The sequence below is a fragment of the Eutrigla gurnardus genome, assembly GCF_963514095.1.
Source record: "Eutrigla gurnardus genome assembly, chromosome: 21".
NCBI classification, from domain to species: Eukaryota; Metazoa; Chordata; class Actinopteri; order Perciformes; family Triglidae; genus Eutrigla; species Eutrigla gurnardus.
This window is the reverse complement of record NC_139932.1, coordinates 13,954,040-14,098,218: the sequence shown is the minus strand read 5'-3', so window position 1 is coordinate 14,098,218 and position 144,179 is coordinate 13,954,040. Positions and strand designations below refer to the sequence as shown.

The 144,179-nt window shown below is 44.3% G+C and overlaps 2 protein-coding genes across 7 annotated transcripts in view; one reads left to right on the top strand and one right to left on the bottom strand.

Moving 5' to 3' along the window:
• Positions 1-36,368: 36,368 nt before the first annotated feature.
• On the bottom strand, positions 36,369-122,259 carry dock4b (dedicator of cytokinesis 4b). 6 transcript variants are annotated; one of them, XM_084039111.1, is made up of 53 exons: positions 122,084-122,259; positions 97,447-97,530; positions 95,930-95,970; positions 95,206-95,261; positions 95,020-95,116; positions 94,484-94,632; positions 92,006-92,090; positions 88,525-88,676; positions 85,029-85,110; positions 84,820-84,880; positions 84,270-84,402; positions 83,786-83,874; positions 79,668-79,793; positions 77,493-77,617; positions 76,455-76,617; positions 74,860-74,966; positions 73,534-73,687; positions 72,481-72,578; positions 72,262-72,345; positions 71,669-71,769; positions 70,802-70,883; positions 69,763-69,933; positions 68,088-68,277; positions 67,829-67,965; positions 66,063-66,197; positions 65,603-65,701; positions 65,019-65,113; positions 64,851-64,926; positions 64,570-64,670; positions 64,330-64,388; positions 63,592-63,740; positions 63,064-63,149; positions 61,932-61,958; positions 61,505-61,600; positions 61,333-61,393; positions 60,546-60,639; positions 60,009-60,157; positions 58,364-58,450; positions 58,164-58,268; positions 57,728-57,869; positions 56,180-56,346; positions 54,739-54,825; positions 53,423-53,599; positions 50,702-50,785; positions 49,995-50,114; positions 49,598-49,719; positions 48,567-48,687; positions 46,730-46,811; positions 45,366-45,475; positions 43,864-43,936; positions 41,844-41,960; positions 40,966-41,030; positions 36,369-38,854 (listed from the first exon to the last, which is right to left on the bottom strand). In XM_084039111.1, the coding sequence occupies exons 1-53, from the start codon at positions 122,118-122,120 to the stop codon at positions 38,399-38,401; spliced, it is 5,946 nt and encodes a 1,981-aa protein (XP_083895237.1). In that variant the 5' UTR covers positions 122,121-122,259; the 3' UTR covers positions 36,369-38,398. The 6 variants fall into 6 exon arrangements, with proteins under 6 accessions (XP_083895237.1, XP_083895238.1, XP_083895241.1 ...); XM_084039112.1 differs by having other exon boundaries at positions 40,966-41,027; positions 122,084-122,258; XM_084039115.1 differs by lacking the exon at positions 41,844-41,960 and having other exon boundaries at positions 122,084-122,258.
• A 20,544-nt stretch (positions 122,260-142,803) lies between these two features.
• Positions 142,804-144,179, top strand: part of ifrd1 (interferon-related developmental regulator 1) — a 5,906-nt gene continuing 4,530 nt past the window's right edge. Inside the window, exon 1 of the mRNA XM_084038899.1 lies at positions 142,804-143,015. Within this exon, the coding sequence (XP_083895025.1) occupies positions 142,985-143,015 (31 nt within the window). The 5' untranslated portion in view covers positions 142,804-142,984. The remainder of the gene's footprint in view (positions 143,016-144,179) is intronic.

Below are 144,179 nucleotides of genomic sequence, written 5' to 3'. Positions count from 1 at the left end.
GATCATCCTCCGTGACCCCTGGTGGCAAAATACAAAAGATGCAATGACTGACCTTGACACTGACCTTTCTGAGCTGCTGATTTTTAGATGTACCCATAACATTGCGGTGCGATACACCAACGGTGCCACGTTCTTGGCTTCTGACAAAAGACTCGCCGGCCAACTTTTGTTAATTAAAAAAGAAACAAGGAGACATCGACCGGATCTAGAAAATTATCTACAAATGAAACCAATCAATATTTACTTTTTTAAAGGACAATAGAAAAAAGAACAGGTGTAATGGGAAAGAGGTTGTCCGTAATGAAAAACCAACAGAGAATTATAGTCCGACTCTGCAAAATAAATAAACAGCTCCGTGGAACACATTTAAGCAGCTGATGTTTCTCAGGAGATGCTGGAGACCAGAAGGTTACAGTCGCCTGGCGAACAGCATGCAAATGTTTGTCAATGTCTCCTTGGTGTGTAAATGGCCCACTGATATTCAACATATTCACCATTTTAAATGATTAAGCTGATGTATGTAAATGGTGTGTTTAGTGCTTGTTGCTCTGATGCCAAGCGGTCAAAAAAAAAGAAAAGACAGAATGAAAATGAACGCAGATTTAAATAATGTATTTATAAAAATATAGAATTATTTGTGTGTTTCTGTATTTATTGTTATTGGTATAATAAAAATGTCATCATCTTGGTGGAAGTACAATCTATTATTTATTTATCCATCATATAAAAACACACAACCATGGTCCTCAGGGTCCTATTAGCCATCTTATAGCTCATATTAGCTACTTTGTTTAACATATCAGCTAGATTGTGGGCCATATTACCTAGCAGCACTTTGACATCGTTGACATCCAATCTTTTTCCATTCGTTTCTCCCTTGGCAACGGTTCCTGAACCAACAACACTGGCAAATTAGGTGTGCAGCTCCAGTTTGCTTCGGTTTTCTATATATGCTAAATAATGCTCACTTTGCAGCGATTAGAACTTTTTCTTTCATAGAAGCTCCAACTGCCTTCAGAGCCCTGGGATAGAATATACCACAAGTAATACACAAACAGCACGGTGTTATATGTGTAGCAGGATACACTATGAATTATCTTCCTTGGAGTGTGGGACCTATGAGTGGAAATATTTTTAAATCATATTTGTCATAGTCCTGCTTTCTAGAGGCATAATATGTCTACTTGGCTGAATATCAGCATGGGTGGGAAGAACATATTGTAATAGTGTGTACCCACAACTCCGCCACTCTGGAGATTTCTGCATTTAAAAGGGAGGGAGCGGGCCGCGGCTGTGTTTTTTCGCTGTTGTTTTTGATTTTGATCTGGTACACCCGGAGGACTTGGCTTTCACATGCAGTTCTTTATAAAACTTCCCAACCTGGCATGATGTTTGCTAATTAAACAGAGAGGTAACACTGGCTGGCTTGATGCTAAAATAAAAAAAAAATAAAAAAAGGAGACAGGAGACGCTCCGTGCTGCTCGCTGCAGTCTGTCCTCCGAGAGCTGCATGAGGAAGCAATAACAGCTAAGCAAACAGCGTTCGGAATCATCGCAAAAAAACGAAGCCAGAGATGGAGTTTGTAAGTGTGTGTGTGCGACAGAGAGATAGGGCTTATGCTACATCCCCCTAACCTCCGAGATGTGACTCCTGTGTGTGCTGCTCCTTGGAAATCAGAGCCCGGATGAGATTTTCAAAACCATAACAGAATCGGAGCACACATTCCAGAGAAACGCATTCAACAGAAACGGGATTTGCTCCAGATAACTACACGGGTTCCAGAGAGAGTGCTTGTATTGCTTTTGTTTGACCATCATATAGAGTTATATATATATTGTAGAACAAAATGTGTCCATCTTATTGTGTTATCCACTGACCTTACTACATTGACTTTGAGATGAGGGAAACTGACGTGCAAAAATATACAGACTAACTTCCAATTTTAAAGACTCATTCCTGCAGTTGCACTCTATTCAGAGCCACTTCAGTTGACCACACACACACACACACACACACACACACACACACACACACACACACACACACACACACACACACACACACACACACACACACACACACACACACACACACACAGACTGTTTTCGCTGTGCTACGAAAAACCCACTGAAAATCACCACCTCAGGGGTCCTACTATTTATAGTTGACTCTCTAACCCTTCCCTAACCCCCCTGCCATCCCTGCAATACATAGCCCCATGTTGCTGTCCTCTTTATCCGCTCCTCCTATCTGCATGATGGAAACATATTTCTGGCAGGAAGCTACTGAAACACAAGTCCTCCCCTGTCGATATCCTGCTGCCTCCGTCACACCTCCATCCATCTGTCTCTCCCTCACCCCGCCTGCATCTTTTACCCATCTCCCTGCGCGCCCTCTCTCGTCCCGTCCAACACCCGTCCTCCTGGCTGACTGATTTGTCGCCAAGACTCCCTTGCATTGTGCAGACTGTACCCCCCCCTCCTCTTCCCCCTTAACAACACAACAACCACCTTACTCGCTCCCTCCTCCTGGTCCATCTACATTCTGGGCAATTTCCTTTCGCTCTCTGCGGGGAGGGTCTCTGATGCAGTTTGTAGTGCGAATCACTATCACCTTGCACCCCCCCCCTCCCTCTCCTCCTTTCCCATGACACTACACTGACACCCGCCCCTCTTCGCTTTCGCTTCCCATCCCTCCATTTGTCGCACCGTCTCATTCTGCCAGGTGAGGACATTGCCTTCAAATCTCTGACAAGGACGCGGTTTTCATTGGGTGTTAACATGGAAGGCTAAACACACCAAGCGGTTAATTCACTCATGCACACACACACAAATGTACACACATACGCTCCTGGGCTGCACCTCACAACACGCACCCGACAGCTATTGACGGGTGACAATAGCAATAATCACCTACACTAATCCATTTAGAGCCTTTGTCATTGGTGCTAGCGTGGAAGGGGGGATTGAGTGGGATTGCGCTGGCTCTCCTCAAAGTGATGCGTTCTCGAAGTCGGCCCCCTGAAAACCTTGTTAAACAAAGCTAATCTGGCTGATCTAAGGGAAGGCGAGACAAACCGGGAAGTAAACACAAACACCCGCTGAAACACTAAGCAGCGGGTCAGGGAGCACCAAGCAGCACAATGTCAAGTCTGACCTTCAAGATCTAATAAATAATGTAAGGATACCGTAGTGTCTGTGATAGCTAAACATAGTGGACGAGTACAAAATGCCATGGTAACAGATACAGCACCGATGTGTGAAAACTGCATGGCAAGATTCCTCAAGAATCCAATAGAACTTGGATAATAAACAATATCTTGTTCCATCTTGCACCTGCTGCTTTGGCACCGTTTCAATAGGACTTTCTAACAGATTATTTTTAATGTGGCAGTTTCCGAACAGTGCCTACAGTCTATCCTTAGATTTAAACAAATACAATGTACGATTGCTTCTGTGAACCAAGAGAAAAAATCAATCCGCCTTAATAATTCCGACGTGTTCCCACATGCATTCGCAGGATTTCTTATGAACTGCAATCAGCAGAGACCTCCATGCTACATCAGCTCTTAAGGAGCTGATTCATTTATTTTATTTCCAGTGCTGTGTCTCTATAATTTAGAGCTGTTAGCCTGCTAGGTGTCCCATTAACATATCCCCATGCAGTTAGTAACGACAGCTAATTCGAGAGGCTAATTTGGTTCTTCACTTGTGGTCAGACATGCATTTAAAATAGTCCCTCACAATGTATCACTCATTTTTGATTGGGTGCCAACTTTCCAGAAGGCGGGCCTTTTAGAGAATGAGCGCCAGAGGGCGGAGAATGAGGGAGTAGTGATCTTGATGCTTTGCAATGTGCTGCAGACGATAGCAAGGGGAAAAAATATTGAAGATAATATAAATGCCATATGCATACCACACAGCCACACTCGGATAACTAAGAGTACTATAATATCGGTCTACAATTTCTAATTTAAAGGTTAAACCCGTACTCTTCCTGCTGCCCAGTCCCTTTCAATGCTGCCTCTGTAGGCGTGATCAATAGACGTCTACTGGCTTTGTATCCATCAACAAATAACTATGCAAATAAAAATCAATGTTCCACAGCAGAAAGTCACTGGCTCACCAATTAAAGCTGGGCACCTTTCCGAAAGTGCCTGTGGGCCGTATACAGACACTTCGGAAAGGTGCCACGGATTGCAATAAAAAGGGACACGACTTCCAGTGTTGGCAAACAAAACTGTATTAGCATATAAGCCCCTTGTTTCTTCTGTCTTGGAACCCTGAAATTAACATTATGAATGCAAAAATGCCATGTTTGAAGGAATCTGAGCATAAAATGCATAAGATTTGTTTCTCACACAGGCGACAGGCTAATGTTCGCTGCTTTAAGAAAGCCCTTGTCTGTCAATATGATCATTATCCTCATAATCCAACACACACACACACACCTGAGTCATCCTGTTACCCTAGCAACCACTTGAAAAATGGCCATCAAGGGCATTTAGACTGTTGACGAACAGTTGCTCAGATCTGCAGAATCTCATGGAAAAAGCCTTAATAAAAGCTCACATTGAAGCCGTTTTCACATTCAAAACTGAATATCTTCAGCAAATATTAAAACAAATGATTATAATATATTGGCCAATTGCTTCCAGTAGCAATACAAAAAAAAGCTGAATAAATAGAGCACTGATCAAACTAGCAGAAAATGTATACAAAGTAATTCATTCAAATATCCCACAACACACCAAAGACGTGTCAGTGCGGAAGGTGGTTTGCCATATTTCACTGAACACAACCAAGGAATGATGACATGCTTTTAGCTGTAGATTGCAGCAGATGCAAAAACAGCAATAGAGAGACTAAAATAGGATCGCCTGAGCCCACAGCAGGCTGGAGACTTGAGATGGGTCTCAGAGATGGGCCAGCAGCAGGGTCTCAACCTCCCTCTTGCATTAATCACTGTAAAGATCATCTCTGATAGGAGACTGCAGGTCGAGGCTGGGGAATGGGAGGGGGGGGGGGGGGTCTGAAGGTGAGGGCTACAGGGCCAAGATGATGGAAGTTGGAGAGGATGGTGCTTAAAAGGTAAGAGGAAAGGGAGGAAGGGGTTGGGCTGAGATATTGAAGTGCCTGCTGAGGTGATGGGTAATGAGGATTGGGGCAAAGATGGTTTAGAGGTTTGGGGTCTGGCCCATGTTGTTTGGGGCTTAAGGGTCCTTGACCCATTTTTAATAAGAAGTGGGAGCAGGTTGGGGGCTTGGACTGAGGAAAGAGGAATAGATTTCACTCGTTGTCCACTTCCCACTTAATTAAACATTATCCCTGTGACCTACACAGCGGATCGTCGGCGTAAAACATATCGAGAGCTCATCACTTTGAGATTAGAACTAGTTAATTGCCATTTCCAGTACAAAGAAATTAGAAAGCAAATTAGAAAAAAAGGTCATCACCACCTTTTGAAAGAGGGATGAAACCAGCGTAATGCTATATCATTAGATGCTTGCTCGAAATATGTGTAGGACTAGAAATTGAGACATAGCTGATAATTAAATGTGGCAATTGCAAACTTGAAGCTGCTATTATTAAAATGTTATGCTTTTATGTCACCAGATGGCAGGAGCTCAATCTGAGGGAACTGGTGATGTGATGGTTCCTTATGCAGTGTTTCCCCTAGTACTGTTTCCCTTGAGCAAGGCAACCAACTGGACAGCCACCTTGCTCCAACATGCTTTAATGCACGTATGAAAGTCTTTTTGACACGCCTCCTTATCAAAGTGTCATGTAACTTTTATAAATACTTCTATTTAGCTCCACTGATATATGTGCAGTGTGGGATGATAAGTATCTAATGCAACAGTGATTAACAGTGAACATAACAGGAGACACACAACAACGACAAATATGATGAGCGAAAACAAACCGCTCACATGGGAAGGATTGAAGCCTGGCAGTGTATATCAGCCTGTACTTTATATAATGCTTTCCAACAAAGTGATGTATTTAGGGAATATAAGCCTCTCTATGCAGTTATTTTTTCCATTATGGTCATTAAAAAGTAATACATTGTTTCTTTTCCTTTCTTTTCATGTGTGTCTAACGATAAGTAGGAAAACAGACAAGCAGCACTGAGTTAATGTCCTGGAAGTGTTAAAAGTGAATAGCGGCTACAACAGCTCTCGTGAACCGTTGGCAAACACGCCCCATGTACACACATCATGGGTCGGGTCATATTTCATAACTTTAATGAATCGCCGCGGCTGCTACTGACAATCCCCCTAGTGCAGAGAAAGAGAATAATAAGGTCTGCATAATGACCGTCCCTCATCAGCGCTCGCTCATCACGGCGCCGTGGAGCACGCTCACTCCCGTCTCTCCCCCTCGCATCTGCGTTTTCTGAGAAGAAGGGGGTTAGTAAAGCGGAGCGGGGCGAGCGACGGCGGTCCCACGGGAGCTGGCTACACGATGGAGTCATTATGCGGGAATAGGCCTGCACATTTCAGGGGCCAAAAGGGGGCATGCTTAAGTAAAGAATCCCCACTATTCATTTTCATAGCGGAGGTGTGGCCGCGGCGCGCTGTGAAGTCTTTGCGGGTGTGTTTGTGTGTGCACGAGACACCGGTAAACACACACTCCTGCATGCTTTCAGATGGTATAGTGAAATATATTTTAGCCTGCACAAACATGCAAATTCATATGCAAGGTTCACACACAAACACACACATTATCTAAGCAGGACAAAAGAGAGCCGAATGACACGCCCAGGTGTTTTACAGCCGGTAGCTACCTTGCATTCAGTGGCAAATTCAAATTACCATAAGGTATTCTACTTCCTCCGCACATTCCCCTGCTGTTTAAAGAGTGAATGAATCTGTTGGGCACAGGCTTTTTCATTATTCAATGCCGTTGCAGATTCAGAAAATGCTCCTGCGAGAATATTATAATGGCGTCGCTGCCCCGTACTTGCTCTCAAATCACGTCGCTCGCAAGATCTATTGCCGACACGGAAGGTTTGTTGTATTTCAAAATAAGGATTAAGATTGAATAATTTATACAGAGGCCTCAACAGCTCCGTACAACAGCACAAACTCGCATATACATCTCGGTTTAACAAAGCCCGCTCTCTCTCTCTCTCGCCTTGCTGTTCCGCTCGCCGGCTGCAATCTCCGACGCAAAATGAACAAAATGAATGTGTCTCTGCAGTTCATGCTGGTTTGTTGGAACCACATATATATCATGCATTTACTCTGGCATGCTAGGCGATAATAAAGTCGTGATCTGCTGGGGGTAATGAGGCGCTTTGAGTGTAGCCACAGTTCACTGGGTTCATTTCTAAACAACCTGATGATATGCAGGCTACGTTTTCGTTTGCTGAGACTCCTTACCCAAATACAGCCAACACACTGCTGGTCCTGACCATGGAAATAGTACAGTATATACAGTAGGTATACAATGAAAGTCAAAAAAGCCTAAAAAAGATAATCTAATACATAGCAATAACAATAAATAAATAATAATACAATACACTTTTACCAGCCAAGTACAATTGGACAAGTGTTTCTTTTGGCCAATTTTAATGTGTTGCTTTCTGGTTGCAAAAATGCAGAATATGAAAAGAATACGGAAAATACTGGAAGCTATTTGTAGTGCATAATGTGTTAGTTTTACAAATAAATAGACAAGACATATCCACCCTGATGTGTCTAACCTGCCTACAACGTCTGCATGCTGAAATTCATCACAAAACATGTTCGATATATAAAACATGACAAAGCCATTAAAGGGAAACCACATAGCTGCAAAGACTAATAAATCAACACACTCTTTGGATGATTTAAATAATCATTATTTTTTTCACAAAATTGATGAATAAATTTGAATAGTTTCTGATTTCTCTGCTTCTGTATGACAGTAAATCTATTTTGATTGTGGACAAAAAAACAACAACATTTATTTACGTCATCTTGGGCTTCGGGAAACACTGATCAACATAATTCACTTATTAATTAATCAAGAACATAATTGGCAGATTAATAGACAATGAAAATAACCGTTACTTGCAGCCTTCGACTGTGATACACGTGTGAACAAAGCACCCTGAGGCAAATATCTGATATTGGGCTCTATAAATACAATTTACTTGACATGAGTGCCTAAAAAAAATAATCTGATGATGACTGTTTACCCTAATTAAAAAGCAGTATTCTTGCTCCTCCTTTGCTACTTGGAGGGAAATATGATGATATGCTATACAGGCACCAAATGACCCAAGTGAATAATTAAAAAAATATAAAGTGATGATCATGTGAGGGTATTTTTCTGCCAAGAGAGACGTAAAGAGTCAAGGACAGGGTTTTTAGCCTGAAAGTTTTCCCGGCACATCTCAAGCGAAAGGTGCCTGAAGGGAGGACTTTTCTAGTGGATGCTCATTTGAACCCGGGACATTTTTCCCTGTCAGAAGAAAAAGGGGCCTATTTTTATCTTTCCTTCTTGCTCAATGAACCCACTGGGAGTTCAGCTGTTCTTCCTTGATCCAGGCGGGATGGTGGGTTTAAAGGGATTTCGGTCCTTTTCCATAGGAGCCTGCCGACTTAAGCACGTTGCTTAATGCTGTTTTCTAAATACTGGTGTCTTAAGTATACCATGGTATCACAAGGTCTTTTTACTAGCCATGTCTCCTTATGGACATATTTCATCTTTCTCCAGTTCTAGATTTTAAAAATATATTTAGTATGTGAATTGTACGATTCAACATAAATAGTATTTAAAAAAATACACTTTTGCAAAAGCAGAATCCTCCTTCTGGGTCAAAAACTCCATCCACTGAACCTTAATATGCCATCTCTCAACACGATTCTGTATTCACAAAGGACTTAGCTCACTTTCTCAACTCCCTTCAGTACTTCTCTATTCCCATTTCTCCCGTCCCATGTCCCGCTATAGCCCTCTCAGTTCTCCCTAAGCTCAAGGGTGTATTGTTCTTCGAGTCTGGAATCGGACTGGAGATTTAGAACTTGGTGGATTAGAGGAGGCAGCGTTGTCCCTGGTGGCTATTCCCTTTTGTAAAGCAAGCCCAAAAATAAAGGCCCGAAAACCGCTGGAGGATAAAGGAAACAATCCATCATATAGGTTGAAAAACCCCACTCGCGGTCAGTTAAAATGATAGTGTATCTGTACTGCATGTGTACCAGATGTTGGACTCAGCAGATACATCTTTTGGCATTTTGCGCAGTGCTATCTATGTATCTCAGAGGATTTTCAGTAACACAGTCCCGGATCCTCCGTGAATCAGAGAGAATTTCTGGCTTTGGAATCAGTAAGATCCACAGTGATGGGATTATGCCAACCTTTCCTTTCCAAGCCATTTTTTTGGCTTCTTGCTATGATCTTCCTTCAGCTAAAGGTTTTGTGCATTTTTGTAGTAAAAACCAAAGCAATGCAGTTGCAGAATCACAAAAAAATGCTCCATTTGATAACAGGTTTGCACACTGTGGTTAAAAAAAACATCCATCCCATCCTTAATGTGAACTTCACATTGTTTAAGTGATAACGCCTAATGTTTAGACAAAAAGGGACATTATGTCCGTCCCCTGTTTCAAAAAGTAATGTGATATTCACCAAGTCCTAAGGCTTTATTAAGAAAATATCGTTAACACTGATTCTTTTGCAGCCATAAAATGTCAAGGTCACCAACACCACTGCTCCTTGCAGAGATCTACACTTGAATATAACTGAATATAAATGTCATGCTGCAAGGATTTCAAGTTGATTGTATGGCAAGAAGAACGTAGTCCCCCGCTTTTAGTTTGTGGTGACTATATTCTAGTATGTGACTAATGGGATGTACAGATCTAAAATAGGCTCAACCATCACACATGCTCTTTTCAAGACATTGGGAAATATCACACATCCCTTATGCAACTCTTGGGCCTATTATTATTAATTTGTTTTTCTGCCATGTCGAGTATCAAGCCTCTTTCTTTGTGACCTGAGGAGTAAGCTACCCTTTGCCTCACGCTACAGAGGAACAATCTGACCCTTCCCCAAGCCATTTCTGATTGAAAAACCCACCTGGAGGCACTCAAGACGAAGCCAAAGGTGGCTCGAGAGTGTGCTCAACCCTGACACATGGCCAGCAGAGCAGGTTAACGATCAGCAACTTCCTTTCAGGGATGGCAGACCTGGTGAATTATCTAGAGAAGACTCTAACATGGTAAGCATTTATTTGTATACACATATGCCCCATATATGGTCCGTGGGAAAGAGGTTAGCGCAAGGCAACCACTAGAATAGATCACTCATCTTTGGGATGCCATACTTATGCTCCAGTTTTTGACTGTTTGAGCTCCGGCCTTCTGAAACTACTTCCTGTAGTTACCCACATCCCAGCCAGAGGCTGCTTAGAGTCATCAGAGTCATCTCCTGTCTACTACTAAGCAGCTTTTCGCAGTCAGGGATTAAGCACCTTGCTTGAGGCCACTTCAACATATTATTTCTATGGTTATTAGTCAGAGAGCATTACTCGTTTCCTTTTTTCTGACTGGTCTGAGGATTGGAACTGGCAACCGTCCAGCATCCTGCCAACTTCTGCAGGCTAATGCCTGTTCAACGGTCACTGGACAAGGGGGCTGAAACTTCTGGTGTGCAAACGAGAATATTATTCTGTACAGTGAGCGTTACAGCCACAGGCTGACAGTTGGGGGTTGGGGGGGTAATGATGAAAGATTTAGAGCCATTTTATATGCGCTAAACAGCCAAAAACTTACTAAACAAGGGTCTGTTTTGCTTCAGTTTGTTACTTTACAGCAAATCAAAAGTAAATCTCTAACAGACAATTGTTCCATAATACGCTACACAACAAGCACTCAGGAACAAAACCACACGCAGAGATCTGTAGACAAATAAGCAAACAGGCACAGGCGAAACCAACTTGAGGCGGCAGACAGCGCACCACGGGAAACGTAAGCACGCTACGAGGGGGGCGGTGTCATTCAAAGCGGCGCGAGGGGGGGAAGCGCTTTGAATATACAGTCTGCCGACATCACCGCGGCCGTGACTCCCGCTGACCAAAAACCCTGCCGCACGCCAGGCGAAACCAATGGAAAGCAGCTGAAAAGTTTGTTTATAACAGCACGGGGATGAATAATGCGAGTTGAAGGCTGTCTTTGGAAGCCGTTGGAAGGATGGACGTGTGGCAGCTTGGGGCTCGGTGATCCATCTTCCACTGTCGACATTTATAAATACCTGAGATCTGACAGGAGGGGCAGCTCCTGGATATAGACAAATCCCATGTACGACCAAAAAACAACGCTGAAATATCCAAAGAAACACACACACAGAAAACGTGTGGACAAATAGCACAAACACCTACACACAGAGCTGCAGAGGCGCTCTGCTCAGAGGCAATTTTTATTTTAAGACCACATGCTTTGAGACAATTTTTCAGAGGAGATAGGGTTCAGTCATTGCAAATTGACTGATCAATCTTCATAACTGTCCTTGGTAGAAAAACAGATGTTTTTCCCTCCTCTCCATAGGGCATCTGTTAAAATGAGTCCATCCTTATTCCACAACAGCTGCACTCAAACTTAAAATACATTTGTTCTAGTGAAAAATACTAGTGTGGGTCAGAACAGTCAATGTCAACAGTCTTTTCTAATGGCGCTAATCATCAGTTGATCTAAACTAATGATGCGGCACAAATTAAGAGAAACAATTACGCTCCCCCCCCCCTCCCCTGCTCTCAATGCGTCAAAGCAGTGGCCTAGTTGTCTCATCAGTGCCGTTGCCAATGTCAGTGTGATGGAGATTGTCCTTAAACTGTGTGAGCGTTAGGGGGCTGGAGAGAGAGGGAGTGAGGGACCTAAACTAAGCTTTCAAACATTTTTCACATCAGTCACTGACCAAACGGTGGTGCTTAAGCATCCAGGATGGATGGACTCTATAGAACACCATCAAAACTGGTCTCAGGATGCAGCCATGCCGCTACTAATCCACATGACTGGCAGCAAGAAGATAGTGGTTTTGATCTTCAATGATATATCTGCACGGATATTAAACTATGCCTTTTGCCTAATTCTCAATTTTACCGATTGGAGCTTGAACGCACCATTACATAACACAATGCAACCTCTCTCAAGGTTAGTTGTTAACTCTGTAGCTAAGCTTGACTGTGCTGCCCGCCGAGGTGCTGGCATACACTATTTGGGAGTCTTGAGTTAAACTTACTGAAAACATAATTAGCTGTTTCATTGTCCTGCATTTTATTCTGGAGTTGTACAGCAAAAGCACGGAACGAGAAAAGGGAAGTTCCGCTTTATTTATTTCTGTGCACACTGTCCAAAACTTGGTTCTTCCAAATTCTCCTGCAAATGTGTCTCTCGCGTCGGACGTCTACATTTTACAGCGAGCATACAGCGGCGTTAAGTGGGAGAGATGTGGGCAGTTTGAGTGCCATTATAGGGCATGTGGGTGGCAGTAGGTAGGTGGGGTGCCAATGGGGCAGCCTGCTGGGCTGTGCAGTGAGTAGCCGGCTCGGGGCCTCGTGTCAAACCTGTTTTAAAAGTGGTTTGGCTTATTCACTCTGTCCCCTCCACCGTTTGGCCTGGCTGCTTACAGCCAAGTGATCTTTCTCCACCCACTCAACATCCCTCTGTATCACGCTGTGCCCTGTGGTTTATTTTCAATTAAAGCCCAGCAGGCGTTCCTTCCGTCCATTATCATTTTTCCTGTGGCTCTTTTTTTTTTTTTGGAAACACTTTCTCTGTCGCCAGTTATGCCCTCGTTTTCTGTCGAGGAAGCATTAAATAAGCATTGTTATCCACAACGTCATGTTTGGAAGGCGGTCTAGTTTACGGGAGATTTTCAGTGTCCATATTCCATGTTTAATAGTCCAAAAAAAGCTATAAGAATGTCTTTACACATCTGACTCCAGTCCATATGTTCAAAGCAGAGTTTAGAGCCTTTTTTAGATACTAAAATAAACAAGGAAACTCTTTTACCCAGCAGCACCAACTGGAGCTTTTTAAAAGGATACAATATTACACACCGTAAAAAGGTGCAGTACGTCACATTTCATTTATACCGTCATAACACAAGATGACATTTTTCTTTTCTTTTTTTTGCGTGAGGATGTTGAGGTGCAAGACTTTTCATTTTCTAGGCCACACTATATTTTCTAAGCTGATTTTTTTTTAGTTTTTTTCTTAATTATCTGGTATTACGCTGTCATCTCATCCACCAGCTCTATTCAGTCATATTCCTGTACGGTCAACAATTTACTATCTGCATTCTAATCAGAATTACTCTCATCTGTCACATTTTTTTAATCTTCATTTGCTGACACCGGCAAATAATATATACACATACAGCTTTTATCTGTGACACACACACACACACACACACACGGCTACTTGTCGCCATTAATTAACTGGATCTGATTCATAGAGTTCGCTGCTTGCACCAGCTTCAGTTATCCTTTTTAACATGCTTTCCGACCGCTCACACTGCAGTGCAACGCATTCGCAGCAGCACTTTAATTAAACTTAGCTCCTAAATTGCTTACCGTCTCCCTAGCCGGGTGTTCTCGTTACCACTTGAATACCTTCCAATTTTTAATATGAGGCCACGGTTACTCCCAAAATATCAAATGCAGTCTCTTAAATCAATGCCCATTTTTTTTCTCCTGCTAAATGTATTTATATTGTTCGCCCCCTACATAAAGTGTTGATGATACAGCCCTTTTATGACTATACAGTTGTATAATGAAGCTTTAAAAAAAGGTACTTTATTGCAACCACCCATTTAGCATTTATAAGCAGTGTATTAAAATTAATGAATTGTGTCATGACACTGTTTTCTACTGTGATGACAGATCTCGCACTGAGCCTTTCATGTTTTGTTATATGCATTTTCATTTCTGTACTTGCGGGTCCGCCTCTTCAATATCCATAGCCCACGCACTAACACCTGCAGGCATGTTATTTACGTGTTGACAGCCGTGTGCAATCTCAGATGTGAACCTGTAGCCGTTCGCGGAAATAGCATGCTAACCGATCAAGATTCTTGGCTTCCAGATCCTGCATCTCAAATCAGTCAAACACACACCTGATATATTGTTTCAGGGTGATATAAAACCTGTGCACACAGACCCTCTCGTACTAAATATTTCATTGACAATAAACAGTGTTGTGATTGATGTGAAAGCCAAGTCACTCTGAGAAGGGCAAAAGAGGAGAAGACAGGAAAAAAAAGAGCAGAAGATGGCGAGAAGGGGAAAGAGCAACAGAATCGCCTCTATCGTGTTGCCACAATAATAGAGGTTTTGAGGTCAGTGCATGCTTGAAGTGAGAACAGCTCTTTCATTGTATATATATTAGGGCTGAGCCGTGTAATGAGGCCCTATGAGTCATAACGCTTGCCATGTTAAAGAGGGGGCAGCCATTATGGTGCTGGAAGGGAAGGCCGAGCTCTCACTCCTCCATCGGGCAATTTAATTACTGAAATCAAAAGATCAAGTTACCGGAAACGACTTCAGTTCCACAATACCCCTCCATATACTGAGAAACGTGGCTCTGCAGAGCTCTGAAGGGTCTCCTTTCTCAACAATAATCTCATAATGAAAGCGTTTTTTTCCCCCTCTCCCACTTTTTCCCTTCTCTTGCTGTAAACGGGCGAAGAGTTGGCGGCACCTCAGAGACCCAATGGCTCAGAGATCTGGGCTTCATCCCTCTCCTGTAGTCACGGTCACTCTCGAACCGCGGCTGAAATCCCCTTTCACTCACCGGGTACAGTAAGACTCATGAATAAAATATGGGAGACGAACAGGAATAATAACATAAGAGGCACGACGTATTAATAGAGCCGTTGCAGTCGCCTGTGACTCAGCATCCTCCTAGGGCTCGCCACAATTAAAGTTGAAATTAATTCTTTCAGGATTTAGCACTTTTATAATAGTCTGGGGAAGAAACGAAAACTGGTGGAAACACCTTGCATGGAGGAGTGTTTGATGTCGGGGGGGGCACACTGATTGGTGAGAGGAAGTGATTGGCTCGGGGTGTGAGCAATTCACTGTTGACTAAGTGGGGTGGTTTTTGTTGCCACAACATTTATTAGATTAGAACAAATGCAGGCTAATGATTATGGATTTTGTCGGGTTGAGATTTTTTTCATTTGAGCTATTTAGCACAAGCTAATGTCTCTCCGTGTCTCATGTCTACTTTGTTTTAACATGAGAAGCCTCTAAGTTTATACACATAATGGTTACATACCTGATTAAATAGATCCATAGCAGTACTATGAACAAAACATGCGATTATATATGCATAGACTAAACAATACAGCAGTTTGTCGGCTCGTTTGTTGAAATAAAATCTGACTAACCGTAAATATACAGTCGTCTGCAACAGCAACAAGCTGCCTCAACTCATAGGCAGTATGTTGCTGTTGCCGGAGCATAACTCAACATGATGTAACATACATTGCATTTTGGCATCCTTGTGGATTTTCAAGGCATCGGATGTACATGACGTCAACGTACTATTATTAATGGATGACTAGCAAAGCACTTGAGGCTCAGCAAGTAGCTGGGTTCAATCAACACGGAGGAGATAAAAGCCAATTGTATGATGAAAGTTTAGGTCTGAACGAAGGCCGGCATCGTGTACCATCATCCATCTCCATCCTGAGCAGTATGAGGGCTTTGTAATTGTGAAGATGCACTTGACGCCCCCCTATACAGCGACACAAAGGGATAAAAAAAGACCCCTTCTGCTGAAGCCTGCCGTAGAATAGGTTTCTTTACAGTATGTGTGTTTGAACGCATGTGCAATCTTCATGAGTGTGTGTGCACAGGTGTGTGTGTCCATGTGTGGCGAACACACAAGACAGATGAGAAAAGAGAAGGCTCGGGGGCCCACCGGGGACCAATTTCCCCAGTCTGTTCATTACTGGGGAGCGGGAGGGAACAATACTCCGCAGCCCGCCAACTTCATTTGCTGCCATTTTCTTTCATTCTCCCCCTTCTCCTCCTGAAACGCGACAGCGTGCCCACCCCGACTTCCCACAGCGCACCGCTGCACGCCTGTGAAGCCGAGATTGGTTGCAGTATAGGCTCTCCGAGGCTCCTAAGCTGTTGCCGCTGCCTCGAAAGTTTTTCTCTCTCCCTCTATTTCTCATCTGTCATGTTTCTGAGAGTGAAAATAAACCAGACATCTTGGGGTGTTTTTTTTTGGTATTGCATGTGGGCATGGAGAGTTTGAAGTTGCCACTGGAGAGGGAGTGAGACAAAAAGCTGAGATAGAAGCCTGCGTTTGAAGGATGATAATGCACCAAGATAGCAGCAAATGGAACTTGAATGAACTATCCTGTCACAGACTCGGTCTTTTAAAGTTCCGTTTGCCCGGTCCTCCACTGCTCATGCATAAATATCGACATATACGACAACACAATGAATATTTCATTCCAGGAAGACGACACCAAACAAATGAGAAATCCTGAAAATGTTTCTGTGGATCGGAGCGAGACACCGAGCGGTGAAGCAGAAGATGCGATTTGTTATTTGCGGGAGGGAGACGTAGCTAAAATTAGATGGCTGATGTACAATAATGATACTATATCAAGCCGCGCAGCATATGATGGAGCCATGCTTCTCAGCGAGCAGGGGAAACAGACAAATAGAACCATCAGATGGAAATTGATCCTTTGCGCAAATCAAGTTTTACAGGCAGCTCACAGATGGGTGTGCTCAAAGCAGCATGCCGAATAAATCAGGTTTGTAATGGGCCCGACTGCAGGCGTGGCAAAAAGTCGAAGAGAGGCACCGAGGCCCAGATGGGCTCACGGAGGGACCGGTGACGAGGCGTTTCTCAGATGAGGGATATTCAGTAAGTCGGTCTCTGTGGACGCCAAATGTTTCCTCGAACTATTTGCTTTCAAGAGTGAATATCAATGATGTGTGGGAATTAAAATCTGCAACCAGAAACAAACAATGTTTGAAATCCAAATGCCGAATAAGACGCAAAAATATGTATTTATCTTGTCTCAAAAACTGTGCATTTTGCTTTTGTGATAATGAGCTTGATTCCCCGGAGTTGCAAATTGTGTTGTGTATCAGTTTTATTAAAAAAAATAAATAAATCTTGCATTAAACAACCTACAAATAAACATGCAAACTCATCGGGCTCTATTTTAGCAAATATAAAACATGCAGTCTAGGTGACATTTCAAACTGCATCTAATTTAAAGCTTGTAAATTAGGCGAATTTCAGCAGATATGCAGGATGATAAAAAGGAAACAATCCCTCTCATTCTCTGCCTGTGTGTCTGAGCATGCTTTCACATGTATGTAAATCCTTCACATAGCATTTGGGCATCAGTCCCTGGCTTAACAAGCAGAGATCTTGAGCCAAATGTCTGCTTCTGTGCCGGGCGGATGTCTGCGATTTGGGCCTCCACTTGTTTTCACCTTTCTGCCAAATGACTGTCATTGTGCTGAATGGCAGATATGGGGGAGCTAATACACATCAGGAGAATTAGTATGCCCCTGCAGCGCTCCGTGCACTTTGTCAAGACGAGAGGTGATGTAAGAGGGCATAAATGTTGCAGTTTCCCCTTGACCTGGGGGCTCAACATCCCCCGCACAGTGACACACTGCCCCCTCTGGGCTGGTAATGGAGATTATATACTTTCAAAAGAATTAAATGGCACTTTTTTTTTAAAGTGATGCATCTGGATTTGAAGTGAGGTGGGAGCATCAAACTCCCTTAATAGCAAGATGGGTGCTGATGTTGGAGGGATATTGGACTTTTTCCATTATTCCATCTTTTCTGACATTTTGTAAACTTAACAATTCGTCAAAAGAAATTAAGTGTTCATTGTCACAGGTTAGCTATGAGTCTCTTTTTGCTAATTATTCTTCATCTTCCGAGGCTGAGGTCAATAAACTCCTCCCTTTTAGTCCTTTTAGCTGACATAGACCTCTTTAAACACCCATATTTCAGGTTGCAGCAACAGGAAATATGAGTTGACTCTACCAAGCATTGTGCTGATGTTGCATATAGTCATTCTGACCCAACTGGTCAACACTGGGATTTCAAGTATTACAGCTCTTCTGTAAAACACCTCATCCGTGACAGGGTGTTATTACTGCGAACACAGGGCAGTAGCTGAGTCCATGGCGCGGCAGGAGCTCAGTAAATAGGGAAGCGGAGGGTCACTGGAAGCTGGAAAGGTGCCTCCTTACTGCCCTTGAGCAAAGCACCAAACCCCCAAACCGCTATACAGCTGATGCTGTAGCTGCTCACTGATCCCCATACTAGGGTGGGTTCAATACAGAGTTTACATTACACCACAATGAGTGGCACATAGATAAGTAGATCCACTTTTATTGTAAAACCTCAATGCTTTATGTGCATTCTGACTTCAAAATATGAAAAAAGTCGTCTACTATTCATGGATCAGTAATGAAGGGAACTGAAGCGATGGAGGGAGAGTGGAAAGTGGAAAGGTTACTGCGGTTGTAAAGAGTGGGTGTGCTTGTTAAATGCAGTTAAACGTATTCATAAAGTGCTCTTAGCTCAGGTGTTTTACTCAAGTGCTTCAAGGGCAGAGGTCACGAAGAAAGATAAAAAGAAGCATTTCTCTTCTTAGCATAACCTGATGTTAATAAGTTTCTTAACTTGGCAGCTTATAAACAGAGATGAAAGAACAAAGCCCTGGAAACTTAGAATTCAGGGTCAAATCCAAAGGAGACAACCTGAACGAAACGCATCAAGCGATTCGAAGAGGTTTTGTAACCAAATAGCCAATAATCATCAGTAGAATGAGGAAGTTGAATGCGACTAGTGGGTCATAAATGATGAAGATTGAGACGTTTTTTTAGGTATGTTTTCATATTATGACTAACTAGTGCATTGTCAAAACCTTCCAGGTAAAACTTGTGCTCCAGATCTTTTTTCCCCCCACCACCCACACGAGTAGTAGACACAAACAGCTGTAATAGTCTCCCGAAGGATGTCGCCTACTGAACCAATCGTCCTGTACCGGAACATTTCGGTACGAATGCACAGCTAGTAAGAAAGGATTTACCCTGGTCTCACACTGTTGTTCTTGTTCAACAAATCAAGGCCAACCTTGTGAAGCAGTCACTCTGACTCATGCCCCATGTTTTCCAAAATACAGCAAACAAGCATCCTCATGGCAAGAGCAGACAAAACAAAAACAGACAACCCTTAAAGGGAAGATATGTGTGTTTTTTTTACAGGTTCATCTCAATGCAATATTCAATTTTATGAAATGGGGCACAAAATTGATGCAAAGTCCTTATATTTTAACATTCAATATTGTGTTTTCTTGATATAAACCGAGCACAATTTGCATAATTAACTGCTTAACCATGCCATCAGTTAAAAAAAAAAAGGATCCGATACTAGAGCCAGTATCGGTGCATCCCTACTGGAGGTTATTTAATACTTGCCTGTTTGCTTGCTGGCATCATGTTCTGTGTGTGTGACACAGGTATTGGGTGTCAAGAGACATGTCCTACATGAACATGTCCTTAGTTAACCTGATCTATAAACACGGGGATTTCTGAGAGCGGAGGATTGTGAGGAAATGTTCTGTTTGGAACGGGAAGAAAAAGGATCTGTTGCACAAAATGCTCCTGGGACTAGATCAAGCCTATTGGAGATCATTCATTTGAACTAGGAAGAAAGGGGAACCACTGGCTCGGTCTTGTTTGGACAACGATGACAGAGGTCCACTGGATACCTGGGAAGACCAAATAGGGACAGCGTTGATCCAATATTTAAATCTGTTTAGAATGCTGATGCCATTACTACATTTCCTTTCCTGCCTATAGATTCATTTTTTTGTCTCTATCCTTAATTGTATTTTCTTGGCTCAGCTCAGTCTGACCTGATCTCCAGCTGATCTAGCCCCGGCTCTATGTATGTAAGCATAAAGGGCCTGTTTGTGGATATGTGAAAGCGAGTACGCATGCAGGAACTATGCATTTGTCCTACCTGGCACAGTGAATACGTTCCCCAAGGACCCTCGTGTGTGTGTTAGTATGTGTTTGTGCTTGCTTCACTCCAGCTGTCTCCTCACATCCATCCCCTCCTCTGATGACTGAACTTCACAGTGAATCTCTCTGAGCTTCTACTTTAAGGGCTTCAACCAAACAGATATACATTTCACACGATGCTTATTGGGACTGGAGCCAAAAACAAAAAAAAACCTTCAGTTCAGGAAGCAAGTGTATGAAACAGACCAACACTGGATGGACACTGACAGGAGAAAGCATGCCGTATATAATATAAATATACTAGGGCTGTCAAAGTTAACGCGTTAATAACGCGTTAACGCAACATCCTCTTAACGCCGTTAATTTTTTTAACGCGCGATTAACGCTCGGTATTTAAAAAAAAAAAAAACCGCATTGTATGATTTATGGCCGTCGGTGGCACCTGTAGTCTTGATCCAGAGGGAAGGTGCGTGTCCACAGGCAGCGGTGTTTCCCCGCGTCCCATTCATTGTCTATGTGAAAAGCCGTGCAATGCATTCTGGTGGCGTTGCGGCGAATGTCGAGAGACGGCGCGCGAGTTGGCCGCTCCTCATTTGCCTAAAGTATAAGTCGAATCTACTTTATGCTAATCAGAGGCGCCGGGCTCGACTCGCCGCCTCGGGAACGCTCGCGAACGCTCGCAAAAAGTTGTTGTTTAAAGGAGAGCGCCTGTCAATCATCCTCTAGTGGCAGCCCACCAAGCGTGCAATACTGGGAAGCGGCGCGTCCACACGCGTTTAAAATCGATTTGTGAACGGCAAATTCACCTTCAAAAGACTGCCAGATGGTTCAGTCGATAAGACCAAAGTCATCTGCACGTACTGTGGGTATGAAATGAGCTACCATAGAAGCACGTCCAGTCTGAGATATCACTTGCAAGCCAATGCACTTATATCCTAACTGTACTTATCTCCTGTTACACTATCTCCTGTGACATGTTCACTTTAATTGTTTGTGATATATTCTTATAACCCTGTTTTGATCCCATGTTTTGGGAAGGGGATATTTGAAGTGTTAAATAAACATTTTCATAAATCGAGTATATTTGCCCTTATGTTGTTAAAAGTATTAAGAATATGAAAAAAATACATTAAGGTACATTTAGAAGAAGAAAAAAAAATGTGCCAAAAAATGCGATTCATTTGCGATTAATCGCGAGTTAACTATGGACAAAATGCGATTAATCGCGATTAAAAAAATCAATCTTTTGACAGCCCTAAAATATACACAGACCTTCAACATACAGTCCAGAGTACACACAGCTCCGTCAAAAAAGTACAAGAAAAAAACAAGATGGATGTTATTTCTAACCCCATCTTCCCACGCAACAAAGCAACACAAATCCGTTTTCCAATCCCAACAAAAGCAAACGAAATGAAACCTGAAGAAAGAGGAAATAGAACAAGTAATGACCAGTAAAATCATTTTTAAATTATGAATTTAACTGTTTTTAAAAAAATCATTTAAATTCCAATTGGTTGGCCATGCATTACAGAAACAAGATGAAAGGACAATGTAATCATTGCAGTGGGGATTGTGTGTGAAAAATCTAACTAGTTCAGCCAATAAAACTGTGCCAAATGCGAAGGCCAATGCCAATGCATGTTGTTCTCTCCGCGGAACCGGTCAGTGAAAGTAAACGGCTCCTTTTCACATGGATGTGTTGGTGAGGAGATACTGCTTAGAAGTGCATTCATCAGTTGCAGGCGTTTCAATGTGAATGTGACCTGGAAACACTAATCATTTCCACGAAAACAGCGCTTTCAAATTTAGACAGCTTAGACGGTGTTTCTCTCACACACACCGACACCGACACACACAAGTGTGAACTTGCGACTTCCCAGACCATTTAGATTATTCCTGTAAAAGGAAGTGTTGACAGCGAGGTACAAGAGTGGGATCGACAGCCTGTAAATTAACAGGCACGTTTTCAGCTCCCCGAAGATAAACAACACCTGTAGGGGCAAGACGGGGTGTGTGATTTCACCCTCACACGTACAAAACTGTAGACATCTCACAGATAAATGTGCATCCAAGTTATACGGCGTATAACTCATTTCCTGCACTCATTACTTCTCTCTTTGTGTTCACAATAAATTACAGGGCCACATCCTTTATGATGCACTTGTATCTGCATCATCGATCTTCACTGCAAAGCAAGAGTTTCTGTGTTTTACTTGTTGACGTTAATTAATTTATTTTCCTAGAGGTCAAGCCATTCTTGCAGGTTTAACTCATTACAGTGGAGGTAACAAGCTCCACAAGAAACAACTGCACTGGCAGCACATTTGCCCACAGCCACAAACTACATTAATTGGTCACCCATCACTAAAACAAACAATGGGAAGTCCGGGAGGATTTGCTCCTTCACAAAATAAAACCCAGGCGCATATTAGGCATTTGTTTGTCCTGAATTTAGGAATTAGCCGATGTTCAAGACTGAGAAGAAGCAATAAACATTGGTGGAGGTTTTCACTTTAATTTCTGCAGTTGACTCTCTGCCCTCAGCGTCTCTAATTAGAACAAACAAGCAGTTGCTCTGTTGGGGGTCAGCGTGATGTGGTTGCCCTCTGTCCAGATGTCTGAGCCAAGAAAACAACACAAGCTCCACACATCTACTATGAAGAACCCATCCCGTGGAATTCGCTCCTCTGGGTGCCGATTTACTTTGATGATGGATAATTGTGAATGTTCTAACACGGCTGTGAATGTCAAGTTAAAAATATCGATCAGGACAGCTTTAAAACTTTATTTTGTGGAAGTGAGTAACTTATTTTGCAACTCAGTGTCCGAGGAATGACCGACATATCCTCAGCTAACTATTCATACCCAGTGGCAATGTAGAAAACGGCGCGTGCTTTATTTAGCTAGATAGTATGTATTTTAAGGGTGTGGAGGTCGGGGGTTGTGGAGAGGCGAGCAGTGCATTAGACCTTCATGCAGGACAGTGAAGTTTGCAGAAACTTCACAGAAACCTTTTTAAACAACAACCATATTTCTCCCGAGAAGTAAAAGTTCTGTTAACATTCACCAAAACACATTGAGTGTGTTCCTGTCAAAAAAAATATGTCCAAAGCTGATTTGGTTAACACTGCATCTTTTAAGAATTAAAATTAAAAAATTGGTCAAAGGCGAAACATTCGGTTTATGTGACCTCTGCCACCGACACAGAGGGAGAGCAACTTCATTGTCTGAATGCAGAATGATCCATATCAACGTTCTGTCTGGCAATAATGTGTTGTTTCCTTATTCTAGCATCCAGCAGTATTCTTATGTTGTGCTGCATTCACTTAAACACAAGATGTCCACTTGAAGTAGGTTAGAATAATCTGTGCTGGGAGCTTGTAGAGACATTTAGGACTCAATTATAGACAAATTGTTATTCGGTTTTATTTTGTGCAGCGGATAGAATAGAGTGACTCATTTGCATGGATTTTACTGTGAAGAATATTGTTTATCTGCCCCTATGCCATTAAAGAGAGGCTTATGAATGGGTAGTGTTAAAGAACGCTACATTCAAAGTAATCAGGCCTTTTAAGGATTCCTGCTCCTCTGCCCAGACAACAAGGGCGGGGCAATGCACTGTAAAATAAGCCTGAACATCAACATCTACAAAACAAGCCATTAAATCATTCATTCATTCACTTAAAATGGAACATACCATTAAGAGAAAACAGGTATCACAATTTATCACATGACAGTGCTGTATAAGTGGTGCACATCGGTATCCGTAGTCTTAAGAAACAACTCGAGCGTCTAATGAATATTTGCGCCTGTCGTCTCGAGGAGCGCTCATCCGATCTACCTCACACTTGGTGGGTGTATTGCTGAGGTGCAAATTGGACACGTGATGCATTCAATATTAATGACATTTAAATAAACAAGCACACGGCGCTCTGTGCAGCAGCAAGGGGGGGCTGCAGGGGGCAGACAGCGGCTGGCTCATTGACTGCAGTTCGGATGGATGTAGCATGTAGCTTCCCTGGAGTCAACAAGCATGAGCATATAGCCTTCAGCGTCAAATTGTGCATGTTTTTGCCATACTAACCAAAATCATTTATAAAGCTAATAACTTTCGTTGCCGGACACATAACTCTGTTAAACCGGGTCCTGCTGCCTGACCGTCCTTCGGCTGTGCTGGTAAAATCATGCTTAATATTTTGAACAGATTGCTCACAACATTGGTTCACTGAACTATGCAAAGTGACAGCCCGGCCGGTTTCAAGGCACCCCGTAGCGGCTCTCACATCTCCTTAAACGATCGCACTAGTGTTTCTGACCATGAGTAGCCACAACCAGGGTGGCTGATGCATCTACTGTACATCATGGCAGGCAGGTGATTTGCTGAGGACTCAAGAAAGCACAGCGTCGAGTGAGAAGTCGTCTGCATGAGCGGTTCTCAGGAAACATTCGTGCAGCAACACCGCAGTCCAGGCATTCAGCCCGTTCTGAACAAGGTCGTGAAATCGACATCACATCGACGACCGCTCCCAGCATTACCCGGGCACAAATGCAATTTCCATCCGATATTGCCATGAGATTGGCGTTAATAAGTCTTAAAAATAGGGTAAAATGAGCAGTGAATAAAAGAAGGGAAATATTCATTTCTGCACCCCCACATGGGGTGTGGCAAGATATGCCTTTCATTTTTCCACAGCAATCAAATTTGAGAGTGGAAATGACAACAAGCATCCGAGGCCCTGCTGGTAGCCACCGTTGCCCTGCAAATGGCATGCTGCTTCCAGCGGCACTATCATGGCTTCACTGAACAGGCATAATAAATCATCTGCAGGGAGAGAGAGAGACGGAGAGAAAGGCTTGGAGGAGGGGTGGTGGGGGGGGGGGGGGGGGGGGGGCATAGACAGTTTTTTGAGCAAGATGAAAGCAGGGATTGAGAGGTGGAGGTGTAGAAATACAAAAAGATCTGGAAGAAAAACAAGGGGGAACCAGAAGTGACAAAAAAACATACAAGATGCCTTTATGCTCGGCATATTTGGCCTGATTCTCTCCCGTGTTTGCTTTCTCGTATCCACACAACACAACGCTTCCAGGACAGCTTTCAGCTCAACGTTGCCTTGAAAATGTGAATAGAATATTGATGGTAGAATCCTGTGGGAAGCGGTCTTTAATGTCATCCCTATGCAGTTTGAATCGGCCTTGTTCTATTCGAGTGGCCCCCGGACAGGAAGTACGGCTATATTTAGGCGTTAGGTTCTCTCCCATGATTAAACACGGAGCAAAAACAATTAACATTTTAAAAAGGTTAGCCTCTCTGTAGAGAAACACGTATGTTTGTCCCTGGAACCGCACATACGGCAAAGTTTCTATTCTACTCTACTTTGCGATGCTGCCGTTGTTTACTGCATATCTTAAGAGTTTGACACAGTTAGGATGGAACACGAGCTTAAGGTTCAGGGATAATCCCTCAGAGAGGGGGAGAGAAGAGAAAAAAAAGAGGAAGATTATGAGAAAATGATGAAAAACTGGGTAACATGCTGCAGGAAAGCAGTGTTTTTTGACTGTGTTTGAACACAGGTAAGGAGCAATAAAGCAGACTTCAATCAAGTGATGACTAGAGTAGGTCCAAAAAAGGGAGAAAATAAGCCTCTGCAGCGCTTGATCCAACTCCGATTGCATGCAATTGCCCTTGAAAAACAAAATAAATACAAAAAATATAGACAAACGTGCCAAAAAAAAAAGGCAGGGAAATGGAATCGCATGCAAATTCAGCCTGTCTGCATCCAACACATTTATACTGTTGCTCGCTGTCAGAGAAGCCATCTCACATCTCATGTGTCGAGCCCCGAGTTAGAACCTGTCTTTTGTTCTCTTCCAGGCAGAGAGTCGACTATTCCCATCCGAGCCCACCTCTCTCCTGCTGTACATATTGCACAAACTACTCAGATGGTTGCAGAGGTTGCGATTCCCTCTGCGGTTCCTCTTTGATTCACACCCAAGTTGGTAGTGACACACGCGGAAAAAAAGGACGATTAAACATGTGTGCAAGAGTCAGAGTATATCAACGTTAAATAAGCACTTCACTAAGCTGTGCATATATTTACAAGACATGTCACTTGTACTAGAGTTGATGTGCATGAAACATAAATAGAGCGTTAGTTATGAAATGACATTAATGGCCTCATATGCCTGCCAATACTTGAAGTTCACACATGAACAAAGATGCACAGCTCACGTACATTTGTCCAAGAATCACACACACTATGAAAATGCTCTGCAATTACATCATACTGTAGCACACACACACACACGCCTGAGCTGCCAGTCAACAGCCAATCATGATGCATCACTACAGGATGAGCAGTGCTCGAAATGGTGGGGCAGGACATTTTCTTTTATTGACCTGCCAAGAGATGTCGTCGTACCATCAGTAAGAACTGGACCACTTCTGTTGACACACGTCATGGTTTATTGTAGCGTGACTGGCAGCGCTAGGGTACATTACCCTCATCCCTCGCTGCTGTTAAAAAAATCCAGACCAGACCAGGAACATGAAAGAACACCAGCAGGTATATTTCATTATTTCCTGCAGAATCACACACGAGAGGTATGGAGTTGATGGCTCTTCCATGCGAACCACAAAAGGATATACGATCTCCATCTTTGTGCTACATGTCATTGTCGTACCAGTGTAAATGATTCCATTTGTAACAGGTTTAACCTCCTCCCTTCCCATTTCTTGCAAGATGCTTCAGCCCGGATTGAAGTAGCGGTTCAATAGCCGCTAGCATCGCTGAAAAGAAAAAAAGAACACGATTTGCTAGAGCACTTTAAAATGGCATTTCCTCTACATCTCCTGTCTGATCAGGACACACCACTTAATCTACATTTGCTCAGATGACAATACTCCAGGGCAGCTGCAAACCGAAAAGGGGAGCTTGTGGGGAGGTGGAAAAGAAAATCAAAGGATCAGATCAGTACTGCGCTAATCTCATTGCCATTTAGACCAAAATTGATTTCCATAGGAAGGAGCCCCAGCCTCAGGGCCTCAGTCTCATCGTTCGGAGCCCATGGCCTTATTCAATAGGAGCTAAAGGCCAGGCTGGTGTTTATAAGGGAGGTAATTAGCTTAGTGTCTTGCCATGCTAAGTAGCAGCCCCTCCAAATCAATCCAGCCACTGTGACCCACTCTACAGGGTCACCTGCCGGCATCGACTGAGCACAGGAAGTAGGAGTAGGTACTAGTTTTGATTCTTTGCACTCAAGGGTTATGTTTCAAGAGAAACCCTTTATTTTTCATCCTGAAGAGTTGTGAACAAAACCTCTCCTTAATGCCAGAGGGGGACACGCAGAAGCTGTTGACCGAAGAGTTTACATTATTATAGTCAAAGTGTGAGAGAACATGAACAGATCAATGGATGGGGAAGCCATCGACAGACAAAGGATGGGGGGGCATCAACACTGAAGCCATGGCAACAGTAAAAATGATTGGGATGACAACTGAAAATACAATTATTTTGAATTCTCCATTTGACTTTATGTGCAAGGGTAGCCAAGCAGAGCAGGGAGAGTCTTTGAGAGAAATATTTGGCAGTCTCAGTAAATAAACAGAATCATTAAACCCACAACTATGTGGTCCATCCATCATAAACTGTCATAAACCCCTGTCTGGTGTCAAGGACCAACAACAAACTGATGTGCACACCCTTTATGCACTCAGGTTAACTTCTACACCCTGAAATATCAGATGCAGAGCCACAGAGGCAGACAGAAAGACACAGATTGATATGGAGGCACAAAAAGCATGGGCTGTGGAGGGTATAAGAGAGTCTAAGAGGATAAACTTCAACAGACAGAAGAAGACCTCAAGAGAAAAAGGAAAAATCCAGGCGCTAAGAGCTGAAAGGTCCTCCAATCTTACCAGGCAGCTTGCTGTACTGTAAATATGTCCCACTTGGTGGGAATCAGTGTTAAGGCAGCAAGCAGCTGGTGCTTAGCGGGGTCCTGCTGGCCCAAGCCCACAGCCACCGCGGCTCACTGATGAAGACAGATGGATTGGGCCACAGCCCCGGTGCAGGAAACGCACCCCCGAGCCGACAGATTAGAGCCAAGCCTCCGATGGAGCCCTGATAGCCCGCTAAGGGAGAGAGGGCAGCCTGCAAGAGAACTAATACTTGGTGCACAGGCACCTCTTCACATGAACTTTTGAACCAAGGAGATGATATGCAATGAGGTGGGCTGACTGTCAATGATTGAGCAAAACTTTGCACAGCGGAACAAATGCCAGAAATTTTCGATGGTGAAGGTTTCCAGCAGGTAAATGTCCATGCATCCTATGCATTCAACTCGTTTTAGGTAGAAGACGGGGTAGAAGAAGTTGGGCTTTGACAAATTACCTTTTACTGACAATTATTATTATTATTATTAGTTGGCTATGAACGCATTTTTTTTTAACTAATGGTGAGAGAAATTGCGTTTATAGGAACCATGTGTACATTCAGGGGAAAAGCTTGGTTTCTCTGTAGGCTGATGAACTAAAATATCACCTTTCTTGGATAACCTTATGTTAATCTGTGTTAAGGTTCCAGATATAAGTAGCTTACATCGCTGCCACTCCACCCACGCAGCTCATTATTTTTAAATGTGTTTTTTTCCCCCGTTTGTTAGCCGCGGCTTCACTCGCTACCAGAGCTTGAAAATGTTACGCACAGCTATGCAAAATCCTACAAGATGACACATCACTGTACCAAGCTAAATCAACACATACAAATGGGCTTGTGACAGCACAACAGAGGGAGCCTTTTTTTTTTACAAATACACACCCGAATGCATTCTATATGCATTGAAGAAACGTGGCATGAAATGGATCGCCGAGCATGAGACCAGTTAACCATGAAACAGCTCCACCGAGTGAGATGGACTGCATGAAAATAAGGTATTAACATTAAAAAAAGGAACAACCACAGTTTCTACAGAAACAAGGCACAATTCCTGACCGGAATTTGAGACCGAGCGCCTGGGCGGGCCAGAGCTGGCGACAGCTACAGTCGCCCCCCCGGGGAAGATGGTTTATCGATCGGTAAAGCCCCCGCCAGGTGTGTTACAGTTGGTTCAGGAGCACCTCTGATTGACTTAGTGTGATGAGAGCATAATTAAGACTGCAGCACATTAACAGATGGCTGCAGCATCACACTGAGAGTGATTTAGAGAGAAGATGCCTGGTCTGCATATTATAGCATGCCGAGAAACCTTGCCAAAGCATACAGCGCACGTACGTATGATAGCTGAAGTTGCTTAGCAATGCGTGCACAAGACTCATCATACTGATCTGAAAAGAAAGACGTGAACGATCACGTTGTGTGTAGAATCTCATCAAAAATATTGAGTTTCACCAGTTTTTTTATCCTTCAGGCTCCAAGATTGTCAATTGCAAGATATTGGCACGTTGAATTTCTCCTCATTTCTGAATTTTGCTGAACCGTGTCTTTACTGTTTTTCCATGTTTTGGTCAGGCAATTACAAAAGACTACTGCACTATCACATTAAAAATACAGCAGCTTGCAGTACATCTCGGCATGACCTAGAAAAACGTGTCCTGTAATGTGTCTTAACATGTCTCAGTAAAAAGCTGATCAGTTAGCAATTCAAAACTCTTTTCGTCTCCGCTAAAACCAAGAAAGTAGAGCACATCGTTGCAGTTCTACTAAAGTAGTTATTTAGTAGCTAAACTACTAGAAAGGAAAACGGAGCAGCAGTTTGTTTTATTTCTTCTGGAGAATCTCTACATACAGTAGAACTGCATCCTCTACGTCAAAATAAATAATAAAAAATGAAAACTAAAAATGGTTTAGGAATTCCATTCACCGCATGTCCTGGAAATGTATTGAACAAGCGATTTGCTCATTGTGTTTACTTCTATTTCCCGGTTTTCATCAAGGCTTTCATTCTGCCAGTCTTCTGTTTGGTTTCGCCCCATCCAAACAGGATAAAAAAAAAAGTTAATAGGGGAGAGGAACCTCGGGGAGCAGATGAGAAAACAGTAGTCACTATTCAAGCCACATACAAATTGATGACAAGACCAGAAAAAAAATCAATAGGAATTCATTGTGAGAAACCCCCTCAGAGCTTCACTGCCAGAACAAAAGAACAATTCAGTGTTCTCTAGCTGAAGCGGTAATAGCCCAGTAAAGTCATTCTCCTGCAGGAATCAAACCATGCGTGCTGAAGCAGTACATTATCCTTCTCCTAGCTAACCCCCCGCCGCCAGCAACCCCCCCTGCCCCTCACCAGCCCCCCCAATCACGTACCATGGCGCTAAATTCTGACAGTGTTTTCTTTTGAAACACCATTTACAACTTGAGGGCACTCGAAAAAACAAGCAATGAAATGAGAAGTTTGCAGGAAGGCAAAGAAACAAAAAAGTGTTTCTGCTGTTCTTTTGGCAGCCAGTTAGCCGCTTTTTGTTCAACTCTGCAGAAAAGTCATAACCACTTTGTAAATTTAAGGGAAAACAAGCAGCTGCTGCTAGCCTTCCAGGTGCTGCTAGCTCCGATACCAATCCTCGGACTAAAGGGTCTAAAGGCTATAAACAGCGTTGTTGGATGCCATAAATATTCAGTTTTACTTATATTGTATTTATGGAACAAGCATTTCTTTAAAAAAAAAAAGAATACTGGCAGAGAAGATGCTTCCCACCACAACCACACACCCCCACAACTCATATGCCTACAGAATTTACTATGATCGCATAAATGGTCTGGTCCTATTCCACCCAGATCTGGTCTCCTCCACTGTTTGAGGCTGACTCGCTTTCCCTTCGCATTATTCATTAACACTTTTTGTATGTCAACAAGGACACCTTTAGGGGTGCGATGCATGTAAAAAATAATAGCTGCTGTTGCAATTTGTGTGAGGTCAAGTTACATTATTAGTGGACCACAGATGGTTTTAAAGGTTCCCAAAAACATGCACACTGCACTTCTGAAACGCTCCTATAGAACACGACTCATATCTGCTCTTTTTTCTGCACCTTTTCATGCAACTTCTAACATTATTTTGTTTTCTCTTGTGTTGCTGGAGCTTTCTTAGTCTGCCTGAATGCTGCTCACCTAAATTCCCTACACTCTTCCTCTTCAAATTGTGTTTTACATTTTGGTGTGACCAGACTTTTATTGTGTCTCTATTATATTTAATTGTATAAGCTGCTGACAAGGCCTCTACAAAACTTATGTTGCTGTATGCATACCTCTCCATCTTAGTGATTATAGACAGAATAAACCACTATATTATGTCAATTAAGTTTTATATTGTATTATAGCTTGACGACTGCCTTCATGATGAGGTAGAAGTGTCCATGTCATGTTTTTTCAATCACAGAATGGGAAGCAGCCATGAGGGCAAGAACCAAGGCTTTCAAACATCACTCTCCAGTCACAGATATTAAACTGTACTCTTAACTTGAGCTACTCCAGCACAAAGCAGTCTACGTTATACTGACAGAGGTCAACTCTCCCACTACCCTTACTGTACCAGCCTTCTTGCCCTCGTGCAACCCGTGAGCTGTTTTTTTTTCCACTCTTTTTTTAAAACTCAACAGCAAACCCTTATGGGGACAACACTTCAAAATTCCACCTGACCTTATGTTTATTCATGTGTGCAGGAGAAACAAGAAAAAGGCCTCTTCGCAGCCGAACCAGCCAGACAGAACTAAGGCGATCGCCCAAGAGAGCAGAGCCGGAGAGAGCCTAACATTTAATTTAATATACACCCCCACAGAGAATGAGAGTGGGGTGACAGCTCGGTGTCGGAGAAGGGCAAAAGAGTACCTTTTAGCATGGCCGGCCTGATGCAAGTCTTGATGCAGCTGCCCTCTGGTCCTGCTGTGCAGACTAGAGAACCGCAGGGTTGGAGGGGAAGCCGGGATCCAGAAGCCTCGATGGGCACCAAAGCTCAATAAATGGGGTCGCCATTTGCTGACCTTCGGTGGGTGACTCACTGGAAGGATAGGGGCATATGATAATGAGGGAACTGCAGTACTGTAGATCAAGTGCTGGATAAGAGAGCCTCAAGTAGGGTTTTATGCTATGACAGTTACAATAGTCAGTTACAATGACCCTTAAAATGAATAAATAAATCATAAAATTCATGAAAAATAGCTAGAATGAGCTTTAATATAACAAAGCCATGTTAAATGAGGGAATTAATTGTAAGACAACATCGGCTATGAGCTTTTAAAATAATATCATATTGATAATTAACATGCGGTTGGTGAGCTGTGTCTCTACCCTTAACAATATCTGAGACAAACAAATGAATTATACATGTTTGGTCAGATTCTGTGCAGATTAATACGGACTTGGATCCATTCATTCTTTGAATAACAAAACAACAAAATAAACTCCCCTGCTTTATCCTGGAATCTCACATGAGCATAGCTGCTACATTATAATGGAAAAAGGTGTTCACACAAGCAACTATTCAATTCTAACCTTTAAGCTTTGAAGCCTTTACTTTGTTTCAAGAATAATGAATATTCTGCTGCGTATTCTACAGAAGCTGTGTCGATGTGTGTCACACCAAATACTGTGAAGCCAGTTTAAAATGAATTTCACCCAACAGAAATGCAATGGGTTAAGTGACTGGTAACGGATGATGCTCCATTAAATCAATTAAGGTCTGCTGCGACACCTATATTATATTATAAGTTCATTTCACGTGTAAAACCTGCTCTTGTTATGCGTTACTATGCAACCAAACTAGTTCTAAAACGGTGTCAAATCTATTTGAATCCAATTGAATTATTTATTCAAATACAGTCCATACAAAATATTTACTTTGCAGTCAAAATAACATTTGCCACAAAGTGCGATAAAAGATGAGTGCTTTTAACAGTCGAGTCATTTCCCTCTATATTGTAAAGCAAACAGGTTGAACCCTGCACTACATCTTACTGCAGTGGGTTTAAAAAAATACTGCACAAATCTGCAGGAAGGAATACAACTTCTCTTCTAAGAATACACACACACACACACACACCCGTCTGCAAACACATATGTCTGCATTCCCCTGATCTTTTTTGTCTTGTACTCCCTCTTTGGCATTCAAAAGCATCCGAAAAAGTAAAAGTCAACTCCTCATTCAGCTGAGGCAACAGTCCTCCTCCGAGGACAGCACAAGTCAAAAAAATTTAACTTCACTCATCGTGCCATTAAAACAACCTGGAGTATTTGAAGCTGTCAGGTTGAAAAATCCCCCCGTAAGCCACCGAAACACAACAGAGCCGATATATACGAGTGGAGCAGGGAGATAAAACGCGCCATCTATTCTCGCGAGTTCCTCTTTGAAACTTCTTTTTTTTTCGGTGTGCCTCTGAGATGGAGGTTCTTTGCTCCCTGCAGAGCTGCTCCAGCTTCTCCTCTCCCTGGAGAGATTTGCAGAGCGAGACAAACACCTTGGGTTTCTCTGCGGCTGTGTGTTCTCCAAAATTCGCCCCAGGCAACTTTAAATTAATACCTAGTACTGCCTTTCCCCCTGATAATTATGTATCATCACCCATGAACGCTATAAATGGAAGATGCTCAGTGCTTTTTATAATAGGGCTAAACTGCACCGCAATAGTCTTGCGCCGGATATAATGAATGCTGCGTCTTTCAGAAAACGTGCTGAACGTCTCGACAATTACAGGGAGCTCTGCAGGTTCAAAATATTTACATGTTATTAGACCTCTGTGCCTTCCAGCTGTGGTATCCTTTTGTTGTGAGCGAGCTATCTGTGCTGCTTTACAAGCGGGGAAGGCGGCTTTGTTCGCTACAACTACAAGCAGAACGCAGCTCACCCCTCCTCAACAGACTGACAAGCTCACGGGAGGTTTTTGTAACGGACAACAATTCTCCCAGGCACGATGAATGGCGGAGGCATGTCCATCCCGCCGCTGCAGCGCCGGCCCTCTGCTACGAGGAGACGCCGATTAGCTGGGAATTCATTCCCTGACGTGATAATTGCTGTCAAATTACAGCCAGCCGCCAACATTTATGATGGGTGGTGACAGGTGAAGTGTGGCCGTCGTCCAATCGCCATACTTGCACACAAAGGTGTATTTATAGCCCAGACTAGAGTGAGGGAAGGTCCCTTTGGTCAAGCAGTGCTGTTCCATCAACACACAACTGTTGTGCTGACTGTGGCTGTGGTGGTAATTACATGCTTTTCAATGTTCTCCCTTGTGTGAATGTGTCTTCTTTCATCACACACTAGTAAGTCATCTGCAGCCCCCCTGAACCCACGGATGCAGGGGGAGATTTCAACAGTGGAGAGGATCAGATTAACATTTGAACCAATAATATCTGTAAATAAAAATGTTTTTTTAATTTTTTTATTCTGTTTATTTATAGTTTGGTTCAGCAAAAACATGGACCAAACAAATGTATGTACTTTTAGGTGTACGTTACAAGTTTTTTTTGTGATCTGATAACTATATTCCAAAAGGCATTGGTGTAAAGGGAATTAAAAAAAGAAAAAGAAAAAAAGCTATTTAAAATACCAACATGATTCAATAATAGGCCTCTCACTCCCAGACATTTTTCTCATGCTATATATAAAAAAAAAATAAAAAAAACAGGTGTTTCTAATAATAGCAGCATTGGCTCATTTCTATTCAAGTGTGAGAGTGACAGTGAAAACTAATTAACAATAATTGCATTTCCTACACCTTCCTTTCTTTAAACATGACTACAGCCCTGCTAGCTACTCTGTGAGAAACACTGATGCTAAATGCTATTTCAGCTAGCATCCTCGTTAGCAGCTTTCACGTTTAGCAATATAGCTGCATGCTAATGTGCTTGTAAACATTAACCCTAGACATAAAACACAGCTGAGCCTGGTGGCGGTGTTATTTGTTTTGCAGCGTTTGGGCGTAAACCAAAGTAACGTTTAAAAATAAAAACAATAAATAAAAACACAGCATACTGCTTTATGTCGAAGTTAATAAGTTAATAACGTCCCCATTTAAACGTATTCCGTGGCAGTTTTAGGTGAATAAATAGGCAAACAAATATATATATATATAATAACACAGTTCAACACAGGTGATAATGTGACTGGTACATACCTGCAGGTTTAATAAACTCTTAACTACCAGTAGTCCCCGGACCCTGTAGACAACCCTGACACGGAAAATCCCATTTTTCGCTTCCGGAAGCTGAATGAGTTCAATCAACGTGAACTCACGCGCGTGCCTGCCGAATATTTAAAAAAATAAAATAAAAAAAGCCATCATCAATGGAGCTCCGATACTTCGAGTCACCATGGCAACCCGGTGACTGAATAAGAGTGAATTAAGTAGTCAATTAATTGACTTAAAAGATGTTAATAATATTACCTGCTCATGTTTCTGTTGTTTACAAAGCTGACTAATATGCAATCAGGGTTCAACTCCTGTTGCTCAATAGTGGGATTTCTTTCTTTTTTTTACCTTGTTACCATGGTAACTGAGCTAGAGGTTTAAACACCCAGAGCAACCCTCTTCTCAGGGTTAACAAACTGGAGAGTTATAAGGAAAACCTGCTTTTTGAATGCAACCCCGGAGGACTCACTCAATATTCACTCTCTATTATTATTATTATTATTATTATTATTATTATTATTATTATTATTATTATTATTATTATTCATTTATGTTTTACAGTTTGGTTTATAACAACATCCGGCGGAAGTTGTTGTTTTTTTTCATCAAAAAGCAGACTTTCACATTTGCGTTGAAGGTAATCCACATTACTCACGGTTACCGTAGTTACTACAGTGATACTTCGTTAAACAGGAATGTTAACGAGCTACAGCAACGCTACCTGTCAAACAGCCAATCACATTGCAGCGATGCAACAGACACCTCATCCCATGTGGCATGGCGGCGCGTGCTTTTTGCCATTCCCTTTAATGACTTTGTCCAACGCCTGCTTTTGTTCTCCGACTCTACGGGACTCTCAAGGCACTTGACATTGAACGTGTCGTGTCCTCGTGAGCCTTAGCGAGTTTGAACACGGTGCTAAATTTGAACATTTTAAGTGTAAAACATCCTTTCTCACTAAGTAGCAGTGCTTTCAACCGGTGATATATTTATATCCCACTCGGCCGCCGCCAACAATCGCTTGTCCCACCTCCCTAAATCACTCCTGCTTCCTTGCTTCCTTCCAGGAAGTGAGCCAAGGCGGCGGCCATTTAAGTCGAGGGTGCATTATGGCTCATCCCTCACGCTCTCTGCATCTTTGTTTACCTGAAACCTCCACGGAATACAAATTGTAAGTCGCAAATCTCCAACATGTCATAGCAAAAAAAAATCGTCCAATCAGTCCAGTTGTATTACATAGGGCAGTTTATTGAACTTGTAAATGTGTTAGGTGTCATTACGCATGACCTTAGCTTTTTCTACACTCACAAAAACCATAAAAGTTTGAACATTTATAATAATAATAATTTGCTGCTTCAACGTTACATTCAAAGCTGTAAATTGTTATAGCTACATTTTTGTTAAAAACACAATATTTACATTAATTGCAATACACAATTTTTTTTTAATATTTGGCATACTTACATTAATCTCATCATATAATTTACAGGTTCTCAAGTACTGATTAATGTGAATATTTAATCTCAAAAATTCACAACAAATAAAAATGGAAATTAACCATACAAAAATCTGTAACATAAACAATACTAAAGCTACCCCCCCACCCCCCCAAAAAAAAAAATTCAGATCGATGAATATTATATGCCAAAACGACCTCTATTTTACAAAACAATGTGAAATGTGCCTGCCACAGAACACTTACTTCACTGCAGCACTGTGGTCGGACTGAGCAACTATTCATAGTGCAGCCAACTCACGTCCATCTTTTTTTTTTTAATCAAAACCCAAAGTAAATCTCAACTGTACAAATATTTGACAATGATTAGTTTGTAAATATTTCATCCACAGAGTCAGTCCTTGTGTGTTGTAAGGTTTGTCACTGTTCCAATTACTACTTAGAGAGTTCATAACAACAGTACTGGTCAAAATACAGATGATAAACTCTTGTTTGTGCTTGTCTTGACTTCCAAGTGATCAATAGATTACAGTTTAATCAGGATTCTTTTTGTGTGGGGGGGGGGGGGGGGGGGGGGTGTGGAGGGGGTTAAATCACATTCTTTCGTAAAAATGTCTTTTCAGTTGAGCGTTTCCAAGCTTCTTGATTCCAGGCCCCAGTTTAAGAAAGAGTTTCTTTACAGCACATTGTATATTTCCTTTGGCACAATACTTGGTAAACCCCCCCCACCTCCACGACCCCACCCCCCCTAAAGATCTGTTGTCATGTACATCATGCAGGAGGGACAGTGTGTTCACATACATGGCAATGGTCAAAAGGCAACGGTCAAGCTTCTAAGCATGCAATTGCGCCAGTGTTTGCCTGCGTGTTTTGGTCCGGGCTCATGGTTTCATCGTTAATGGTGGGGGGGGGGAAGGGGGCAATTTTTTGGTAAGTGTGAAAAGGCTGATTTTAAGATTCTAGAGAGAGAAGGGCAGTAGAGTGGTTTGTTACGAAGGCAACTCCCCACTGAAAACCTCTCTAGTTCTCAGATTTACATGTAACCACGGGGAGTTAAATGAGCCTCGAAAACCCTGCCATTACTGTGCTGAAGTGACCTTTACCAAATGTTTTACATCACTGCATTTTTCATCAGAATTCTAAAAGCTTTTTTTTTTTTTTAATTTCTCTCCATTTAATTTTTTTTTTTATCTTAGCGTGTTTAAAAATGTTTTGCCCATGTGTGATATGACTTTGGGAACACATCCGTTTCTACTACACTTCACTGAAATGCATACCCGAGGCCTCTAGCACCTTTTTAATCCATATAGTATACAAATGTAAGGAGTCGTTTAAAAAACTAAACCAAAAAAAAAAAAAACGTGCAAGACTCACGGATAAAAGACTCTGTTTCCAATACTTAAGGCAAAAACAATTCTCATATATATACCAATATACATATATTTGAGATTATTACATCTATCAAAACTGTGTTTTTCTAGAGTGTTCTGGTAAACATGTGTTGCGACCGACCGTGGTGACCTATTACACAATACTAGAGCTAAAAGTGCGGAATGACCAAGTCAAAGTCAATGCAATGCCCTCTAGTAAATACAAAAAGAAACTTTCATTATTTGACGAGTTTCTTCAGGGTTTGTTGTTTTCCGTTGCCCGCCTGTTAATTTATAGGCCCGTGTCTTTGATTGAAGTGTAGGTCAGGAGTATCAAACTGAAGATCCCCAAAAAAACAAGCGAGTGCCCAGTAGAAAAGTGCAAAATACGCCAGTGTGTTTCTTCTCCAGACCGTGAGCCGAGCCAGCACCTATAGCTGGGACACCTTCCTGGGCAGAGGCCTTGGTCTGGGGACTCGAGGGTCGGAGGTCCCGTCCAGCTTCATGCTGCCAGTGCGGAGCTGGTGAGGCTTGGGCGGCAGGGCTGGGGGGTCCGCCTGTGGGGGGATGGAGAGACTGTGGGGCAGCGGCACGGGCCTGCGGGGGTTGTTCCTCTCGTACACGCTGTAGGGGGGAGGCGTCTTGTTCTCGCGGCGGATCGGCTCGTCCGAGCTGCTGGAGACGGAGTTGGGCAGGGTGGAGGGGGGAGGCAGCGTGTGGGGCGGGTGGTCGCCGGCCGGCAGCTCGGTGCCCGAGGCCTCCGACACGCTGCAGCGGCTGAGGGAGGAGATGCCGCTGCTGTAGCTGCCGGAGAGGACGGGGGAGTTGGAGACCAGGCTGGTGGACTGGCACTCGGTGGGTGAGGGGGTGAAAGGTGGCACTGTGGTCTGGAGGGAGAGAGGGAATATTATTAGTAGTATTATTGGTTAAAAACTTGTTTGTCCCTTTGAATATGAAGAATTTATGCAGATTTTCTGTTAAATGATGATTGTTTCAGCCCATAGCAAACTGAATAATTGGATTTTGGACTGCTGGTCAAACCAATTAAACACAAAGAAAAGGCGATTTAGGAATTTTGAAGGGCATTTAATACAGTTTTCTATTGAACAATTAATTGAAAAATATGAATAAGTAATTAAAATTATCATTAGTCAGTCCCGTTTCTACTTGTGACCTCTAAGTTCTGCCAAAGGTTGGTTTTACTAATTTTTGGTGAAAGAAAGGAGCGAAAAACTAGTCCACAGTCTGAAAAAAATGTGCATAACATAATATGGCATTCTTTTTAAATCGATGGAAAGCATGCAGTCATATTGTCTGCATCCCTTATTCCTCTGTCACCAACATGTGTGCTGACACAGCCCCACAGCAACGATAAATACGTTTTTTTTTTACTTTTTAATAAAAAGGCGAGGCAGTGAACAGATTGAGAGGGCCAGGTTTTTACACTCCATCAACCAGCCCTGTGCACCGAGACGAAAAAACACAATATGCCGCTCCCCCCACCCCCCCACCAACCCTCAAAAAATCTGATCGCTCATCAAAATGTTTTTCTAAGCAATTACACCATGTTGCCATTATATCTGCTCCAACTTAATTGGATCTAGTGGTGTATACGATTGATCAGCGAGGTTGTATTGCTCACGCTTCAGGGGACACACACTGAGAGAGGTCTCCATTTGACATGCGCCACTGGACAAACCTTTTTTTTTTTTTTCCCCACATCTGGGGGCGAGCATGATGGGGAATTTGTGTATTTAATACAGTGCTGACAAGCGGTTTAAAACTCCCGGTTCTCCAGAGAGAGAGGCTACTGCTGAATAGCAGTTCTACCTAGATGAGCAAGTGCAGCCCTGTCAGACTGGCACCGTGTGTTTTCTGCAGGTTTGCTACCGTCCTGGGGGTTTGTGGTCTGGTAATGGGCCCCCGGCTGCACTGACTGATGTGTGGTCGGCGTGCGTGCCGGATAATGGGGACCCCGCTGGAGGTCCACGGAGAACCTGCGCTGTGATGGGCAGCTTGGTGCTTCGCTCCAGGCCTCTTCTATCGCCGAAGCTCACACACACACCTTCACAACGCACACCTCTGATTGACAGAGCATGCTGAGCGCCAGGCTGTCACTCACACTTTGCTTTCTCGTACACACAAACAACTGCAGCCTCGGTTGTCGTCACATGTAAGAAGACATCAGGCCCGCGGAAAAAAAAGAAGGGGAAAAAGCCGGGAGCTTAGCACCGTTTGTTCGTGACGAGCCCACAAAGACGATAACCGTTAGCAGGAGACACGCTTCGCTTCACTACAGTTTCAAAACAACTTTTTTTTTATTCTTTTCCGAAAGCTTAAGCTTAATCTTTCCTTGACCTCTCCTGCTTCTGCAGACTGGTATTAACTACTGAGAGGCTCGTTAACAACCAATCAGAGCTCGGAGATAAAGCAGAGAGTGGTGCAGACGAACACTGGAGGTCAGAGGTATTAAAAGCTCGCTCCGACATTTGAGAGATGCTGAAGTGAACATTCGGTCCGGCAGCACGCAGGTTTCATAGCATCATAAAAACATTACAAACGGGGATCAGCCAAGTTGAATAAAATCCATCTGCTTTTTGCATATTTTTGCGAGCGGGCCAGGAGGTGACCTCCTCTCAGAGTTTGAATTAAACGCAGAAATAGCAGGTGTCCTTTAAGCCAGCGCGATGAGTACACTCCAGCCAGTTTTGGGTGCTCTGTGGGGGCTGTGTCGTAAAAAAAGAAAAAAAAAACTAAAAAAAAAAACTACAAAATCAGCAGCACTGGAGGAGTTAGCAGCTTCAGTGAGCAGTAATGCAAAGCTCCCAGGCCTTCGGGTTGACACAGAGGAGGATAAAGACCCCGGAGCTGGCTGGGTAAGACGTTAGCGGTGCAAAGAAATAGGCCCCGGGGCTGTCACTAAGCAAGGTCAGGCTGTCTCAGCGAAAGAAAGGGGAAACAATAGGATAAAAAGGCCCCAAAAGGAGACAGAACCAACCTTTTGCGGCGATCTGGACACGGAGACGGGAGACTGCGACCTGGTGCTTTTAGACGAGGATCCTGCTGACAACCAGATGAGAGGGAGAGGGGTGGAAGAAGAGAGGGCAAATTCAAATTAGAAGCGTGGTTTTTCTCCCGTTCACCGCGATGACACAGCGTGAGTCATGCAAACATTACACACACGGAGCCGAGAGGGGCCATAGGCTTAAAGCGTCAATGAATCAAACAGGCGCTGGATGCTCTGCGGGTCCTTTAGGCTGCCTAAAGCTGTTTCTACATCCAACAGCTGTTACTGCTCGATGCAATGAGGGCAGAAAAAGTGTGTGTGTGTGTGTGTGTGTGTGTGTGTGTGTGGGGAGGGAAACTCCATCTGCTTATTAAGCTGCTGGGCAGCACAATATATCAGCAAGCACTGGGGGATAAGTCAAATCTGTTGCATCTGTAAATAAGTAAACAACTAAAATACAGTTTGACTTGATGGTGGAGAAAAGTGTTGCTGAAAATATAATGACATGCATTTCTCTGGAGGCCTGGAAGGAAAGAGAAAATAAAACACAAATCCAAGAATTGAATGGAATTTCAATTTGAGGTTGACGATTGCCCTCTCAGAGTCCACGGAGGTTTTCAGCCTCCTTCTCGGCTGAACTCACACATCTCATACGAGAATGTATATCAGCGTTTCAAGCCAGGTTAGTAGAGAAAAATGCCGCTGCCGTCGTGTGTGCGGATGCGATTAGGAGCGACAAGCCGGGGAATGGTAGGCGAGAGCTTCAGACGGGAAGATGTCGTAGTAGGAAGAGGGTCGGCGGAGGAGCCAGGTGTCAAAAGTCGGAAAAAATTAGTATCATTCCTCATCACCGGGATCGACCACTTTACCTGCGTACGGTGGCCTAGGAGGTACAGGAGGGCAAAGCAATTTGCCAAATGAGTCAGAGAAGGATGGAGCCCCCTCTTTGACACTGTCTAGGCTCCAGCTACTGGGCGTGGGTCGCACTTACGGTACACAGAAACATCACAACGTCACTCAACAGGATAAGGGACGACACAAGACAACACGGAGAAACACACTGGAGGAGGACGGTGAGATAACTGGAAACAAATTAGGAACGATTGAGCTGCATTCAGAACATATTGGTTTCACACCAGGATGAAGGGCGTTATGTTACAAACCCTAAAAAACTCAGCTTCTTCCAAACAGTTTGGGTTCTTTCTTATGACTCATTTCTGTTTTTCCACCTTTTTTTGTTTTTGAGTTGGCAGACCTGAAAAAGGTGATGTCACATACTTGTATGTAACTTAAAGCATCACTCATTCCAAAAAGCAGATTTAGAAGGTACATAGTCAATAGCATTCTTTATTCCTACTACTACCACAATCTTTACCATTACAACTAATCAGTCGGCCAGAAAGCTTATCAAACTAATTAGCATAATTCAACGTGGCTGGGTTCAACAAGCCCAATAGCTGAAGAATGACAGATTCTCACCTGGGTGCAAAAAAACACGCATCAGTTTTAAAAAAATAGATAAATCCAGAGCTGAGAGTAACAAATCTGGGACAAAAACAAATCTTTTTTTCCTCCTAAACAGTAAAAAAGCTTCTACTTCCTGGTATTGATGGCAAAAAAACCCCAACAAAAAACAAGAAACAGCCCAGTTCTGTGCCACACTTGCATATTTGGTGTGAAAACAGGATGATGGTTGTTTTTCCCGTGAATATAGAATTCAGAAGAGGAATTTAATCATAAAATACAAAATCTGTCCAATAAAACTACTTCTTCTGGTCGTAATCTCAGACTTATAGGTCACATTCAATCAAACATGAAGCTCTAAAGTAGCCAATTCCAGTCTAAGAGCTACATCATTTCTGTAAAATAATAACATTTAATCCACAGTCGGGGTGATTGGTGAGGTCACGGTTAATGGCGTGCCTTCACTTTCCTTCCCCTGCAAGCTGAGAGTCTCGCCATAACAACGCTATATCTGGTAGGTGGAGGTATAATTTAAGACTCGAGGCAGCAGATGCGGCAAACAACACTTTGACACTCTCGCAGGCTTCGTGTAAATTTTAGCACCCTTCATGGGCGTCGCATGCATATATAAGGTGTCACGTCGCCATATTGTGGCGGTTCATCTCGCTCTCGCTGCATTATTCACGGATCGCGCTCGAATCGCACGGAAAGGTGAAGGAAGTTATCACATCCGGAAGTTTTCGCTCTTTATTTTGAGGAGTCTCTTCCGCAATCCTTCGCAATTATTTCACTAAGTGTTCGCAAGCGGCACTGATGGGGAGGAAATAACATTTCATGTGTGGATTTTACAAATTTCAAGTTCAGAGAAAAGCAATCAAACTGTTTTTTTTTTTCTTTCCCGGGTGGGATAAGCTTTCCGGTCTCAATTCACAGTCATATCTTTCCCCAGACAATGCAAGAAATCTCTGAAACTAACTGAGACTTAACTAATAGATACAAATTCATACACCTGCCATTTTAATTACTCTTTTTTAGGATGAGGGAAGATGAAAAGCTGTAATATAGACAGCGTGTCTGAATGAAGAGTCGGAGGAAAATGGAGGCCAGTGTGTGTGTGTGTGTGTGTGTCCTGAGGCGCTCCCTAAAGCAGCTGTGTGAGCACAGATGCCTCCAGTCACTGTGGTGAAACTGTTACACACACACACACACACACACACACACACACTGGACAGATGACCGCCACGCTGGATGGCGAGCGGTCGGCGAGAAAAAAAGATAAGATGCTCGCCGCAGCACAACCTGCGGCGCTATGCTAACAGTACAAAAAAGGATAAATAATAAACAATACTACTTGAGGGGATTCCCTCTGAGGCAATGTGTATTTTTGACAGATTCACAGGAATATGTGAGAGCTCAGGGTTTTACCTTTGTCGGGCGCGGAGAGGTTGGGGTCACTCCTCGGTAAAGTGGCGTCGCCTATCTGATGAGGAGCAGCCCTCTGCACACAAGCAGGAAAAAAAAAACCTCAAATGAGTGTCAAATATGTACAGCGTGAAACAGTTGTGTTTGAGATAAGATAGGTAAATGCCGGGCTTTAGCGGCGGAGAGGAATAATTGAATATTGAGCGGTTAAAACAAATATCAAGGTGTGAAATCTTCGCCTCCTAAATCCAATAGAAAAGGAAGACGGAGGGAGGCTGGGACGGCCACAGAGTCGGAGAGAGAGAGTTGAATGCGTAATGACCCTTATGTCCGGCGGCGGTGTGGTGTTTTGTCCAAATGGATGAGCCCCCCCCCCCCATTCATCCTCAAAAAATGGATAAATCATCCACCTTGTTGGTCTAATTACAGTAAATGTTACAAGAGATCAATGTTTCTAATAATCAATATTCCATTAGCAGCTAATAGCCGATCCTTCACCGCTGTCTGCTTGGAAATAATCGTGGAGGCCTCCCGATGTCTATTCATCCGCCCGACTTGAAAACGATGGCTTTGATTCATGGCAACCAGGTGGAGTGTGCCAGCAGTGGTGTGACCAGAACTGATGAAAGGCCTTCGGAAAAAACACTTTTTTTTTTTTTTCTGTTACAGTAGCTCTGTCAGCGAGGATGGAGGGTGCGACCGCGTTACACGCTTCCCTTCAGCGAGAGAAGACGCCGCGGTATCGTGTTGTTCTTGTCGCCTCTTGTTCTCGCTGTGCAGGCGATTTATACTATAGAAGGAAGCCGCCCCATTAAGATAAAAACACACCATACAAGCCGGATCAAACCATATCTTTTGACACGGTTGTGCATCTTCCGTATTGATGATTTCGACCCGTTACGCAGTGATTCACCTGCGGTCTACGAGGAACACGGCCCTGCAGCAACGAGTGTCTGAAATAACCCGAGTGTGAATCCGTGGGGATGCTAATATGCTAAATATGCCTACATGATGCTCCACGAGGTAGAATAACATTATTTTAGTCGTCAAATTACATTTTTTTTCCTAGCATCCCATTTCATAAAAAGGGTTTAGATGTACTGTGTACGTCTATTGCTGGCTTACCTTTGCATTAGTGCAGCGTATAATCAGAGCCTCAGGTAATGTCTTTTTTTTCTTTCTTAAAACAAAATATAAAATACATATGGAACAGCAGGAGCACATTCTTAAACTTCCCCCGTACCGGCAGACATAATTTCCTCATTGTTCGGTCACCGAGAGGTCAAAAGCGTATTTGTATATATACATATTTTTTTATACGTTGTTTATTTGTATAACCTAAGGGGGGATGAACTCTGCATCTTTATTTGACTTGATGTTAAAAATCCATTCTGCGCTGGAACACTATATATAGCCGGATCCAATAAACGGCTATGTTGTGCCGTTCCCTCTGGTCATACCACCCACACCTCAGTGTGTGTGTGTGTGTGTGTGTGTGTGTTAACCTGCGCGGGGTCCAGGGGGTTGGGGAAGATGGCGCTGACCGGTCGCTCTCGTGGAGACAGACAGGCATTTTCTCTGGAATGCTTGTGCTTCTCTGCCATCTGCGGTGAACCTGGAGAGTATGAGACGCGAGAGCTTTTAACACACAAAAACACACAATAGCATGTGTGCGACACGGGAGGGACCAAATAGCAGCAAGGTGTTAAGACTATTACCCACAAATACTAGCAATCAGGAAAGGCCAATCTCTTTCTCCCTTCGAGCCTCTCCACCATTCTTTCAGCCTCACTAGCTCTACGACATGATAAATGGCCTGCCCCCGTCCTCACACACACACACACACACACACACACACACACACACACACACACACACACACACACACACACACACACACACACACACACACACACACACACACACACACACGCACACACACACGCACACGCACACACACACACAAACATGCACGCACACACACACGCACACACACACACAAACATGCACGCACACACACACGCACACACACACGCACACGACAATTACAACCAGCCAGAGACACATGCTAAACCTCGACACAGATACACGTGTAACACATGCACCTAGAGACACACACACACACACACACACTCCGACTGTATAGCTCTCCATCCATTAGCAGAGGCGATAGCACTTGGAAGGCCATCATATGAGTACGAGATCGCCATCGCTGGCTCTCATTCAGATAAGACCACACAGGCCATAATTCTCCACAGGCTTTATGGGTAGACAGAGGCCACGTTTTATAAGGGCGCCAACCCGCTGCCAGCAAGCTTACCAAAGGGGAGCGCACAAGCCTCCATAAACGTCTTCATATATATCCTGGCTTTTTTTATTATGATGTGGACCGGGCAGAAACGCGTTCGATATTCACACTGTGGAGGAAGCTTGGACGGGCCGGACTGGACCACGGAGGTCCGAGAGGGGATTCTCCACGGAGCCGCAATCATCTCTTCCTCTCTCTTGCATTTTCCATCGGCTGCCTGTTTCTTCCATCCCATCTCATTTTGTATTCCCTCTATTTTCTAGTCTCTAACTTTCCATTCAACCCTCGCTCCTCCCCGCTCCCTTCTTCCACCCCCCCCTCATCCTCTCCTCGCGTTCCCCTAGCTGCCGTGCGACCCTCCCTGACCTCGCCAGACAGGACGCCGCGGCGGGTTTGAGAGAACATCGTGTCGCTGAAAGGTCAGAGGGTTCAGTGCCTCCCAGTGTTCAGTGGGTCCAGCTGAACCTCGGTCCTCTTCCTGAGTCGCTCCGGAGCGAAAATATCAGCTAAAAGCCCGACAGTGTAGAACATTGTTAAATGAGGAGAGTGGCCCCGTCTCACCTCTGGCACTGGAAGGGGCGGAGCTGGTGACATTGGGCGAGGCAGAATGGTTGGAGCTGAGGCTTGAGGTAGACGGACTGGGCTGTAGATGAAGAACAACAACAACAACATCACTAACATGAACCAGAACATCATGAAACGCTCTTTTACATAGGAAACACGAATGAAGTGGGCAGATAAATCTACGGCGTTAATCTTCAGCTCAGTAATTAACACATGAGATTTGGTTTATTACACAAAGTCGGGGCAGCTGTGGCCGCCGCCGAGTCCTCCGCTAATCAGACGATCGGTGGTTCGATTCCCCCGCCGGCTCCTCCAATCTGCATGTCGAAGTGTCCTCGCCCCCTAAGGCGGTGCCATTAGTGTGCATGTGTGAATGAACATTAGATTGGATCCTGATGAGCAGGCCTCAGTGTGTGTGTGTGTGTGTGTGTGTGTGTGTGTGTGTGTGTGTGCGTGTCATGTAAAGCCCCTTGAGTGGTCGGAAGACTAGCAAATGCAACTCCACCCAAGTCCATAAAAAAACGAGTGTTGGTTTTATGGGGGTTACGTGCATACGGTGCATAAACATACTTATAATGTGTTATAATCTCATAGCACTGTATAATAATAATATTCATAATGATTTATAACAATAATCATAAAACAAAAAAGCACTTTATATTGACGTATAAGCTAAAGTATCATAATAGTTGCATGTTTCTGCAGAGATCAGAGTGAATTACAAATCTCATAGTTGACATACATTACAGTCATTATATAATGCATCATAATAAAGGTTATAATATGATTAGTCAAAGTAGCCATCGCTGCTTTAAGTGAGGTAATACAATTCCTGAGATTTAAGTAGATCAAATATATTACAAGCTGGTTATATGGATATATCAAATCATTAAATCTACAAAACATTGTAGAAGTGAATTATGAAGTATTACTACACTTATAAGTGATCATAAAATGTTCCATAATGTGTTATGACAGACTAAAACTATTATTTCCTACTGCTATAAACAGATTATAAGACATTAAAGTGTGTTTATGATGTATTATAGACAGGTGTAGACATGAGAGCGGCACAGATTTCATCATCAACAGATCAGACAAGAGAAGATGTCATCCTGTTAAAAAAAATATCCATGCACGATGTATCGCATAGTCTGCAACCGAAACCTTGAGAGCCTGTTTTTCCAGGAGAGAGAGGGGGGCGGGGTTAAAGGCGTGAAGCACTTTGTGAATTTAAATGCTCCGCAATGATACTCGTCTGTCGGATCAGCGTTGGGTGGATTGTGATCTATAGAAAAGAAGCTATGATGTTCTAAAAAAAGAAAGCCATTGTAATCGGCTCAGTCGGATGCCTGAGAACGGCCTTTTTTGCTTCTCGCGCTCGCGTCTGCTTCCTGTTATTCAAGCGCTGCCAGGTGCAGCAGACATGCTTGCCAGGTAGTTGTCAGCGGCTTTCTGAACGAGCCAAATCTAGTTTAGATTACTGCTCAACTACAGCAAGCTGCCTGGACCGACCACACAAAGCATCCCTTTTTTGTTGTTGTTGTTGATAACATCACGACAATTTGCTCGGCCGGAGAGAGCGAGCTCTGAACAAGTGAGAGACGACGAGAGAGAGAGAGAGAGAGAGAGGGGTCGGGGGAGAAGAGAGAGATGAGGGTGGAAGGGAATGAGGCGGATTAAAAAAAAGAGTATTGCTGTCGGGAGCAGGAGGGCAAACGTCAGGATGTGGACTCAATCTACTTACCTGGGGGAGCCTGAGAGGGAGTGTGTGTGTGTGTGTGTGTGTGTGTGTGTGTGTGTGTGTGTGTGGGGGGGGGGGGGGGGAGATTACCTGCATGTTGAAGACTTCATCCGAACTCTCCGATTGCCCGGTGATGTTGCTGACTTCATTGGAGGCCTGAGACGACAAAGAGGACGAAGAGTAGCGGTTCACCGCGGGGTAGCTGGGGAGACTGGGGGCGAGAGAGAGAGACACAGAGAAAGAGAGAGAGAGAGAGAGATGGTTATGGTGACTTTCAATCAAGGCAGATGGGCTGTGGTAATTTGTTTCATTAGCTTTCAGATGTTTCACTCACAAAAAAAAAAGAAAAAAAGAAAGAAATCAGCATGAAAAGGCAAAAAAGGCAGGCGGGGAGGAGGGAGGGAGGGAGGGAGGGAGGGAGGAAGACAAACGGGGGACATAAAATGTCAGATCAAAAGAAGATAATCGATGCGGCAATCGCAGCATTCCATCAAGCACTTGTCTGGCAAAAGTGTCAAAGAAAAGGTTAGCGAGCAAACACAAAGGGGTATTCTTTAAAAGCAAGCTGTCGCTAAAGAAGATTTAAAAAAAATATATGTAAGCCAAACAGTGACCGAAAAAAAGGGAAAATCATAACTCAATAAGTGAAAAACGTGAAATGCCACCGGGAGGCTGAAAGTGTGTGTGTGTGTGTGTCTTTGCCCCCTGGGATAAGACTGTGGAGGAAGAATGTCGCAGGTAGACAGAATGGCAGGGTCAGTGAACACATCAAACACACACACACACACACACACACACACACACACACACACACACACACACACACACACACACACACACACACACACACACACACACACACACACACACACACACACACAGATTGCCTACTGGCTTGGCAGCAGCCATCCAAAAAGATCACTGCGGGTGCCAGCCAGACACCCCCACGTACAGAACGGACAGGAAAAGTGAGAGTCGGTGTTCAAGGTGAAGTGGGGACACATTTTTTTTTGAAACCGAATGAATCAAGAGAAAGCAATTCCTTAAATAAACTAAACATTTTTGGATGTATTTAACATTTCTAGCACAAAAGAAAGAGAAGACACTGCGAGTTGCTTCACCTCCGCCTGGCGAGCGCCCTGCCGCCGTCCGGGCTGATGATGTTGGGCACGGAGTTCCTGCATGTTCGCGGGCTCCCGTTGGTGAAATGCACCGGGCTCGCACGCACATAAGCCGGAAACTCCTGGGGCGTTGGAAAAAATTGGAGAAGAGGCAGTGCACATGATTAAATGCTTGGTGGCCAGCGTGAGGCTACGTCAATAAAGCACACACGAAAAGCAGGAGGAGGAAGTGTGTTTAATGAGGAGTGGCTGTTCCTCTCGCTCGGAGAGCTGGAGACGTCTTCGGCGTTCACTTCCATAAGTAACAATTCGAGGTGAATCGTTAACACAGTTTTAATGGTCCTCATACATAATTGATAGTCATTAAGTGACTGAAGGATCTGGTGTTCTGGCCTACCTGGATGCCGAGGCTGGACTTCATCAGGTGGAACTGGTCCACTAACTTCTTGTGAAGAGGTCTCATGTCCTGGGGGACGAACTTCTCGTGCACGGCGAGGCCGTACTCCAGGATGTGTGCCTGGGTAAAAAACAAAGCACATGCATGAATTTATTGAATTTATTCCTGTCATCGGTTGTGAATCACTAACATATTTGGCTGACTCGTCTCCCGAAGCGCTTTATTCAAAATTGGTCTGCAAATTTGGCGAAATACTCTCCACTTCAAATGTGATTGTGGAATTGAGTTTTGACATATTTCAACTTCACTTTGAGAATACAATGAGATTAAAAAAAAATATTGGATAAATCTGATAGAGGTACTAGAGCTTGCATACTTTCTGTGAAGCGCTTTTCATTATTAATTTAAAGGACTTTTCAAAATAAAATACTTGTAAATTATACGTGTTTTGGTGAAAATAATGAATTCCGGTCGATAAAGTGATTTTTCTTCTTTCAACACAACTCTGCAACTCAAGGTCCACTTCCTTACTTGCTCTGGAGTTTTCCAAAACCTCATAAAATCTTCACCTTCACATTAAAAAAAAAGCTCCATAACAAGCGAGTGAGGTGACCTTAGGTATTGTTCCGTGCCTTTTCCAAGGTCACGCTCCCTATTCCTCATCCCCTTGTCTGTTTTATGTATTTCACACATCTTTGATTTCCCACCTGTTCAAACATGAGTTCTCTCAGTCGGCCGATCTTCTCGCCGTCCTCGGGGTGATTCATGACGTAGTCCTTCACGAAGAAGGCCTGCGTGGATACAAAAAAAAATGCAGAGCATCTGTTTATGCGCGCACCGGGAGGCGAAGCGGTCGGCATCCTGCACCGTCGTGTTTCCTGAACCCCCCCACTGCTCTGACACGGTGAATTAGTGTCAGAGCAGGAATTCAAATTTTAATTTAGTGAAAAAAAAAACAATCACAAACATGAGAAAATATCCAAACAGAGCAGATTGACACCCAAACTCAAACAGGGGTTTAATGCTCCTTGTGTTGTGATATTAATATTGAGGGACCAGAATAAAAAAAAACACTAAAAATAGAGAAAGGAAAAACACTGCCAAATGGTGGGATCAAAGGATTGATTTTACATTGATTCCAGGGGCACTTTGGGTGCACTTTCATCATGTTCATTCATGTAACCGCTTCCTGTTAAACACCGTCTCTTCAGAAACATCATACTTCTTGATGATGGGTTACAGAGGACGCTTTCTCTTCGCCTCTCCAGACATTTCCCTTAAAAAAAAAAGGCGACTTCAAGGAGGATCAGATGAGAAACACTCGCTTTGAATGTGGAGAAGCATTTTTTTTCTTTTTTTTTCGTAGCGCCCATACATTAAACACCAGCCTCATGCTGTTTTGCAATCCCATCAACCCTTGCGTCATCAGATTACGTTAAATCCTTTTTCAATCGGCATCTTAGTACACAAAAGAGGGGAGACTGATGAAACATCCAGCTCACAATCTGCTTTTCAGATCTACCACAGAGGGAAACCCAACAAAACAAGGCTGGAAGGTAAAAGGAGGAGTTTGCAAAAAAAAGATCAGCATGGTTCCTCTCCCAAGGACACAGCTGTTTATCTCCAAAGTGACAGAGCCAGATGACAGTTGAAGAAAAAAGATTGTCTGTGCTGCTTCAAACACAAACGTAGATCCCTGTCAATGACCATGGGCGACTACGGCTCGTCGACTAGGAATCCTCCATAAAACAAGAAATATTATTATTCCAGACAAACAACCTCAGACGGCAATCTTTAGCAAGATATCATATATTAGTATGCGCTGGACACGATACGAAAAGAAAAATAGTTTATCGCACAAACGCACTATTCATAAGCAACGTGCCATAAAGGACACATGCAACAGGTCGTCGTTCTGAAAGAGTGAAGGGGAAAACTGCACCCGAGGACCCCCAGAAAAGGCAGTACGAGAATCAATAATCTCCCACGGATGATGGAAATTTTTCGTCGGGCTGCAGGGAGTGAGTCTTCACCGTGGAGTAGCTCAGTTAATCATTAGAAAAGTCCAATTAGAGAGGGAACGCTAAAGGGGGGGAGGGTGATGCGGGGGGGATAAATCAGACGGCATTCCCCCTCAAGGGTGGCAACTCAAAACCAAAGCAATAAATCTGAATATTAATAATGACAATTTCTCCTTCATTTGCAGCGGGCGCTAAAAACCTCCGCAGCTGTCAATCGGCATTACTCTGGGAAATGAATTGATCTACGCCGCGTCGCACCCCGAGGGGGGAGGAGGGCGCATGAGATATTATGCAAAAGAAAAAATTTGTGTTAATACCAGCAGTGCGTTCGTATCTGCAGAAACAGTCCGCGTCCACCTCGCTGCCAAATAACTGAAATGTGTGTCACATTTTCATTGTGCGCATAATGAAAATAGAAATTAGGTTGGTCAACTTCTACCTAGAGAAATGTCACTCATCCATACATGGAAATATAAAAGTAAAGGGCTGCCCTACAAGTATATGGGAGGTGGGAAATAATCCCATATGCTGTGATATTTTCTAACAAAATAATGGCAGTGAAGGTGGAAAGCACTTCACCCATCGCCACCGCGACTCCATCGAGTATCCTATGAACCTTAATAGGCTACTTCTCCACAGAGGCAGGGCCCTCTGCAGAAACGCAATATGCACTCACAAACACATACAGTACACACACACACACACATTGGTGCACTCACATGAACCCCCACATACACGCTCCCAGTGGAAAAGGGTGGTTGCTATGCGACACGAGCAAGTCGCTGAGTCCGCTCGGTTTGTTTGAGGGCGGAAAAAAACATTTTTTTTTTGGAAGCCCCTTTTTCTTCATTTGAGCTCCTCCTGGTTGTGGAAATTGTACTGTATTGTTACCCGGGCAATTATCTACCGTCATGGAGCTTTCGGAGTGGCAGGAGATGCAAATGATTGTCAGTGGGATTGACCACATTCCGGTTTTTGGCCGCTACCAATCTGTGCGTCTGCCTGTCCCCACTTCAGTGTATAATATAGCAGCTGCATAAACACTCCCATCTCATTCATTCAGCCCTTATTAGCCATTCACTTCTCTGCACTCCTCACTCCCACTCTCTCTATCGGCCATTTCCTGACCCGACCCCACTTCCTCCCCACATCCATCTAACCATTGACCGAAACCCCTTAATCCATCCGCCCATCCCTCGATCGCCATTCCATCTCCTTTTTTTTTTTTTTTTACCACTTCCTCCCCCATCCATCTGTTCGTCTGCCCCCTCCCTCGCCCAAAAGCGCTCTCCAGTCCATACATCTCGCCTTCATGCATCATTTAGCAATCCATATGTCATCGCTATCTCACTTCCGCCGCGCTCTCTAAAAATCCCCTTCCTCCTCCTTTGCTCCATCCATACGTACCTCTTGGTAGCGGGCCAGCCCCCCGTTGACGGCGGCGTCGATGACCCCGTTGAGGCACATGGTGAGGGGGTTGATGTTCTGCATCTGCCGGCTCTGACACTGGGTGATCAACGTGCGCAACTGCAAGTTCTTGTTCTCGATCACCTCGATGGCGTTCTCCAGCGGGCTGACCTCCACCTGCGGAGTGTTGGCAAAAAGTTAACGAGATTCAAGGGGCCACTTATTCTGGAGCTTTTCTGAAGTTCAAATGCTCGACAGATAGCGCCAAAATGGTACTAAAGCACTTAAAAAAATACCTAAAAAACTATATATTTACTGATACAAAAAGAATCGTTCTCAATCTAAAAAAACAAGGTCACCAGGTACCAGCTCAGAGGGACTCCAGAGCAAAATATATGAAAAATTAGATCTTTAGCTGCTTAATGCTCCACTATGTTCAACAGTTAACCAAAACAGAAAAGTTGGGGAGCATTTTGATTTCCTCTCAACATGGCAACACAATGAATGCTGCATATTTGGATTATAGCAGCTTTAAGTATAAGGCCTCCACTGTATTATTGCAAGTTTATGGTCAGTTTTGGGTTTCACTCATAGATGCATAAGAAAAATGCTCTTCCCTTTATCCCGCATTATCTTTCTCTCATTTTCCTCTTCTGTCTCACACAAAGCGTAATCCTCTTACTAATAGAGCTGTTGCCAATTCTGTACTTTATATGCTATCGCACCGCATAACCATCATAGAATAACACCGGGGTTCACAATCCACAATTTCACACCACGCTCAGCGGCTGCACGCTGAAGAATATGCGCTTAGACCAAGGGAGCCACTGCGTTATCTTTAACATACGTCGGCCTGAACAGCATTTAAAATCCTCCCACTCCTCTGAGATCTGAATGAGAAGATCCAAGACGGGGAGCTTTGGAGGGGATTTACGTGCAGCAATGGACTGGTGCCAAATATGATAGTGATTCTAAAAACACAGAATATGTATTGTTGAAAAAATGCCCCCGAATAGGAAAAAAAATCTATTAAAAAAAAAATGGGATGTCAGCAATCAAAGGAGAGCAATTCGATATGTTTTTGCACGACATCCAATCTGTTCAATGGAGGAAATGAAATGTGTCCAATAACTCCAAAGACGTGACCTCGGGTCATAATCGCTGTTCAATGAAAATGACTTGGATCAATATTTGGGTATTGGCTTGATGTACTAAAATTGCAAGCTGCAACAATAAAAAAGTGTGTTAAAGTGCCCCCTTGTGTGTGTGTTGTTATGTCTTTGTGGTTATTGCATCAAAAGGTGGTCAACACTCACCAGCTCCCTCTTCTCCACTTCAAACCAGCGGGAGATGCCTGGAAGACTCTGGACTAGAGTCAGGGTTGTCCTCTCCACCCACAGGCTCTGCATAAACACAACACTTAGGAGTATTAGCTGATCGCACACACTTAAGAGCGTTACTTGTATATCATTGGAGTACACAGACACCCATCAATCAATCAAGCTTCCTTTTCAAAGGTCAAAGGTTGCTTTCACTTTGAGTCTCTATGAGGAGCAGCAGAGCTTTGAGCTAAATGCTAACATGCTCAAGCTAACACTGCTTTTGTTGAGCAGGTACAGTTCCTGTATTGGTTTAGCATGTTAGCATGCTGATATTAGCTAATTAACATGATTTCCAGCTTTTACTTCAGCTTCGCTTTCTCGCCCCGGCGTCTGGCTCAAGGACACTCCAGCAGAGCAGATGAGTGCTGACACGCAGCATCGATCCGCTGTCCTCAGTGTACCTGAAGAAGGGTCTTCCGACTCGCTACACAACCCGGCTGCCCTTTATTGATTTTTCTACTTTTTAAAAGGCAAAGAAACCCACCTGAAAACCTCTTGGAAAAAAACAGAAAGAACACGTAGCCTTTACAGCGAAAGAGCAGGAAGTTGAAGCGAGAAGCTGGCAAAAATAAAAGTCTTGCCCATTCTGGAAATATTATTATTATTTTGTTTTTTGCAGGTCAAAACTTCTGTGCTGAATTTTAGAAACGGCTTTATTTTGACTCGTCACATTATATTCAGACTGCCGCACACTATTGTCACCGTGCAAAAAGTTTTTCAGACACATTATTCCCACCTGAGGCCCGGAGATATCCAGCCCTGATGGAAATGCGATACTGTGATTAAATTTGGCCAAATAGCTTTGATGGAACCGAGATGAAATGACTGCATGTGTGTTAATATTGAATATTTATGAGCCTTATATCAGGGTCTTTGCAGTGTGTGTGTGTGTTTAGAGTGCATGGCGCCGTGTGGGTTCGCGTGTGTGACTGAATCAGGCTGTAAGACTTCATTCTGACTAGTACCCAGGTATAATTAGTGATGCCGGAGACGGGATGAATAAAACATGCGCGGTCTAATACCTGAGCGCAGGTTCAAACTATCATTACGATCCTCGTGATCGATGAACATGGCGGAGAAAGGTACAAAATGAAGCGGTTTCATCCGTCTGCAGTGGAAAAAATGCTAATGATCAAAAACGGATCATAATTCTGAAAAAAAAGGAGTTTTTCCGACTCTTTATTTCATCGCACGCGACATTTTGCAGCGACTCCACAAGCTGCGAAAGATCATTATCTAAAAGCTGAAATGTGGAAAATGTCTGTCACACAGCGGGTGTGTGGCGCGTCTACTCTTTGTGCTTTTGTGTGCCAATGGCTGTCTGTCATCATCATCTTTCTTTCCAGTGAATTTTCTCTTTTTCCCTCTCCTGTACCTTGAACTCGTTCTCCTTGTCTTTGGTGCCCTTGTGAAAGGGCCGATCATATCTGAACCTCCAGATGTGATTGAACTTGTAGAAGCTTTTGATGTTGTCCGGCACCCCGTCTCTCTGCAGCACATCCTGGCTCTCCGGGATGGGGGTTACAGCGTAGATCTGCAGGTCTGGGAGCAGCCGCGGGTTAAGGGAAGCACGGGAGTGACAAGGGAATACTTCAGGGACCTGAGAGAACGCGGGAGATTACTCTACATTCACGTGGAAACAATACACTGGCAAGGATATATATTATATATAACAATACCTCAACAATGCCTCAAAAATACCACACGGCAAGAAAAACAAACCAAAAAGCAGCAAGTTCTCTATTTCTAGGAAAGGTTTTGATTCTTATCTTAAACGAGAAACCAAAAGAAAGAAAAAAAACAACAATGGAGTAGGGTTGTAGGGGCAGGAAGTGATGCAGCATTTATCTGCACTCCTGAGTTGACTTGAAGGGAGAAATATGAGTTTGGGCAGCTAATGTACATACATTCATAAGCGTGAGTGTTTGTGTCGAGGGTATAGAGATGGGCGAGCATCCGACAGACTCTATTGATTAGCGTGCGGATGACAAAGCGCCGTCCTCATTCATTCAGACGATCTCCCGGCCTTTTCGCAGGAGCGGAGGCACACACGAGCAAACGTGTGACATGTGACTCATACATCACAAACAAAGCAGAGCATCTTTAACACGTCTCTCTGTCCTCCGTCTGGCTTTCTTTCCTGCTCTCCCTCCCTCTCTCTCCCAAGTCAATGTGTCATTACGCCGCTACATCTCCGCTCTCCCCTCCTCCCCCGTCTATATAGGCCAACAGTTGTCCCATACATCAGTGTGAATAACTACAAAGGCTCCCATAATGCGAGGCTGAATTGGAAATGAACTCTCGATGTGACTTGATTTATGTGAGGGTGGAGGTTATGGTTTTATGTTCAAATGGTATAATGTATTAAAAGGAGCACATTTCTGATGCATCTTTTTAACGGAATATTTACATTTGTGTCTTTCCGTTCCAACTACTGCTAGTGAGCCAGTGTAGCCTGACAGACGATACTCAGGGTTATAAAACAACCACCTTGAGATCATTGCGACTGTATGAGTGCAACGAAATAACCGAGGCAACTGTCGTATCGACATTTCTGTTATTCTTTTAGAGCATCTCCTATTATAGCAACGACATTCAGAGTTTATCCCCAGTAAAAACGCGTCCCCCCACCCCTAGGTTTACACGGTGTGTTTGATATCGACTTCATTGTGTGAGATGCAGAACAGTGTGTTCTATGAATGAGCCTTTGATAACGACAAGAAAGAGATTGCGAGCGATGGAAGGAGAACGTGGGCCTCGTTACAGGTAATTGCATGGATGTAAACACAAAGCATGCTGTTTGTGTGCACAATTATGCATCGATCCCGTGTTGCTGTCATTTTTTTTTTCTTTTCATGCATTTCTGCACATTCTGCTCAGCATGGGAAATTCATTTTGCATGCATTTTTTTTGTGTAGGATACACTGTGCGTCCGCCTGGTATATGGTCTGGTCCGGCTGGTTGACGTGCTGCATGGCGATGGCGTGGGGGAACTCGTTGAGCATCCGCTGCTGGAAAGCCTCCAGCCTCTCGTAGTCATGGCCGCGGCACACAAACTCCTTGTTCTGCAGGGGAGGAAAGGGGAGGGGGGGGAGAAGCATAGTGTGAGGTTAGCTTGACATCTAGTGGCTGCACATCGCAACTGCAGCTCCCGACCGCAAACTCCACCAAGGACGGGGAGGGAGGGGCTGTTACATCATTAAATGGCATTGAATAAGAGTCGCTGAATGTCACTTCACACTGGAGGAGTCTTATATAAGAAAAGTTCATTCTTCCTTTCGGTTTATTCTTCTTTGGAGAGGGCAAGAAGATTACTCTCTTCAACTTGACAAAAATGAGGAATATGGAGATTTCTTTACCCGTAAGAAGAAAGGAAACTTCTTTCCATAGAAACCAACTCTGAAGAACTCGGGTTCTAGCCTCTGCTGGTCCATGATCTTGTCGTAGAGCGAGGCTTCCATCATCTGGTTGTGGAAATGAAGGACAACTTTACTTTAGTCACTTAAAGAGGATTTATTTATAGGTTTCCTTGAGTGCGTGTTTATTATGAACAACTCACCCTCATCTTGCTCAAGTTCCTGTAGTCGTAGTAGGACTCATATTGGTCGGCCAGTTCTCTGCACAGGATGATGCCATTCTCCCAACACTGAAGATATGAAAACACGTATTTATCCTCTCAAAATAAAAAAATACAAAAGAAGAATCAAGGAAGCTCATATGAATAGAAAACTCCATCAGAGTCCCTCTGCAGTTGTGCTGCTAGCCCCTATTCCCCCCACTGGGTGGCACTGGTGAGTCAACAATATAAAGAGTCCGATCTAACCTCTCCGTGCAGGTACACACAGCACCCAGCCATCTTGCTAATTAAATGAAAAGCTCTCCTTTCCTGCTGCCTCCCTGATCCCTGCGCGGCAGCGCAGGCAGATGGCACGGCTCGTGAACGTGAAGGGAAATTGGACCATGAGTAACGAGGGGAGCCGGTTTAATGATTCCGTGGAGCTATGTAATTTCATCAAGGATACTGATGGAGTTTTGCTGTGTCTGTGTGTGTGTGTGTGTGTGTGCGTGTGTGTCATTTTGGAGGGTTTCCACTTTTCCCAGAGAGTGCAGAACAGTGGAAACGGTAGTTAGAAAAAGAGATAAAATCAGCGGGAGCGAGACAAGAAACATCTTCCAGAGTAACAGACAGGAAGCAAATCCTGTGAAACGCTTTCCCCAAAGTGCAGCATCCTGAATCAGCTGAGCTCCCTTTAAGCCGCCGGGTCTCACTGTTCCTTCTGAGCTGCTGTTGGGGAAAAAAAAGCAACGCCGCCAATGCAAGTCACGCTCCACCCGTCAGCCTTTACCGTCGCCATCTCCGACAGTATTTCGAGGAGGAGCGGCGTAGGAGTAAGATATGGATCCTGCTTTAATTACAGCCGCCGGCGCTTTTTCGTCTGATGAAACCGAGGATGTGTTGATGCCTGGAGCCGTTGTCAAAGCTCTCTACAGGTAGAAATTAAATCTCTGACCGCAAGTGACACGCATCACTGCTGCTGCTCGCAGCTCTCTTATGAAGGGAGCTCATTTCACGTGTGTGATGTCACATCTCCACCTAGAAAAGGGGGGGGGGGAACTCCAGTTTTCTCATCTTCCATCCATGAGTCTTACATTAACGTTGAGTGAATTTGTTCACAACGTTATAATCCATGGTATGTATGGATTCTCAACAAAGCTTTAATAATATGTTACATTTTACAATATGCATGAGAAGCTGACATGCAATGTCTATGATTTCAGGCCAAGGACCCCCAAGGCTTTTAGTGACCCGGTGGAGGGACCCCCTATTACATACCCTTTAAAACTGTGTTCCTAAACCGGGCCAATAATAATGTGTAGTGCAGCCTATAGTGCCGTGTATAACAGTACTTTTTAATGATGTATGTACACAATGCTAAGCCATTAAAAGAATAATTGTTGACAGATTCATAATTCTATGTTGGCATTTCTAATTCACAAGTTCACAGGAATATTAATAATTGCTTATATATTCCTTTTTTTGACATTTAAATTTTTGGTAGAAAAAAAGTTTGGGATCAGATCATTTCGGGGACCCCCTGCACTAAGTCTGCGACCCCCTGTTGAAGAGCTCTGATCCAGAAAGCAGTGCTGCGATGTGAATTTTCATGTTTCTGTCTAAATGCTGGCTTGTGTTTGAGGCTCACCTTCCCCCTGTCGAAGTTCTGGACGATAGTGAGGTGCAGATATTCTTTCCTTTGCCACTCGCTCTGCATGGGGTAGTTGAGGAACTCTCTCAGCGGCCGGTCGGACCACTCCAGCAGCTCGTCGTACAGCAGCAGGGTGTACGAAGCCTCTGCAATGCACACGGAACACCACTAGGGGTCAAACCTGATCACGAACCCAGTCAAACGATTTGTCTTCCTGACTTTGGCATCACAATTTAATCTGTTTTCTCCAGGGCAACTTCATCTACATGGTGATTTATTCACACACACAGAGAAAAACACATGTTTCTAAAATATTTTATAAAGAGTATTATTAATAGGCTGATATTAACACCAATATAGGCTATATGTTATGATTTATTGGGGAGAAACCAAGCAATTTAGTGTTAAATCAGGCATTCAGCACTCTAGAATAAGCCTTTTGTTTCATAAGTGGGATGATTTCGACTGCGAGATTGGCTTCATGCTCCCACGCTCACACGTGCCGTATGTTCGAGTCCCCTCCTTCAGACCTACCTGTGTAGTTTTGTGCTTTAAAGTGCAGGTCGTACAGTTTGTGAATGTAGCGGATGTACATCTCCTCTTTGTTCAGCTCCGTTTTGTAGAAGTTCTGACAGCAGCGGGAGGCGGTTCCACCATGTTCAAGGACAAAAGGAGTCATAAGAGAGGGAGAGAGAGAGAGAGAGGCGGGATTATGTAAATTATAGAGAGCTTGTGGGTGCAGATGAGGACTCGTTTGACACGTTGTTTTATGGTATTTTTCAGCTGATTTCTGATCCATCCTCCAGGTTCCACATGGTGGCTGAAGTTAGGAAAACACAAGTCTTACGCATGAAGGAGAATCACTGGCTCCCATTAACGGAGCTCCCTCCGCCCTCCACACACCATAAAGCTGTTTGTGTTGCTGCGTGTATTTTATGATGCGACTACAAACTGCCTGTCGGCGTGCAACCCCTGCTGAACCTTCTAACCTTGAGTTTACATTTGCACACCATTAATCAGAGAGACTAATACATGAGAATAATGGATCCTATAAAAAATACACACCTATAAAATGAGGGAAGTGAAGAAATTAACTAGTAAACGCATCTTGACTTGTAATAAATAAATATAATAGTAATATCCTGTTCTCTGCAGCACAAATGAAGAACTTTATGCAAATATTTAAAGGAATAGTTTGATATTTAGGGGAATTAACTCATGATCTGAGTTGTGGAAGTGGGCCTGAATTCAGACAATAATGTGTTGAAGCCAAACTATTAGGTGTGAAATCATCACTAGTCTTGGATGGACTGCTACTCACCAGCAAACTGACAGTACATCCAATCTTTTTTCCATCAACTTCTCCCAGCTTCATACAATCTCTGTGATGAAAATACAATTAAAAAAAAAATCACATTCGCAATCGATAACGCGTGTATGCATGTTTCAGAGTGTGTGTGTGTGTGTGTGTGTGTGTGTGTGTGCGGCGTCACCTGTAGTCCAGCAGTCTCTCCATTAAGCGAGTGACGGTGGCGATCAGAGAGATGCCGCTCTCCCTCCAGGTCTCCCTCTCGATCTTCTTCAGCAGGCTGGAGGACGAGACGGAGAGATGTTGAGATCAAAAGAGACGAGGGGTGAAAAAAGAGAGAGAAAATGGGAAAGAAAAGGTGACGGAGGAAGAGGAGGAGGAGGAGAGGAAGGAGAGGGAATGACTGGAAAAGAAAAAGGTGGCCAAGCAAATACAAAATCAAACCCAGTCACACCAGTGTCACCTATGCTTATTCTGCCTGTGGGAGTTAGCAAAATAAAATACCCAAAATAATAACAGCAGTTGTATTTTTTATGATTTATTTATGTTTTTGGCTGAAGTTTCCCCCTCACACAGACGACACAGAGAGAACAAAGAGGAGAGCGTCTTACCTAGGGTACGGACCAAACAGAGGAATTCTACTCCAGGCGGGAAGCATAGGCGGAATAGATTAATATTAATACGATTAATATCAGCACGCACTCACACATCGTCAGTTCAGGAGTTAGCCGAGTTAGTAGAAGGAAAGTCAAATTAAGGAACTAAATCAAAGCAACAAATCAAGCAAGAAAACTTTAATAATTCTGGTTCCTAATGCATATTTATGTCACGTTGCACAATATATTAGATATATTTTAACAAAACGCAGTGATATTACACTGTTTTCGGTAATGTTTCACACATAAAAAATGGCGGGAAAGAGAATGATTGACTATGAAAGACAAAAATGACACTTACAGATAAAAATCCTCATCACGATTACATTATGATTCACATCTAGGTGATAACGAAAGAGACAAACGGTATTTATGACAATTAATTCAATGCGATTAAATGTTTTTTTGGGAGCCAAGTTGGAAATGTAAGGGCCAGGAGTCCAAGTATAGTAGCCTTTATGTGAAGGTGGACATAAAAAAATGAACAGGCACAAAAAGAAGCAGGGGTCCGTAAATGCTACACACACACACACACACACGCACAGAATACACACTAAGCATGCAGCAGCACAAACCTGGAGACACAAGGACAGAGTGGAGCGGCCCACAGACGAGGTGTGAGTGAAGATGAAGGTGATCACTTACCTCTCATTATTATTCTATCAATAAGGATCTACCTCAACGCCTATTCTTTAATACTAAGGACGGGTTTGGGTATTTGAACTGTGGAGCTTTCATTTAGAAAACACTTCATTTAACTACCCTTATTATTATGTTCTGTAATCAAACTTAACACATTTAAGAGTGTTTTTATTCAGGTAAATGAGCGCTCGCTGAGCAATAACGCTGTCATCAGTGATAGCTGGCTGCAAACTCGTTTTCAAAGTAATTTAATTAGATGAACCAGGTCGGGGACTCCATAAACAGCTGTTTTTCTCCGTAACTGGACGTGTCATCCTGATCTGGCCTTTTTATTCTCCTTATTTGGACATCAGCTGACCCGATCCCGAACATCCAAGCTAATGTGACTAAGCATGCATTCCCCTCTTCTCCGTATTTTCTATCGCCGTTCCCTTCTCTAACTCACATGCTGTTGAAGAGCTCCCTGTACGTCTCGTCTCCTTTGCCCTCGGACATCAAGCTGTCCAGCTTGTCGATCAGCTTAGCCTCCACCTAAGAGGGGAAAAAAGAGTTCTGTCAACCTCAAAAGGGACTGCAACTTCAAACGATATCGATAACGAAGAGGCGGTTTAGAGATTAAAACTGAACGGCGTGGTTGATCAAATCACTTCATGGCTTCATCTTGCGTTCATGAAAAAGTGCATCAACAAGACGGTGAAAAAAATGCAGTTTTTTGACCTCAAAACAATTTTTTTTACAATTATGTGAAAGAGTATCTTTCATTTTAATCAAAATATCAATACCTAACATCTTGGCAGCTAACATTACTGTAGTTTGATTGTAGTTTAGTCATTTAGCGACACTGATCATTTGATTTGATTACAAGTTCAACAAAAACACTTGACCCAGCATCCAATGACGTGCGTACGTAAGGGTTAAACTCGGATTAAACACGACTTTCAGGCAACTTCGTCCCTCTTTAACAGCCGCGTACCTGCTTGAAATTGCCGCTGCGTCTCTGCTCCCAGTCCATCATGTCATGGAAGATGGGGATCATGACATTCCTCAGATCAGGCTGCGGCACCAGCGTCACCTCCAGGAACGGACCGATCATCGCCGGGATGAAGTTCAACTTGTGTTCCCCTGGAGGAGAGGCAGAGGTCGACACGGAGGTCAGGCCCTCAATTTACCGCCCCGACACGGCGGAGTGTTTATTTCAGGGGCAATTTGGGCCAACTCGACTCGATTCAAAACTACACGCAGGCTGCTCTTTGTATTTGATTTCACTGCACTCGAACACTGCCGCCGCCGTGATTAGTATGAACACGCTGCATCAAATTGGTTATTAAAACCAGAAATTAAACAAAGTGACTTCAAAAATGGATTTCAATTTGGGCAAAAAAAACACTTGAATGCACACAGAATACTAAAAACGATCATAAAAAACAAAAAACACACAAAATTACATCGCAGACCAGAACAAAAGGTTGAGAGCACCCGTTTGGTTGCCACGGCGACAAATAGTTGTTGGCATAAAAGAAGAAAAAAAAAAAAAGAGATTTGTTCAGCTTAGGAACAGAATAATAACACAATGATTCCTTTACTGATGTTTGTGCGTTGAGGACAATACTTGGATTTAATTGCAGCACCACTCGGAATAAGAATAAATGTTCTTGGTGGGTTTTAGTACATTTCTATCAGACCATGTGACTCCCATGTTTTATCGTCTTACCTAAATTCTGCCACATGCTGAAGATCTCGCAGCCCATCATCACCCTCATGTCTCCGTACCTGCGTGACAGCATATCATGGTTGGAAACGTGTGCTTCGCTGCAGGCGAACGCATGACAAGTAGCCATTATGCCGTTTGTGTGACTGTTTTGAATTCTGACGGAGAACGGGGAGCGGGACGCGGCTCATTACAGACCGGCCAGCAGAGGAAAAAGAACGGGAACGAGAGAGCAGGACCCACTTTTCCAGGATCTTCTTCCTCTTGGAGGGAGAGAAGGACTCCAGCTGGAGACAGGGTTGGTTGATAAATATGACAGACAGGTAGAAGTACGAGTCCCACACCTGAGAATGAAAAAACAAACAAAAGCACATGTGTGAAAACAACATTCTCCGACTTAAAAATGAATAATTGAATGTAATTGTTGTGTGTGTGTGTGTGTGTGTGTGTGTGTGTGTGTGTGTGTGTGTGTGTGTGTGTGTGTGTGTGTGTGTGTGAGGCTGTTTGATACTCGACCCCCCTACCTTGTAGTCAAACTTGTCATTCAGGAAGTTTTTCCTCAGAGCATCCGAAAGGTAGAGGACAGTTGTGATGATGACACTAAAAGAAGAGGAGGAGGAGGAGGTGAGATGAAGAGAGGAAACCTTTGCGATTGCATCCCATAATGATCAGGTTTTATAAGAAGGTCTTACTTATTGGTGACCAACCGCATGACGGTCCAGTCTTTGGAAAACATTTCGGGTCGGATGAGGATCCTGAAGACGGTGAAGATCTGCAGAAGAAAGTCCTGGAACACAAACGGGTTCAAGTCATTATGACGATAATTAATACATATTCCACACTACATTTGCAATCGTATGTTTTTATTTCATCCCGTTAAGATCCAGCTAAGGCCACGCTTTTTTGTCGCTCTTAGAAACAATGAAAGCCAGCGTCTCTCACTTTAAATCCAATCATCAAATGTCACTTTGTTTTGTTGTTTTCTCTCAGGTTTTTGCTCGTTTTCTTCCAGAAACTTTGGATAAAAGTATGAGAAATAAAGCATGAGCATATTATTGGATATTGGAAAGTTTCTGAAAACTTTTAGAAAGTGGCGGAGAGAGAAATAGGGAGAAAAAAACAAACCCAACTCCAACTATTGTCAGAATATAAAGCATGTGGCGAGGAAAAAGGATAAATATATGAGGAGGGATTGGTGTGTTGACAGTGAAGCACAGCCACAGCCGGGCGGATGGAGAACGAGACAGACGGATGGATGGATGGATGGATGTCTCACCCTCAGGTTGTCTTTGCTGCTGAACGCCTGCAGCAGCTGCTGGTAGTGTCTGTCACTCATCTGTCGCAGGAGGGCCAACAAACACGCCACAAACTCCCCCTGATGGGAGCGAACACGACGGGGCAGACATCAGTGGTGGAACCAGGATTATGGAAATGACTAAATCAATCTGCTACTGCAGTTTAAAACATTTACTATGCTGTTTCTGCAGAGGATAATTTCTTTGCTAGAAGACATAAGAAAGGAAGCACTTTGTTATATTGAATTTCCAAAAAATCCCCTTTATTAACCTCTAGAGGCAACTGCTAAGAATTGATTAGCAGAGCTCTATGTGTTGTATAATAAATCCTAATGCTGGCAGAATTATAGTCGCCACAGCGGCAACTCAAATCTATGACTATTCATAACAGCACACACACACACACACACACACACACACAGTACACGTTTAAAGACATACAGTGACGTCCTGGAACTGCAGTCTCATGGTGGGTCCAGCAGGCTGGGGCCGGTTGCTGATTTCCAGGATGGTTCTCAGCAAATCTCCCAGCAGGCTCTCCACAATTAGCTCCACCTCTTCCGAGACCACGGGCTCCTACACAGAGGACGACACACAAATTAATGACAGAATCCTGAATATAAAATGTGGTAAAAAGGGTTTTCCTTGGAATTTAAAGACATTGTTCTCGATTCATTTGCATTCTTGCGTTTTTTTATTTTTTTCCTGTCGGCACAACACTGAACCGTAATCGAGAACTGACCTCAGAGCCGCAGTCTTCACTATCCGGCAACTTTACTGTCAGTGCACTTTTAATGAGTGTTGAACCAGTGAGTTTGGGAGCTAGTAAGAAGTTTTCAAGGCTAAGAGCAAAACTCCAAAATTCACAGAGAAAAAGGAGAAGGGAAGGGAATAAAAGGAGATGGAATACAAAGGAGAGAGAGATGAAAAGCAACTCAAAAGAGAGTGGAGGATAAACTGGTGTGTGTTTGCATGTGTGTGTGTGTGTGTGTGTGTGTGTGTGTGTGTGTGTGTGTGTGTGTGTGTGTGTGTGTGTGTGTCCACCTCCCTCTACTTTCCCCTGACAAGACGGAGGTCTTGGACGGAGAGAGATAATGAGAAGGAGCCTCAGACTGGCACATTGGCTGCCAGTGTTGTCACTTCCTTTTAGATGTGGCGCCAGTCTGCATGTGTGTGTGTGTGTGTGTGTGTGTCCTACTGGGAGCCTTTACCACTGGCAGCGAACAGAACAGGCAAGTCAGGCAACCTGAGCTGCTACACACACACACACACACACACCCACACACACACACACACACACACACACACACACACACACACACACCCACACACACACACACACACACACACACACACACACACACACACACACACACACACACACACACACACACACCTAGAAGTGACTGCCATTACGACAATGCCCGTTGCTAAATTGATGGCTCTCATTACTGAACTGCACAACTGCCAATGTCCTTGTTGCAAAGACTAATTGAGCATACACACAACAAAGCAATCAGCTATAGCAACGTATTGGCAAGGAAATTGCTTTCAGATGAATTCCTCACGCTTTGACTTCCTTTAAAGTTATTTATTTCCAGTTATTATGCCGGTAATTCCCGTGTGCAGCGTTGGAGAATAGCAGAAGTGGTTCTCATGTCCAGGGTCAAAGACTTTTTAACTAACTAATTTAACTCATTTCATGCAGCAATGTGGTGATTTGTTGAAGTTGGATTTCTACGGCAAACATGCCAAGATTGCTCAAAGGAACACATTCATGTTTACGATAACTAGGAGTGAGTGCAAAAAAAAACATTAAAGGTTGAGTCTGTTATGTTACTTAAAATCCTCGTAATATACCGATAATGAATAAATCATATGCTCTGACATAAAAACAAAAAAATATATAATCTGTGGCCGTGGCAGGACGGTAAAAATCCTGTCCAATCAAAAAGGTCAGGCCGGAGAATATAATTGGACGTCCTGCCTGTCTGTCAATGCTTACTTCCTGATTGCTGGTTTGGCGTTCTGGAGGAGCGGCTTTGAACAGACGAATGGACACTAGGGGGCGGGACTTTTTCTGTTAGGCGATGCATTCAAAGTCAAAGTCTCTGTGTGTTTTTTTTCCAAATAACCTACTCCGCCTTTAAGGATGAGGTGGGCTTGTACGCTGTAACGCTGTAACGCTGTAACGCTGTAACACTCACCGCCGTGCCGTTCTCCTCCTTCTTGATGAGCGACAGCATGCTGGTGAGTATGCGGGCGCACATCACCAGGTCTCTCTGCTCCTGCATGTGAGCCTGGAGGACCCGGAGCACCACTGGCAACAGGATGCACCGCGACTCTGCAACACACACACACACACACACATTTGCCACACCTCAAATATGCCTTTTGTGCTGTTTGCTCACACTCTGCATTGGGGTTTTTTTCGTTGTCCGCAACCACATCAAACCCCGTCTTTACCTGGGTTAATGTAAAGCTGGCTCTCCACCGTCTTGGCAATGCACTGCAGTTTGACGGCCTCCAGGCAGTCGGCGTGGGCCGCGGTGGGCAGGCTGCCCAGCGTCTCCCGGACGAAGCCCGCCACCTCCCGCACCGTGAAGATCTTCAGCAGCTCGCTGTAGACCGCCGGGAACGTCCGCAGGAACACGGCCTGGACGGGATAAAGCAACTGTCATTTGGAGGCAATGAGCATGATTTAATCTTATAAAAAGGGCCAGCTTTCTGAAAGTAACGGGGAAAATAAATCGTGTTCAGTCGCTCGGGTGCTTCGGAAAGAAGAGCTCATTACACAAGATGCATAAGACTAGCCGAGCAAAACACAATACTCTTTGTATTTATGTACGTCTGTGTTTCAGGGGGAACAAAAAGGTAAATATCAACTATCGTGCTGTGAATCAGTGGATTTAGTTAGAACTCGGGGGGAATCGCTGTCTTTGGCATGTTTGTAGCTTCTCGGTTTGATGCTTTTTCTTCCTGTCAAGATCCGTCAGATTCTCGCCGCACAGCAGAAAAAAGGAAGATTCCTAATATCAAGAGGGGTGAGTCATTTGTTTTTTCTCCTTTTGACATTCATTTTTCACCTGTCAACAAGTGAAAAATGTGCAGTTCAGATGGAGCATGAAGGCGTTCTGTATTACTGCTACTTAGAAAAGCTTCCTTGGTCATAATGGCTCAAATCAAAGACCTTGTGATGTACGATCACCAGTATTGTAAGAGTTTTCGACAAATACATCATAAATCAAACAATACTTTGACTTTTTGATGGAGAAACGATCCAACGACAACACATATCCGCTTACAGGTGCTCGATTCAGTCTGTGTGTGTGTGTGTGTCGGTTCAGGGTGCCCTCGTGTCACAGATTAACTGGGATTAGCATTAGCCTCGCCCGCATCTTCCCACAGCGGCCGCGGCGTGGAGAATGCAGATTAGCGGGGAACCCATGAGTCAGCGGAGGGATGAAGTGGAGCTTTTTCACAGGGACACAACTGGAATAGCTAATGTTACACTGATTCTCCGTGGCCTCGGAGCGAGGTGAAATAATTACAAAGTGACTGGAGGATTTCAAACAAGACCGACCGGGTCTCGCGAGGAGATTCGGTCAAATGAGCTGTGAAAAGGAAAAACCTGATGGGATAATTGAAAGGAGGAGAACTATTTCACACACCCCTCCTTTAATGCCGACGTTCAGGGTGAGGGCACACGGGTGAGGCAAACTGGGCGATAAAGGAAATAAATGATGAACATACTTAAGGGACACACATTTATCCACTGGAGTCGATTAAAAGAGTACATGGCTTTAATGGAATAAAGAGGAGCGATTGGAAGAAGAAAAGAGGCAAATGAGAATAGAAAACAAGGAATAAGATGATGCAGGTGAATCCCTCCTCACGAAGACAGCTCTCTGCTGTGTAATTAGGATTATCTTTGGTGTCTTTAGCTTGTTTGTTTTGGTTTGCTTGCTGGAAATCGGAGGAGACCTCGCTGCGGAAATTGAAAAGTTGCCACCGAAATGTTCCTAACCCGACTCCAGACCCTCTGGTGGCATGAAATTCAATTACAGGCGATTTTCTCACCTACCGCAACGGCATCAACAGGAGTACCCGGGCAAGGAAACACACACACACACACTCTCACCTGTGTTTGGGCGACAGGACTCGTGCTCTTGTTTTCCTGCGAGAGGAAGAAGCGGATGGACATGAAGAGCTCGTGGATGCAGACCCGGAACTCCTCTTCGTTCTGGCCTCCCGTGGCCAACGAGAAGAGCCGGCGAGACTGGATGATGTACTTGAAGATGTACTCGCTGGCCTGAAGGACACCAATGGGGACAATTTGTTGAGAACTTTCCCAACAACTTATAATATGTATGGATTGATAATGCATTCAATATTGTGATACATTTATGAAGCTTTCCTCTGTTTGTATCTTCATGAATCCGTGGACATACGGGGTCTGAACAGCTTGTGACGGACATTTTTCTCATGATTTTCTATGATCTTTAATCCTCATATTGTTGTATAAATAAGTTGCAGCTCTAGTGTTGACAGTTGTTTAATTAAACAGCTAGAATAACCACTTTCCCAACCTGAAAGTGATCAAATATTGTGGCGTATATCTGCATTATAGTATTTTAAAAGTGCTTGTTCTTCTTAAAAACGAATCCACCTTCTTCCTCCAAAGTGAAACCCGGAGGTTCCCTGACAGACATAATGAAAGACGGTCTATAGATCACTCACAGTGTACAAGCAAGCCGCGCATCGCTCATTTATTATTAACCGCGAGGCAGAGGAACAATTTACATCTGCAGCGGAATACACTCCGCCGCGTGATGAATAGGAAGCCGCCGTGCTTCTCTGATGCTGCGTCTGCATGAGTCATTAGAATACCGTGATGTGGATCCCCAACGCCGGAGGGCACTGGCTTTCTGCTGATTAAAATTGCACGCGGCGTAATGGATTGAGGGAGGGGAATAATGAATGGCGGGCGCCGTGCATTTCGCCCCGCAGATGGCGGAGGATTAATTAAGAGGATTGGCAGCGAGAGAGTTTTATTTTGTTTGAGGATTTCTGGATACATCTGTGTTGATGGTGTGATGGGTGTCATTCTGTAAACATCGTGTGTGTGTGTGTGTGTGTGTGTGTGTGTGTGTGTGTGTGTGTGTGTGCCAACGCCTCACCTTGAGCACCTGCTGTATGTGATCCTGATGTTCCGCGTCAACAATGCGGTCCACGTACCACTTCAGCACTTTGATCAGGTCCCTGAAGAACACACACACACACACACACACACACACACACAGTATTAACACTCACCCGCAGCTAACGTTACACAGAGCTTCTCTCACCGGGTTTAGTGAATAAAGATGAGGCAATTGAGTGTTTTGAAATGAAACGATTCATCGCACGACGTTTTATCAAAGAAAGAAGAAAAAAAACATTCCACTCGCTTGCTCGCTCTTCATAAATCCTGCTGATTCAAGCGTTACAGTCGGGGGTAATGAGCTTAGGATGACTGACACATTTCATTTTTTTTTTAAAAAAGATGTGACGCTCGTTTTTTTTCCAGAATAAAAGTATTTAAAAGCAGGCAGATATCGAGGATTCTTGTAATGTGAATCAGGACTCGGTTCCCCTTTAATAGTTTCTGTTCCTGAATGAAGGTGCGACACCTCAAATGATACAGAGTTAAAGGAGTTTAAAGCAGATGGATGCAGCATTGTGTGTAGGTGCACGAAAGACTAAATAAGAAGAAGAAGACAGCGGCGAGCCGTCATCGTCATCCCAGCAGGTACAGAGAGTGTGAAGGAGGCGGCCGGTGAGAACAGCAGGTTGTGAATATGTGTGGGAAAGCAAAAAGCACAATTTTGTATTTCACTTTTCAACAGCCAGGGGGCACCACCAGCATTTCATTCCCATTCCCTGTGCTGTGATGTGGACTACATCACAGCCCAGAGCTGCCTCTCAGCCCTGACTGAGAGGTCGGCCTCTCTGATTGGCTGCTACAGCACGCCGTTAGAATACAACACAGGTGAGACGCGTCGTACCTGTAGGACAGAGCTCCTGCAAAGTGGCTCTCGATGTACGTGTCCATGACCGGTTTGAAGTGCTGGAACTTGCTGTCCTGCAGGAGGTTGATGATGTGGACCTGGAAGTAAACGCAGAGTTATTATTCGTTTTTGTGTTAGAAATGTTTTCACCATTCGACATGTAAAAAAACGAAGAAATAAAAGATAAACTCACAAAAATGATGTAATTTGCTAATAAAATGAGAAATATTGAGTAACTTTTAGACGTTAAAACACCCGTATGGGACGTCCATGGTGAGAAAGTGACTTTATTGCAGACTTGTTGTTGTGAAATGCTCCGAGTGTGTCCGTCGGATTGATCTCAAAACCACAAAAGGGAAACTCGATGAATGTGCCGGCTCTCTCGACCTTTTCATCACCGATAAGGGAGAGAAAGTGCGTTCGTGTGTCAGTGTGAGACTGATGGAGAGAGGGGGTGGGGGATCGATCACAGGCCTCAACCTATCCACGCGCTGCAGCGTGACCGGGGTGAGATCGGTTCAGCGAGCGTCATCATCACTGCATCTTTTTTTTTTTTGTTTGACTCTAACATAAGAAGAGAACCGACTTACCAGTGAATCAAACACCTTGAGCCCATATCTCTGGGAGCTTTCATCCAGGATCCCAAACAGGGTATCCAGGGTGTCCTGTAAGAACTGCACAAGAAGAGAGTTTGCATGATGTGTTTAAAAAAAAAAACACACACACGTGGGCTGAAATCAAATCAGAAAACGATCAATACTACAAATGCCAGGACGGACGGGAGCAATTCAGAGCTTGAGAATCCTTACTTTGACAATCTCCGAGCCATCGATCTCCTTCAGCTTCGAGAGGCTGTCGTTGATGCGCTCGGGGTGGGCTCGCCACTTCAACAGGTCCAGCATGTCTCCTGGAGGGAAACGATGGGAGATGGAACAGTAGATGAAGGGAACGCAGGAAAAACAGCGAGATCGGGACGCGAGAAAGAAAGCGTGGGATTAAGAGAGCGACCCCAGATGGCAAAGCGCCAACACACCCTTCAATTAAAGCCCAATAAGTCAACAGAATCCAAAAACAAATGATGACATTTTCAAGTGCGGCGGGAGATGAAGGAGATAAAAAGTCATTCTCCTGAGCCATATATGCATGAATAAAACATGAGCCCTCCAGAAGAAAGCCTTTTAGCTGTCTCTCCGGATTCTGCTGCACCTGGAGTGTTTTTTTTTTTGCAACCTGAAGTGTGAATCTGTGTCTGCACATGCACGATTACAGATTTTGTCATATGCAAACTCTGCGACGCTTCCATAACTACAAAATCAAACGTATAGGAAATGAACAGCATGTAGTCAATTCTGCCTGCAGCTTTTTCGGCTCGTATTCGCCGTTCCATCTATTTAACGAGGGCAGGAATGTCTGAAAATACTCTTGTCTGCTGCGAAAAGCGAGGTTTGGGGACGCACAAGGGAGCAAAACAAACGTCTCCTTCTCCGCACACCTTTTATTTGAATTTAGGAGCATCGCTGGCTATTGTTCACCGCAGCATAAATGAGGCCGAAACACCATCAGCGCCGAGCTGCTCCTCCTGAAATAAAAACTACGATTCCCACTCTGCATTGGATTTATAGCTTCATTAGCGAGCGAGCTGCCAACTGCAAGCTATTCCCGCCACCCTGCATGTTCACAGTTTTTTCTTTTTTGTCGTTTTCACACACTCTTTGATAGTTTGGATCAAAATAGCACTTTCTCACCTGCGGTTAGCGCTTGGGGAAGCGTCTAGAGTACATAACCTACTCTCCGGTTTGAAATGTGACAGTTTTACCTCATCGGGCGAGAGGCCAAAACCAAAAAAAAGAGGTCTGGTTTACCGTTCTGTGTGAGCTTGGTGGAGCAGAGGAAGCTGGTGATCCAGAAGGACTCCTTGGCACCTTTCAGGGTCTGGTTGTTGGCTGGGAGGTTGGCCTTGGAGAAGGGCAGCTTCAGGTAGCGCTGACACTCTGCCAGGCTGGTGTTCTCCTCACACTGGAGGAAGGAGAGAAAAGCACACTTTAAAATAAAAAAAAAACTGGCAAATTCATCATTTTTTTTGTTTTAATGCCAATTTTCTTCACGTGGGAGATTTTTAATGATTGTACAAAAAAAATGTAGCAGATAATCAATCACAGAACACTCGACTGTTATTTAATGTGCTGCTTTAATGTCGACTCTGAGGCCGTTTCAGCTCCAAAGCCACCACACGGTTTGGACTGATTCTGCTGTGTCTATTTCGGGTCGGAGGGGGGGGGGAGAAACTAGGCCATGCCAGTTTCATTGAGCTTTTTCAGCAACCTCCATCTGGCATCAGAACGGGCCTTCCCCCCCCCCTCGCAACATACACAGTCGTCCTCTAAACCTGGCTCCGTGTCGCAGGTTTGGTCGGACTTTAATCCGGCCACCTGACAGGAACAGGAGACAATGAAAGGAGGAGTTTTTGCTTTTTTTTAAAGACTTTAGTCAACAGCGAAGTAAATAATCAAACTTTTGGTCACTGTTATGTCTCGCAGCGCCAATAAAACGTATGAATGCACTCCGTACTTTTCTGTCCTCGGCAGAGCCGGAGGTTTATGCACACACCCTTCAGCCTGCAGCTGAAAACCATGCAGTCTGCAATTATTCTGAATTACACCCAAGACGGTCCCTGCAGGAGCTTTTAACCCGGGGACACGGGCCGTTTTATTGGCTTCCGTCTTTTGATGTTTCAAACAAAAACTCAGAAATGCAGAAAAAAGGACGTAAAAGTTTGCACTAAACACAGAGATGGACTTCCTGTGTAGCATCCGACTTTCTCTTACAGGCGCTCGGGATAAAACACGCAGCCGTAAACACTGGCTTGGCGGTCGGATCCGACCCCACAGCTTGAAAACGTTACGTAAGGGGACGTGACTCACGGGCCAGTCGGTCCGTAACGGAGGGTGTGATAACACAACGGTCGCATTTTTTTTGCCGTTTAGAGCAAATGAGTCACATAATCATATATACAGCATGTAATCCCATCCGAAGGAGCCCAAACCTGCGTGATGCATAACAGGCGAGAGGGTTCACCAAAGCTGCAATTTACCAATGAACGTAACCATGGAGATAGAAAAAAACAACATCCCGCAAAGTGGACTGGATCCTATGTTGTTCTGTCAAAAATCTTTTTTTTTTTTTTTTACCTTATGGATAATGAGCTCATGGGTGCCATCTGGCAGAGTCCTGCCGTCCTCCTGCATCAGAGGAACAAAGGAGTAGCCGAACAGTTTCTTCTCGCCTTTGTCTTTAGCTGTCAAACAACAACACATGGACAGGTTGTTGAGGCCAAAATATACAGGCACAGATTGCATGAAAAACACATCAAACAAACAAAAAAACAATGTTATGAAACGGGTTATTTTGAGATTACGCAATAGAAATGAATAAACTGGAAAAGTGAATCCGACGCTCAACGTTCAAACGCATTGAAAACAAGTTGCATGTTGTTATTACAGTTACTCTTCGAGGGCTGCTGTTGTTTTTAAAAGAAGCTTTCTGAAAGCTCGGGGAATCATTTGCATCATGAACACACGTAATCTGATTTATCTGCCGCTTTAGCAATAAAGCGCTAATGTACGCACAGCGGGAAGCGAGGAAACGGAGTGCCAGGGAGGGTTTCTGTTTCCTTTCATTGTAACACAGCACCATCCACCACGCCTGTGTGTGTGTGTGTGTGTGTGTGTGTGTGCATTTGTACTTTGCTTTCTTTTTTACACCAAGAAAGTTATTGCTTACGAGACTGCAAACTTTTACCTTCTGTGTGTGCGTTTTTCATTCGGTACAGGTTTTTCTAATCTGTAAACCCTCATCGCTTTGGGAGCCAGGAGATTAAGACAGATTAAGTGGAAACAGTGTGAAACTTAGGCTCAGCAGAGTTTGGCAGAGCAGGTGGAGAATTGAAGTTCCATCTTGAAACCACTCTACCGAATACACGTTGCGTCCAGTGGGAGAAATAACACCGGTGCAATAGCATCGCTAACAGCTAACTGCTATTGGAAACTGTTTCAATTATTTGACATATTACAGTACATACCAACAATCAGCTGTATGAAGAAACAAATAATCGCACTCCTGATACTGACATTCCCTCCAACAAATTAACAATTAGTGCTGCTGCTTAATGAGTGCAAAAGCAAGATTCAAAATAATACAATAAAAAAAAGGGCTTTCTCTTTTGCCTTAATTGAATACGAGAGGTTTCCACTAATCACATTTCTACAGGCAGGTTGCCCCAGAGTTTGGGAAGATGTAACACGCTCTTCCTCAGTTTGGTGTCACCACAGGACTTAAATTGGGCTCCTAATGGGCGGCCCTCGGGTGGCGGTGCCGGCAGTAATAAGGCCGCTGTATCTGCCGCCACACAGCCTCCCGGCTCGGCTGCAGACGGCGGAATAATAATACCGGCTTGTTACGAGGGAGGAGACCGCCCTCTCCCTGCAGCTCGGGGGAAAGAGAGCGAGAGCAATATCTGGTCATAATTAAAGTTTTGTCTCATTAGGAGGTGAGAAGTTGGACAAACTGCTCTCATTACGTAAACGCACGCTCGTGCACTTGGACTTGTCTATTTTAAGGGGGAGCAGCCGCTGGGTTTGAGGCCGGATTTAAAGGGGACGGGGGAAGTGAATGCTTATTGTGCTGTTTTCCCTCCCACAACAATGCTTCTTTTCCTCCCACTCCGCTGGATAATCAACTGGGAAAAAAGGGTGTCCGCATTCACACCGCCGTCGCAAACACTTACTGGAGCAGTGGCGGAACTCGAAGCGGACGTGCGAGCCCCGAAACATGTCGACCGGGATGGGCAGCTTGATCTGTTCGGCCCAGCGGGGGCTGTTGTTGTGGTACAGCACCAGGGAGTGGTACTCGTCCCCACCTGGCTCGCCGGAGCCGGCGGCCACGTGACTCTGAAAAGACGGGGAAGAAGAGAGTGTGAACAAAAAAAATATAGAAAAAAAGACAGCAGCAGGAGGCGAGGAATGAAAAAAACAGGAAGTAAAGAGAGGAAATGAGAGGCCAGGGCTCGACCGTGATGCGACGGGTAGATTGGAGGAAAGGATGAAATTAATTAAAGTCGAGCTGAAATGAAAAATGCCTTTTTAACCCTTAATAATCAACTGTGCATTATTCATTGTCCCTTGTATTGTAATTTTTTTTTTTTAAATTTTAATCTGGACCTTGAGTCTGCAATAAAAGTTAATACATACAATAAATCTAAATCTTTCTCTACCTAGAAAACTAACACATGCATACGTCAGCTGGCATTTCAACTAATAATATTATGACACCCATCTATCGATCTTTTTGAACGAGCAAATCAAATTCCTCCCGACGTTAAGTCCCGCCTCCTCACAAAGCTGATATGCTCGACTCTAATGAGTCAGACGTATTGAAAGAACCGTCCGCCGCCACAAATGCCAATAGGATATGACATGTTTTTTTTACGTGTGTGTTTATGTGTGTCAGAGGGATGCGTGCCATGCGGTGGCAGAGGCGGTGAGGTTACATTCGAGTCTATTTTCTGTTCGAGGCCGAGGCAGCGCAGGAAACCACAGAAGCAGACTGTCAGAGCTGCTGCACCAGAAATGGCAAAACACACTAGAGAGACAACTTTGCTCGCATCTGGGTCAGCGATATTTAAATGGAGAGTTTTTGCTCCAAAATAAAACATATGCTATGAAGAAAAAAGGACTTAATTTACTGTCCCTAAACAAAGTGGTTAAAATGGTCAAGAAATGATGTATTTGCAGTTATGGTTCTTTCAAAATAAGTGTATTTTTACCTTGAGAACCTGCCCGTCGATATCCAGCACATAGACGGTGATCTCGACGTTCCTGGCGACGCTTTTCCCGCCCTTCTCAAACTCGCCTTTCTCCAGTGTGATGTAAAGGTCGTTCCTCATCTCTCCTGCGGGAACAAGAAGATAAAAAAGAGGCATTGATTATGCATATGAGCGAGCATTATTAACGATTTCTGGGCAGCTTGGCGTCAACTTTTTGGTGTAATGCTTCGTGACGGGGTTGGACGGCATTTAGATGAGTGGTATTGAGCTGGAGATATAGCTCTTCCACCACCGGAGGATACAGGATTTTATATTCTATAACAAACAGTAGACCCTTTTTCTACATGCATTCTTCTTCCTCTCACAAAAGCTGGCGCCTACATAACCCACAATGCAACTCAAGTGCATAAACAATGTGTCTGGCATTCATAAGAATCTGCCTAATACTCCTTTTACTTCTGCAAATCCGGGAAAAGAATCCCAGGAAGTAATATTCTACAGAATAGACAGAATAGTTAGAATAGCAGCAACAATGCACAATGACTGGGCCAGGCGCACATGTATTTCCTTCTGTGGTGGAGGGGGGGGGGGGAGGTGGTGCAAAGCGCTCTGGGTAAGAAAAGAGGATAAGCCTGTTTCCTCTGCAGCGAAGCGGCGGTCAGACACATTGTGAAATAGGTTCCCCTATATAACCCCAGTGAGTGTGTGTATGTGTGTGTGTGTGTGCTCATCATATCTCTATCTCTAGGGTCAACATTGATTTTTCCCTGCTCTTAACAACAGTAACCATGGCAACACAGGGCATTCTATACACACACGTACTGTACATCTTGTTTCACACTCACACACAAACACAAAAAGGCACACACACATAGTTTCTTAATGTACAATAGGCAAACGGGAAGTGAAGAGGGTGGGGCGAGAGCAGCTGAAAGAAAGAAAACGAGGAGAGAGAGACAGAGAGATACAAATCCAGAGGAGAGACAGACAGTTTCCTTGGCCCAAGGGCAGACTTAAACAGGCGGAGAGGCTGAGAGCGCTCGGCTTTAAAGGTTTGGAGTCGGACAAAGACAAAGACAGACACAGTGAACATAAATCTGTGTTAGTGAGGCGCTGGGGGACCCCGCCGTCTGTGGCTCCTCTTTATCTGTGGGACCAGACAGCACACCTCACTTTTTTTCTTCTTCTTCTTCTGTCTAAAATAAAGTCCCCTGATGTCCGGCTCTTGTAAACGAACGAACAAGGAGTCAGAGAGCGAATTCAAACAAACCCCGCCGTGTGATTCCCGTCAGAGCCCGTGTAAACACAAACACGGGTACGTCTTCAGTTCTTTTGTTTTCATCGTACGCTCGGGCGGCTGTGCGCTTTGCTTTGTAACCACGGCAACAAGCCCCGCATCCAGCTACGGGAAGTCTGGGGCGTCTGTGTCATTAAGACGAGAAGCCGCGCGAGTGATGCCCGTCTTACCTGAAGCAATCTGAATGTGTCATCGTTCCCAGGGCGCCCCGAGGTGGAAGTTAAATATCACGCGTAAGGCGGGAGGCGTTACCGTGGCAATGGCAGGAGATGCTATAAAGCAGGTCAATGTATATAATATAAACATAGGAAAATATATAATTAATTTTCACACCTGCTGCCTGGTGAGTAATTCTGTTGTTTTTTTTTTTTTTATGGGGGAAGAGCCAACGTGGTCTTTCCAGGTTTTTCTTGCAGGTGGTCCAGATTCCTCTCAAAGCCCAGATTTAGGTGAATTGGAAACTAAACTGTATGTAAGTGGAAATGTGAGTGGGAATTAGTTTTTTCCTTCTATATGCATATCAGCTTTGTGATGGATAGGATAAGTGATTTTAATAATAAATGGACGGAAGGAGAGTTTGTATGATCAGAAATAACCACCACTATGTGTTTATTTATGCTGGTCTCCTTTGAAGAGATTGTTAATTCGAAGGGGACTTTCCTGGTTAAATAAAGGTTAAATGAAACAATCCTTCCTTTATTTGATGCATTTCATGTTGAAGCAGGAGTGACCAATCACAGAAGCTTAAATTAGCGGCCCCAACAGAGAAGTGGCCGATGTTGAGCAACGGGAAAGACGAAACCCACAAGACTAGGGAAGGAAGGGAAATGGCTGAAATTCAACTTTGCATAAGTCGGCGTGTGTTTGCGGTGTCCCACCTGGCATGATGACATCAGAGAAGCCCAGTTTCCTGGTGATGGACACGCCCCGCGTGAACAGGACCATGTACTCCCGTCTCAGCTGCTCTATGTCGCCGTGGAGGAGCTGGAGCGCCACAGCCAGACCTGACGGAGAAATCACAACCACGTTTCAAAATCTGACATATCACATTCTTACGACACAGCCTTCTTTCTTTCTCCTTATAGAAAACAACTATATGAGAATATTATTCCTGTATTGGTGAGCTCAGAAATATATGATCCGTTGAACTATAGTTATATCTGGAAGGAACATCCCCACATATACGTGAAGCAAAGATGCAAACAGCCAGTGAGTCACCTCCTGCTCTTTTTTTATGAAGAGGAAATCCTACATGGAGGCTGTCATCGCAAATCAATACCGTCGGCGCAATAACTCCAAATGTCAGCGCGACTAAATTAAAGCACCGGCTTTTATTTCGCTTTCAAAAGGCATCTCCCGCACTCACGAACACGCAAACAGCTCGAGAGAGGAGCTGATGATGATTGCTATTGTCGTGGAGGTTTTTTTCGAGGGAAAGTTGGGAGGCAACGGTTCATTACATGCCGGAGGTTTCGGTCACTGGAAGTCAACAGGGCGACTTATTGGCAAAATGTACTGCACTAGAAAAGAATGAATCAGGTCAAGACCGTGAAGATGAGGTGTCAAAAATGTTGTACTGCCTCAATTTTCAGGCCGAAAAGAACCTTTGTAATTCAGAAAAACTGCAATGCTATGAAAAAATGCAGGAAATACAGACAAAAATCTTAATATTTTCATCAAATAGTTCATTAAATACATCTAACCATCTACCATATTTATATAGAAATCAATAAAATAAAGTAATTTGCACAATGAATGTCTGATCATGAAGTAAAAAAAAACAAAAAACACGCTTCTCTAACATTCAGCTAGTTACTTTCCGCTGATTTGACGAAGCTGCTGCCTCATAACAACTACCAAGCTGTAGTGTGTCACTTAATTAAAGTGGATATCTTTCAATTACAGATAACAGCAGGGGAAAATTTAAAAAAAAGGCTCATTTACTTTATCAGATTTAGCCGAGGGTCGCCGTGGCTACCTCAGCAGCTTCCATTCGCTCTACCTGTCTACTCGGCTGTTTCTCTTCAGTTAGCGTGTAAACCAGCTACTGCTGGGCTTTGTTTTCTATATATGACACATTCCTCATATACTCGGCTTTTCATGTTTGCATGGTGGAATATTGGTCTGAATTTTGTCCAAATACGTCGTGACTGATGGAGGCGAGGATGACACACACACACACACACACATGAAGGGTGGCAGGGACATCACAGAGCAGCCCTCTGATCTAAATAATTCAAAAATAACACACACAGTCCATCAACAGAGCATTCAACGTTGCACAAAGGGTCCGGCAGGAAATGAAAAGAGAGTCCCCATTAGGTTTAGGAGAGATTTTTCTCTACCGGGCCTAATCTGCCTGCCCCTTAATGTGGATCAAGCCTTCGGCATTTACACACACACACACACACACAGGCTCTAAAAGCTTCTGCCTGGGCTACAATTAGGCGAACCAGCTTCATTACTATTCTGCATGGGAGTTGGAAGCTGACACCGACAGAAAAAAAAAACAAAAAAAAAAACACCCTCCACCTCTGCTGCCCTCAGCCCACCCGGCCTGCCTCCTCAGGAAAAACACAAACTCTAAAAACAAACAGTGGAGTTTGTCGCAGCCTCTTCTGTCGCTGCCTACGCTCACGTGGGGGTGGGAGCCGAATTATCTACCTGACCTGAGTCACGCGGAGCCAGATTCTTATGAAATCCCCTTGTATGGATGACTGGGCCACGTGTAAAACAAATAATACAAATAAAAAAACACACCAAAAATCGATTAAAATAAGCCCCGTGTGACCCAAGAGCGCAGGAAAAATGAAGTAGTCACGAGTCTACGTGTGAAGAAAACAGCTGTCTCTCCACACAGACTGTCTCCCTGCCTCTTTATTACCCAAACGGCCCAGTGTTCTGTATATCTTAAAGGGCAGCGCATTCATCTCTCCCCTGCTAATTGGCTGCTAATAAGAGACTTCTGGCACGCTGCCAGGCCTGTATAAAAGCAGAACCACACAGCGAGACGACACCAGGATGCAAACACACACACACACACATTACGTTATCTCACACTTGTTTTTAATTGCCCTCCCGACACTAAGTGTAATAAATTGCGGCCCGTAAATTATGCACGGCGTTCCAGAACCTTTTTCACGGGGACAAAGTGGAGAGGCAGACGGCGACCTGTTTGCCAAACGTGAAATCATTCTCGGTGATTTGCACATTTCGGCGTCTTCGAGTGGCATCTGTGGCGTAACGCTGCCCTGCGGTGTAATAATTGCCCTTTGGGAGGTATTGACTTTTTTCAGATGAGGATGGTCACGGTGAAATAACGTGGATTCATAAATGTGCTGAATGTAGAGATGAAGAGTTAAGGTTAGAGGGGGGAAAAATATGCATCCTCAGAACTGTCACCTTGCTAGTGTGTGTGTGTGTGTGTGTGTGTGTGTGTGCGAGAGAGAGAGAGACATGTATTTACACAGATAGAACAAGCTAAAAAGAGGCAATAAGAGTAGAGTTTTAAACTGTCAACACTAATGTGACATGAATGATAGGGAACCAGACAGATGAATGGAAATCTAATATCCAGCCCTTATTATCCTTAAAGTTGAAATGACTCTACTTCTGCAATTAAAGCATCCATTTCTACGATCAATGTCAAATTCATTAAAGTGGTGGCATTTTTTTTTTTTTTAATGAAGTGGCTTGAATCATGCACGCAGGCAAATTGTGACAAAAAGACGCACGGAAATAGAAAACCGTCCGTTCAGCTAACATCCTCGCGTTTGTGATGAACTGCGTGACTCTTTATGAATAACTGGCTCGCATGCCTTCGTGACGCGTGTGCACAGCGCTGTCAAATTAAAGCCTGAAGCAAACGTTTACACGCATTTCCAGGGGAAAGACTGTAAACAAAAGGCAACATGTTTCCCTCATCGCTGTAATTAAGTGTTTTGGATTACAGCATTGTTTGTCGTAAAGCTTGAAAATGTGAGACCGTAAGGTCTTGGAAGTTTTTACATCCAAAGCATCACATTATCTGTCTGCTTCATCTGTTATTAAATCGGATGATAATACAGCTAGTCAAGAGTTTGAGCAGCAAATAAAGGTGATGTAAGAAGTCGAGATAAGCAATCGTCTTATTTTTACGATTCGTCGTCAATTAAAAAAATACTTTTTGTCACTCTTATCAGCTCGGCGATGCGAAGCCCCTCACGTCTCCATCTATTCAACATATATCATATAGAAGTTGGATGCGGCAGCTCTGTTATGAATATAATAATGTAGATGCCGCTTGGATAACGCTCTGTTAAATGGCTTTGTGCCATTTTATTTAATTACCGCTCTTCTATATGCAGGATTATTCTTGATAAAAAAATGAAAAATTGTTGTGTGACTTCTCCATGAGGTGAATCGAGGTGCTGAGTCAGCAGATCAGTCTCAGATTCTTCACGTTCCTGTAATCTTTTCTCCCTCAAACACGGAGTTGTGAGAAGAGAATGGACGCTGCTTACAAAATAATGTTTTCATGATGTGAAACTTCCGATGAACCTCCCTGTAGATCATATCTTGAAGTCGTAATCAGAAGTTCATCCATAATTTAGTGCAAACAAATGTGAGAGTCTGAGAACAGAGTCTGGATCTCGCTGTGGAACCAACCTCTCCGTGTGTCACATGACATTCCTTTGAGTGTTTTTTTTTTTTTTAAGAAACTGAACGTTCCGGTTCTCCGCCGACCTGTTGCTATGGGAAACTGCCGATGCTGTTGTTGCAGTACGGTGCAAACGCAGCTATTTATAACAGTCAATCTGAATGCAATATAGCAGGCTTCCTGACGGATCCCGATCCCCTTACATAAACGCCACGCAGACTGACCGGAAGCCGACTGTTGACTCAGAGGCTGATGATGCAACCGAGCCGCGAAGCGAACGTTTGTCGTCCGACTATCAAGTGAACAGCTTTGAAAGTGTAATGTCTCAAAAGGAATGAAAACACATGTGGTCCTTACCGGTGTTGGAGCCCGACAGGTTGTACCTGGAATTGGCCTTTTTGATGATGTTCTCGTGGATCTGGTGCCACTCACTCTCCGTGTTACACCTGAGACAGGAAGAGGTTAATTTGACTGCGGGTTAAAACGAGGGCATGGTGACGTCAACAGATTCTTGCAGTATTTAGAATGACGTCTTGTCCAGACCTCATTCTGAAAACACCCGGATCAGAACTTTAATGCTAATCCGACTAAAACCTCTCCTTGTGTTACTGCAGGTATAAAGAACGTTTTCTTCTGGGCATAAATGTTTTTTTGACCAGTTGGTCTGATCCAGCTATAATTTAGGTCACACTGTAACTGAAGGCTTTTACGTGTCGGACCACAAAGTCCTTTCACAATAAAAGAGTTAATGAGGTGCTGGTAGGTGAATCGTTATACACACGCTTCAGTATTTGGAAGTAAGGACTCTGTCATGAGACGCCGGCTGTTTGCAGTGACTTACGCATAAACCTTGAGCAGGTGGTCGTCCTTGGAGTCAGCAGTGAGGAGATCAGCGATGCTGACGACAGCACAGCCAAACGGCCTCCTGTACTGGACGCTGCACAGATTCTTCTTCTCCCCTGCTCCCATTCTCCCTGACACACACACACACACACACACACACACACACACACACACACACACACACACACACACACACACACACACACACACACAAAGAAACAATCATGAGACGATATTATCCTGGACAGAAATATCGCGATTCATTGTCGTATCCCGATAATCAGCAAAATATATCATTTTTGAAGAAGAATATTAAATAAATTAATTGTGAATCTGCATGAATCAAATCTAAATGAATGCTGTCAAAAAACTTCTCTACCATAACAGAGAGCTAGAAATCTTTTTTCAAATCACTCATGTCATGATAATCACGACTATCCCGATGTGTTTTTTGTTGTTTTTTAACACAATCTGCGATAAAATCCTTGTCGTCCTATTACTATGGCAACGATTGCCCAAGAGATTAAAAAGTGTCGTGCAACTCCCACCTATTCTTATGATGTGCACAACGATGTAGACATCTTTCCGTAGATCGCTGCTTCCCAGATCCTGAGACAAACAGGAAAACGTACTTGATCATTACAAAACAAGCAGCGGAGAACCGACTCTTCAGTTTTTCAGGGTAATGGAGCACGACTTGGCTCCATCGCTTCAAATTAATTAATTATGTAAACGCGAAGCCACGTCCGCTACTCACCACAAATAGCGTGCATTGTCTTTCCGTCTTCTCCGGCGACTTGGGCAACCCGCTCTTATTCAGCTTGACGAAGAACCTTTCACTGCGAGAGGAGAGACGGAATAAAGATTACAAAAACTTTGTGTCAAAAATGTCAGGCGCTAAAACGTTTTTCAAAGTTAAAGCTTCAAACCCAAAAAACATCCGTCTGAAACAGAATATGAGGCAGGAGAAGGATCAGAGACGGGAGGAAGAGAGGGAGACAGAAATATATACACAAAGCGTGAATTACTGAACCAAATCCCCGACGCAGAACGCCCGGCAGATATCATCCGCACATGGCTCCTCCACGGCAGGCGAAACATATATTTGCATATCATGGATTCTCTCCGACACGTTTTTTTAACTGTCAGCAAAAATAGTGACGGGTTACAAGAAAAAAACGTACAACCTCGACCTCATAACTGCCAAGCTGGTTGTCATAAACCTCAAGGTTGTGACGAGGCGAGAAATGTATTTAAAACATGAACTAAACAGAAATTGGATGAGTCATGTGTGCATTTTATTTTGGAATATTGCAAGGAACAGTTTAGTAACTCATGCGTTGTTTGGTATAATGCTAGTTAACGTGGATTTGTAGCAAGTAATGTTCACCATGCTATTTAGTGTAGCGCATTAGCATGCTAACATTTGCCAATTAGCAAATTTGGTCTGAAATCAAAGCATTGGACATTTTTTTGTGTCTGAGTTTCTGAGAAACTTTCTTTGGATAGTTTCCAGTTTAACTCCAGTAATTCAAGACGTTCACGGGGGCAGAATGAACTGCCTGGAAATAAAGACTGGCCTCGAATGCTCCCCAAACCCCGCCTTCCCGCTGGCGGGAAATTAAGTGCATGTCGGGCAAAAACAGAAACGACGGGGACACAGATCGCCTTTTCATTCTCTTTGTGCTCCCGTCCTCTCTCTCTCTCTCTCGTTCGTTCTATCTCGCACGCTCGCTCAAAGAGAGGCGGCGGAGACATCCTGCTGGGTCCGTCTCATCCTGGCTGGCGAGCTGAGGGCTAATCCAGTTAGGTGACTTTCACAGTCCGCCGATAAGCAGAGAGAAAACCTTGTAATGCACCAGCGCTCGACAATGAGCCGAGGCTCTGGCACGGTTAGCATGCGCGGGCTACAGTAGAGCCATTCACACTAGAGCAGCACTTTACCCCCACAGAATCCTATAGAAGCTGACTGCATGCTGCATACTTCAACAATGGATTTTAGAATCTGCTCTATTATAAACTCTTATTCCGAGAGCTCAAAAACGTCCTCCGTGATGTAAATAAAGAGGTCGCCTCTTGCTCTGTAACTCATGTGTTGTGTGCATGTAGGGCAGTGGGCGCCCATGTGTGAATTAATTAAAAGTCCTGATGATTAATTAAACAAACGCTGATGATTTTTCATACATGTATTCCGTCAGTAAAAGTCCCCCCCCCTGTTTTTTTTTTATCGTCCGTATTGGAATAAGCCAAGTGCCAATTCGATTTAGATGCGGTTGTTCCCTCATTAGCTGCTCTGGAACTTTCCGGCCCGTTTATCCGGACCATACGGAGACGGAGGATTCCTATGCATTAGACATGAGACTAGCTAACCCTAATTAGCGCCCTATTGTCGAAAAAGCCCCGACTGCCAATTAACAGCCACTCCTGCAAAAAACACACGTTTCTCCGACGCCCTCCCTTTGCCGCCAAAACCGTCTCCCCCTCGCAGCTGCAGCGTGTTGATCGCCCGAGCTAAGAGGACCAGTGTCCCCCGACGGGACCTTATCTCCCTCCATCACCGCCAGCATTAACATAACATGAATGGCCCATTTCCCTCCCCTCTGGGCTCGCACGCCGCTCACTATTCCCTCTCCTGATATCGATGATTGCATTAGGAGCTGTGCGCTCACACGGAGAGAGAGAGAGGGGGGGAGGGTAACCGACTGGCGTGTAAAATACTGGCTGAATTAAGGCCACGTGGAAAATGACTCGACAAGAAAGTGAGGTCAGAACGCACACATGTCCGCTCATCCATGGGTGACCTCGTTAAGAGTTGAGTGGAGGGGTTTTTTTTCCGATCGGGAAGAGGCGGGAAAAAAGTGAGGGCGCCATCTTTGCTCTTGATAGCATGGAACGTACAGAAGGACAGAAGGTGAGGTACTGTACGGCAGGCAAGTGGCCTGTGTTGAACACAAAGAAGCTGCCATGGAAGCACGGGGAGGGGGGGGGTTTGTGTTGGCACGGTGCTGAGACAACGGGTCGGACCCCCATCTGGTCTCTGACACACAGAAACCACCAGCACAGAAGGAAATGTGGAAGTGGCTCCTTGCCAGGCATCTTGCCTAAATGTGTGTGTGTGTTTGTGTTTATGTGTGTGTGGCCAGCTGCCATTGTGAGATCTTCCTTGAAGACAGAACCACAACCAACTAAGACTGGCCTCCGACCGCCTTTATCCCCCCAGTACTGACAGAGAAAACTCTAATTAGCCTTTTCAGGAAAGAAACTCTATTATTATTTGCATAAAAGTGCATTAACATTTTGTATCGCATGCTGACTTTGTGTGTACTAGACATTTAATTCGCTTGAGAAGGAGCTGTAAATCTACTTTACATGCGTGTCTGTGGAACTTTAATACGATACCGCCGGGCTCTAATTACACACTTGTGGGTTGGGGATGGTCTCCAAAAACAAAAAAAGCGTACCTTCGTTATTGCCAAACCTTTACTGTATGTGTGAGCTAAAAAAAAAAAAAGGAGGCAGGGGAGCACGTTTAAAAACAATGCCTTTCTAATTAAAAGAGTTTCTCATCCGCTGATGCATTATGTGTGTGCTTGTTATTGTCTGAAAGAACTCATCTTCCTCTCAGATGAGACCACATCATGAAAACCATAAAGGCTCATTTCTTGCTAAAATAGAACCTTCTTTTCTTGTGTGCTATTATTCATATTGTAGCGGGAACTCCGCCGACTCCCCTCGCAGGAAACTTAGGTCATCCAAGTTTGCACAGAAAAACTTTAGATTTGTCATGCCGGCGACGTGATGAATAACTTGTTGGATTTTCGAAACAAAAAATAATAGAACAACGAGTCCCCATCAATGTCACCCTCGTTCCTCTGATGTGACCCTGCGGGGCAGGGAGCGAGCCTCAAACGCCAGCGCCACTTTATCAAAAGAGCTTTTTTTTTTTCGGTGACGCCTGCTCGTTTCTCTCAACCCACTCATTTCCCCCTTTGCCTCGACGAATCGGCTTGTTTGTGACATGAAATGGAATTTCTTCGCTTTGAACTGTGGAGTTTTTTAAACACAGTCTTGTATTTGGCCCGGCGCCTGTTCAGGAGCACGTGTGTGCGTGTGTGTGTGTGTGTGTGTTTGCTGTAGTGACGTGTGCAGACTCCCGGGGTTGAGAGGCTCTTTTATGTGGACGGCACGGACACTTTTTATACGGCCTCGCCCCGCTTTTATGTGTCCCAGTGCGCTTTAACAAGCCGGTCTACCTCAGCGGCCGGGCTTCCCGTCCATCATAAATGTGGAAGAAGACCTCTAGCTCCTCCCCCAGGTTGGCGCTCATCAGGCTCTTCACGTGGACGAACAGGTGGTGAGTGCTCGCCGGCGCAGGCGTCTCCTTCTTGCGATGCCGATGTTCCATCTGCAGACAATAGGACCATATAGATAATGCATATTGGACCAGATTTATGTAACAGCAAAAATGCATTCAAATGATATTAAATAAAATGTTATTCTGATATAGGATTGAAAGGATGGATTTGGAGAGGTTAAAAAAAAAACAGGAAAATCCATAAGCTTTAAATCCTGAGAGATCCTCAAATACAGGATCAAAGCTGATCAAATACAGTTAATGCCACGGAGGAAAAAAACAAAATGTGCTTACATCTCTTTTAATGCTGGCCAGTCAACATTCAAGAGTTTCATCGTCAAAGATCAACAAAAATCTCCTCCGAGACATGTTTCACAGTTTGAGAGAAGCTCTGCGGCGGATTTGCATTCATATTTGAAGGCTATGATATAGATTCTGTTGGTATAGATCGAGTTAATATAGCATGTGATATCCCAGACTGGAGGGGAAGAATGAGAGGGTTCAAATTGTATTGTCTGGTGGGTTTCTTTTGCTGCAAACTGAAAATCAAAGGGCTTTCAGGGAAATGCATGATAACTTACAAACATACTTATCATCAGCATAAAAAGCAACAAAACCTGCACTCAACATTATTTGTTTACCTCAAGCATTTATCTGCGAGTAGTTCATTATTTTCTTGACATAAAGTTGGGATTTGAATCCCTTTCAAACGGCCGCTTAATCTTAGAGAAACAGAAATGAATGTTGAATGTAAATGCAAATCTCACTACATCAGCCCTCGGGTTTGATATTACATATCAGACGCTATATTAACTCAATTTAAATCAAAAGATCAATAAAGCCTCACACGCGAACACGGTGCGGCCCTTGCAAATGCCATCCAGCTCCGCTGTTTGTGCGAAAGTTCCTCCTAATCTGCTGTCAACATCCAAAAATACAAGGACAAACACACGCGTGCACGAACGCCAGATGGCCAGCGGAGTCGCTGCCAAGTTGTGCTCCACATTCGCTTCTGTAGTAGGATGTAAAGAGATGGAGGGGGGAGGAGGAGGATGGGGAGCGGAGAAGTCTTCCTTGCATAACACTTCTGTCTGTCTGCATTGATATCATGATGTTTCAAGTGCATTATTATTGCTTTAATAAAACGAAAAAGGCAACAAACCTCGAGGGGGTGAGAAACTAATGCATCATTCATGATTTGGAAAAACAGCCGGCTGCACTATAAACATAAACATATGACAAACTAACATTGTCCTCCTCTGACGCAGGGTGACCCGGTCTGGGGAGGCGTAATTCATGCTGTGGGACTTTATTACAGGGTTATTCTCAGTGTGTCGTTTAAGCCGCCCGACCGGAGCGCTGTTGTACGGCAGCTTCAGCATGACTAGACACAAAGGACAGACGTGACACGCTGCTGTTGTTGGGGGGGGAAACCAGGAGAGGAGCAGGGAGAGATAGCGAGGATCGTCTAAAAAGGGAAACTGAGGCGACTTCCTGTACTTTGCCTCCATCGGAGCTGCCTCACTTCCACATCACATTTAAGCCTCTTTTTATTTCCCTTTAAACTGGTGGGAGGGAGACCTGTGTGACACCAGCAGGGAGAAGCAGATGCAAGGGCGGCTTTTAAGCTCGTATCACACGAGTGATGAGTGAGGAGATGTTTTACCACCACATGTGGACAGGCCTGAGCTGGTGTCCGTCTCCAGAGACTGAAGCTGTCTTGTTAAGAAGCATTAGACTGGAGAGTCAATTGGGGAGGTTCTCTCAATTTAAAGCTACTTACAAATAAAATAAGGCTAATTACCAACACTGAACAAATGATAACACCTAAAGCTCACCGTTTGGACTGAATTCAGACGGGGAAAGTGATCTATTTACATCCAACAGACATGGAGCAACATTAACATTCATTCAGTCTTGTTTTTTTTGTCCACCTGAGAGAACGTAAAGTCAGATATTCGTCCTCATCTGAGCTCTTTCTCCTCCAAACTCCTCTGTGGAGAACTGTTCCGGTTGATAAAACCAAAACAATGAGCTAAAAGATGCTAAAATGCATACATAGAGGTCAGGGGATGTACAGATGGGTGAAACTTCACATATAATCCTTCTGTTTTATATATGAAAAAAAGGATTATTGCAGCTTTACATTCGACCACAATGAACGAATAGTTGAAAACAGCCACGCATCTCCTCACATTACATCTGTTTTTCTTTGCTTCATACAGACGGTGGATAATTCCTCCACACAATGCAGCAGTGGGGTTGCATATTCCCACAGTAGCACCCCACCGTCATTTCACCACACACACGGAGAGACACAACAGGTAATCCCCATCCCGCTTCAATTAAGCCACGCCACAGCGGCAGCAGCAGCAGACGACCGGAACAAAGGAGCTGTTTCTCCGAAAACAAAAAGAAGGTTGACGGAATTCGCTGCTTGATGTCTTCGGTGCACGTGTGTGTGTGTGTTTGTGAACGCCTAAATTGCAGTCATTTGCTCATTTTGCACGCCATTTAATGGAGGTGCATTATGCTTTCGTCCTGCTACGGCTGCTTTTGTTTTGATTTACAAAAAAACAAAACAAAACAAAAAAAAAGAAACAGATGGATTAAGAGCTTCAATTACCCCTGTGAAGGGAACGCCGTTACACTGTGTGTGTGTGTGTGTGTGTGTGTGATACAATTCTCCACGCACTGTATCAGGGCAGAGAAGTGGTTGCCACGGTAACAGCGGTATGAGGCTTGGAGAAAATGGTAAGGGGAAGCAGGAAGGAGGAGAGGGAGAGATTCACACGTTGAACTCTACTTTATATTTCTACATGGAGCACTGAACACTGACTTTATTGTGTACTAATCACCAATCATGTAGTTTCCAAATGGATTCAGACATATCCTCTAAACCTTTGAGCCAATATGAAGTCCTTGAAGTGTTGAGAAAAACAGAAGGGAGATTGTGTGATACGAGCATAAAGCTCCGGCGCTGAGGTGAGATCGTTTTGCCAGCTGCCGTTTCCGAAGTCAGGAATGAACTTTTAATCCCAACTTTCCAAGTTTCCTAAAGCGGAGAATCTCTGATTATCCTACATTCATCCATCCTGAATATCTTATAAATATGGGGGTAAATTAATGGTAACCAGCTTGTTGAAACCAAATTGGATGGTAGTCCTATCTGGTTCCCTGGACCGAGCCTGTAATACCACCGTTCCCTCTCCAGTACAAGTGATGAGCTGGAGATATAGCTACTTAGAAGGACACTTCAGAAGAGCAGCTACTTGCTCTTCTAATCACACTCACTCCTCCCCCCCCCCGCTCCCTTAATGAGACGTTAACTTGAGAACAAAGCAGTTCAATATTACACGGAGACTTGAGGGAGCACTCACCAGTCTGTACAGCTCCGTGACGCTGATCTCATCAGGGTCCACCATGCTGAACTCTCGCCTGGGGACCAGGTCCAAGCAGAGCTGCCTGTAACACAGAGAGGCATAGCAGTGCAAGCGGGGTGAGGAGGTGGAAACCATGGCAACAACGTGAGCAAACACACACCATATAGGCACACATCACTTGATGGAAGGGCCTTCTCTCTAAGGAACAGATTCTTCCTCCAACTTCTCCCTTCCATCTATCCTCTAACGGTTTCCATCTACCTTCCTCCCTCTCTCCCCTCTCCTTTTCTTCTCCTCGTCATCCTCCAGGTCCGACCCGTCCACTGGACCAAAGCGGCTAACGCGACAGTGTGTCTCCTTGTCAGCAATAAAAGAGACAGGCCCAGTCGGCCATACAACAGCCCACAGCGAGGAACCGTCCACCCGTCTCCTCACTAAGAAGGTGTGTGTGTGTGTGTGTGTGTGTGTGTGCGTGTGTGTGTGAGGACACACAGCAGGGGAAAGGAGAGTAAGTACAGATATAAAGAGAGACTGAGATTTATTATTTCCCCCCTGTGGCAGAGAGAGGAAAGGAGGAGAAGCTTCCTGTGTGAGACTTGATTTGAGTGAGGAGTTTGCCTGCAGGGATGATGGGTGACAACAAAAGACAGAGTTACAGAGGCAGAGACTGAGAATAAAGTCTGAGGAAGAAGTCTGAGGAAGAAGTCTGAGGATGAAGTCTGACGAAGAAGTCTGAGGATGAAGTCTGAGGAAGAAGTCTGAGGAAGAAGTCTGAGGAAGAAGTCTGACGAAGAAGTCTGAGGATGAAGTCTGAGGAAGAAGTCGGAGGAAGAAGTCTGAGGAAGAAGTCTGAGGATGAAGTCTGAGAATGAAGTCTGAGGAAGAAGTCTGAGGAAGAAGTCTGAGGATGAAGTCTGAGAATGAAGTCCGAGGAAGAAGTCCGAGGAAGAAGTCCGAGGAAGAAGTCCGAGGAAGAAGTCTGAGGATGAAGTCTGAGAATGAAGTCTGAGGAAGAAGTCTGAGGATGAAGTCTGAGAATGAAGTCTGAGGAAGAAGTCTGAGGAAGAAGTCTGAGGAAGAAGTCTGAGGAAGAAGTCGGAGGAAGAAGTCTGAGGATGAAGTCTGAGAATGAAGTCCGAGGAAGAAGTCCGAGGAAGAAGTCCGAGGAAGAAGTCCGAGGAAGAAGTCTGAGGATGAAGTCTGAGAATGAAGTCTGAGGAAGAAGTCTGAGGAAGAAGTCTGAGGAAGAAGTCTGAGGAAGAAGTCTGAGGAAGAAGTCGGAGGAAGAAGTCGGAGGAAGAAGTCTGAGGATGAAGTCTGAGGATGAAGTCGGAGGATGAAGTTGGAGGAAGAAGTCTGAGGATGAAGTCTGAGGAAGAAGTCGGAGGAAGAAGTCTGAGGAAGAAGTCTGAGGATGAAGTCTGAGGAAGAAGTCTGAGGAAGAAGTCTGAGGAAGAAGTCTGAGGAAGAAGTCTGGGGATGAAGTCTGAGGATGAAGTCTGGGGATGAAGTCTGAGGATGAAGTCTGGGGATGAAGTCTGAGGATGAAGTCTGAGGAAGAAGTCTGAGGATGAAGTCTGAGGAAGAAGTCTGGGGATGAAGTCTGAGGATGAAGTCTGGGGATGAAGTCTGAGGATGAAGTCTGAGGAAGAAGTCTGAGGATGAAGTCTGAAGATGAAGTCTGAGGAAGAAGTCTGAGGAAGAAGTCTGAGGATGAAGTCTGAGGAAGAAGTCTGAGGAAGAAGTCTGAGGAAGAAGTCTGAGGATGAAGTCTGAGGATGAAGTCCGAGGAAGAAGTCCGAGGAAGAAGTCTGAGGATGAAGTCTGAGGATGAAGTCTGAGGAAGAAGTCTGAGGATGAAGTCTGAGGAAGAAGTCTGAGGAAGAAGTCTGAGGATGAAGTCTGAGGATGAAGTCGGAGGAAGAAGTCTGAGGATGAAGTCTGAGGAAGAAGTCTGAGAATGAAGTCTGAGGATGAAGTCTGAGGAAGAAGTCTGAGGAAGAAGTCTGAGGAAGAAGTCTGAGGAAGCTCTCGCTTGGAAGACAGAATTAATGTAACTGAATTTTATTATTACAATTTCCTATTTTTCAGAAGATGAGTGCAGATATGTAAATATTTTATATATTATATATACTTTAACTCCTGTTAGATGAACCAACTTATTAATAAAAAGTATGTTTTATATTATTGATTACCATAATCTGCCTTCCTGGCAGGTACAGTATGTACAGAGAACTTAAACTCTCTGCAGGTTTTACCTCACCGTGTAAATAAAGTTTGCTTTATTATATTCATCTATTTGATTGAAGACACGCGGTCATGATGTGCATGTGTGCATGTATCCGTTGAATGGACCAAAAAGCAAGACTTAAAATGGTCATTTTTAAACACATAAGGCTGATTGAACGTTCCCTCTGATGGATCGATGCTCTCAAGCAAACGAGGGGAAATCTGAAACTGCTGATGAAGACTCACTCGTTGCCCCAGTCCAATCTGGCTGTGATGTGCTGCTTGACGTCCCTCATGCGGTCGTGGGTGAGGTGACCCACGAGCACCTGCCTCCTCAGGTCCAAGATCTCATTCATCACGTGCCAAAGCCGATGGAACAAATCCCCCTCGTTCTTCTGCAGAAAATAGGGGGAAAAAGTCAGAAGAGCCCTCGAACCACCCCAAAAAAAAAACACATAAGCGAAAACAAAGTGAAGACATATCATCATAGAGGGCGACACATCGAGCGAGGCAGACAGAGGAACTTATAATGGATTTGTGCAAATTAGCTCCAGCGTCCTGCTGCTTCCATCTTCAAATGTATGCACTTTCATTTGTGAGGATTCATCAGCTCAATTCAATCAGCATCCCAGATACCTTAATAGAGCCACAAACACAATCAATCCAACAACAAATGCATATGAAAAGACCGTTTGTGGCTTTTTGAATCACCTAGGGCTAAATTAATTCCCCTCATGAGAAACCTAAAAAAAATTTGTATTATTTAAAAATCAAATCCTTACCACGTAGAGTTGCTTCCACATGGCGCCCCAGTCTCGCAGCGTCGACGTCATCTCCGTGATGACGGAGTCCTCCACGGGGATGACCGTCTCAAATTGCCTGCAAACACCCAAACACAGAGAGTTCAAACCTCGACAACGCCACAGAGGAGCGTCTGAAACGTGAAACAAAACCACGGCTTTACTTGCCCTTTATTCTTGACGTGGGCATTCTTCAAGTGGATGTAGCTGGACGGGAAGATCCCCTTTGATCGGAAGATAAACAAGTTAATGGGAAGCCGTTCTGTTGTAATCAATACGGCGTGTTTGCGGGTTAAAAAGGAGAAGACGACGAGATAAAAGCGAGGGAGCGTTTGGGATTCGGGAGCCAAAAAAAGTAAGAAAAAAAGATGAAAAAAGCGTTAATAAACTGCGAGTTGCTCCCTGTTGACTCCGGGAGATCAAAGCAGAATTTATGTTTAAGTGTCTGAGGATAAAGGCACGACGCACAGAGACCACTTTGCTCCCCAACTTGGTTTATGTTCTCGCTTGTTCTCCTGCAAAACAGCGTTTAATAGCCGCCAGCGTTCCTGTCAGATGGGTTTAATTGGCTGGTCGTGAGGGACGACGGGGGGTTTATTTTTTCAGATGCAGGAGCTGTCGTCAACATGACTGTTCAGCCTTTTTTCCCTCCAGTAGTCCCACCTATTTGAATCAAAATGATATCGACATGCCGAGTGATTACACCAAACACGAGTAAGTGCTGCTGTGGAAAGCTGTCACCGGGAGTCGTCATCTCAGCTGGCTAGCGGTGATAAGCTTTGGGGGACACTTTTTAAACGCTAAATCGCTGCTTTTGACTCAGTATTCAATAAAAAAAAAGACTTCATGACGGAGAGAAAAACACAAACACACAGCAAAAAGACTCACTCACCTTGACATTTGGATTCTTCAGGATGAAACCTCGGAACCAGCCTGCACAGACGAAGCACCGCTTTTAATTTCACAGCGTTCCAATATGAATAAAACACATTCAACTCTTTCTATCTGGCAAACCAGCAGAGGAGGTGGAGATGCACGGAGTGATAAATATATTTAATAAGAGACGGATGTGTGCTCGTCATGACGAGTCGATCCTTCCTGCAGCTGCATGTATGAAACGTTGCATTGCAGACATCGCAAATACGTCATAACACAGGAGAGGCGAAGAGCGCTGCGGCACAGATCATGTGTTTGTGCGTTTGCAGTGACCACAGGATGAAGGGAAGGAAGCTACTACTAAAGGCGAGAAAAAGCAGAGACAGAAAAAGGTGACGCTCTCTACATTTATATCGGAGGCTTTGAGCCAATCTGAGCTTGTTCCGCTATTCTACTCGTCGTCGGCCCTTTCAGATTAGAGCGTTAGCTAAATGGCTCAAATGTGAGCGCGTGACATTAGTCGGACGGCCGTCTGTGACTTCTCTGATTGGTTTCGGGCATGCACGGTCGGAACAGCACTGAGTAATGCGTCTGGTTCTGCACTGTGGAACACATGCTCAGTGTTTCCGAGATGAGTCACTTCTTTTCAGTAGCAGAGGTCAAGTAGACGGCTTTCTGAAACCGTACACATCTGGAAGAGATGGGTAGGAGGTGATAGCTGATTTGTGGGTGAAACAAAAAAAAAAGTGATAGTGTACTAACATCCACTTTTTGGTATTGAGCTCATCTCATTGCTGTAACACAACACTTTAACTATATGTGTGCTGTTCAAGCCAAAGGACTGAGGTCAAACATCAAATCCTGCATTCCCGCGATAAGCGCCCGTGTTCTGAAGTGTCGACATCAGGCAGAGCCATTAGTCCTGTCTCCTCCGCTGTCAGCACCCCCGCTTCCCAGCCTTCTCTCCCCTATATTTGTGTCAGGTGTGTGTAATAGTTCACCCTTCGTTCTGGAAATAAAAAAAGGGCCTCAGGAGCAAAATAAAGAGACGAAAATCAGATTACAGACGGCAAGAGAGAGAGGGAGCGAGTAGAGGAGAAAAACAGACTCGGCGTGGGCAGGAAGGCGGGAAAAGCAGCCGGTCTGTGGCGGAGGAGACGTAGCGAACACGACTTCCTACATCGCAGACACGATGCTGCTCATTTCACAGAGATCTCCCTCAAAAAGAGAAATTCAAGAAAGTTGGAGAAAAGTGTGAAATCTTCCCGGGGTAGCTTCGTGGTCGCATGCGTAAATATGTGAATCGCCGTGCTCATACCAATCATTTAAGACAGATTTAATCAGGTAATCCAAGAGTGAAACAGCTGTATATTTGATAAAAAGAGGAAGGATTCCCTGATAGAAGTGCTCACTTCACCGCTCATGCGAAAGCAATTGCTTTCCTTCCACGTGTTAAATCGGTTTCATTTCAAATGTCTGTTCCTCCCAGAAAGCAACGCATTCAAAAGTCATAAAAAGGGACTAAGTGTGTACCTTCACATTTCTCCAGGATCTGCACCGTGTCTCCGATTTCCAACGGGAGGCCATGCTGGACGGTCCCTCGGAAACTGGCCAGCACTACAAGAGAGAAAAAACACCCACGTGAGCTATTTTAACATTTGAGCTTTTGTTCTGCAGAGTTTGAAAACACAAAAAAAGGTCCGAAGACAAAAGCAGAGGGATTCAAAACGGAAAAATGGAAAATCACAATAGAGAAATAACACAGAGGAGGTGCAATCAATAATCTGGGTAGGTGAAATAAAATCAAAGCTTACGTAAATGATAGAATATCTCCATTTCGGCACAAACACTGAATGTCAAAACACAAAACAAGCTTTTCAAAGAGACAATTAAACAACAATTAAAAGAGCTAAATGAAGGTGAATGGTTAAAACATCCACTTTTAGGTCTGTAAGGCACATCTGCAGTTAAACCCCGCCTACTCCTGAACATCTGGGGCTCATAAATCATTTCAGATGGACGGAGCAGCTTGTGTTTGGTTCACCTCGGACCGCTTGCTGGACTGAGATCGGGATCAGATCTCTACCCAAACTGAAATGGCGTTTGTATGATGAAACTTTGAGACACAGAAGAGGAAAGGAATCGATCAAACATACAGAAATGTTTCCTATTTTCCAAATCAAACCATAAAAGGCAGGAACACGTGCAATATCGATAATCTTTGAATAACGCAGCGCTCCATCGGGATTAATGGCTCTGCAGATTAAGTCGAGCATGTTGCCCACAGTGGGCAAACTGCAGCTCATTGACTGCAGGCTCACTTTACACCCAAAAGTCTCCGTCTCTGGAGCAGACAGACAGCTGGAAGCAGAGTGGGAGTGTTTTTTCCCCCCGTGAGTCACATTGATTTCCCCGGTGCAGGACTCGATACTGACTTCTAGCGCTAATAACGTTATTGCTGAGTAAATCCACGCTTTGTTACTGCAGTGTTACGTCAAAGCAAGCGCCTACTTGGAAATTACCTCCACTTGAGTTTTACTTTTCACCTTTTCTCTAACTGGGAATGTTGGGATTTGCAGTTGTAGAACAATTAAACCAGCTCTGATCTTCCTCTCTGAAATACAACTATTATCTACATAAAACTGTTAGTATTGCAGTCCGGCATTCAAATATTCCCTTTTTTTCGTGTGAGCGGTTTCTTAAGGACTGTGCAAGCAGCAATCATCACTTTAAAACAGGATGTGTAGTTACAAGACATATTCACCCGTCACGGAGGATTTGATAAAGAGAAACTATTAAAGTTACATTGTAGGAAAGCCTGATAAACACGAGGGACGAAAAACAAAGCGGGATATCTCAGCCTCTGCAACACTATGCGTTGCATAATCCGTCTTTTGTGGGTCCTCCAACTGCATGGAAGTGCAATACTAAACTCGTTGAGTCGACATATGACCATATTGTGCTAAGTTTGCACATTTTTCAGAGCCTGGAATATAAAAAAAGGAGAATGCGACGCAACGTTAGCAGTGAGCGGTGCTTTGAGCGTAACAGCCGTCAGAAGTGAGCGTCAGTTGACGGCTCTTCAACCAGCTGTGTGTTGCTGACACACACACACACACACACACACACACACACACACACACACACACACACACACACACACACACACACACACACACACACACACAGACACACACACACAAATACTGCACACAGATGTTCATACGGAGACAGAAGCTCTGACAGTCTATGATCCATCTACACACACACTGTAGAAATGTCTACATGCACTCTTATATGGGCAGCAAGCAGACACACACACACACACACACACACACACACACACACACACACACACACACACACACACACACACACACACACACACACACACACACACACACACACACACACACACACACACACACACACACACACACACAGCTTTACTGGGATTTGGAGTAAAAACCTGCCATGCAGAACCGAACAGAATCCCGCTACAGCTAAAGCGTTTAGAGAGAATTTCATTTCTTCCGCCTCCCGGGACTCGTCCGGTGTACCTGAATGCACCGTCCTCACGGCACTGAGACAGGAGAGGGATATTTATCCAGTCTAATTTAAAGATGCAGTGAGCTGCACCGGGAGATCAGGATTACAAACACCGTGGACACACAGGTGATGCTTCATAGACTGAATATCAGCTTTTATTTTGAAAATTAGAAGTTTGGAGTGGACATTAAACTGAAGCACCTTTTAAAACTGTGGATACTTGAAAACATACTGACAGACTAAACTGCAATCAAACAGAAATGTCAGTTAAAAAAGCAGAAGTCGAGTGCCAGATGTGTTTGAGTTTTTATTTGTTTTATTCTGATAGAAGCCCACTTAAATTACCCATCCACCCACTCTCTCGTGTTGACATTGAGATCAAGTCTGCTGATGAAATCAAACAGCAGCCAGACACTGTCTGTTAATGTGTGTGTGTGTGTGTGTGTGTGTGTGTGTGTCCCTCTGCATTTTATGCCAACTCCTTGTTATCCCTCTCGAGCTGCAGAAACACTATCTTTACAAGGGATTTGTCACAAGTGCAAATCTGACTTTGTAATTCATAAAAAAAAAAAAACGCTTGCATGCACACGTGCACAGAAACCCCAAACTTGCAGACTTCTTGTAATTCATTCAAAGCCCGCACACACACACACACACACACACACACAGTGGCAATCACAGCACACACACACACTCACAAAGTGTGCCCAATGCATAAATTACCCAAGTGACTTTCCCAGCTGCAGTCAACTAAATTATTCAAGTTTCAAGTCGCCTTATTTTTTTTTTTCCCTTCTTCCCTCCGCTGTGAAATGAAAGCTTCCCGCCCGTCAATCCACGAGCCAGCTGCTGTCTGTCCGCGTGTCTCTAACTGCCTGTCATCCCTCTGCTCCCGGACTGTCTGTCTGTCAGCTGTCCCGGGCTGGATAACCGCCAAGCGGCGCGCCGCGAACAACGGAAATGTGCTTACACTTGAGGGAATTGATGTGCTGGGAATGCGTGGTGTTTACCTTTATGTCTGTAAAGAGAGGACGGCGAGCATCACACACACACACACACACACACACACTGCCTATGAACCTGTTGGACCCAGATCCTGTCTGATCCTCCACCCGACCATCAACAGATTCTATGTGACACCGGTCTACAGGGTCATGGCGAGGACGCTGCTATTCTGGACCAGACTGTCGTCCCCAAACTGTACATTTACTCAAAGATGGCAATCTGGAATGTGAGGTGAGGGGATGGAAACTGACAAACGCTTCAACGGAGGGAGAAGAGAGCAAATATAGGGTGTCACTGGGTCTTCAGGGCTAACATGGCGGCACCTGCCTCCATCAGAACACTTGAGGACATCGAGTGAAGGTCACGAAGAGAGAAACAGACATAATGAAGGTGAGAATTATATGAGTGAAGTTAAAATCATCCTTTAATGAGACTTTGGTCACAACTGTGAGGTGCATTAGGCTGTTTGTCTGTTCTGTTTGGATGGACCGTACCATTAGACTGCTCTAATTATAGACTGTACTATTTTAGGTTGTTTATGGGTTGGGTCTTAGCTCCCGTTAAGATCTGAAAGTGTCACCTTGGGCTTCTGGGAACTTCAGTTGTTGGGCATTGTATAGACTAAAGTATTCATTAATAAAAATGATTGAAAATGAAAAAAAATCCACATTTCCTGAAGTCACATATGCGATCAAACCAAAGTTGCACTGAAAGCAGGTCATCCATCTCTACCTTGAGGTCGCATTTTGATCTCTTTAATGCGCCTTCACCTCGCCTGGATCCATAACGCGATGCGTCTCGGTGGTTTGGAGTGCGTATCTGCTGAGTAAGTCCAGATCCCTAGAAAGCCTACCGGCTCGGATTAGGCCCCGCATGTGTTTTCTGGCTGCCACTCGTCGAGTCGAGGCCCCGTCAAACCGCATTACATTCAGATCGCCCGTCGCTCCTCCTAAGCCCCTCAGAAGAACAAACGCCGCCACGGGGCCCTCGGATAAAAAAGAGCACCGGTGCTCCTCCTTCAAAATAAAAGTGACGACTCAAAGACATTTGTGTTGCTGCTAGACTCGATTTTACAGAGATTTCACCATGAAAAACAGAAACATTAAAGACGCATGAAGAAGCCACTGATTTGTGTCTGAGCCCACGGCTTTTACCAGCTTTTTTTTTTACACACAAAAACAAAAATCACACGGCAAATTTTATTCAAAGTGCTCCTTAATGTGCTTTTTCACCTCATTAGCCTGACCCTTTCTTCTCTCCGAGTGATCTGACAGCGATCCACGTGCGTAATCCCCTCCCACGTGCTAATTATACAGCATTTATATCATTAATATGCTAATTGGACAACACAGCAACTGGTGGCGCTCCGTCGCTGCCAAATGCGAGGGATCGTGAATATCTAATTTGTGCGTGGGAAATGTACGTCTGCGCGTTACGGAACACGTGCAAACATGCATATTTGTAAAAATGAAAGAAAAATTCAGGAGTAGATTTCAAAAAGAAGGGAAGAAACGGCTGCAGGATGAGGAAGTGATGTTTTGTTTGCATCCTGTTTCTTACATATTAAAAAAAAACAAAGGTGAACCCTTTAAAAATCACCTCACACACGCAGAACTGAATGTTAACCATGTCAATAAAGCTCTTCCTCAAGCTGCATATTCTGCTTTCATGCACGTCCACCGTCCAAAAAGAAGAAGAAAAAAAATGCTGTCAGAACGCCATCCAAACCCAAAAGTGCCTTTTATTCCAGCAACGTGACTAAAACATTCCTACTGAGACCAGAAGTAGCTCAGCTATGCTTCATCTTAGCCAACGTCCTGCACGCTGTGTTCCAAACCAAAGGCTTCAGGCATTTATACATTTCTCTGTGGCGAGGCGAAAAGGGGCTAAAATGCCTCCACGTCATGTCAGAACACTGCATCCCGCCGCAGATTTGGATTCGATAGCGAGTCTGTGAATGTGGTTATCGACACACAAGGGAAAAAAAAGAGGTGTTGGTGCATTTAAGAGTGACACTTGCAGACAAAATCTCACACGAGTGAGACGGGAGAGGTGTCTGACAGCTGGAGACAGATTAAGTCGGCGTGTGTGCATTCGTCTGCATCTGCAACCCAAAAAAAAAAAAGGTGATTTCTTTGAGCTGAGAATGTCGGGAAGTGGCATCATGCATTTTGTAGAAGTGGGAGAAGAGAGCAGGTGACTTGGCAGTCGGCACACACAAGGAGAGACAAAAAAAAAAGAAAGGCACACGTGTGCAGGCGGAGAGGTCCGATAGGCGAGAGAGGACAAAAAGCCAGGCCCGGCGGAATCACCCAGGAGGAACGGCTTTTCATTTCGCTTTCAGCGTATAGCCGGCCGCCAGGTTCCCCTCGCCCGCCTTTTATGCGCGTGGAGATTGCAACCTAACCGCCATCACAAAAGAGCTCACTGGCAACAATAACACCTTTTCGCTGGAATCACAGCCGCCGGAGAAGAAGCCTCTCCAAGCGGAGCCGTGTGAGGAATGTTATTACTCTTTTTTTTTTTTTTTCTTTCTGAAATGACTTCACGAGTATCATTTCAGCGTTCTTGTCGGGTACATTTTATAACAGTATCTGATGCATGAAAGAACTCCATAATAAATACAAGCCGTGCAAATTTATACTCTCTCAATTAAGTGTGGAAATGCATTTCACATTTCATGCATTTCATGTTCTCCCCCCCCCTAAAGGTGACACCAACTTTCACCCCGGTCATCAAGAGCAAGGAAGACAGAAAACAAAAGTCACAGTCTGAGCAGGAGGAATCATAAATGATTGAGATTAAGTGTGGAATATAGGTCAGTGCACTAAAACCCCACCTCACCTCGCTGCCGGGCATTAATCCGTCTGCGTGGATGTGTGCAGTTTCAAAAGCGAGCTAAGTGCACGCATTAGATAGCCCGCCGATGCCAAAGTTGAGATGAGATGATTATTATAATCCTCTTAAGGAGGGTTTTATCTCACCTGCTGCATGCATTTGTCATCCTCTCCCTCTTCCGCCGTCAAGCGGCGTTAAAGTGATTTGTGCGCGTTCTTAAATGGTCCCATATTGTAAAAAAAAAAAAAGAGTTGGATTATTAGTCTTTTTTTTTTATTATGAAGCTATTATCAAGTCTAAGTGCTGTATAAACACCGTGAAAGTATTGAAACACTCAATCCGTGGAGAAAACACCAGCTGACGGGAAGTAAACATGGACCCAAGCTGTTGCCTAGCAACGCAGTTTCCATTGAAATATGCTCAAATGGAGCATTTCAGACAGGTATATTTAGACATACCTCGAAATGAACATAATGTGTCTCCTTGATGAGCATCTAAATCAGACTCAAAGCCAGTGAGATGCGTGATGACATAAGGCAAACTTCCTGTCAGCGGTTTGAATGGCGTTCCTGCCAAAAAAAACCAAACGAACCAGCCCAGATTTCAGTGGGAAGTGATCCGACGCCAGCCTCTCCCCGGCGGACAAGAGGAAGCCTGTTGAGGTGCAACCGGAATAAAACTCCCAATGTTTTTATGGCTGAAAACGATAAACATGCAACGGGGAAAACTAGCAGGCCACTTGTGCAGCAAATTATAAACCTAAAAATGACATCTTACACAGTTAATGTGGCTAATGTGTTCTTGTATCTGTGTTGTTCTCCAGCTAAATATCTGGCTATTAACGCTCCGGTGCTAGACGATAATGTGTGCCGTGCCTGGAAACAAGGTTGATGAGAGCAAGGAGACGAGAAAAGCATTTCGGTTGATTGCAGTGAAAACCAAGACAATGAGCAGAAGGAGCCGAGGGGAAGCGCAGAGCGTCGGTGATAATAACAGTTGACATTATAAAAAACATAATATTTGAAGATAAAAACCGAAGCCCCTCATTAAGCAGGAAAGGTCAGGCATGTATGGAGGGTCAAAGATGAACCAGGACGTCTGATGATGTTTAACATCGACACATTCTTGCGTATGGGTGTTGCCACATTCCCCAATAATGGACTACCACCTCTTTAAATGTGGTTATAAGTCTGTCAGGTTGGGAATATCTATCAGATGACAGCAATTACATCGGCGGCTACAAAACAACCAAAATGTGACCACACTTCTGATTAAGTTTTTAACCCTAACCACTTGAAAAAAAAAACACTCGCAAAAAAAATTTCTTTCTAATGCTTGACTCTGCAGACGCAAATGCTGGGAGCTGCAGCTTTAGAGAGTGGTGTTGCCTACACATCCTCCCACCCTGCAGAGAGAGAGAGACAGAGAGAGAGAGAGAGAGAGGTGGGGAAATGAAGGATGTGGGTGGGGTTGACGATAAAGCCATACAAAAAAAGAAAACACGGAGACACGGTGATGCAGCAGAGAGAGACTAAAAAATGCACTCCTGCTTTTTTTTGCTCTTCCTTCAAGTTTAACGGCTAAAAAGTGGGCGTGTCAAACGAAACCTTCAGCATCGATCCGTTTCTTTCGTTCTGACTCACTTCCTGTTCTCTCTCTCGAGCGTCCCTCAACCACACGGGTTTCAGGTAAGCAGAGGTGTGAACTGACCTCCGGCGAGCTCGTTCCAATCCAACGTGCAGATGTAAACACGCTCGCACGCCCCGAAAGCTGACAGGAAATAGAGTCTGACGGCAACACACACACACACACACACACACACACACACACACACACACACACACACACACACATTTCATAGCTCCAGGCTATATCAGCCCAAATAAGCAGTCAGCTCCACATCGAGGATGATGAAACGATGATGAAAAAGTGATGAAACAAAAAAAAACGCATCTGTGGTTTTTGATCTCGCTCAAGCTCAAGTTCAAGTTCAAGTTCAACTTTATAATAGAGTAAGTAAAGAAAAACTCTGCACCAAGGTGAAGTTAAATCTATTGGATTTTAAAAAGCAGAGCAGGTAAAAAAAACTAACGCTACATTGGCTCCGCTGAGATTTGTACTTCAAATGCAGTGCAGCCTTCAGCCTACAGACGCACACACACGAGTGGGATTTGTGTGGAGGGGGAGTCTGGGTGAAGACGGACAGAACGAGAGGAGAGAGTGAAGGTGAAGGACAGATAAAGACGGGAGAACAGCGGCGTTGACAAACAAAGCGGGTGGAGAGACAATAGAAGAGACGAGAGACGGGATGAGAAGGGCAAACAGAGAAGAGTGAGAATGAAAGAGAGAGGCGGGAGAGAGATAAGTAGCTGTCAGCTCTCGTGGAGCTCACTTGGCTTTGTTTGCCCCCCCCCCCCCCCTCCATCCCTGTGCTGTACGGCGGCTCGAGGGGGAAGAGACGCTCCGCCGTCGGCCTCGAACACATGGAGAGAGGCGTGGACGTTCGAAGGGAAACGTGTGGAAGGATACCGATCGAAGTGTACAAATTTTAACGTGTTTGAGGGGATCGTCGGCACATTTAAATCTAAATAATTCCCCGCTTTTATTCATGTTGGAGAAGCAGAAGTCAGCCCCAAGGTTATTTTATTTTGATGACAGCTTCAGGTACAAAATATCCCCCCAAAAAAACCCTTTAAAAAAAAAATCATTGTTATCAAGGGCGAACTTGTTGCTCGATAAGATGCTTGGCCTTCAGCACAGCTCCGGCGAAGGATGATATTAAAGCAGAGGGACGGCTCAGGAAACAGCAAAGCTCCAGCTTGTTAGATATAAATATATATATTTATGAGAGAGACAAAGACCGAGCCATTGTCAGGGGCAACAGCAGCTTTGGCAAAGAACAGACAGACGGATGAGAAATTAAAAAAGGGAAGAAAAAAAAGAGCTTGAATAAATTAGTGCGGAAACATAACAAATGCAGACGCTTGGCACGCGGGTGGCTGAATTGATGATGAAGAAAGCGATGGCCTTCGCCGTCACCACATCCATCCCACTGCTTCATGATCCAGTCGATAATTAAGGAGTGTGCTGATTATCAGAACGTCTTGCACGGCAGCATTTATTCATCACGCCAGGGGAATCAAAATAAACACAGCAGGACATTTGCAAGGACTTGATTTCTGCTTTCCGATATCTCTTCCATAATTTTCTCGTGTGTATTTGAAATGTTAATTCAGATTCCAGTGCAATTTAACGTTAGTGGGTGAGTTTTCATGCTTTCGTTAATGAATAAGCTGCAGGACGATGCATGTGCAGCCCGTCGGCCCTCATTTGGACCCTCAGCATGTGTTACTGTGTTAATGTTATACCATTCGATTCTGTCATATCATACCGGACAGCTGGTGCTTATCACCTCATTAAAAACTATTCCCCCCCACCTTACCCTGATGAAAAGCATGTTGTACTGCACATATGCAGCATGCACGAGATTGCATGCATAGGCCCGGCGGAGGCACACACACACATACACATGCATGATGTGTGTGTGCGGGGGGGGGGGGAATCTGCACTGAGCCTTGAACAACCATATGGAGGCTTTTCCTCTTAGTTAAACCCACCGGATCGTTGCAGGAGCACAGCCTGGGAACAAGTTACGCATTTTATGACACACAGATGCCGGGTGTTGTCGTTTTTTTTTTTTTTGTTTGTTGCCGAGGCAACGTGCCCGCCACAACATCGCCGCCGCACTCCCAATTGCAGGGTGGCGCGTCCCTCAAAAACACGGAACTTTGCGGACGACATGAACTTTGAGCGACGATGGCATACAAACAAACGCCTCCGCTGAGCTCCGATTCAAAAGCTGTTGTTCAGGATGCCTCGCTGCAGGGACGACATGCATGCATGTTTCCTGGCATTAGATTGGAAGATAAACGTGATAAATGTGCTTTAAGGGGGAGTCCATCATGCATGCGCGGTAATAAAAGGGCAGCGATGCTATTTAGGGTGTAGGGCTGATGGTGCTGAGGGCAGGGAGGAAATGAGAAGGGAAACTTTACAGCTTCATTTCGGCGAAAAACCACAGTCTGGTCTCTCACACATACCTGGGTATCGATGCGGTACCTATTTGTGTGTCTGTGGGTTAACGTGCACTTGTGTGCAAACACGAATAAACTAATAAATTAGCTCACAGAGAGAGAGAGAGAAGAGGATGAGGGGAAAGGAAGAGGTCGATCAACACGGGTCGATGAAGAAAAGAGAAGGGGGGGGGAAAGGTAAATTGTGACTTTGGGAGATGGATGACAAAGAGAGAAAATAAGAAAAAAGAGGAGATGGATCCCGAGGATAAATATCTGTAGCAGACCACGGGGTTAATATTGACTTCAACCTCGTAAGCCTTCCTTCATCTAATGCCCCCCCGGATCATAAGTCCTCCATTAGAGATGAGTTTGACCGTACACGTCCCTTTGAAGCGGAGAAACGACCCCATGCTGCGACTGCTTAACGCTGGAGCCTCCCAGAAGACGCAGAAACTGAAGGGCAAAGAAAAAAGAAAAAAAAGCACAAAGAAAGTGGGGAGGAGGGAAAATTACAATGTTGATGATAGGGCTGAAGCTTATTATAGAGTCGAAGACAATCGCGGCAATTATATTACTTGTTTACGTGTCTGCTTCGAATCTCGCTGCCGACCCGCCGAGACTCTTATTTAGCCTAGTTTGTTACAAACAAGATATAAAAAAAAAACACAGACAGAGAAAGAGAAATCCCTCCGGACTCGTAGCCCAAATACTCGTCTTTATTCCATGTGTTGACTTCACATCCTGGCCTGGTGGCCTTCATCCCTCTCTGGTCCCGAGGAGATCAAACAAAGAGCTCGGTGACGAGCAGAGGCGCAGAGACTGAAGCTGCAGGGCCCGCAGGCTGCAGCTCCGAGGTGTTAGACGCGTGCTCAGATTCACCGCTTGGGCTCGAGACGTCGCGAAGAAGCAGGCATGGTCACATGACCAAGGCATGTGCACGTGTGAATGTACCGTGCCTGCTAAAACACACAAACACACACACACACACACTGACAGACGGTGATACCCTCCGAGCACAGCCAGGGCAATTGAAAACACTTCACAGGAAGTGGCAGCGTGGAGTCACTCGTGCACACACACACACACACACACACACACACACACACACTCAAGGGCACACAGATGGCAGGTGCCACACAAACACAAGCCGCCGGAGCATGCCGTATCATCAGCGAAGCTATAGCCGGGCCAAGCAGCTTGTCAATACTTCACAATAGGAAAAGCCCAACTCCAGTTTTGAATCGGTCAGCTTCCCCTCATCATGGCAGGAAAAGAGCAGCTGAGCTAACAACTCAAGGGGGGAAACCTGCGTAGCGTAGCGTGCTTCGGCAAATAGAACGGAGAACGTACGACGGATGGGTGGATCATCTGTTTAATGATGGAGAGAACGGCCACACAGCAGTTGGAACAATTAGAAAGCAGCGAGATGTTCACTGGACGGATCCAGCAATGCGTAATGATAACCATCCTCTATAAATATATAGCACACCACAATGGAAATAATCTATAAAAAACAGCCTGAATCCCATCTGAACTGCACATGTTTGCATTAATACTTTGCTAAATTACATTTACTCTCCTGTTTCCGACTCTTAATTCAGTATATTCCTGCCAAAGGCTATTGCAGTGTAAGACCACAGTTTACGGCCCGGTTTTGAGTCTGTTATGGATGCGGTTTAGTATCTTAAGGGGCCTTCAAACAAAGAGGCATTGAACGGGAGTACAGGGGGTACCACTGTGTATCGGGCGAGTCGAAGCGAGTCCTTCAAGCTCAGCAGAAGAGACGACAACAGAGCATCGCTAAATATGACAATGACTTTGTCATCCCTGCCCAAGAAATAAAAATAAAATGTTTTCATGTGACATGCATTCCTCTTTCCACGAGGCCACAAGATTTTGGAGAGGAGCGTCCATGTCTACACTGGCACCGAGGCTCATTCTTTCCTATGAAGGGAGCCTCACACACACACACACACACACACACACACACACACACTGAGAACTGAAAAATGAGGGGTTGGATTCCATGGCTTGTTGGCATGCCAGCGCCTCCGACATCTGCTATAACTTAGACGGATCAATAATGAATGATTGGCGGACGCGCAAGCACGCGCCGAAAAATCGGCAAGGCAATGAGGCGGATCAGAAAACTTTACTGGAACCTAAAAAAAAAAGCTTGTGTACAAATTATCAGGGAGATCAGCTGCGTTACAATCCTCTAATGGCTTTCTGTAGGAAGTGGATTTCCTTCCTTCTACGTGCTTCAGTCACCTCGCATTGGCGCTTGCTTTCAGGAAACGAAGGCCTCATGTAAAAAATTCCAAGAGGTGACTCGTCCCCCAAATTTGCCTTCATGTTCATCCAGAAACAACATAGGCGAGCGCTCTAATGTAAACAAGGGGCGGGCGGCTTCTCCAACCGACTCCATGGCAGCCACCCTTCAGAATGAGGGGCTCTGTTCGGCCCCCTTGCACTGTGCCGCACTGTGTGCGTTTGAATGTATGGCCTGTGTGCACGTGGCTCCCAAACATTCCTGCGGGGCTAAGGGGTTCAGCTGTCGTCGGGGCTATTTTTCCTGCGCGCTGCATGCCATGGATCAGGGAGGGATTATTCCTGGGGTCGGAGAACTTTGGGCTCAGAGATGGAGAGAGAGAAGAAGAAGAAAAAACAGAAAAAGAAAGAGAGGGAGGACCACAGCGGTTTGGAACGTTTTCTTCCAGGAATTGAACTGCGGAGCGGAGCTGTGTTTGTCAAAGAAAAACCACGTAGGAAATCACACAGCCAAGAGCTACACTGAGGGAGCGAGAGAGAGTAGCCACTCGAGCCGTCTCGATCCATAGAGATAATTAGCCGAGCCGATACTCGACTGTCACCCAAGAGATTCCCCCGTGCCTGCTTTGAATTTAGCCTCGGCTGGAGGAGCCGCCCCACACTTTGCCTTAATCTTGTCCCATTACTGCGACGGCATCAGCCTGAACAAAGACACCGCCCTCCAGTTTGTTTTATAGCGGCTCTCATCCTGTCACGGCCCCCGAACGGATGAGATCCCCCAACTCCTTTACATCAACTCCAGAGGCTACTTCAGATGCGCAGACACATGACCATGCTCGGCTAATTTACTCACGTTCAGCTCCGCCCAGACGAAATCAATATCGTAGAGTAAGAAGTTGGAGGGGCGGGGAAAAAAAACAACAAAAAAAACGCCCCAGTTTCTAGATTTAGGTCAACAGCACCCTAATACTGTGTGTAATTAAATCAAACTAGTTTAAAAAAAGAGCCGTGAACTTTGAAGCGTGGAAGTGGGGATGAGAGAGAAGTGGGGGCTCGAGTGATTAATTTCATCTTTGTCTCTCCTCCCACAGTTTGCCAGCGAACACCGTTATACAAAGTAGGGGGAAAAGAAAAAAGGTAGAGCCTCATTTGTGTGCCCGTTCAACGCTCGGCGCTCCCCGGAGGGACGGCGTCTGAACATCGTAATGAGCTGCACAGAGAGTTTCCTGAAACGCTAACGGGGCAGGTGGAGACACGGCGAGGCGGAGGAACCACATGAGGAGCATCAATCGACGGCCCATCAACCGTCGCAGTCTGATTCTCCTCGCCTCGCTCCAACTCCTCAATATCAACCTCTCTATTCCCTTTCCTTTCTCCCTCCCCTTCATGTTCTCCTCACTTCCCTTCCGTGGCGGATCGTGACATGATGAATTAAGGGTATAACCATCAGGATCAGCCAATATCAGCTCTGTAATATAACTAGTCATTTATGGTTGACCCATAACGGGAGTGATAATGCCAAGATAAGTGAGGTTACAGTTATTTTAAAGCATTTTTTATACAAGCACGATATTCAGGGGTGTTGCTATACACCGGTATTGGTAATAGCCGTATTATTTATAAGCATGTGTTATGTAACTTTAACTACTCAGTACAGTACTGGGCACCCCCAGGCATGATGGGAAATGCAGGCAGTGGCTATAGCAAGAATAAATGTATCCAAATGTATGAAGAGCTGAAACGATTAAACTAATAAATGTATATGCAAACATCACATATAAAATGCTGCATCAGACACGTTTATAAACCCAAACAAGCTCCACCAATCTACTGATTATGTCTATTTATTTAATTGTTGTAATTGTTGTTGTGTTATGGGATTCAAATCCAAGCATATGTAGAAGGATTTGTTCACAGGCTGACAGGATGTTTTATTTGTTCTTGCATTCAAACATTTTATATCCGTTCTGTATTTAGGTGGAGTAATACTGGAGACCACATAAACTTCTATTCCTAGAATACGCTCACTTGTACGCTGGCCTGCATTGCATACAATCTCCCTGCTGTGTGCCAAGAAGGCGCCGCCGCCACCCTGCCGCCGTCACCCCGCCGCCATCACCCCACTGCCATCAATCCGCCGGCGTCACCCGGTCTGTGTTCCTAGGTGGTGGCGATGCGAAGGTTAGTAGTGCATTAGGACAGCCTGTGCAAAGAGGATTATGGCTGCTGTCCAGATGAGGGTCCGGGGGGAGCTTACGGCTGACGCATCACCACTGATGATGCTTGGAAACATTCCCTTACAAATCAATGGCCTGGTTCCAAGCACCCATTCAATCACTCCCATTACCACACTGACCTCTGACCTCGATACGAGCGCGGGGGGGAATGCAGCGGCGGAATGTTTCCAAACATCAAATCGGGGTGCATCCTTAGATATTCATAAATACGCTTCACCCAGGTGACAGAATCCTACCCTTTCTGCTTGGCGAGGGCAAACAACAGCAGCATCCGTGCCCCGATGCTAAAACACATGTCATAAATGTGTGCAGTGCACCATGCTCCACTTGCACATCAGTATTTTTAGCATCCCCACGCTCATTATGTCAGCACGACACAGCAGAAGGCCCCGGCTGGCCCGAGCCAACCCGGGAGGCACGGGGAAGGAAGACTACGCGCCGTTGTGCTTGAACTCGGGCATCTGCTCGCCTGTGAAGGGTGAGCCTTTGCTCCTCCAATTAAGTTCATTTCTGAGCGCGATGGAAAACAAACGCGGCTCGTTCCAGCGCTCCCGAGGTGCAAACAGACCCCGAGAGAGGGTGGGATTCGAGACAAGACCGAATGACTGAAGTTAAGCCGTCTATCTCGCTTGCTCTTTCAACTTTGACCACATGAAAGCATCTTTCTTCAAAAAGCCCAAAGTGCTCAGAGACTGAAATATGACACCGGGCTTTGTGCTGACCATCAAGGTCAAAAGGGAATCTTCTGACAGGTCGTTAGGCTGCAGATAAATAGGTAGAGCGGGGGACACATGATCTAAAAAGAGATTTCCATTATTGATCCATTAACAGCAGAGGTTACTCTCTGGGAAAGTACTTGGGCGCTGTGTTTAAGAGTCAGATGCCCTTGGGGGAAGAAACGGAAACCACGATCTGAACGTGTTTTATCACGTGACCGACGAAACCATCTGCCGTCACATGTGCTCTTTTTTACAATAAATACCAGTAGTTTCTCATCCGACGTCAAAGCCTCCATGCTATTTCCGTGTCCAGCGTCTGTATATTTTATCTGAGGCCAGCTCTCGACACAAATTGCTTGTTAGCAAGAATAGCCGGGGGCCTCGCGAGGTACGAGAGCCGTCCGCCGGGAGGGAAGCCGCCGCGGCCTCGTGTTGTCGAGCCCATGTTGTGTACACAGCAAACAAACAAACGGTGACTCTTCCCTCCCGTCATCCACTGCCCTCGTCCGAGGACCTGGTGCTTTTACCCCCCCTTGCACAAAAGGATCCCACAGTGTGGCGGGGGTTTCCTTCTCATTCCTCCCCCCTCACACAAAGGGGATCCATTTCAACCTATTTTAGCGGCGCCACTTTCTGCTTTTAGGTTCTTCAGATGCCCTCCCCTGAGGGTGCGACTGGTGGAAAGGGGGGGGGGGGGATAGAGATACCAGGTGGGTGCTTGAAGGGGCTTTGTGGCAAAACAGAGCCACCACTTCAAGCCAATCTCACAGTGGTTGGATGTCAGCTTTGGGTAACGCCTGGCAGGAGGATCTGACACAGGGTTGCCTGGAGGTTTGGCACTTTGTGCTATCCGACAGATTTAGCAGTCGATACTAGCGCCAGTGAAATCCCGCCATTCTTGATACCAAATACAATACCACGTGTTTGCTGCACATTCTCTCCCTGCCCCGGGACGATGAGATCAGGACGTCTTAAGTCCTGATCCCCTGTCATTCTGGGCAAGAACGCAAAAGCAGGCATTTCCTGAAATGTCAAACTCCTTTAACTACATTAAAAATCCTAAAATATCTACTTTTCATTGCTGTCTTGAATGGAAGAAGCCCACCAAATCCACAGAAGCAAATGTCTCTGCAAGTTTCAGAAAAAGGAGCACAAACAAAGCAAATCAAGCCCACGATGCACTGCGGCGCCGCCCTTTGGTGTCGCTAGAAGAAGGCTGAAAAGGGCCCCATTCAATCAACGATGAGAGGCAGGAAGCGGGGAGATACTTGGTCGATACTTCCCCCTCAGACAAACAAAACTTCAAATAATCCAGTAGCTCAGATGTTTGGAGGACTTATTTATTCAAGACAAGTATTTAACCGAGAAATCTGTTTCTGTCTCCTCGTGGTTTGAAGGCTTTCCTCTTAACTGGATAAACATTTCCAAATGGGAACAGTCCCCGAAGAGGGGTTTGGGTTGAAAAGAGGAGACGCGAGGAGTGAACTGGGTCGCAGTTGGAGGTTTAGTCAACCTGATGAATTAAACAAGACTCTCCGAGGCAATAACACTCTACACTATCCACACAATTAATTTGGGAACTCACAGGAATTTGTTCAGCTGCGGAGAACAGAAGTTATCGTATTCGGTGGGGCTTTGTCCCCGAGATTGAAGTTAATCTCATTTCAAAGTTCTTATAAACCCCCCCAAAAAAGAAAGAAAGTCAGAATGCAATCTTGTACCTTCTCCTTCTAGAATGAAGTATTTCAATCAGCTGAAGCAGCCAAAAAAATCAATTGCAATCGGCCTCAATACTTCAGTCTCAAATTGGTTGAAACCAAAAAGAAAAAAGAAGTAGTGCTATGAAAAGCCCTTTTGAAAGTCAACCTGACATTAAACTGGCTTTTCTGTGCACGGCCAGAAGAGAGAGGAAGTGAGGGGCGTGAGGAGGAGGAGGAGGACGGGCGGCGAGCCAGCGACTCGCATGCAGCAGGTTGGCGTGCGGGAGGAGAGGGCGGCCGTCATCTCAGCGGCACAGCGAGAGCAGGAAACACATGCCTGCACCTCAAAGCGGGACAAAGATCAAATGTAAAGGCTGTATATACACCGACACACACACACACACACAGTTCAGGTAATAAGACAGCTGACAGCAGCCAAGGTCGGAGACGCTGCAGCCCAAAGAGCAGCCAGGCAGCAGCTGATCCTCCCAATGTGATCTTTGCAGAAACAGGGAGAGAGTGATGGAGACGAGAACACAGTTTAATCTCATAGCAGAGAGAGAGAGAGAGAGAGATCTGAACCAATCAATGTCACTGCCACAGCTCTTGAGCCCACAGTCAATATACACTACTAATATGGCATACCTGCGGTGCGCAAGCATCTCTCGTTTGCCGCAGATATTTTTTCTTGCTCATTTCTGAACCGATCATCACTCAAATTCAAAAGCAGGACCAAAAAAGGAGACGAACGGAGCGAACTCCCACCACCGAGACAGAAGAAAGCAACAGCAGCGCTATAAATGACAAGGATGGAGTGTGGTTCTTATGTCGTTTTTTTGCACTGTAGCCAGCATGAAAACAGCTGCCTCTGCCATTAGGAAAACACTAATAAAACGGGCATGTAGGCCATAAATAGCACAGACACAATGGGCGAGAAACCAAACCCAGGGAAACATGAACATACCATATGTCTGCCTGCTACACACACTTCAAAAGCACTGCTTTAACATGTAACGTAGCATGATTTTCATCCATCAATTGACCATTTGCTCAGCCCTGCCCCCCACAGCCCTTAGTTACTGTTGCTACACCTGTCTAACAGCGGCAGGTTCGCCGCTCTAAATGTTCAGCTATTTTTGAAACAAGGGGTTTCTGGTTTCACACAGAGGAACAGTAAAGCTGGCTTTCTTCGGAGTGAAACGGCAGCTTCAACTTGCCGATTGTATTAGCTAGAAAATGGAAACCGATCATGTTATCGTGCTATAAGACTGAGAAGAAGAGGTTACAGCGGCGCGTTCCAGGCAATAAAAGTCAGCTTTGACCAAGTTAATGATCGATGGAGAAGAAATGGAAGCTAGCAACTTCAAAACAACATCAGTTTTTTTTTTCTTCTCATTTTAGAATGATACGCTTCCATCAAAAGGAAACGCGTTCAATGGGATTCGACGGGGGGGGGGGGGGAAGCTGAGTATGTAGCACAGCTAAAAGATGCATAACCTGGGGGGCGTCTGTGGTGCTTTATCATCTTCAGACTTCCAGTCCGCCGAGGCGGCTGCACACACACACACACACACACACACACACACACACAGAAATGCAACGTATAAAAAGCGTGCACAAAAGCATATAAACGCACATATGCAGCATTAGACATGTGCACGGTATCTGGGGATATCTAGGACAGGTGAGTGTGGATCCAGAGGAGGGAAAAGGAGGGGAAGAAAAAAGAGAAACAGACACATGTGGAAGAGAGATAAAGGTGGAACAGACTGCAGTACAGATGGAGGGAAGTGGGCTACTGAAAGAAGGGGGAAAAAAACCCAGACAGAAAAGGAAGGAGTAAGAGATAAATAAGGTCATCCCAGTGTGACCTGCTGTCTCTGGAAACAGTTCACTCTGCAGGAATCTTAAGAGCTACAAAAGGAACTCAATAAAACAGAAACACAAAAGCATTTCATTAAATTAAGGCACTACAAGACAAAAGTAGTGTGGAGGGGGAACAGATGAGGTGGCCACCGAGGTGCGAGTGAGAGGTCAGTCAAGGTCGAGCAACGGCGTCTACAGGCTTTCTGTCTGAAGACCTTTCACCCTCTCCCACTTCCTCCGTCTCTCACGCTTAAATGAACCCCCGACCAATAAACTCCCGACGGTGCCCTCGGCGACCCCGATCCGGACCGCGAGGCCTTCCAGAGGAACTGACCCAGAGTCGAGCCGCACCTTTCCCAGGGACACCTTTGTTAAAAGTGTCTTGGCACTTGGGTGGAATTTAGGTCACGTCCACACGAGCATATTTTTATCCCATCACTAAGTCTGAAGCTGATCTTTGAGGAAACACTCTGCAAAGTGGATAGAAAAGGTTTTATATAGAGAAACAAAGGGCCTGACACATCCCCCTCTGACTGTGTAAATGAGAGTGTTAGAGGCCAATTCTATATTCAACAATTAACGGGGTAATTGATGACAGGGACGACCGCGAGCATTAGCCCTTCACATTGGTAAATTATGCATATGTCCTTTAAGAAAGCCCTGACATTCTATTAGCCATCAATAATACATTAATGATAAGACTAGTCGTGAGCAGACCATAGCTACTTTTTTGTATTATAGCACGTTAATAATGATTTAAGCACACTGATTTCAGTAACAGGAGGGTGAGCCGAGGTAGCCGATACTGAGGAGAGCTATATGGGAAAAAATGGAAGCGCCGCTGAGGTCACTGTGATGCGCGGGGGTCACCCACGCAAACGCTCGCACAAAATCAATTTACACTTCCTTTGTGGTCAGTACGTGCAAGCCAGGATTACAGCCATAACACACACACACACACACACACACACACACACACACATATAAGACTGATGCTGGAGCAGCAGGCAATCTCTTTTTATTTATTTATTTCGTAAATAAGGACCGAAAAAAAAGAAAAAAACAAGTGTCTCTCGACGCATAAACAGCTCTTCTCAGCCGCCACTCAAGGTGATTGTCACCGGCAGACGCCCTTCGTTTATGAAAATGATATGTCAGTCATTTTTTCCCCCCACGGCCCACGCAGATGGAGCAAACACACACACACACACACACATACACAAACACACACACACATGGAACACAGGAGCACTACTGATTAGTTAAGCTGCTGAATTCCTAATGGGACACATCCCATTAACCTCTTTTAAACAGGGATGACACATTGATATCCTCAACTGCACTGCAGCACAACAGGCCGAGCTACAAGCACACAACAGTCGTTTCATAACAGCCGTTTCATAACAGTGACGCGAGCCAAAAAAAAGAAACGGTTGAGGGATTCGATCAATTAAACTCAAATTTCAGGGAAACGCTCATTACCACTTTGCAGTTGTTTTCGATCTTCCGATTCTCAAAACCAGCGCGCGAGAGAGATATCAGACGAGCGTCTGAAAGCAATAATTCCCGTCGAGCCAACGTGAGTAATGGCCGTTATGATAGCCGTATGCGTTCTGGTAAACTGGAAATCACTCAGCCACGTCGAGGCAGAAGCCTCACGTCCCTACAGCGAGCGCTAACAGCCGCCAGACTCGTCCCGACATCACACAACGCCATGTTGGTTCGTCTGTGCCAGCGACCCCCGATGGGACTCGCACGGGTGTCCGCAGTGTGTGTGGTGACAGAGGAGCCGGAGGGAGGCCGAAAAAGAGGGTCAAATGTTTTCATTTTTCGCAAAACACAAGAATACTTTTCTATTCTGATTCCGAATCCAAACACGTTCTCCGTTTTCTTTCCTAATTGAGGGCTCCATAATAAACAGAGCATGATTTAATTGGACAACAGCATTGCCTCCAACTCTGCCCTCCACGTTTGCTCTACGGAAAACTTATGATTGTCTGGGTGAATCAGCAATGAGTAAAAAACGCTCACTGAGCCCGTCATATGTCACATGTCCGTGTGGATTTATTTAACCCTTTAAACGGGACGCCGCCCCACCGGGGAACAGCTTGTGTACGGTCGTGGGCCGGGTGGTTAACTCTCTGTTTTGTTTCGTTTTCTGCATCTGTTCGGTTCACTCGGGGAGCCTCCTGCAGGCTCCCCTCCATGTTGAATGAATGACTGCGCTGTGCAAATGAACACACACACACACACACACACACATAGAGGAGAAGGGGTGCTATCTTTGCAGATGGAGACGAGGCAGCGGGCGAGGAAGCAATTACAAGCTGGTAGGCTTCACCTCGCCGCGCCCCCTCCCCCCACCCCCTCACGTACATGGCCCTGGGGCTTTCTGCATTAGGGAATCATGGGTATAATGGTGGAATGGGCCTCGGGTGCCCCCCCCCCCTCCTCCAAAACAACCTGCTAATCCCCCGTGGAGTGGGGGAGTAAGGGGAGCGGGGTGAATTGCGGGGTAACAGGGCAGGGGCGGACGCCCCCCCGACAATGAGTCCACCCCTGACACGCGCCAGCACCCTCAACCGCCCAGCACCCCCTCTCCTCCACCCTCCGTCAACCACAGCGACACCCCCCCCAAAGGGAGGGACCAGCGATGTCAGCCACGGGAGAGCAGGAAACCCTCAGGCCCGACGCCGGCCCTCCGTTGCAGCCAGGCCTCCGGCAGGAACACACGACCGGGCCGCCGTTCCAGTCTGTCTTTATGTGGTACGCGGGTCCAAACCCCCTCATTAAAGAGCTTTAATCATGTGTCTAAGTTGTGATGAGCAATGACACGCTTGATCGGTGGTATCAGAGGGTCCACGCGAGGGGAAAGGGCCTCTCCCCCGTCCGTCTACAGCATTAACTCTAAACACAAAGCAGCCTCAAGTGTGTTCTGTCGTCGGGGATTAAGTCAAAGTGTGTTTGTCTCCGGCGACAGATTATCCATCATGCATGGAGCTTTGCAAAGACATCCTTAGTGATATCTGCCATCCAGTAATCTCGCCATCTAACTTCATGCCGCCTTGTATCCTCAGATGCCCGATCTTATCATTCTTACTGGCATCTCTCGTGTTCAAAACACACGCCTTCCATATAAAAGAAGCTCCCCCTGGGCTCCATCCGACGTCTCCATATCCCAAGTCCATTTAGGAATCAGATATTAACACGAGCTCATCAATCTTCCAGCCTTCTTGCTCCAGGTTAAGAAAGCAGTAATCACTGCACCGGCGGGGCTAATGGGAGCCTTAGCATCAACTCGCCCGAGAGTCCATTCATATTTCATCAATGGCAGTGGCCCCTCGCCCTCCCAGGGGCCCTTCGCTTCGCTCGTAAGGCGAGTCGACATCAAACGCCGCAACCTTCCAATTACACGGCGAGATGTTCTGATCTCATCTCGATTTTGGCTGGAGATCAAAAAAAAAAGAATTTCCGTGCGAGGATGGCGAGGCCTTTTAGTGAGCCAGCCTCCCTGTCAGAAGGGGATAAAAATGTTTGCTGAAATCAGCTGGAGGAGATCACATTTAAATGGTTACGGTAGCGGCTTGCTAGTACCGATATTTGGACAATGCGGCGATTCTACTTCATGGATATTCAAGAGAAGGAATATATAAAAGTAAAAATGTGGATCATGGGTGTTGCACTGATTTGACCTATGGGAAGGCAACAGTTGTTCCTCCTGGCATGAATAATTTAGCTTAAAGCTGGAGATCAGTGGTCGTTGCTGGTGTGAGGATCAACATTTGTTCATCCTCTGCAAAATAAGTGAAATTCCAGCAAATGCAATGTACCTAAATGCACGTCTGGACCATGACGTCTGGCTCCCGATCCTGACACAGGAACTAGACCCGGCCCAGGAACTAGTCCCGGTGAAATGGACTACTAAAGCAGTGTACATTTACAGGAGTGATTTCAATCAAATCCTTTGTACCTGATTGAACCGGTAAAAAGTGGGTGGGGTGACACTGTGGTTTCACACACATCGCCCTTGTCAACGTGCAAAAGTTGCTGACAGATTGATGATGGATGGATGATATTACTGGTTGAAATTGCCTTCAGACACCGACAGCGAAGGCACCGTACCAGCGAAACCACAAGCACGTCAAGCTCTCTGAACTTCACACGTTAACAAAAAAAAAAGTTGCTCTTATGACGAAACCAAAACTGCTTCTCGCCCTTTTTTTTCGTGTTTAGCGTATTATGTAACCTGGATTTCAAACAGGAAAAGCTGTTAGTTCCTTCCTAAAAAAAAAAAAGGAGCCACAAAGAAGTGCACCATTGCCAAATCACAGCCAATTACATGAGTCTTATTGCTGTTATTGAAGGGTGGGGGGAAAAAAATGGGATAACATGACTTAATCCAATTAACAGAGCCCCCTCTTGCAGTTTGGGGACAAAGGCGAGTATTGAGCCTTTCAAAATAAATGTCTTCCTTTTATCCGGCCAAGTGAACTTCCACAGACGGGGGTTTAAGAGGCTAAGTGGAATAAATCTATTCCGCCTTATCAAAGAAAACGGGAGCCATCGCTGACTCTGCCCCTGCACAGGATTAAGCATAATATACTTGCGGGTATGAGGTCTTTAGCACTTATATCAATAAGGACAGAGAAGTGAAACAAGGCTGTATCGGGGGGGGTCACGGAGTGTGACGGAGATAGGGAGAGAGGCCAAAGGCTGGTTTCTGGTTCACTGTGCTTCACTGATTTCAGGTCGTGGCGGCGAGGTGGCATTTTTTGGATGGTAAGCAATATTTAAAGAGAGCCAGGGAGCCTGAGCTATTATGCAACCAGATAGGTTTCAGACAAGAAAGAGAGCAATATGAGAGGAGGGGAGGGGAGGGGGGTGAAGTCTCTTATCATATTTTTTTTTTCTTTTTTAACCGGCCACTTTTTCCTGGCACCCCTTGCCAAGATTGCAAAATAATTACCGGCTGGTTTTCAAGGGGGCAGATCATCACACACACACACACACACACACACACACACACACACACACACACACAGGGGGCAGACCCATATCTCTGGGGAATATAATTATGAGACATTTAAGCCGCATCTCAATGAGACACTTTTTTTTTAATAAAGAAGAAATTCCAAACAACAGGACAAACTCTGTGTGGGATTTTTTTTTTTTTTTTTTTTATCGCCCCCCTTTCCCTACATTTTGGCTTGGGTTGCGTTGCTGTCGCTTGTTTGTCTCACTTCGCTGTTTGATCCAGAGGAACAATGCACACAGAGGGGAACACACACACATATTTCCAACACTTCTCAAGGTCCAATGCAAATCTCAATCCCACACACACACACACACACACACTAACACATCTTCTTTGTTTTTTTTGGTTTCAGATTTGTCTCTCGAAGAACTGGCAGAGGTTGCGCAAAAAAAAAAAAAAAAAAAACAGACAGACACGGCGACTGGCTGTGGCGAGCAGCTGATTTTCTCCATTCAAACAGGCGCAACATAACAAGAGTAAACACAAAGCCAATGAATTGTCGACTAGTTTATACCCTGACGATGCGAGGAGGGAAATAGGGGGGGGGGGGAATCATGCATCTAAATGCGGCTGTTCACGTAGCGAACCGTGGGGGGTCAGAGCGACAACCCTATGCTTTGCAATGTGGCAGTCAGATGAAATCCCAGCTCTCACCGTGGGGCTTGTTTGAAAGCGAGCTGATGCTACCTTCCAATAATAATAATAATAATAATAATAATACATTTTTTGCAGCGCTGTGAAATCATCATCATCCGCAGAGTTCACCTCTAGATCCTCGTCCACACATTCACACATGCCCTCCAACTGAATGCGAGTATATAAAAAAAAATAATAAAAAAAAACACACACAAGATAAAAGGCTTAATAAACTTACCGACGCCGTATTTTTCATGCTCCGTAGGTATCCACATGTTTACGGTCGGGACATTTACGCGAGCCGTCGGAATAGCAGCGAAACGCAGGCTTTTGGTGCTACTGTGTAACGCATTCTACTGGCGTGCTGTCCTCCGGTCTGTAGTAGGAGTCATTGTTTAGGTTACGGGGAGAGAAAGCTGCTCCTGCTGCTGCTGCTGCTGCTGCTGCTCGTAGTGGTACGGAGACGTGCTGCCTTCACAGGCTGTAGGAAATGTGAGACACTACGAGGTCAGCGCGCTTCGAGGGGCCCAACGTGAAGAGCTGCAATGTTTAAATGGACACATTTAAATACTTTCATTTATATTTTGTATTATTGACATTTCTATTGGCAGCATACACGTTAAATTTTATTTTATTGTCATTTTATTTTCACTGAAGTTGCTTCACATAACATATTTGAAAGGAGAAATAGGTAAATACATAAGACAGTAAATTGCTGAAGTACCAGAGGTCTTAGTAAGACTAGTACCATTAATATTAATATATTTTTGGTATGAAACGGTGAGCTAATGATAGCTAGTGAGCTTTAAGTCGGAAGAAAACAATTTTTTTTCACAAAATATGTTGCATTAGGACAATCAGTCTACAAAAAAATACATGTGTTCACAGTTTGGTTGCTATCTTCATTTTTAGAAATACATTTTCCCTCATATTTCAATGATTTATGGCAGACTGTATGCATGTATAATGTATAAATAGGCACCGGTTAAGTTATGTATGTATATATATACATACATAACTTAACCGGTACCTATTTATACATTATATATATATATATATAGGCCTATATATCTTACTAACAGAAGGCTTTTGATGATGGAAGCAGCAGCTGAGATTTACATAAACGGACTAAAGAAGTCCCGAGGAGCACTTGAACGCAGCACCATAGCCAGCGCAGCGAGAAACAAGAGCGATGCATGCTGGGACTTGTAGTATAACCTAGTGACATCAATGTGAAAGATCATAGTAGCATCTTTACAGTTGTCAGAGTGTTCTCTTGAAAGAAAGAAAGAAAGAAAGAAAGAAAGAAAGAAAGAAAGAAAGAAAGAAAGAAAGAAAGAAAGAAAGAAAGAAAGAAAGAAAGAAAGATGTTGTTTTTGAAACTCTGATACTCAACATATAACAAGACATGGATGAATACATTGGACATCAGACCCCCTCATTTCAGGGTTTTAGTTGAGAAAATAACCTTGTGGAAGTACCTGGGGAAAAAAACTGGTGGGATTTCCAAAAATCCCAAATGAAAGAATCAAACACACAGTTCTGTGTGTGTGTGTGTGTGTGTGTGTGTGTGTGTGTGTGTGCGTGCGTGTGTGTGTGTGTGTGTGTGTGTGTGTGTGTGTGTGTGTGTGCAGACGAAAGCCTGTGGGGGAGTTCATGTACACCCAATGTCACACATTTTTTATGAGCTGTGTCCTCATTGTCTAATAAATCCATAGTACCCACAACTCCCCTTTTTCTCCCATTCTCATCGTCATCTGATTGGCTGGAGCTGGTTGTTGTGTTGAGTACAAATGATTAAAAAAAGAAAAGAAATCCAATGCATGTTCATTTCCCATGATGCAAGTGGTGCATTAAAATGCTTTGAAGTGTCAACTGTGCCTTTCTTCTTTTTTCCCCGTCTCATCACTCGTACGTATGTCCACTTACCCATCAACCTTTGTAGTTTACATGGTGAATTATGAATGGATGTGCCATGAAAAAGCAAAGGCAAATCTCGCTGCTGGCTTGGTGGGTTAAAACACATGATGCTGAAGGCATCATGGGTCGCATGTCACACCCTTTTCTTGTATGCTTCCTCTCACTGTACACAAAATATAGTACATGCTATGGAATACAACATTGAGTAGCACAAGGAGCTGGATTCATTTTACGATGCGTTTCCGTGTTGCTCTTCATGCTTCCTCCCCATCCGGCCTCCTTCGATATTTCTGATCGGAGCAGTGGGGGGATTTGTGGGTATAGGGTAGGGGGGGTTGTTGGAATGTTCTACTCCGCATATGAATAAATCATAAGCCGGGGAGCAGAGTAAGACAGAAGCCCAATGGATTCATCCCTGCGAGAGGACTGGAGATCGGAGCCAGCGTGCTCTTTTTTTTTTCAGCTAGTGAAAAACTAGACTATGATCTACATCAGTGAATCGCTGCGCTAACTTTGGGGCTGCCATCGCATTTCGCTCACGGCGAGGAGGAGAAGAGAAAAAAAATATGGCAAGGTAAACAAGAAAACACCTGAAATGATGTCGTGCTTTTTTATTAGTGCGCCTCTGAAATACATGAAGAGGGTTTTTATACTGTCAACAGAAAGCATAAAAAGACAGCATGTCCTTGATGATTGCACTAGATGAAAAGTCAGGAGGATTCATCCTCTGGGGACTATGAATATCTGTGGAAAATATCCATCTTCAGTGTATTTTGTGACAAATTCATGGGCCTCTCAATGTCTGCGCTGTGAAACCATGTGACATTTTGAGCCTTAGACTGACAGAGAGTGATGATGTGGCAGCTGAGTGGCTGAAGATGGAAAAGAAGCCGGATCAGCGGAGGCATACCTGTTCCCTGACCACACTGTGGAAGGATTACCATGGCGGATGGAGGAGAGGTGCCTGCTCCACCTCTTCTTGCTTGCTCCGGGTTTCATCCCATATGTTCCTCTCCCTCGTTGGGCGTGTGACTGAAGATGATGGAGGTAAAGATGGAGCTGGTCGTTTACCCAGACAGTTCCACTCCTCCAGATGGGCTACGAAGATTGCTCAGCATTTCCTGCCGCTCCGCCACCAGTCTGTTTTCATCTCTGGCCCGCGGCCACATATAAACGCCACATCTGCAAAACATAAATCAAAAATGGATGGCTGCTTTAGCATCGGCCAGGACTCTCATGGCTTTGCGAACATAAACAAGTTGTAAAGGAGATGCGAGATGAAGCCGTAGTAGAGCTTTCAGGTTTCATTGAAGGACAAACCTGATTCTCCCCCCCCCCCTTCGGGCATCAAACCGCTATAACAAGCCGGTTTATTTGACCAAACGTGAGACGCAAGGTTGATCTACTTTGCTGGCCGGCTGGAGCGAAATGACACCGGCTTATCTCGAGAGACCACTGCCTATCACCTCTTCTCAGCATTTCTCAGCTTTGATTTCATTCACACCAGGAAGTTGAGGTCAGATGGGGGGAGAAAACATATGCTCCTTCAGTTCAAAAACACAGCAGGCAATATCCTCACCTCCAGCAGAAACAAGCCTCTAAATATAGCCATGAAAATAGGCTGAGCCTTGGAAGAAAAATGCCGCTCTCGTACGTACGTCGTCCATAAGAAGGATGAATCTTACACCTCTGATGAAGGATCTTCCTAAAGAGAGAGTGGCCTTAATTACTTTGCTCTTCCTCGACAGCACATTCACAGTATTGGCACGTTTACTGAAGCTTTGAAAGGGGGATTCATCATTTGTTCTTTCTATGTGTGTAAAGCCTTCTTAGGTCATAATCCACCCGTAAAAGCCATGTGGAACTCCACCCACGTCTGTTCACACAGAGACATGTTCGCATAGAAGCAGAAGCCAGACCAGTGTGAGATACCTTTGAAAGAATACAGAAAAGCAGTTGAAACAAATCAAAAAGGGGCGAAAACTAAATTCAGCTTCAAATGAGCCTTCAGCCATGCTAGCTTGGCTAAATGCAAACATCAGTATGCTAACATGCGAGCAAAGACAATTATGTTCACCCTCTTAGCTTAGCATGCTAACTCAAAGTACAGATGCGTCTAATTGGACAATTCATTAGCTTGTTCAAAGCGTTTTGGGGATGATACAAGTTAGAACAAAGGGGAATATGAATCTTATGGCCATCCATCCAGTAGCTGTTGAGTTACTTCAGTCTGAAGCAAAGCGGTGGAGCGACTGACCCACATATTCTGCTGCTGCTGCTTCAAAAACCAATAAAAAGGTTATGTATTACCAGATATCCGTGCATTATCCCTGACAGGCTCCATCTGAGCAACATGAATGATGGCGCGGCGTCTGCAGTCGAGACTCCGGATGAGAGCGGCACAACTTTCTTCCCCTCCTCTCCGCTGGGCCTTTTCGCTTCAAACCCTGTTTTGGCTGGATGTAAAAATAGTCCTCCTCCGTCTCCCACCTAAGCGGCAACGCGGAATGCACCGCTGGGTGATTCTTTCTTTTTTCTTTCTTCCATTGGTTTGAAATGCAAAAAAAAAACACACTCAGAAGCTATGAAATATGATTTTGCAGTACAGAAATGGATCCTGTCACCCAAAAAGTGTTCACCGTGGGAATCAAACGACTGAAAAGTGCCACCGTTTTATTCCGTGTTCTCTCTTATCTACTTTCACAGAGACACCCGGAATGTTAACCATCGACACGCTCGTGAGTCACTGCAGTCGGGCGAGAACATATTATTTATTATATTCAGCTAATGCTTGCTTCTATCTGGGTTTTTTTTCTGCTTCGCCAGCAAGCGTTTCAGTTTCCACCACATTCCCAACGCTCTTTGATGCCCCATGGGATCTGAACCCCGATCTTGTCTCTAGATATCAACAAGTGGAGTCAAAAGGAGCAGCTCAGCCCTCTTTATACCGAAAAACCTCAACTGCGACCTCCTTTAAGTGGTCTTTTTCATCCGCTTTGCCTTCAAGGAGCCACCGAACAGACAAAGTCTTCAATCCCACACAGAATGCATGTGGTCGTTTGCCACCCTGGTAACAATCAAGACAATTTCAATTTAAACCCTGCACTGTATGACTGTCACAATGTTCAAACCACTTTTCCTTTCACTCATAACCATGAGTCTTAACCTTAAAAATCCACTTTTTGTTTTTTTGTTTTTGGGGCCCCAGATTGGGCATTGGAGAATGTGTTTTTATGACTACATGGTCCTGCAGGGCTCCCACGTCCCTCGCGCTGTTGCACACTGTGGGCGCAATATTACAGTATGCAGCCACCTGGACCCCGACACCCACCGGTGGAAGCATAATTGTGCCTGCGAGTGTATGCACACACACATGCCGGACAGATGGCTGTCATAAATGGCCGTATCTGTTAGCAAGTTGAAAGCAATCCTTGGCAATGTGTCCCCTCCCCACACCTACCCACCGACCCACATGCATGTTTCATCTCATCACAGCACGGACTTAAAAACTAAAATAGAATTAATATAGAAATAAAAAAAGAATGTGTTTGTGTACGGCTAACATATTGACAGGCTTGCTGTGCCTAGCAAGCTTTGGATGGCGCTGCTTTATGAGGCATTCTTACAATTTCTTACAACGATCGTCCCTTTTTTTTGTTTATTCAGCCTGTTGTACTTTCATTGGAAACAGTTTTTGGGCTGGATCCTTTTAAAAGCCTTACCCTTGTTGGTACTCGACCGCAGCTTTAAAAAGTCAGCTGGAAAAAATGTTTTCAATCAACAAACGGAGCTAACTTTAGAGCAATTAACTACATCTAATAAAAAAAGCAGACTGTTGGAATTAGGCTAACAGTTGTTGTTTCAGCAAAAAGCAATGGACTCTCCATGAAATAAATGAACCACGGTGAAGGAAGTGACAGGTTATGTTCTTAAAGTGGATTCTTGGGAATACAGAAGTAAAACTGGATGATCAGAACAAGAAGAAAAACTCTTACAATATCCAACGAAAAGGGAAGAATAACGAAGCTGGAATTTGACTCAAACGAAAGCTACATCACCAGAATAAATAACGTGTAAACGGTCCACGTGCACAAACGTGCAATCTTTTTTTGTTTCTGTGCTTAGTCATCGGTCTTACTCATATCTGCAAAAACCACAGGCTGGCAAAGAGCTCGGGCCGGCTCTCGGCTAAGTGCTGTTTGCTCTTTTTCTGGTTGGTGTTTAGCTGTTCTGTCCGCCTGTTGGCATGTGGGTGTTGGTGTGAGGAGCAGGCTGTACTGCGATGAGTGTACCCGCCCCGCTTACATCCTGTAATCCGCATAAAGAGCTGGTGGAGAAGATTCACCGGCGGGCCAGCTGATCATTTTGTGCTTTTCTCCGAGGCGTCGGGCCGTCGTAGGACGAGGAGTTTGTGATTACAGCTGCATGACATGGACTAATAACACAAAAACATGCTGACACATTTAACTATAGCCTATGACACCTGTGACGACAGTACTGCCATCGCTAATGCTAAGCTCAAGCTAGAAATCAGCAGTTTCTTATAAAAACATGGCTGCAGAGAGAATAAGTAGAAGTATATAAGGAAAATATGAATTCCCATAGCTCTGCTTTTTATGCCATATATGATCACCTGGCAAAATTGGCTTTTTTAAAATTCGGACTTTTGTGAACTCGCTGATCTTACGCTGCTGCTCTCATTTGATTTAACTCAAATTTGGTAGAAAGATAACCCAAGGTCAGCCGATCAGATAATCACATTTCGCCGGTGATCAAGATCTGGGATTTCCGACATCATGTGATTATCTTGGTCATTGCTGTTATGATGAGCTCATATGCCGGTGGGGAGGTCTGACAGCCGTCTTGCATCCATGCCTCCAACGGTTGAGGAAGTCACCGCACATGAGGGCTACTCTTCAGGCTATTCTCATGTGAGCATGTTCCCGTACTATAAACTGGCTTTCGCCACTCAGCAAAACCAGAAGCAGGAAAAAAAGTGATCTGGACAGATAAGTCAAGAGAATTACAAATCCCAGCAGGATATGAAACAGCCTACATTTACTGCCTATTAGGCACTATGTCTCCCATATTGTACACATGTATCATTTACAAGTCTTTGTGGCGCACAGTCATAAATAATAGGCCAACATAAATTGTGAAATGATGGAATTTCACACAGTATAAAGAATGTGTCACAGCACTCTGTATTTCCTATTTTACCCTGTGAACATGCAAAATAATCAATGTCCATTTAACTAGGGATGTATATTCAGCACTAAGTCAGTCCATGTTAACGTCTGCAGAGTCGAGCGAACACTTCTTTTTTAGATCATTTCGAACACTAAAACCAGAGCTGCATCGAACAAACAACACTCCAATCAACACTCGTCAATACCAAATAATTGTCGCTGATAAATCAACATTCATTAACGCTGGGAGATGTGTTTCTTGCACACTTTGAGCAATGGGTGATCTCAAAAAGCAACACAAAGATGATTCAAATGGTTGGAAATCGGGGTCAAAAGAAGCAAATAATACGCGTGTGTGTGTGCTTTCGGTGCAGTCGCGTTAAGATGAAAGCCGGGTGGAGGGAAGATCTGTGCCTCCTGCTCAGTGGGAGACGCACCAGGCTTTCCTCTGATAACCCTCTGACAGCGAGGTGAAGAGGTCTGTGAGTTGCCGCTCCACTCCGTTGCTGCAACACAGAGATAGCCTTGCACGCAGGAGGGGCTCATTTTCAAGCATGCAGAAACATTAAAGCTATAAACACAAGGAGAGGGAAGGGAAAAGGAGTGGAATTATGAAACCGACAGAAGACAGACATGCAGTGAGAGGCGGGGAGAGAGAGAGAGAGAGACAGCTTTTCTGGACAGATTTGCAGCGACCGAGAGACAGGAAAAAAAACACAGCTCTCGTTCTGCCTCCCACATCAAAAAGACTTCTCTTCCAAATGTCAGGGCAGCTGGATATCAAGCTGCAGGCGGGCCAATGCTTCTGTGTGGAAGCCCTCATGGATTTGATTCGCTGTCCTTAAACCTGGACTGTCAGATGTCCACTGCAGCCGCGGCATGTCTCTCGAGGTTAATGTTTGAGATGCAGGGGATACAGCAGAGAGAGAGAGAGACGGGCACCTGGAGAAATATACAGTGGGAATGAAACAGCCGGCGTGTTCTCATGATTATGATTTATCACCTCGGGTCGTGTGTGTTTAATCAAGGCGGAGATCATCCCTCAGCTCTCACCAGCGTACATCCCTTTGAGACGGGGGGAGTAAATAGATTGTGTCCAACATGTCTGACAATCACGAGATGGGCTTCAATTTGTTTCAGAGCTTTGGTGTTCATATATATATTTAAAATATTTGAAATAGAAACCCTTAGACACTTAAACAAAATGAGAAAGCGTCATGGTTGCAAATCGGGATGCGGGTGACAGTCCAACCTTTAACCCGGGAGATAAAAAAGCACCTTTATTCTTGTGATCGCTGCCTTTATTAGACTCCTTATTTCCCTGGAACACATTTCTCCCTATCTCCCTCCCTCATCTCCGGCCTGACAGACACGGCCGAGTCCCGGCAGATATTCTATTCTTCCTCCAACTGTCACAAACGATGACATAACCTTTAAAAGCCCTTTTTGGATCGCTTTCTTACATCAGTCCGCTCTATTTCTGAACACCACCCTGCCCATGATTGCAGCAATTTTTCACCCAATGCTCAGCCCAGTCTATTATCCAGTGAACATGGCATCTAGAAGCACTTTAAAATGAAGACCGAATCAATAAAATGAGTGCGGCGCGGTGCCAAGAAACGGTACGATGCACATTAATGTGTCAATGGTATTAAACTACTAGCAGCAATAAAGCAACGAGGAACAAGATGCAGCAACAGTTTGATTTACTCACACAGGCGTTTGTGCAAATACTTAAATATTCTCCACCGTTAGCATAACGAACAGTGTGTTAAAGAAATCATTAGGAAATAAACTTGTGCTTTCTTTTTCTTTTTAGCTGATAGCTTAGCATAAAAAGTGTGTGTGTGGGTTCCAGTTTTTATGCTAATCTGAGCTAACAAGCTGCTAGCATGCTAATCTAAGCTAACCAGCTGCTAGCAGAAGCTTCACATTCTCTTCTGACTCAAAGCAAATAAGCTAACTTCCCAAAACGTGGAACTATTTCTGTAAATACATATTCCTTTTATTTGATAAAGCCATGCATTATTACTTATTCTTAAAGCCCCGAGGCCCTTAGCGGTGTGTAGACTTGCAACATGTGTGGAACTGTATTTACCTAAGGTCAGTGGTCACGACAGCTTTGAGGTATCACGTTCACCTTGATTCTGGAGCCGCATAATGTGACAGCATGAAGGCGGCACCGCATGCCGTAGCGGCATCCGACATCAAAAACCGCCGCTGCTTGCCCTCTCGCCTCGGGGCCTATCGCCCTGGCGCTTTTGAAGATACACATGCATGCCTGTTAGCGGCTCACATGCATGTAGGAATGCACACACCAAAAATATGAGCTATCTGTCTTTGATCTCTGTGCATGGCTGCATACATTACAAGGGCGGATCGGTTGCTAAAAAGCACCTTGGAGGAGGAGAAAACTGGAAAATCATGAATTCTCCGGCAATTCTCTGGAGAGAGCCGAGGCTTTATTAAACATGAGGCGAGTTTGGGGGTGGTTGGGTGCGCGGATGTCATTTTTTTTCCCTGGCAAGCCTCGATTAACAAAATATTAACAGTTATATCAGTAAAGCCAAAATGTTGCCATTTGCAGTTAAAAAAGCGTAGAGATATACAGCCCAGAGTATAACCGATTATATTAAGTGGTGTTTCATGTTTCTGAACCACTCCTGTTAAGTTTAAGGCATATCATGGGGATTAAATAGGTGCTAAAGTAGTGATTATGTCTCTTTCCGTTGCATAATCAGGGGCAGAGGAGGGTCGACACACATATAGGGTAAAACACATGCACACAACCAAACATCCAGCTGCCTCAGCGGGAAGCGACATCCACTCGAACATTGTGTTAGCGCCAAAATCAGAATCAATAAGCAGAGAAAGGGAAAACAGACTCATGGGGAAGACAGAGTGTGAGCCAGAGAGGCAGCAGTATAGATTTAAGCATACGGTAGATAAAAGCAGGCACAGACTCAGACAAGACAAGACAAATCTGATGTACACATAAGTAAGCTTTGCTTTTCTTTTTTTGTCATGCTGACTGTTTTGGGGAGTTTTTTTTTATTTATCTGATAGCAGGGAGAGAGATAACAAAGCATCCAGGTGGGAGAAGACAAAGCTTCCTCAGACAGCAGTTTATACCCCAACAACAACAAGAGCTTCTATTATTCAGCCTAAACACAGAACAAGTAAGTGATATATAAAATACAGAAGTGCAGTTTTATGACGTGACGGTAAAAAAAGAGACGGTTGGGTTTAAGGAGGTGGAATTGAAGAAGCTGTGGAGATGATTGCTGATTATAAAACACATCATAACTGAGCTGAATTCATTACATATTATGCCATATTTTATCTACCCTATATACACATACATACTGTATCAAACAACATAGTGATGTTAGAAGGCACACATTTTCAGATATTAACAAGAAAACACAAACCCCAAAGAAACACAGACACAAAGATATGTGTGCTGTCTGAGTTCCCAAAGTGTGTGTGTGTGTGTGTGTGTTTCTAGCTTAGGGCAGCAGTATTGGTGATGGTCTTGGGACTCTGGGGCTCAATGCCCTGCTTCTGCCCACAGCCTGACGGGTCTGTTCTGCTTGCACACACACACACACACAAACACACATGCATACACACACACTTCTCTCTCTGGGTTAGGAAACCAAAGAGAACAGAGGGGAGGAAAATATACAGACAGGATGAGACAAAACGTGAAGCAACACTAAGAACGTGAAATAATCATATGTTTAGATGTTTTGCCTCTTTGCTTTGTTTATTTCCCATCGTTTTCTTTGAGAGTATTGGCCGAGTCAGGAAACGCTCCAATGAGATACTAGATGACGCCGTATACTAACTATAAATAGATTCATCACCTTCAGAAAATTAGCGTATATGTTATTGAACACGATATGCTCTTATCGTTCAAGGTTTTTCCTAATCCGCTGCCCTGGTTTCTTTGTTTCTGTCTCGCTGAATTACTGAACGCCCGTTGGCATGGCAGGCAGGCAGCTCCACTGAGCACACATTGGTAATAATTCACAGTCAATCTGTGCACTGGACCGCCACACAGTCTCATTTAAATACTGCCCACAGCCATTACTATATTTCTCTGTCTGTATCGTTAGCCGCATCTCCTCCCCGGCCTCGCTCACTTGACCTCCCCGTGCTTCCTGCCCCGGCTGCTCCTACACGTCCGCTTCTCGTCGGCCTATCACGGCCCTCTTTGTGACATCACTCCTTCACCTTCCTCTGATTATTCGATCCCAGCTTCTTTTTCTTTGTCCCAGGCCTTTCTCACGTATTCTTTTATTCATCTGTCCACCCCGATCCTCCGGAAGGGACTTGGTTCTGACGTTGTGACGTTCCGATCTACGTTTCTGTATGATGTAGTTGTAGAAATGTTAAAGAAACAGTCCTTTCATCTCGTGTTTACCAGGAGTTACTTTGTGAGGTTGTCTACCTTGTAAAATCGACCGACTGACCTCTGATCTGCCTCATCTTGGTCATTAAAGCAGCAAAATGTATTTATTTTAGTCCCCCGGGGCCGGTAAACAGGCTGTAAACACAACACTGACGCATTATACATTTTTATGTGGTGAACACTTTAGCCCGCAGCTACATATTTACACATCAAGCAGACGCATTTAGTCCTTCTGTGTCCACCTGACTCCATTTAAGTCCAATTATCGACGGCTGCTCGCGTCGTTCACTCCCTCCCTGCTTTATTAAATATCCTATCTGGTTTATTGGAACGAGGGATGCGGATGTCAGTGCACCGCGGGTGTCCATCTGCGGTGGTTAAAAAGGTGTAAGCGAGGGAGCGAGTGATCAACGAGCGAATGAGGGAATTGGAGCATGGTGAGAGATTTAACCTGAATGTTAAATCATCTCCAGATGCTGCTCGCCATTTCAACCCCAGTTCTCTCTTCTTTCTGTTCTTATTTTCATCCCTTCTTTTCTCCCCACTGGTGTTATAATCTTCCCCCACTTCTGTAAAAAAAATGGGTAGGGTACCCATGGGCTGTGTTTATCCCGAGCTCCAGGCTCCCCAGGTGGGTAGGGGGAGAGAAGAATCCCCCCACCAAGCCTCGCCGCGGGTTCCCCCGGAAGTTCTAACGGCTTCGCCGCATGCAACCCTGCAGCGCACGGTTGGTGCTGACCTACAGAAAAGAAAACATCACCGAGGAGGAGGGATAGGTTGATCGTATTGTGAAAACAGAACCGAAAAATCGATAAGAACGATGCTTAAAGAGAGTTAATCCAGAGATCTTTCTCTTTCAATTCTGTGTCCCCGGATAATATAAAGAGAAGTTGTGGGAATGGATTATTTCATTCTTTGTTCTGAAACTCATCCCTGCAGTTAAATAAGGAGTCATAACAAGCAACGCACCCCCCCTTCCTCCTCCTCCTCCCCCCTCTTTGTGACTAGAAGGTTGCCAGGCAACTCCAAGAACGTCTGCCTGTCTGCGCCCCTGCAACCTTTAACACTCTCTCACACACACACACACACATGTATATGCACAACCAAAATCCTTTAAATCACCTGCTCTCTCCTGGAAGTGAGGATGAGGTTACTTGGCTGTTTTTTTTTCCGAAGCTAATGTCGCTGCCAAAAGGAGAAGTCTGAAAAAAGAGAACAGAAACTTTACTGGACGCCACATGACAGCGTGGAGTTTCCCAACTAACTTCCTGGACAGAGACGGCCAAAAAGGAACTTGGACCCATGTGGAGGCTCAGTTTGTGTCTTCTTTGAAGTCTTGTGTCCTTGGAGTGGTATTTCATTGCCTATGCCAAACGTTTTTTTTTTTTTTGCACTAAAATCTGATTCGGTTGCTGCAAAAAACGGGGTTGATTCATGAGAGGTAGGTGGGTGACGCTAGACAGGAAGCACACAAAACAGACTGAGCTATAGCTCATTTTGTTGAGTGTGCAGAATTTGCCGGAAAAGCTTTGAGTTTTCCATCCAGTGTCACTTTTAGTCAGACAGACGTGACGCGTAAAAGATAATAAAAATACATGGTGAGTCAGAATCATCAGGGTCAAGCAGCACTCGGGCTGATCTTGCTGCGTTCGAGTCAAGTTCGATGTGATGGATGATCATGTTGATGTAACTCACAGCACATTTCTAAATATATGTTGGTCTATACAGAGAAGTGCAGTGTAAAAACACTGAAAAACCATGTATTGTAAATACATACCAATAAAAATACCCTAAATAATTCAAAATTGAACAAATGGATTTTCAGACTTCACATTCTTCACATTTTAGATTCTCATTTAAAAAGATAAAATGGTGGGTTGGAGGGTTGCAAAAGATAAAACCATGAGTAGCCATTACATGAGTAGACCCTAAAGCCTCGGTTATGCTTCCGCGTAGTGATCACGCAATGGCCACGCAATGGCTACGCAGTTGCTTGGAGACCGTGATGGTTCTGCGTTGGGTTTACGTGTCGAAATGCAATTTAATGCCACACCGGTAGAGGGCGCTATGTTTTTTGTAAAGACTGACCGACCGACCGAGACTCTTGACGTATATCGTCGTTAGCCTCGTTATAGCCTATTTGTTTACCTTCCGGCTTTAAACATCCACAATTTTTCAGTGTTTTATTTCTTTGTGCAAAAGCGACAAGGTGCAAACAATAAAAGTATTAAAAGTTTAAATGGCGGTGTTTATGAGTGGAAACCGGAAAAGCGGTCTCCAGTGGATGTAGTTAGCGGACCAATCACAGCCAATGCCGCTGCGTTGCATCGCCTCGACGCACGTCTAGGATTTTTGAGAGGTGCACGTCAGGCCCTTGCGTTGGACGTAAGGGGGGTCCGCAAGGACGTAAGGGGTCCCTAAGCCCCCTTGCGTTGTGTGGACGCAGAAGCATAACTTGGGCTTTAAAATTATGATTTATTAATATAACAGTTAAGTAAGCAGCAATACGCGCTGTTGGCTGTTTAGGACAAATAAACAAGAACGGTAAGCACACTAAATGATTCCCTTTGCAGTACTTTTTGAATGATATTGCGAGCCTCTATGAAGTTGTGATTTATGGCGGCATGGTATGAGTTGCATACAGGCAAAAAAATAAATAAATAAATAAATAAAAATCCAACCCTGACTTGGGATCTGCACCCCTGTGTCTAACCAATAGATTCAAACATCTCTACATCAGCTTCCCACTGCCATGAATGAGCCAGTGTCCTTGTCTGTGATTTGTTTCAAACGTCTCAATACTGCGACGCTGTGATTATTCTGACACTGGGCTCCATTCACTGTCCCTCTTTTAAAATGGATTATTATTGGCTGGCAAATGAACTCACATAGATGTCCTCTGTATGGTGATTGCAGGTGCATTCACGGTATGGTAAACAGAGGCAGCCTGTCATGAGTCTGAGAGATTTACGCAGGCCGTCTACTTGTGTGAAGCAGCTTTATCGTAAGATATAACATGAGGGAAGCACGGAGGATGCAGGAGGGACACATGGGCTACATGTTGCAAAAGATCAAACTTCCTGCCTTCTCGTACGTCTTTCATCTGCATCCTTGACAAACAAAGAGGTTTGATATTTTTCAGCTCTCATAATAATAATAATAATAATAAATAATTCCACATGGGTCGATAGGCGTCTGGATACGTTTTTCTGCTCCCAACAGGCACGTTCACAGACGAGGGAGAAAAAGAGTTGTGAGGATGAAAAAGAAAATGATGTGCACGATGCAGAGAGATACAGGGGGGAAACGGGAGGCTCGCACATAACAATGAGGTGTAGTCATCCAGCGCTAGAGATTCCCAATGGATCGCTGAGGGCATAATGTCTTCTTTAGATGGGGTTCTATTGTCTGCCTGTCCAAACACACCCAGACTCACAGTCTTCTCTTTAAAAAGGGCGTAATATTTTCTTCATGGCGTTTTTAATTAGCTTTCCTATTTCTGTGCTCTAAATCGCGAACCAGAATTGCGATGAAAACCGACACAATAATTAACATTATAGGATTACTGGGAAGACTCTAATTTGAAAGCAATCTAATAGGTTTGAGTTCATCACTTCCAACAATTCATTCAGCTCTCCTCGCCGGTCGGCTGCACTCCTGTCTCAACTTATTTCCAGTGTTTTCCTCCCATCCCCTTTTCCCACCATCTCTCCCCCCAGTGGAGGAAGGGATGAAGGGATGGAATTCCTATAATAGGGAAGGGGCTTTTCGGGGGGAAATGGAATTGAACAAGCTGTCTTGTAGCTCAGCCCTCTATCGATTCGGTTGCCCGTGGCTCTCTGCCTTATCCGTCTGTTGAAACCTTCAAAAATGGACCTCGCATCCAAGTAACTGCTCTGTTCCTTTCTAGGACTCGGCTGAATGAGCAATAATACACAAGGGGGAGAGAGAAAAAAAAATGTTTGTGCTCTACAACAGGTGATATGTCTGGAGGTCTGAGATGGAGTTATGGATCCTCCTCCTGCCTCTGAGCGAATCTTTTGTTTTTTTGCTGGTGTTGACGCCGTACTACAATGTTTGGAGGTGGAAAATGGCGGCGACCCCCGTAGAAGGCGGCAGGTAACGAGGACATTAGTTGTGTTAAGATCTAATGAATCAGATGGTCCAGACGACAATGACATTACCTTATCAGCTTGGTTTGTCCGCGTGCTCACTTCTGGGAATTAATGGATTTTCCACAGGAGTAATGCTTTCAGTGCAGATTCTCATTCAGATTCTGCGTTCAAGCGATGCTCACAGCAGGATACAAAAGGGACGGTCACCTTAAAATAACATTTAGGGTAAACAGAAGCTTAGTGGACCCAAGTGGATCAAAAGGTGGCTGGCTTTTGAAAAATTCAAATGTATCCTGATGTTTTATTATTGGATGGAAAACAGCTATTTAAAAAAAGAGGCTGTGACACAGTGGCTTTCTGCTTTGAGTGGATGGGGCACACAGGTGTTGTTGACTGACCTTCTTCCTTCTGTGGTAAGCATCTTTGATCATTTAAAATCCATGTTAGGGATCCGACCCATCTCAGAACAAAGGCCTCTCTCTCTCCCTCTCCGGAGGTTAATGGATTGAAGTTGAAAAATGGGAGCCAGGAAGGTAAACGTGTGTGGGGTTGGGGAGTGTAATTACAATGACAGAAGCGTATAGCCTAGCTGTCATATTAAGCCGTCTGATAAAGCGCTAATCCCCTCTCAAAACAACAAATTGAGGGGAAAGGATATGGGATTCAGCCAGTGACTAACAGACTGTAATTAGGAGCTGGACGCTCTAATTTTAGGACCGTGCCTCTTTCAAACAGCAGTTGTTTTTATTTGACAACAGGGCTGGATATTTGATAAATATTATGAATTTTAATTATGGAAGGTGGTGTCCAAGCCAAATAGAGTTGATGCCAAATGATACAGTGGGATTTTTTTTTTTCGATACGAGTCACATTAAATCAAGTTTGCTTGGCTCAGTGTTAAGTAGGAAAACAGAATATATGATAGAGTAAACAAAGCCCCTGAATCAGAAACTATATATATAAATTTGCATACTAAATTCAGTTACTCTGCCTTTTTGCCAAGAGTTAGATGAGAAGATTGATGCTATAACCAGCGGCCAGTTAGCTTAGCTTAGCATAATGACAGAAGAGAGGGGGGAAACGGCTGCCAAGGCTTTGTCCAGAGGCACCGTCACCTCTAAAGCTTAATAATTAATACTTTTTTTAATCTAATATGGTTTAATATGTACAAAAAAAAGAGAAAAAAAGGCTAAAAAGCAACACGTTTTGATTTTACAATTAACTATTTCTGAGCCTGTAACAGCGACTTCCTTGCATTTTATAATGAGGTTGCCAGGCAACAAGCAGAGACTTTATGAGAGGTGTTAGTAAGCAGAGTTTAGACAGAACCAGGCTAGCTGATCCAGTCTTTGTGCTAAGCTAAGCTAAGCTAAGCTAAGCTGCTACTGGTGGTATTTCATATTCATCATTGAGCTTCTCATCTAACTGTCAGCGTAAAAGAACATCAGGGTATTTTTATTGTTTTTTACCAGAAAGTAAAACTATTCCTTTAAACCTAATAATGTGCATTAATATCTGCACAAACCACAAATTCTATGAATACCGATGACTGGTGACACTTCGCACGGTCAAAATTCTTGCCGCCGGATAATTCAGGAAGTGAAACGAGCTAGAGCGACGTCACCCCGAGCTCCACGGAGGCCTGTCTACGATAACCAACGTGAGAGAAGAGAAGGCACATCGCTGAATCTCAACGAGAACCGTTTGAGGTTTTTGAAAGATCACCTCTGCTGAGCTCTTGACGTTGCATTTCCATCAGCCCAACAAGATCATTTCCTCACCCCGCTCCCTCCCCAACGGGCAGGGCGGGGGGGTTTAACCCATGCAGCCTCACCACATCGCTCCAGGCCATGTCACGTATGAATTATTAAAAAAAAACAGTAGCACATGAAATTAATATTCAGCTATTTTTCCATTATCTGCTGTCAGCTCGCCCTCTCTCCGTGCTATCTGTTATTTTGGTAATGATCTGTATTCCTGTGGCATTAGGTTGGTCAGGGGCTTGTGCCCATTGATGCAACGTGTCAGGCATGCTGAGCGCCGCTACACTGGGCTGCTCTGTTTCTCCTCACTCCCACACCAGTAAACTGGCAGGTGATTTCTCTCCCTTCCCACGGCACACAGGCTTGTTTCAACCAGTCCCCCTTCAAAATAAGATGTTTTTAGGGTTGTTTTTTTGTTATTACTCACTTTTTTTCCCCTACCTGCATTGGTGAATTGTTATTTACCTTGCAGGTTCCAGCCCGTTCAATGTTTAAAGTGAGACACGGCTCAGCAGCGAGCAGCAGTTCGCTCACTCAATAAATTATGGATAAAAAAAAAGGCATGCAGTCTTGGAGTTGCACTTGCTATATTGCCATGAGAACAGTGAGCCCCTTTGAAATTTCAAACAGAATGGCTCCCCCTAGTGTCGAGGACGGTGGTGAGGTCTGGATTTAAATACATTTAATATTCCAAGCCAGTTTCACTGGAAGTGTCTGAGCCTCGCAATGCAGGATAATAATTTCATCATTAAAACCACTCGTCTTTCTGTTTGACTAACACACAGCTCTCTGGGTTTTCTGCCCCACAGTGAACACACAGCAACACGTAAATTAACGGCCGAGGCATTTAAAAACGTTTGGCACAAAATCTACCATATAAATATACCATTTGACCTCAAACTGTGTGTTACTGCGTCCACTTAACACACCCCAGATTCACGCATAATGAATTATTCAAGCTAACAGAGCAGCAGTTCTGTCCGTGCACAGCGCCCTGAGGGCTACACATAGTCTCTTCTGGGAATGAGTCTCGCAGAGGGCCAGTGAGGGTAAAAAAACTGTTTGTCACCTCAAATATGCAAGGCAGCACCGAGAGAAGCCAAAAGAATGTACTTACTCGCTATAGTATCAATATATTATTGATGCATTTAATGTCAGAGTTGCAGGAGGATCGTCAGTAATGTGGATACAAATATTTATTCTCTGGATTTACTGCATCTTTGCACACTAGTTCTCAAGTTTTTGGGTGTTTTTTGTGGAACACCCAATTTTTTTGTGACATCTGCTGAGGTGATTAAGCAGATACTTACTTTTCTGGTGTTACTGTATAAGAAAATCTCCTTTTAATACGACTATTTGGTAGTAAAAATGACTAAATGTGTTTTTAATCCACCCACATCTTGAGAGTGCTTGTGGAGCATCTTCTACCAAGAAATATGATCCAAACTGAGAACACAATAAAAATCCTCCCAAAATAATAATAAAAAAATGTCAATCAATCATGCAGCTCTGGAAACTTCCCCAAAAACTTCTCTCAAACAAGAGATGCATGAAATAATGCAACTCAACTTTGAACAGAGGTGTCAAAAGTGCAGGCATTCTATACTCAAGTAGAAGTACTGATTCAACTTCTTTACTCGAGTAAAAGTAAAAAAGTACATGCTCTGAAATGCACTCAAAGTTTAAATTAAAAGGTTAAAAGGTCATTTCTACTGGCTGATTTTTTGAATCTCACATCATATAAATAAGGGGGAAAATAATCAGTAATTCCCCTCAAATTAATTAAAACTAAAGTAACAATTATGTTTAAAAAATGTAAGGAGTAGAAAGTACAGAAAAATACTCAAGTGAAGTACCTGAAAACTCTGCTTAGTAATGAAGAATGTGTACTTGGTTCCTTCCCACCTCTGACTTTGAAATCTGCAGCCGTCGTGATGTTTGTCAGGTCTGAGCTGGCGAGGACACTGTTGACAGCTGGGTCGTGGGAACGCCAGCACGGAGACGGCATCTGTGAGATTTTCCACTTGTCTAACGGAGAATGATGTATGTCTGTTCTCTCGGGCGAAATGCAGAGTGACGGGAATAACAAAAGCCAGAAAAGTTAATTAATCGGAATCATTTAATCTCAGTTCTTTGTTAGGCCAAGATTTGATAAATGTTCATTCGGATATCAGGCAGCAGGAGAATTTACTGGAAGCTGTGGTTGTCAGATGATGTCCTGTATTTGCCCTCTAAACTCCCTGTAGAGAGATGAACTAAAAAACAGGACATTTAGTCAAATAATTCACCATTATATATCAAATTCTATCACTTTCTACTTCTGAAAGAAATGCTGTGTACCTTAGTATAGCTACAGCATATAACAGTGTGCATAGTCTGCATGGCAACTGAATCCATAGGACTCTAATCACAGAAGGTCACAGTTTCTAATGCATAATATAACAGCATAACTGCAGCAGAGGGCCATTGGTCCTCTAATCACAGCATCCATTGTACCACAGATGCATAAAATGACAGCGTCAGCCGCATCGCGGAGCCCTATCACCGCTGTGTCAATTGCATTAGAGAAGTAAATAATTATAAACACAACATCGCAGAGGATCATTATCACAGGAGGCTACGTATTACAGCAGAGAGCACTGTAAATTAATCTGCTCCTTAGAAATGTATATATCACAGACAGTTGGAGGGGATGTCCTAAAATATCCAAAATGTAAATAGCATGTTGGAAGCAAAGTTAGGTTAAAGAATCAAAATCCGAAACAGAATCCAGGATTTAAGGCTGTTTTATAGCATCTCTGTCAATGTACTGACATATAATAACATAGGGACAAGGACAACAGAGCATAAAGAAGAGACGGGACTTTTAAGTAGTCAAATATATGTAGGTATGAATAAATATATACACAAAACATGACTAACAATAATATAAGCAATAAAATGTAAAGTGGTCTGTAAGTTGTAAACGATACAAGCAGTGCAAGAAGTAAACACTGATTGGATGATGCGTATAATCTAGACACTGTATGCACAGCATGTCGGATTTATATTGACGGTGACAGATGAAGAAAAATGAGTGGATATTTTGCTTTTTGAGCGTTATTGATATTGTATGACTGATTTACGTGTTAAAACAGAGCAAAATGTTGACATTAAATTGTAGTTAAGTACAGAAAGTAGAAGAATTAATGGTCTTTTTAGAGGTGTTATGTATATGTATTAGCATGTCGTATCAATTGATGTTTAAATGTGTAAACAGCCTTTTAGTGTAGCTGATACATGTGGATACTATCCTTCCTTGATACTCTATATGCTGCTTTGTTGTTTTATTGATGATATATTCCACCTGAGTCTGTTACATAGTTGTAACATAGTACTGTAGTAACAGATACACACCAAAATAACCAGATACGCATTGTGCCCACGTTTCTGTTCCCCGCATCACGCGCGAACACACGCGACGCTCGTCCCCATTCCCGGATTGGTCCGCGATGCCGGGAAACCTCCTCGTGACATGTCAGCCGGTATAAATAGTCGAGCCGCCCTCTCTTTACGCAGCCCTGTTTCGTGAGGGAAAAATGTATCGTCTCCGCCAACAGTTTATCTCCCAGATCGCCTTTAATTCCTTTTTATCCGCTGTGCCACGGGACTATTTTCATTTTACGAGACAACACAGTAAAAGCTGGTCGTGTATTGGCTGATTTTTGATCAAATTACACGTTTATCTGCACGAAAATGCCGAGGACCAAGAAGAAGAATAGCAGGGGTAAGTAACCGAGCGGCCGCGTTACTTCGGCCTTGTTTGTTTGCTGGTGGGAGTTGTAGTTTTCTTGGCGCCGCCACTCCATTGAGTGGAGTTGAACGAGATCACAGTGAGGACTACAAACGTCAGAGGATGGCCTACGTCAAAACACAAAGCTAACTCGCTATGGTTACCGTTACACAAAGCATCGCTAATACAACAATAACTATGCCATCATACGAAAATATGATTTTACTTTTGATTTATTGACACTAGTTTAATAACCATTTACTATTTTATCCTCATCACGAGCCCTCCATTGTCGTATTTTACTAGCTAACGTTAGCTAGCTAACGTCAACTCCCCGCTAGCAAGATACTGGTTTGGTAGCGTGGTGAAGCTAATTTTAATAACACGTTACTTACGTGTCAACGTAACCGCTTCTGGTATGGTTACTTCCTCGGCAGACGAATTAATTGCTTTTTTTGTGGGTCTACAAAGCAACAATAACCGTGTTGGCTTGCTCGAAGTGCCTAAATAACGGTCGTCTCGTCTGAAGAGTCGGCTCAAGTCATCTTTAGCTGAATTAACGTTAAACTAGCACGTGTGGCATTTAGTTTGTACATGGGTTATTATTGTTTAGCGACACATGGCGGACATTTTGGTCTGCAGTGAGCGGGGTGGAAAAGAGGCGGCGCCTGGTTCCCAGAAATCAGCTGTGGTGGTGGTTGTCCACGTCAACACGTAGAAATAGCCTCTTTTAGATGACTAAAATGGCCTCTTTAAAAAAAAAAAAGTCAGTGCTTCATATAGCGTTTGTCGAGGCTTGAAATAATCACTTCCATTATTGGTTGTGATCACATTAAGATGTGCTCTTGCAGTCTTCAGTTCAGTCTCTCCAGAGGTCAAGTCAGGTCAGGCCAGGCCAGACTGAGCTGCCTGTTGAGTCTGGTTACAGTGCACACAACCATTGAGGAAGCAATCAGCTCGGTTTCACTCGTCTTAGTTTCAAGAAAACCTTTTAAAATATTCAGCATACTCTGGCAACAGTGCAACCATAGTGTGTGTGTGTGTGTGTGTGTGTGTGTGTGTGTGTGTGTGGTTTTTTGGAGTGCCTGTTGTCTGCAGGCTTTCATTCCATTCCCTTTCTCGACTGATCAATCATTGTACTATCTGGTGTGGATTGGG

Bases quoted from the DNA above. Each gene is read 5' to 3' on its own strand.
- dock4b (XM_084039111.1), bottom strand. From the start codon at position 122,120: ATGTGGATACCTACGGAGCATGAAAAATACGGCGTCG. The intron at 85,111-88,524 runs GTAGACCGGCTT...CTCCTCTCGCAG, and splicing joins CGGGAAGCCCGGCCGCTGAG to TGAAAGGTTCTTCGTCAAGC. The intron at 43,937-45,365 runs GTTAACACACAC...GCTTGTGTGCAG, and splicing joins ACCCCCTGGACCCCGCGCAG to AGGGCTGCTCCTCATCAGAT.